Genomic DNA, 127,414 nt, shown 5'->3' on the forward strand with positions numbered 1-127,414 from the left:
GTGATCACTGGCAGGCCGCACACGGAATTCGTGATTATTTCCTACAACCATTAAAAAAAATTGCTGCTTCTGGAAATGAGGACGCAGGAGAAGAAGCCAGGGAAACTTACAAACGCACCAGACAGGGTTTTGTTTTGTTGTGTTTTGTTTTTAGGCCTGGGCAGAGTTTTGTCCCTCCTGCTCAGCTGCTGAACAAGAGGGATGCAAAAAAGGAAAAACAGAAAGTCTTGGGTAGAGTTCTCCTCCGAGAAAGTTGGTAAAAAGTCACACAAACATCCTACCAGCAAACAGACGTTGGTGACAGACAACACTTTCTCCACATACATTGAAGGCATGTCTTCCACTCCCTCACTTTAACAGCCATGCCTTCCCCTGAAAAATCCTGGGAACTGTAGTTCAGGGTGCTGGGAATTGTAGCTCCGCAAGAAGTGAATTAGTCTACCGTTCCCAGGATTCTGGAAGCAGCCGCTGGGACCATATAACACCTGTCCTAAAGGATCTACACTGGCTCCCAATACATTTCCAAGTACAATTCAAAGTGTTGGTGCTGACCTTTAAAGCCTTCAATGGCCTTGGCCCAGTATACCTGAAGGAGCATCTCCACCCCTGTCATTCAGCCCGGACACTGAGGTCCAGCTCCGAGGGCCTTCTGATGGTTCCCTCGCTGCGAGAAGTGAGGTTACAGTCCCATGATATGTCAAGGAGATAAAGAACTACACAACTTTTAGAAGACACCTGAAGGCAGCCCTGTATAGGGAAGTTTTTAATGTTTGATGTGTTATTATGCTTTTATGTATGTTGGAAATTCCCCAGAGTGGCTGGGGCAACCTAGTCAGATGGGAAGGGTAATAATAATAATAATAATGATAATAATGGCTTTTTTCAGGTGGGTTCTGGCACTTCTCCAGTACCATTCTAATAGAACAAAGGAGGTGTTCATGGTGAGTTCTGGCACCTCTTTTTCTAGAAAATAGCACTAATAATAATATTAATAATAATAATACAAAAGTATTGTGCTTTAAGGCTCCATCTGCACTATATGTTTAAAGCAGTATCATACCACTTTAAGAGTCATGGCTTCCAACAAATAATCCTGGGAAATGTAGTTTGTTAAGGGCGCTGAAAGTTGCCAGGAGATCCCTATTCCTCTCCCAGAGCTACAATTCCCAGAAAGGGGGGGAATAACAATCAATCCCTCTTTACAGGGAACTCTGATAACTGTAGCTCTTGGATGGAAAAAAATTCTCCTAACCGCTCTCCGTACCCTTAACAAACTACTGTTCCCATAATTCTCTGGGGGAAATGCTATGTGCAAGGATAAACATGTAGTCAATGAGGGCTCAGAGGTGTTTTTCTAAGTACAGTACTGTATGTTGCAATACTAAGGCAAGAAAGTCTCTCTTCTCAACCCTTTGGTATGAAGTGGCCTTGTGATTATCCTTCATGCTCTCTCGGACTTGCAATCCTGGACCTTTTCCCTATTAAAACATTTTATCAGACAATCAGTCATTTCTTAAAAGCATATGCAGAATATGAAGGATTTCAAGACTAATTAATCAATTAATTACATTTCTGTCCCTCGTTCCCTTCAAGACTCTCAAGGCAGAGCAGACTTGAGAGCAGCAGAGGAAGTGAGAAAGGCAAGGAAATCCAGACAAATGCAATTTCTTTTCCCTAGTATTAATTTGCAAGGCCCTCAACAGCTTGGGGCTTCAGGATAATTTAAGGACAAATAAAATAAAATAAAGGACATGCAAATCGCAACCTCCAAAAATGGACTTTGATACAGAAGAGGACATCCTCCAGATCTCGGATTGTAGATGTCAGCTATGCACCTCCTATTCTTTACTATTCTTTACTTATTTATTGCAAGGTAGGTTAGGCTGAGAGGCAGTGATTGGTTCAAGGTCACTCAGTGGTCGAGTGGGGATTTGAACTCTGATGCCCCAGTCTGATACTCTAACCCAGTGATGGCCAAACTTGGCCCTCCAGCTATTTTTGGACTACAACTCCCATCATTCCTAGCTAACAGGACCAGTGGTCAGGGATGATGGGAATTGTAGTCCCAAAACAACTGGAGCGCCAAGTTTGGCCATCACTGCTGTAACCATTGCACCACACTGCCTCTCTGTAATTAATCTAAGAGTGATGTTTACTTCATGTGGACCCCTTGAAATTAATGGACCTAACTTGGTCGTGTTCATTAAAGCCAGTGGATCTGCTCTGAGTAAAACTGAGCTGAACGCCGCTCAGATCTTGCCTGCACCTCTGACTGGATTTAGCAATGTAATCAGCAAAAGTTACTACTCCTTGTTTGGAGCACAGGCTGGCTTTAATGGTTTCTTTTTCATCTTGCTCTAGTTGCGTAGAAGAAGAAAAATGGCATTAAAAACTAAACAGGTGTACACAGCCATAATTCAGAACCGGCATGCCAAATTTTGGGACTTGGCAATCATAGAGAAACTAGGGTTGGATCTAGACACATCAAAAAAGAAAAGTTTCAGGAAAACATGCTGTAAACTTCATCATGGGATACATTATTGTGTTGATGAAAGATGGAACTCGACAGCGCCATCTGGTGCCACAGTCCTATAACGCATTTAAAACACTTTTTCTTTACTGTACTAATGTAGCTGAATGCTCAGACGCCACCTTAAGGGACTAAGGCAACAGACTCCTTTTCAACACCTTGGTGGCTGAAAAATCACTATCTCTTCTGAGAGAATTCTGGGAAATGGAGCTTTGTGATGGGAATAAGGCTCTCCTAAGAACTCTCAGCACCCTTAACAAACTACAGTACCCAGAATTCTTTAGGGGAGGAGGAGGGATCAGGCAGGACTGCTTAAAGTGGTATGATACTGCTTTAGGTTTATAGTGCTGATGTGGCACAGGATGGTTTTCAATGTGGCTAAGCTATCCCTGTCTGGGAACAGTCATCGCTGTCATATCAGCCCATGCTAATAAAAGGCACACCTAACCACTGAAGGGCATTTTGATGGATGTGCCACTGGGCACATGACAGAAATCTAGTATTTATGAAAGAAAATTATGGCAGGGAAGAAGTCATCAATCTAGCTCAGATTTTTTCCGTTCCTTCCTGTCAGGTCTCCCGGCATTGTCTGCGGCTTCTGGTGTAACATGTTATAAATATTTCGCCATGGGAGGAAAGACATAAGCCAGGCATCCCCAAACTGAAACACTCCAGACTACAATTCCCATCATCCCTGACCACTGGTCCTGTTAGCTAGGGATCATGGGAGTTGTAGGCCAAAACATCTGGAGGGCCACAATTTGGGGATGCCTGACATAAGCATAAATTTGAAATATGTTGAAAAGAGATTTATTGTTGCTTAATTATGCTACTTTAAGTGTGGGGATTGCTTATTACTTATTATTAGCAGTGGTATTATCAATAATAATAATAATAATAATAATAAATTTGTACCCCACCCATCTGGCTGGGTTTCCCCAGCCACTCTGGGCGGCTTCCAACAAAGATTTTAATGCTTTAAAGGTTTGATGGATTACTGTATTTTAATATTTTGTTGGAAGCAGCCCAGAGTGGCTGGGGAAGCCCAGCCAGATGGGCGGGTTATAAATAATAAATTATATTATTATTATTAAAAATACATTGAAATGTCACACATCAAAAACTTGCTCAAACAGGGGTGCCTTCAGATGTCTTCTAAATGTCAGGTAGTTGTTTGACATCTGATGGGAGGGCGTTCCACAGGATGGGTGCCACTACCAAGAAGGCCCTCTGCCTGGTTCCCTGTAGCTTTGCTTCCCACAGTGAGGAAACTGCCAGAAGGCTCTTGGCGCGGGACCTCGGTGTCTGGGCAGAATGATGAGGGCGGAGACGCTCCTTCAGGTATACTGGGCCGAGGCCGTTTAGAGCTTTAAAGATCAGCACCAACACTTTGAATTGTGCTCAGAAACATACTGGGATCCAATGTACGGTAGGTCTTTCAGGACCGGTGTTATATGGTCTTGGTGGCCACTCCCAGTCACCAGTCTAGCTGCTGCATTCTGGATTAGTTGTAGTTTCTGGGTCACCTTCAAAGGTAACTCCACGTAGAGTGCATTGCTGTAGTCCATGCGGGAGAGAACTAGAGCATGCACCACTCTAGCGAGCCTTGTATTATTCGTATTGACTTTTTGCTTTGGTGTGTAAACTGCTTTAAGAGAGTTCTGTGGAAATACAAAACAGCAGACAAGTTAAATAAATAAAATAAGCAAATAAACAACACATCTAGAGATACTGGTTTTCTGTGCAAAGAGATTGAGATAGTAGATATTAGCTTCCATTCACGCTGCCATCCTGGCACAGGGGGGGCTGAAGGGAAATCTTCTGAAAGGGGTCTCCATGCAGAACGTTCAGGTTCTAATGGTGATGACATTGACTTTCCAGACTGGCTCCAGGTTTGAGGAGCAAAGCATCCATTGTGGGAACATGGATATTGTTGTATTTTAAAATCAGTTGGGCCATTGATTAGGGACAACTTGTAAGCCACACAAAAGCTTTCTATCCAGTTAACCAATTTATCACCTGAATGTTGCAACCCAGTGGATGAACAATATTTGGGGTTTTGGAAGACAGGTCTATGACATTCTTTGCATGAAAAGAAGTGGCTGAGCTTGTAGAGGGGGGCAAACATCATTGTTCCTGTGTTGTGTCTTCTTCATAATACGATTGGAAAGGCCATATGCAATCATGCTTTCGGAAGCCTGCTCTGCTCTGCAGTAACTCAGAGCAGGACTTTTAGTGCTGCTGTCCCTGTTCTGTGGAACAGTGTTTCTGTTGAGATAAAAGTAAAGTTAAAAATAAAGGACCTCTGGATGGTTAAGTCCAGTAAAGCCAACTATGGGATGTGGCGCTCATCTCGCTTTCAGGCTGAGGGAACCAGCACTTGTCCACAGACAGCTTTCTGGGTCATGTGGCCAGCAGAACTAAACCACTTCTGGTGCAATGGAACACCATGACAGAAACCAGAGCACACAGAAATGCTGTTTACCTTCCTGTCACCTATTTATCTACTTGCACAAGTGTGCTTTCAAACTGCTAGGTTGGCAGAAGCTGGGACAGAGCAATGGGAGCTCACTCTATCGTGGGGATTCAAACCACTAGCCTTGGGTTCTGTTGAGACACAAAAAGTATTCACTATTCACACTTTCCAGAAACAACTGGACAGATATTTTGTTCCAACAGGCCTTTTAAGCTGGATAAACAGGTCTTTACCATGAGTGTTAACATTAGGGTTTTAGTCTTGTTCGAAATATATTTGTTGCTTTTGTGTTTTTAACTTATACGTAAACCACCTAGGGACAGTGATTTAGAAGGTGATTGACAACTCAGTGACCACCACCACCATTAATCAGCAGGAATCATGCCCAGAAGCAGTTTTTGTTTTTTTTATTTTTTAATATAAAAGTGCCAGTACTCACCATGAAGTTGTTACAGTAAGTGCCACACTTTAAACATTTTTGGCGGTGAGGGGAGGTGCCGGTACTGCGTATCCTTGAGTACCTGCAGAAAAAAAAATACAGAAGTCAATCAATTGGTGAAAAAGCACACAATTACCTAATTTTTCAGATCTGTTTAGTATTTTATATAGTGCAACCTGGCTGTCTGCCCCATTTATGAATCTTAAATTTGGGGCACTATGGCTTGGTATTCACAAAACACATCTTCACCTGTGACTCACTTGTTTATTTCTTTGCTTCTAATTTAATTAAGCAGATAAATAACCAGCCTATCAAAAATGAATAGCACCAACCTTGCATAACACAGTTTACAGGGCTATCACAACAAAAATAACTCATCTTCACCATTCACCACCGGTGGCACCCAAAGTATTTTGTGCAGCTGAGCTGTATATACATATACATATACATATACATATACATATACATATACATATACATATACATATACATATACATACTGTATACATATGTATACATATACATATGCTGACTAGTATTGGAAATCTGAAAACAAAACAGATGCATATTCTAGATGCAGCATCCAAGCTGGGTGGCAATGGGACATATAATCTTAGATTCTAACGGTATCTTTTTGTGTGTGTGTTCTTCTATACTCAAACTTATCTCAGAATGGGGATTTGCAGTCTCATGGGGATTTGCAGACAAAACAGGTAGGTAATTTGAAATTGCCTTTGCTGACTTGAAAATGCATTCATTTTCATGTTCTGGAGCAAGCTCTGTGAAGACTAATTATCTGAGTTTCTAGCCTGTTTAGGAAAAGCTGGCTCTAGTTGGTTGGGGTATATTGGCCAGTGCTGGTGCCAACACCAACACACCTGTGTTCCATTCTCTGAAGAAGGCACCTACTTGTTTCATTTTTGGAATAACAGAAACAATGCCGCAGCATCTTCTCAAAAGAGGAGTGTGATTCACCAGAGGTGAGATGCCAAAAAATCAGGACTGTCCCCATTAAATAGGGATTGTACGTATGGAGTAGTTGATTGCTCAATTAATTTCCACCTTTAAAAAAATGAAAAGGAAACTGAAACAAAGGGAGGAAAATTGCATGAATCGAACAGATGCTCTACCACTAAGATGAGCATTTTCACAAAGGCCTCTTGCTTCTTGCAGAATTAATGCCGCTTCTGGGAAGGAAGAGCGTGGTGGTGATAACACCAAGGTTGCAGGTTCGATCCCCATATGGGACAGCTGTATATTCCTGCATTGCGGGGGGTTGGACTTGTGGGAAAGTTGAGGAAAGCAGGAGAGGATATATTGATTAAATATTATCCCTCCTCACTCACGCTAGTGAGCTAGAGGCAGAGCACATTCCCTTGCACATTGCTGGAAGCTAGTTGATGGATTCGTTAGAATAATTTGAGCTAAGAAATCCAGTCTGGGTTGTTCCTTGTAAGTTTCCCGTTTTATTTCCCTCCTGAAATAACAACAACAGCAACACGAAATTCTTGATTAAAAGTGAGAGTAAAGGTTACTTAGATTCAGTCCACAGTCATATTCTGAAGGCAGGCTTTATCTTGTGGTTTCAGTTTTGTTATAAGAAAAACTGCTCCTTTTCCCTTATGGGGTACCCAAGAGCCCATATGTAGGTTCTCTAGTGGTAGGAGAAAATAACAAAGGCCAACCAGAGAATATTGAGAAGCAAAGCAGCTACCGGTAGTAAGCATGATCTTTATTAAACTGTTGCAACAGGGTGCTCACCTCCCCCTCCTCGCAGGAGGGAGGAGGAACCCAGAACAATGGTGGGCAAGCCCTTATATAGACTTTTGAAATTGCCACCCTGTAGCTCGACACCCCCCCCAATACATCATACATACATCACAGAAGGGGTGGTCTACAGCATAATCCTGCCTGGCAGGAAACCCAGTGGTACTTAATTGGTTCCGGAAGTCCGAACTTAACCTGAAGCGTACTTAACCTGAAGCAAACTTTCCCATTGAAAGTAATGGAAAGTGGATTAATCCATTCCAGACGATGAAAAACACCCCCTAAAACAGCAATTTAACACGAATTTTACTGTCTAATGAGACCATTGATCCATAAAATGAAGGCAATAATCAATGTACAGTGGTACCTCAGGTTAAGTACTTAATTGGTTCCGGAAGTCCGTACTTAACCTGAAGCGTACTTAACCTGAAGCGAACTTTCCCATTGAAAGTAATGGAAAGTGGATTAATCTGTTCCAGGCGGGTCTGCCGAGTACTTAACTTGAAAGTACTCAACCTGAAGCGTACTTAACCCGAGGTATGACTGTAATGTAATGGTTACAGGTAGGTAGCCGTGTTGGTCTGGGTCGAAGTAAAATAAAAAAATTCCTTCAGTAGCACCTTAAAGACCAACTAAGTTTTTATTTTGGTATGAGCTTTCGTGTGCATCCACACTTCTTCAGTTCATGCGGCTCAATGTGGTGCCTTCCATAGTTCTGGTTACAGGTAGGTAGCCGTGTTGGTCTGGGTCGAAGTAAAATAAAAAAATTCCTTCTGGTCTTCAGTAGTAGGTATCTGAAGAAGTGTGCATGCACACGAAAGCTCATACCAAAATAAAAACTTAGTTGGTCTTTAAGGTGCTACTGAAGGAATTTTTTTGTAATGTAATGGGTTTACCTGGACAGCCTGGCCATTCTTTTGTGATGATAAATACTTAATTCCTGAGTCCAGGTCACAGGCTCACCTATTCATATACAAATGTGCCCTTAAGGCAGGATTTGTGAGCACAGAGACAATGGGGAGGCCTTTCCCATTTCCATCCAAACTGCAGAGGAATATTAGAGGTCACTGAAGGAGTCAAAATGGCTTTGGGACTGTTCTCCTGTACTATTTCAGACATGTGGTTTATATACTTATGTATGTGTTTGCCGTGTACATTTGTGAACATTTATCATATATAGAATTCCTATAACAGTTTCATTTGTAGAGAAAAGAAGTCTGGGCTAGGCCTCAAGTCTTTCTACTATGTGGTGTCCATCCTCTGTAAGGATGAGCCATGACAAAGGTGAGCAGAAGGAGAAAAAGGCAATAGAGCAAAAGGGGGGAAAGGGAAGATGGCTGCATGACTAGCCGCTTTATAGGGTCTGGCAGGGTCACACCCATCTACCTGGTCACACGCAGGGGGAGGATGCACCAGACCAGGTGTGACAGGAAGTCCTCATGGCTGGAGCAACATTTTCCTGTGTGTCCACTCTAGGCAACAGGAAATGTTATATTTGACTGCTTCATTGATGTTACATCCCACAGGACTAAATGATCCTCAGGGTCCCTTCCACCTCTACAAATGTCTGTCTGTCTGTCTGTCTGAAATAAGGGTAGCGGATGTAGGCCTGCAACAAAGCTGTGAAAAAGGGGCTTTTGATTTTGCTCTGCACACCACACATCTGGGCATGAAGCTTCTCTTCTCCTCTTAGGGATGCCATAGTTACTGAGTTGCTTTCGGACACAAAAAGTGGGGGGAAGGCCACATGGTTTAGGTCATGGCAACGTGGGAAGAAAATCGGGATCCTTTTCAGACTGTTTGAGAAGGGAAAGTGAAGACTTTCTACCATGCTTCTCAATTAGCTTTCTCTTAAGCCCCCAAGAGGATTTTTTCAAGATCCACTTAAATTATTTAGCAGGTTGCAGAATTTACCCCCCCCCATGTTATACTCAGGCGCTTCCAGCAGAGGACTCTGTCTACCAACAATTACATTATATTTGTTCAGATGGCAGCTTAGGGAGCCAAGTGGTCATTTTTCCAGTTCCTTTTGGCAATGGTTAACTTAAGCCGGGGGGGGGGGGGGAGAATAAAATGTGTAACTTAATAAATGTGTACTCCTTACAGATCCTTTGGGGGGGGGGAACCTGGGAAATAGTGAAGATAATGCTTATATAGATCTAGAGTACCCATCTTGCCCAAGTTTCTAGTGCACATGTATTTATCCTGCTCATTTGTTTTGTTTTCCCACCTTGCAACTTACAGTCATACCTCGGTTTAAGTACGCCTCAGTTTGAGTATTTTCAGTTTAGGTACTCTGCGGACCCGTCTGGAACGGATTAATCCACTTTCCATTACTTTCAATGGGAAAGTTCGCTTCAGGTTAAGTACGCTTCCGGTTCAGTACAGACTTCCGGAACCAATTGTGTTTGTAAACCGAGGTACCACTGTATTGTATAATCATCCCCTATTAGAATCATAGAATTGGAAGAGACCATAAGGGCCATCCAGTCCAACCCCACGCCTCACCCACAGAGCTCTGCACCGTAACGCACCAAAATGATAACCCCGCCACCCTGAGTTGCCAGTTTCCACCTTGTTGCTACAAAAATCCACCAAGTTCTGTCCTGTGACTGGTCAAAATTCGCCCTTGACTTCACCTCCTGATCCATCTCTGGCTCTGCTTGCTAACCAGATTTTCTTAAATTTACAAGGTGGCAGTCCTCATTGTATTCTAATGACAATTAGCCCACTGTTTCAGTTTCCACCCTATGAGGGTTTGGCGGGAGAGCAAAGATGGAAATTCCACCGTGGCCTTTGTCTCCAAACTGCTTCTTCAGATGTAAGAGATCTCAGGTTTAACCTGTGCCTTGTGGAAGCAGGGCTGGAAATCACTTCTTTCTGATACCCCAGAAGGCAGCTGCCAGCCAGTGTAGCATCAACACCAGGCATAGGCAAACTTGGCCCTCCAGATGTTTTGGGACTACAACTCCCATCATCCCTGACCACTGGTCCTCTTAGCTAGGGATGATGGAAGTTGCAGTCCCAAAACATCTGGAGGGCCAACTGATGTGGAAATGTGGCAAATAGAATCTAAGATGGGGGGGGGAATGCAAAGTGCTGAGAAACTGAAACAGATGATATTTATTTATTTATTTATTTATACCCCACCCATCTGGCTGGGTTTCCCCGTCACTCTGGGTGGCTTCCCACAAATACCAAAATACATTAAAATATCACAGATTAAAAACTTCCCTAAACAGGGCTGCCTTTAGGTGTTTTCTAAATGTCAGGTAGTTGTTTATCTCCTTGACCTCCGATGGAAGGGCGTTCCACAGGGCGTGCGCCACTACCGAGAAGGCCCTCTGCCTGGTTCCCTGTAGCTTTGCTTCTCGCAGTGAGGGAACCGCCAGAAGGCCCTCGGCGCTGGATCTTAGTGTCCGGGCAGAACAATGGGGGTGAAGACGCTCCTTCAGGTATATAGGACCGAGGCCGTTTAGGGCTTTAAAGGTCAGCACCAACACTTTGAATTGTGCTCGGAAACGTACTGGGAGCCAATGTAGGTCTCTTAGGACCGGTGTTATGTGGTCTCGGCGGCCGCTCCCAGTCACCAGTCTAGCTGCCGCATTCTGGATTAATTGCAGTTTCTGGGTCACCTTCAAAGGTAGCCCCACGTAGAGCGCATTACAGTAGTCCAAGGCAAGCGGGAGATAACTAGAGCATGCACCACTCTAGTGAGATGGATTTGTCCATAGGGTTAGGATCATAGTTCATTGCTGGAGTAGGGTGGGTGGGTGTCTTATTTTAGGAACTCATTGACTCTGAAGCAATAGCTAGAATATATTCCCAGTAGCCAGCTGATTAAAAACTAAGAGCATCATTTTTTTGTCAAAAAGAGATCTTGAGCATAGGCTAAAATCATGTTTCAACACATCATTTTACGCTACGAAATATAATTTTCCCACAGGAATTTTGCTGAAATGTGCTGAGAAAGGAGCATGTCAGAAGGAGAGGGGGTGGGTGGGGGGTGAGGAGAGAGAAATAGTTCCATTCATGGAGTCACGCACTTGAGAGCCGTTTCCACTCTTTCACTGCTTGTGCGTCCATGTGCGTCCCACCTGTCATAGCCCTCTTCTAACCTTTAACCTTTCCACCACAAAGCTGTTATACAAAACATGAGTATGATTAATTCAGGAGTTTGCAGGTGTGTATTTCATAGTTTTCAGCTCGTTTTGATGGCACAATACACCAGCAGTCACTGTCAATTTCATGTCTAGGTCAAATGGCACAGCTAGATGGTTCTGCTGCATATTATATATATAATTTTACTTTTGCAATCATTTTAATATTATCGTAATCATTCACACTGCATCAGCAATATTTCCTGCATCTCATTATAGAATTTTAGTCTGCTATTTGCCGTTTGTGTTAAAATGCACATTCTACATAGACCGAGAACCTCTACCTTCGGAAATTTACAGTTTAAAAAAATTGTTGACGTGTGAGTTTTCTGGTCTTCCTCGATACATGCACACAATAGCTACTCAAGTGAAAAAGGTTTTGCAACAGCCAACCCGTGTCAATTTATTGCTCATAATTTCTTTCTCGTCTACAAGTGACAGAAATTATGCCTGCAGTGGGAAGAGGAGGGGTCATGGCTTAGAGGCAGATCACCTGCCTTGCATGCAGAAGGTCCCAGGTTCGATCCCTGACATCTCTAGATAGGGCTGGGAGACAATCCTGCCTGACACCCCAGAAAGCCCCTGACAGTCAATGTAGAAAACCCTGTTTTGGGTAGATCAGTGGTTTTGTGGAGAGAGATTTGCCAATTGTGTTATTGAGCTAGATCTGATCCTATAGTTTGCATTGCCTGCATTGTATAATTGTGAGTGTATGGGTTAGCCCCCCCATATCCCTGGGATGACTTGCTGTGTGCCAAAGGACGGATGACTGTCTTGTCTAGCAGTCTGACGCAAAGAGCAGCAAGATAGTCAAGGCTGCCTGAGTCAGCATGCATAAGACCGGACACAGGAAGATCCTTATATGTACTTATGACCCCCTTGCGTGCGTGACCCCCTTGCATGCGCACATTTACAGAGGAGGGGGAAAGGGGCCCAAAGAAGTGTATAAGAAGCTTTGCAATTTGTGTTTCTCTACTCTTGTCGTGAGGCTTAACCACCAAGAGTCTCTTAATTAATTAAGAATTAAACTCTTTCTCTGTAACTCAACCCCGGTGTCTTATTGACTGTCTCTGTCCTTGCCTGGGCACAACTTAATGACCCTTATCAGCAAATAAGGCTACAGTTAGACTTTTGCAATGCAATTCTAACCATGTCTACTCATCAAATAGACTGTGATCATTTTTGTTACAAATTTTGCCACCCCTCTAACCTACAAATTTGTTAGCATTTAAAATGAATTACCAAGGGCATGATCCAGTCAAAATTGAGTCAAAAGAGAAGTTCAGATACCTGCTGGAAATGTAAAGAAAAAGAAGGTACCTTTCATCATATGTGGTGGGTCGCGTAAGGTAACAAAAGCATTCCGGGAAATGATATATAATGAACTGAAAAAAAGGTTTAAAACAACCTTTATTTTAAAAAACCAGAAGCTTTTTTTTCATTAGGAATCGTAGGTACCGACATACCAAAGGAGCAGAAAAGACTTTTTATGTATGGGATAACAGCCACACAGATGCTACTGGCCCATAGATGGAAAGAAAAAAAGAGTCCCTGCCAGAGCGGAATGGCAAACCAAGCTGCTGGACTACGCCAAAATGGCAAAGCTGACCGGAACGTTAAGAAAGAACGGGGGAAATTCATAATTTATTTAGGAGACCACTGTAAGCAGATGAAAACGTTAGCAGGATTTTAGCAACACCTGTAACAAACAACAATATGGAGGGATACAAAATGTGGATGATGAAATAATATGCAGTTGAAAATGTTGACAATAGGACCCATGGAGGGGAGGGTGGAAAGTCTGGAGATTCAGAGAAATCTCTTAATATAGCAATGTATTTGGTACTGTTATAACTTTACACTTGTAAAATCAAATGAAAAATATTATAAAAAAATGAAACAAAATCCAGATTTTGAAGTCCCAAAGGAAAATTAATTAATGCCTATGCTTGATTTCTCAGTCGGTAGAGCATGAGACTCTTAATCCTAGGGTCGTGGGTTCGAGCCCCACTTTGGGCGAAATATTCCTGCACTGAAGGGGGTTGGCCTGGATGACCCTCGTGGTCCCTCCCGACTCTACAATTCTATAATTCTCCTCTCGCATCAAAATCTCTTCAAAAAGATCAGATCAGGCTGGACTGGGCCCCCAAACACAAAGCGGCATTGCCGAGGCCATGGCTCTTTGCATTTCTTTCCCCAGGGGGTTCTAACCCAAGTGTAAAATGTCTCCCAGGGCTGCGGGTATTTTAATTCCAAACATATTCTCTCTCCTTCCACTGTCGGAGGCTCTATGGCTCTGAATGCTGGTTCCTGGGAACCACAAGCAGGGAGAGCGTGATGTGCTCTGGTCCTGCCTTGGGGCTTCCCATGGGCATCTAGTGGTCACTATCTAAACAAGATGCTGAGCTTGATGGTGCTTCTTATGTCCTTAATGCGCTTACAAATCTAGCACCGTGGAACCAGAACACTTTGTTGCAATTGCCTGCCGTGCTTAAACGAACCCTGTTTGGGGATTAAACTAGTTTTAAGACTGCAATCGTATGCACCCTTTCCTGGGAGTAAGCACCACCGAACACAGTGGGACACCTTGTGAGTAAACAGGCAAAGGAGTGTGCTATAAATCTTCCTCATAACCCTCCCTCCCTCCCATTCTGATCTAGCAGCATCCCGTTGAAACTGAAATGGACCAGCAGTTGTGGGGGAGGAACGAGAAATAATGTTCCCACTTAAGCATTGGGTTGCATGCTAATCTGAGGTATGGGCATGACAGCAGGAATAGCTTAATAGACCATAACTTGAGCGAACGGTTCCTGAATGCGCATAAAGAATCCATATCACATATGTCTATCCATGGAGCAAGACACCTGGGTTGCAATTCCACCAGGAATGCGCTATGACTGGCTCTCTGTGTGTGCGTGAAAGTATAGGCAGAGGGCTTAAAGACTTGCTCTTCTATATATTAAAAAAATAAAATAAAAAGGGGGAAGCAGTAGTGTATTTTAAGGGGAAAGAATTGTGTCGCCACTCTGGAAATCGCATTGCCACTTCGTTGCTGGTCTGGCAACACTGGGCGGGAGGCAAGCCAGAACTATGCATAAAAACAAATAAATGCATAAGATAAATTATACGGCCGCAGTCATTGCCCTGTGTTAAGGGTGTTTCAGCTGAGCTGCATCCTTCTGTTTTAATGAGAAATCAGGGGGAAGTCGTAGGTTCTATGGCTTACAATTAGAAAACAGGTGGAGGGGCTGAATTGCAACTTTAATTCATGTGTGAGATGTATGTTTGAGGGCAGCCTGGGTTTGAGGGCAGCCTGGGTCAAAGCTGGGGTAGACAGTAGAAGAAAAACAGCTTGTCCTGAATAACTTGAATATTTGATGAGTGACTTTGTGATGCTAACAGGCAATCTGCATTTTTCTTCCATAGGGTTTACTGACGTGGTTTTTCCGGAAAGATCTCCCCATTTGTACTGCATCTTTTGGGGAAGAGGTTGTGGTGTTAGGCCAAGGGAGACATCTAGTATGCAATTTGTCTAATAGTAGGGGTTGTGTTTTTTTTTAATAAACCAAAACATTTATTAGTGGCCCATGTTAATCCACAGGCATTTATAAAGGTGTCCCCCCCACATTTGCTCAGTGTGGACCTGTAGTAAGAGAAGGTGGAGGAGAGGGAGGAGAGCCTAAATGCAACCACCTGGCTGAGCTGTAGCATTTTGGTTGGACCTACTGCCAGCACCAGCATCTCCCTGCCTTGGCGAGTCAAGGTGACTGAGAGTCAGAGAGGTTGAAAGTCACTGTCTGCTGTGTCTTGTTGCATAGGGATGGTCACAATGCAGGCTGGTCCATTTGAAGCACTGCCTCACCAACCTCAATCTACCCTCAGCCAACCTCCACCTGTCTGCATTTCTGATTACAACCCACCCAGAGTCAGGGTCAGCTTCCTCTTCCTTTGTCTCAGTGTTGCCCTTGTAGAACTCAACATTGAGGAGAGAAGGGGCTGTAGCTCAGTGGTAGAGCATCTGCTTTCCATTCAGGAGGTCCGAGGTTCAGTCCCCAGTGTTGGATGTTCCCTTGCCTTAAACGCCAGAGAGTCAATCCATATAGACAATATTGAACTAGGTGGACCAAGCATCAGCAAAACTAGGACAAAACTAGAATTAGTGGGCACTGCCTGCCATTGGCTCTGCCATTGCCCACTGTTGGCCTTCTGGCTTTCCATTTTACCAGTCCCACCAAGCACCAAGTGGCTCAGTAGTTTCAAGTTCCCCAGGTGGCCAGACCAGACAAACGCCAGCACCTTAGAAGGAGAGCAAGGTGTGGGTTCAGCACCATGGAGAGTGCTTCTGCCCCTGAGTCCAGACATTAAAGTTGTCTCAGTGAGGAGCAAATGGCTGAGTATTGCAACAGGCCTAGGTTGTCAGTGACTTGTGGCTCCATTCTCTGAGTGCTGCCTCCCAGTCAGTTCTTTGGCAGCTCCTGGCTCCTTCGGGTTAATGAGGTTTCTAGGTGTGGCTCTATCTCTCTCCTCATGGCCCTCTTGAGTCTCTGAGGAGTCTCTAGACCAGCCATCTGAGTCTGGCAGCTGAGGTGACTGCTCAGGGTTTGGAGGAGGGGTGGGGTACACAGACCCACATGGGATGAATCAGGGTGCAGTGTGATCTCTTCTGAGCTACAGCTGCCTCTGAGGGTCTTGGACCTATATATATGTCATCAACAAACACACACACAAACTTGCAGATCTACCAATTGAAGTGTGTCCTCTACAGCACTTTTATAATCGGTTGCTGCTGATAAAGCAATTTGAGGTCCAGTTGTTTAATCTATTGCTTAACTCAAAGGTTGCCAAGCTTTTTGGAACAATGGGCACATTTTGAATTTTGGGAGTTACAAAATAGCAGCTATGGTGTGTGTGTGTGTGGCATAACACAAAATTAAAGAGACAGCCACCCTGACCACATTATACTTGCCATGGGAAGTCAGCTATGTGTTTCTGATTCTGACTATGGAGATGGCACAATATTGCTTACACACACACACACACACACACACACACACACACACACACACACACACTGTTGCTATCTAATGGCAACAGAGCATTCCTCAGTACAGTCAAACCTTGGGGTTGTTGAACGTAATCTGTTCCGGAAGCCCGTTCAGCTCCCAAAATGTTCGACAGCCAAGGCGAAGCTTCTGATTGGCTGCACTCAAGCGGAAGCCTTGCCTGATGTTCGCTTCCGAAAAACATTTAAAAACCGGAACACTTACTTCCGGGTTTTTGGCTTTCGGGAGCCGAAACATTCCAAAATGGAGGTGTTTGGGAACCTAGGTTTGACTGTACCGGGGAAAATAAATCACTTAGAAGGCTCCTATACATTTTGGCCCATAACCTTCTTTCTTGGAGGGCTAGAGACTTACATTTAAAAATAAAATAAAATGAAAACTCTGCAGCACCTGCCCAGGGACACCACTGAAAGCCTTCATGGATTGGCAACTCCTGGCTTAACACGACTAAACAACAACAAATTTGCATATCTTTTGCAACAAAGTAATATTTTATTATAATTAGGATCGAAGGAGCAAGTTGATTCAGTTTGCATTCAAAGGCAAACTTACCAAATCTGCACTTTTTGAAACCATATGCAAAATGAAACAAAGCCATCCTTTGAAATTCATTTCTCAGAATTTGCAGTGCAGTTCTCCAGAAAAGCAATTTGTCCAAAAATACACGTACTGGTGTAAAACGCGAGTAAAAATGCATGCATTGGTGAAAGTAGCATTAAAAATGCAATTCATTAAGGGGAAATTGTGTTGCAAAAAATGTGTATATGAGGCAAAATTGCATACAAACATCTGTAAATTTGGAGGAATTAGCTCTGAAATACGGATTTCCCCCCCTTAAAAATCCTCCAACTGAGGCAGAAATGGGGAGAACTGAATTTAAGATTGGAAAAATCAGAAACAAAGAAAACCTTAAATTGACAGATTCACCTAATCCTATCTGTGAGTAGGCTGAATTCAATGAGCTTGCCTCATAATCAGATGCCATAAAATTGGACAAAGAAAGGAAAACAACATGGATGATCCTCCAGATTCTATTGGGTCCCTCCAGGCTCCATATTCTAGCATCTGAGAGAATGGCAGCCTTAAAATAAAAATGGGGAAGTTTCTCTCTTTTTGGCATAGCTTCACTTGCAGAGACTTTTCATATCTTGAGCTAACTCTTTTATCTGTCTGCCTTGGGATTCTCCCTTTGATGTGGAGGCAGAAACCAGGGCGCCCCGTCTCTTTGTGCATCAGTTAAGCCTCTCACTTCCATGTGCGAAATACCTGTGGGTTAGCTCTTATGATTACTAGGGAGTGTGGGGTTATGTAAAAGAAATAAGCAAACAGATGACTGCTTGGGAGATTGGAAGAAGAAGCAGGAGAAGGAAAGAAGCAGCTATTAAATTACAGAGGAAGAGGTGCATTAGTCTGCTGCAGCAGAAGCAAGGAAAGCTTGAATAATTTTATTAAGCTCTTTCCACAAGAGTGCTGAGAGTGGCTTAGAGGCCCCTATTCCCCTCACAGAGCTACAGTTCCCAGACTTCCCTGGTTGACTGCCAAAACCACTCTAGGGTAAGGTAAAGGTAAGGTGACTACAGGATGCGGCGCTCATCTCGCTTTCAGGCCGAGGGAGCCGGTGTTTGTCCACAGACAGCTTTCTGGGTCATGTGGCCAGCTTCTGGCAAAACGCAACACCATGAGCACACAGAAACGCCGTTTACCTTCCCGCCACAGCGCTACCTATTTATCTACTCACACAGGCGTGCTTTCGAACTGCTAGGTTGGCAGGAGCTGGGACAGAGCAATGGGAGCTCACTCTGTCGTGGGGATTCGAACCGCCAACCTTCCAATCGGCAAGCCCAAGAGGCTCAGTGGTTTAGACCACAGCGCCACCCGCGTTCCCTCACCACTAGGAACTGCAGCTGCAGGAGGGAAATCCAAGATCTCCTAACAACTCTCAGCAGCTTTAATGAACTACAGCTCCCAGAATTCTTTGGGGGAAGCCATGACTGTTGAAGTGGTACAACAGGACTTTAAATGTATGGTGCAGGTGGAGCCTGAGAGATGACATGCATCTAAGATTCCCATATCCAAACCAAACACTGTAGTCCAGCCTTGGTATCTTGGGCTCAGGGAATCTCTGGATCACGGCTTCCCAAACTTGGGTCTCCCAACTGTTTTTGAACTACAACTCCTATCATCCCTTGCTAGCAGGACCAGTGGTCAGGGATGATGGAGCTGTAGTCCAAAAAAGCTGGAGACCCAAGTTTGGGAAACCCTGCTGGGGATCAATTGTGATGCTCAGGCCCAGGAGCATCTCTGTTGTCACCACTGGCCTCCAAGTCTCCGACTGAGTCACTGCTCTATTCTGGGATCATGGATCATGATTCTACCACACTGTCATCTAGGCAACTTCTAGAATTCTACCCATCAATGGCCTATTGGCCAGTGTAGTTCAATAGACCTTCCATGTCAAGAGGCAGTATGTCTTTTTTGTAGCAAACACTGCCCCGGTTCTGAGCTTTGGAGAGCATCTGGCTGGCTGATGTTGGCAGCCAAATATTGTGATTAGGGCGAACTTTGGCCTTCTCCAGCTGGGGCCATGCAACCTCTTAGGCTTGAAAGCTAACAGCATCACGTATCCAGAGTGCTATTTTTACAAACAGATTCCTCAGGAGAGTTTTGCCTGGATCCACTCAGAAGAAAATTATTGTATATTTTTTATTAACACATAGAAAATTCTGAAGAAAATACAAAATGGTATTACTTTAAGGGGAACAGTGAAAAAACAAACCTAAAGTATTGGGCATTACAACTTTCATTTACGACAAAAGCTTCTTTCATTTTTTTTATAAAAACAAAATCCCAAATCTTATTAAGATTAAGCAAGCACATTTATACAACAATGACAACAAAATAGAGCTTGAAATAAATGGAAATATTGTTAATGGGCATCAACGCTGCGCCCGGTTATACTGACTTCAGCAGGGTGACACAACTTAACTGCATCAAGGCTGAACCCGGTTGGTTTTGACCACCTCGTAGCGCTCAAGGGTGGTGTTCAACTATGTCCTATTCAGAACAGATCCATTAAAATTACCGAATCTATTTTAGTCATGCCCATTAACCCCAATGGGTCTACACTGAGTAGGACTAGCACTGCATACCACCCCAGGCTCCCCTCAGTCCGCTTTCTATCCAAACAAGTATTCCAACATGAAAAGTAAATGACACAGTTCAGTTGCAAAAATGAAAAAAGTAATTTCTGCTGCAAAATAGCATCGGACACAAATGTTTTCTGGGCAATAGTTTCATTATTGTATCCAACTAGCAGAAAACATGGCACAGCACTAAAAAATAATAATAATGCACTCATTTCCATTTGCTCTCTCTACCTTTCCATCAAACTGCTCATGAGACCTCTATAGCTGTGGATGTGGCAGTGCTGTGTATATGCTAAAGCAGGCATCCCCAAACTGTGGTCCTCCAGATGTTTTGGCCTACAACTCCCATGATCCCTAGCTAACAGGACCAGTTGTTGGGGAAGATGGGAATTGTAGTCCAAAACATCTGGAGGGCTGAAGTTTGGGGATGCCTGTGCTAAAGCATCTCTCTCTCTCTCTCTCTCTCTCTCTCTCTCTCTCTCTCTCTCTCTCTCTCTCTCTCTCTCTCTCTCTCACACACACACACACACACACACACACACACACACACACACATACATCAGTGCTAATATTGAACCTCCTAGGCTATAAGAGCTAGCAAAAACTGGGCACATTCAGCTTCCTGGGTCACCCACTATGCTGAATGCAACCCACCAGCTTTGCCAGGTGTTTATAGGTCAGAACAGGCATTAACACCTGAGATCATCAGGCAGCTGCCAGTGACCAAATGTCAGCAGGGCCCATGCTGCAGGTGCTTGACCCACCTGCTCACCTGGCAGCAGTCGTGTCACTCTCAGGCTTTGTGGGAAATTGAAACTGTGCCTTCCCAGACTCAGCCCAGCAAGTTCACATCTGGGGACCCAAAAAATGCGGGCTGGGAAGGTCCACCAAAGAACACTTCACTGGGGAAGGGGAACTCTTAAGCTGGTTCAGTGCTTGAAGTACCTGTTTCTAAAACAGCAAGATAGGTTTACAGAGCCTCTGGTAGGCTGCCAAACATGTGTCACCAGTTGTGCAGGCCTGCTTTGAAACTAACACATGGGAATACTGTTTGCAGCAGGACCCCCAAAGTGGCTACTCCATCCGGGGCTCATTCATAGAAATGTATCTTGATCTACTGGTACCTGCTGTCCTTCAAGATGCTTCCTTTGTACCCAAATGCTGCACCGTGAAGCCAAACCAGAAACACAATAAAATGCTCCGTGGGTGAGCTTTTAGCCTGTTGTGGCTGATCAATCATCTGGGTATGTCCTAGAGCATCTGGAAACAGCTCCAAAGTCCCGGCTGATCAATTGACTACTCTAGCTGCACCACCACATCAGATCAGACCATGCCGAAAAGCTAAAAAATGGTTGTTTCCTCACCTTTCTAACCTCACACAGTGGGTTTAGAATTCTTGTAGGGGGTCTAAACACACAGCAGTAGCTCCTCTTTCTGTTTTGTTTAATAGAGTTGCGTTTATTTGGGAGGTCTCAACCTTAGCAAATCTAATGGTAAGCCACTTTCAGAACTTTCTGTTTCCATCTGCTTTGCCACCATGATGTGGTTTATTCCCTGCTCTTTCAAGCCCTTACGTAAGTATTCACACTGCTGCAAATGCTGCACTGCTAACCCATACCCACATCCAAGGGTATTCTGCCAGCAGCACAAACAACCCTCCTCTCCCTTTCTCCTCTCTCTGTTTTGCTCTTGAGAAATCAGTGCACAAACCCATATTGCAAAGTTGGAATCCGGATAAGAATCAACCCAAGTTCTCTTGAAGAAGCGGCAGCTGGTTATCTGAAGGGTCAAACATATATCTGAAACCACCAGCCAGCACTTTGACATGGGAAATTCAGAATTCTGATGGCTATGCATAGCTAGAACCCTCCGTTTTAAATCAGTTGAAGATCTGCATCAGCTGTAAATCCGAAAACTAGTTTATTGTGTATAAAAACTGAACCTGGAGTGATCTCAGCCTGAATTCCAGCACATCAAACTGTGTCCATCAAATGTGGCACATCAGAGCATCACATCACCAAACTACTTTGTGATATGAAATTGTGCTACAAAACATTTTTGTGTAGAATAAATTAAACATTGAGACCCATGGACAGTTTTTCCTATGCACCCTACATACTAAGTCCAAGATTTCAATCTAAAGTTTTCAGTCACCAGCTAGCTAATAAAGCGTCAAGACTAAAATTTAGCTAAACTGCAGACTCCGGGGGAAAAGAACATCGTAGAAACCACAAAACACTCTTAAAACACTTTGGCATCGTATGTACAAAATGCGCAGTCAGTGTCATGCCTGGGTACCACAACAGATCAAAATTGGATTGAATGGGAAAAAAATAATTTGAAAGGCTTAGTCAATAAAAAGCAGTATTACCCCCCCCCCCAGCTACTCAAAATGATTTCATCAAAGACATTAGCACACCATGTACACAAACACAGCAATGCTATGACATGATTACAAATTAAATATTTTAAAAGTGGTTGTTTTTTTAAATGCAACATAAGACCAATCAAATTAAGTGCACAGAACATAATGCAGAATACTGGTATGTACAGTGACAAGGATATTGAACAAGATTATTATATTTATACTAAGCAATGCTTTAATATAAAAGAGAGTGTCAACAAAGCTAAATGGATTACTCTTCTTTATGTTGCAACAAAGACCAGCATTCTCCCCTTGGTGGCAAACGACGACATCAACAAAACGTAATGACTTAGTTTTCCCAATCTCATGCTGTTTCCTGTAAAATGTTGGGAAATGCTGAGTAAGCTCCCCCCCCCCCCCCGGAATACCCAATGTAGCCATCAAAAAGTGCAATAAAAATACACACTGCATTTATAAAATGTCCTGTATGTGGTTCAAAAAATCTTTGGAAGCATGTTATGACACATTAGCCTGTACAAACTGATGCATTTCAGAGGCTCCCAAAGTTAACCAAGAGTCTTTTTAAAAAATAATAATGAAAGAGGGAATATTCTGTTCTCTTCTCAAGGCTGGTCTTCTTGTTTTCCAAGACGGACCCATGAACTGCTGAGTGGCTTCTGGCGTCTGGAAGTTTACAGATCCACCTTGGAGCCAGCCTCATTATTCATTTAGACAAGAATTTTACATGTCTTTTCTAGAACTGGGACCTTTCATTCTTTCCCTCTCTTCAAATGTTGTAAAAATAATGGACAGCCCACAGTGGAAGGAAACCCTATAATATGTCTTCAAGTAAAATATCTCCTGAAATCAAGAACTCCAGAATCATATGCTACATTTTCCTAGAACCTCTATTTTAGTTTCTGGCATTCAATAATAAATTACGCGGGGAACACCACATTTATTTAATACTGTAAAGTCAGCCTTAGAGCAGAGGTGCATGTTAAACAAGCATGGCGCTGTTGCTGAAAATGGCGTCCGTGCATTTAGTTTCCCCTCCATATCCCCTTGGTTGCCACCGGGAAGAGGTGTGGAAAATGCAACAGAGTGGCATTATGACATGGATGAAGAGAGGAACGCATGGCCCTCTAAGATGTTGTGGACTCCAACTCCCATAGCCAGGTAGGGTGCAAGTTGCAGTCTAACAACATCTTGAGCGTCAAAGGTTCCTCGCCCCTGGGATAAATGCTTTTATTACTCATTGGGGAGAGAAAGGGAAAACTGGGCATGGTGCTCCCATTTTCAATGACAGCTTTGTATTTACTTTTGTAATGTGTAGCCCAGCCTTCGCACTATGATGTCAGACAGAGGTGAGGAAAAAGCCACATCACGACATTATGGAATGGGCTAAGTGGGGAACCTCTATGCCCTCCAGATGTTGTTGCACTCCAAACTCCCATGAGCCTCCGGGAATTATGGGAATTGGAGTTCAACAGCATCTGGAGGGCCACAGGTTCCCTCCCGATCCTTGATCTCAGGATAGAAACGGCAGCGTTCAAAACCCTCCCGTTCAACCAATGGGCTCACCCAGCAGTTCCCACCCATCGCTCCACATTGATCATGTAATCGAAACATTGGAATAGTGTCTTCACTGTGTCTCATATTGCAAACCATCCAGAGTACCTTTATTATGTCTCCTGATCCTCTTTTTTTCGTAAGTGTGTATCTACATCTAAGTGAAAAACTCAGGCTAGTGTTGTTGGTGTGCCCTATTTTGCTTGGTGAAAACACATACTGTGTAAACGGAAGCAGAACATGGCCCTGTGTTTTCAGCGTGCATTGTGGAAGAAAGCACCCCGGAAGAAAACAAAACAAAGGGAAACCTCACTCTTACACTTTTCTGTTTAAAGTTGAAATGACGACTCTTAACCGAACAGAAGGCTGCTGCCCAACAGTGAGACGTTACTGGGGGCTACCTGTTGACCTGATCAAGCTCTTGTGTAAATTGGGGTTTTGACTGTGCCGGTTTCTGCTGCGCACAGAAGAAAACATTGTATTGCAACCCGGGACTTTGCATTGGTGGAGCTGGCGGAGATGGACTGTTTTGTAATGGGCCCTGAAAGTTCCTTTATTACTGTAGCTTTTTTGGCATATGTGGCAGGTTATTGGCAAACTGGAAGGTATGTTTGAGAAACTCTGGTTAGGCTTTTCCATCAGAGAACAGTCTTGGTAGAGGTCTTCATTTGGGATCAAAGGTGGACTTTCACAGCTTTCGTCACTGTCCTCCAAAACCCCATGGCCTTCTTCATTGTCTCCGTCAGAATCCCAAGAGGAATGAGCGCTGCCCTCCGACTTGATGCTGGACGTTGTGCTTAAATCCAGAACAGCCCCATCGTTTACCAGGTCATACTGGTAGCTCTCGGGGCAGGCCTCTCCAATCTTGCTCATTGGGAAAACCAGGCTGCCAGTCCTGTTCATCCCTTTGAAGATGACCGAAGTTTGCTGCCCAACGTGTCCTATCAAAGAGTCGTCCGGACAAATCTCTTTTGCCATATCCTTCAAGAGGTACGTTGCGTTGAAATGGTGGTTCTTGATTTCCAAGGGATCTTTGGTCAAAAGCTTGTGGTGAAGGTTTAGGTTGGAGCTATGTCTGGAGAAAGAAGATCAGGGGTGCTGTTAGAATCAAGGAGGAGAAGCAGCTGAGCAGTCAACACTTGAGCACAAACTATCAATGTGAGCATTGTCCCAGCGTGGATACCACCCCTCGCCCAGGTGATGAATGCTGTAACAGCAATGTAACAATGGTGTGGAGATAAGAGGCATATTCCTTAGGTGCAACTGGGATAAGGGTACTAAATGGGCAACCAAGAGCATGTAATATATTAACGGCTATGCCTCTAGGATGACCCGCCCTCTGAAGAGTGTCTCATCACAACACGGCAGTCATTTCTCTTTGTTCAGGCTTGGATTTTTTCAGGTGAGGATTGGATTTTTTTCTGTTGCTGCTGTTTCATTTGCATGGAATTTATGCTGGCCTCTCTTAATATGATTAATTTTTGTATTTCTGACCTGAGACCTTCAGATGAAGAGCAGAATACAGTAAATAAATAATAATAATAATAAAAATTTAATCGTAAATTCAGTCCAGTTTGTTTGATCTCCGTATCATAAACAGCTAACAGAGCGTAGGGTGATCAAGACAGCCACAGCAGGATTTTTTTTTAAAAAAGGACAATATACATCAGGGGAACTTTGGGTCTTCTAGATGTCACTGACTACAACTCCCATCAGTCCTAGCAAGCATAGTCAATGGGCAGGGATAATGGGAGTTGCAGTTGCAGTGACATTTGGAGAAACAAGGGTTCCCCACACCTAATATCCATGAACAAATGGTGCCATAGCCTTAAGGAAGACAAAGCCATTTCCCGTTCCTGGGGAGATGACGTTGTGGGCTGGGAGCCACTGCGCTATTGGATGGTCCTCGGCCACGTCATCCTTAGGCCGTCCAATCCGGATGGTCTGGGGGTGTGGTACAGACTATTTAAACTGCCTGCAGCCGAGGACTCACCCCTGTTTTCTCCTTGCTCGGTCAGTTCTCCTGCCCTCCCACCCTTTATTCTTGGCCTTGCTATGGACCTCAGTTGGTCGCCTTGGTTGTCCAAGGGGCCTAGTAGGAATTTTTTTCCCCATTTGGCAAATTGGCACCGACCATTTGGTTTTTCCACCTACTTCGTAGCAAATCATCACAACTTTGTAAGGTTAGGCGGTTAGGCATTGGAGTACAGTATTAGGTTGAAGGCGAGGGGAGGTAGTCGCCATCACCTCCCCCTCCTAATTCAAGGGTATTCCGTTAAAGGAATCCGGGGGTGGGGTCTCCGTCCGAAGTCCCTGACCGGGGGCGCGCGCGCTAGGGCCATGGCACGCCCTCTAGTGGCGACCCTGGGGGAGTTCCTAGTTGATGTGCATCAGCAGGGCTTCCCCTACTGGTGGTTAACCCTTCCAAGACTCCTGCAGACGGGCAGGAGTCACATATAGTTGTGTGGTTTCCAATGCCTAAGCCAATGCCGCTCACATTCTGTAACCAATAAAGTTGTGGCCTTTTTTTGCCCATTAACCTAAAATACTGTTTTATGTGTCTTTATTCCCAGGGCCGGCGCATCCATTTAGGCGAACTAGGCAGCTGCCTAGGGCGCCAAAATGGAGGGGGCACTGGATGGCCTGCCCACCCCCCGCCCCCTGAAGCCGCTCAACAGGCAGCTGACAGCCGCAGTGGAGGCGGCCCCGGCCCCAGGCTTGCGCTCCCCGCACGAAGCTCCAGATGTGCGTGCAGAGCGCGAGCCTGGGACTGCCTCCTCCACGCCTCTCAGCTGTTTTTTATTTTATTTTTATTTCTTATTTTTATTTTTCCTACTTTTTATTGTTTCTATTTTTAGTTTTTCTATTTTCTATTTTCTATTTTTCTCTTTTCATTTATTTATTTAATTTTATTTCCTGTTTTTCTATTAATGGTGGGGGGGGGAGGAGAGCGCCAGAAGGTGATCTCGCCTAGGGCGCAAAAAACCCTAGCACCAGCCCTGTTTATTCCACTTCCCGGGATGGGTTAGGACCTTGCCACGCAACACATTTTCTCCCAGTACAGAATAGCTAGTTGCGTTTTTCAAGATGAACAGCCAAATGCAGCAGCTAGTTCTGAGGTCTGGCGAGGGCAGTGAGCTAGGCAGAGCAGCCCAGTTGCATCTTCTTCTTAGTTCTGTCTCCACAGCCCAACACAGGAAGGCAAATCTGGCCACCACATACTGCTAGAAAAATGTAAAGGATCCCTGGATGGTTAAATCCAGTCAAGGGCGATTATGGGGTTGTGGCGCTCATCTCGCTTCAGGCTGAGGGAGCCGGCGTTTGTCCATAGACAGCTTTCCTGGTAATATGGCTAGCATGACTAAACCGCTTCTGGTGCAACAGAACACCGTGACAGAAGCCAGAGCACACGAAAACGCCATTTACCTTCCTGCCACAGCGGTACCAATTATCTACTTGCACTGGTATGCTTTTGAACTGCTAGATTGGTAGGAGCTGGGACAACAGAGTAACAGGAGCTCACCCCGTTGCGTGGATTTGAACTGCCAACCTTCCGATCAGCAAGCCCAAGAGGCTTAGTGGTTTAGACCACAGCGCCACTCGCGTCCCATACTGCTAGTTGAGAAGGGGAAAAGTGGAAGCAGGAGGCAGCAAGAAGCAGCAAGATTTGGGGCCAGCAGTTTCTGAACAGGAACAGTCTTATCTGACTGCAATCTCAGACCTTAAATAGTCCACAGCAATTCTTCCTGTTTGTTCCCAGCTGGCAATGGGATCGAATTGGAACCTGCTCCCGGAAAGGCCTGGTTTTGGCACTGGGAAGAGCAGACGGGGAATGTGTGGCTCTCCCGATGCTGTTTGACCCTCAGCGCCCATCATTCCCAGCCAGAGGCACAAAATGAATGTCTGGAATTCAGTTGGAGGTGGTGTGCTTCTGAACACCAATTGCTGGAAAGCGCAGCAGGGGAGGGTGCCGATGGACAAAGATCCTGTTTGTGGGCTATCCATAGGCACCTGCCTGGCTGCTTTGAGAACAGCATGCTGGACTAGCCAAGCCATTGGCCTTCTTATGTTCTTATCTGCCCAGAGGGCAAAAATGAAAGTGGGAGGGGAAAGCAGAGGGGGGGAGGCAGGGAGTAGGCTAAACAGATGGAGTGATTGATGGAGGAGAGGAAACTAAGTCCTCTGCCATCAGTTCAGAAGATGATAGATAGATGATAGATAGATGATAGGTAGATGATAGCTAGACAGACAGACAGACAGATGATAGATGATAGAGATAGACAGATGATAGATAGATAGATAGATGATATATATATATATATATATATATATATATATATATAGAGAGAGAGAGAGAGAGAGAGAGAGAGAGAGAGAGAGAGAGAGAGAGAGAGAGAGATGATAAATAATAATAATAATAATAATAATAATAATAATAATAATAATTTATTATTTATACCCCGCCCATCTGGCTGGGTTTCCCCAGCCACTCTGGGCGGCTTCCAACAGAAATATTTAAATACACTAATTTCTTAAAGATTAAAAGCTTCCCTAAACAGGGCTGCCTTCAGATGTCCTCTAAAAGTCTGGTAGTTGTTTTTCTTTTTGACATCTGGTGGGAGGGCGTTCCACAGGGTGGGTGCCACTACCGAGAAGGCCCTCTGCCTTCTCAGTATAGATGATAGCAGATGATAGCTAGCTAGCTAGATAGATAGACAGACAGACAGACAGATAGATGATAGAGATAGATAGATGATAGAGATAGATAGATGATACCGGTAGATAGATAGATTGGTAGATAGATAGATACCACTGCAGATTTTGCTTTAAAAATTTAATTTGCATGAGTCTCTCTCATGGCAGGAGGGGGCTCGTGGGTGGTGGGTGGAAGAAGGGAGGGAATATGTTATCTATGTCTTGTTTTATTCTGTAAAATCAATAAAAATTATTTTAAATTTTTTTAAAGGCGACAGCTGAAAAGGCAAGTGAAATGCAAGACCTTGTTACCCTGCGTGTGCAAGAAAATGCATCTCTAAAAACGACAACCCACAAATAAAATTATTTTCAAACACTGTTATCTACCAGCAATGAGATTTTCAAGGTGTCATTTAATGCTGTAGTTCCCAATGTGGGGCACACGCTCCACAGGAGGGCAATTTGATTTTTAGGGTGGGGGCCATTCGAGAATGTTATTAACAGTGAATGGCCTTTTAGGTTTCCTCCATGTGAATAGGAGCTCAGTTTTTGATGCTTAGGTGGGGCATGGCCCCCCCAAAAAGAAGAAGTTGGGAACCACTGAATTAATGCCTTCTTTGTCTAGGGCAGGCACCCCCAAACTTTGGCCCTCCAGATGTTTTGGACTACAATTCCCATCTTCCCCGACCACTGGTTCTGTTAGCTAGGGATCATGGGAGTTGTAGGCCAAAACATCTGGAGGGCTGCAGTTTGGGGGTGCCTGGTCTAGGGGGGAAAGCAAGGTTTTGTCCAATGGATTTTCAGTGCTCCAATAAGGCATGGAACATGCATGAGGAAGATACATGGGGTTAGGGGGCACACCACAAAAACATGCTTCAAAACTTATTTGCATTTCAGACAAGGCTCCATTGTATGATTACTTTTTATTATTATTATTATTATTATTAAATAGAATGATTATGTGCATTGTTTTCTTACCTGTCTCGACTTCTACGAGAAGGAAAGGCAGCATTACAGCCCTCCACGGTGCAAATATGCATTTCTTTTAGGTGTACATTTTTAAAATGCATTTTCACACTGTAGGGATTTTTAAAGGTCTTCTTACAGATGTCACAATGGAAACGGCTGTCTTCCCTCTGAAGCCCTAGCGGTGCATGTTGACTGACACGATCTATATCTTTAAAAGCTTCGAAATCAGGAACGGCTACACTCCTACCAGACAGTGTGCCGAATGCCCCCCTACTCAGCAAGTGGTGTTGCAATTCAGTGCAGTCGTTCATTGGGATCCTGTAATTCAGTTGCTCTTTAAGATAGTCATGGGGTTCTGTCACATCACGGTGCTGGTTTGGATCTTTGCAGGCGTTTTCACAAGAAACTATCTTTAACAATTTGCCTTGTTCGGGCTTAGCTGTTTTCTCAGGGCGATGCAAATCGTCCACTTTGGCGCACGTGTTATTTGGCTCAATAGATTTAAAATAGGTTGGCCCTCCATCTTCAGAAATGGATTTCTGTGATGTACCTGAATGGGAGTTCTTTTCCATTGGGTGGTTTGGGTTTTTTTCTATCCTACAACTGCCCATCTCAACATGCCCGTCACTTACCGGCCGTGGAGGCATGTCGTCTTCTGAGCTGGCAACTTCGTGAGTTGCGCTAGGGGCACCAATGGCTTCTGTCTCTATCTTGATGGGCATGCTAGACTTGCGGGATTTTTTCTTGGGCAGCGCGTCGAAGGGCGATTCGTTAGAAACTAGAGGCTCAGGGATCGACGAGGAAACCAGAGGCAGGGAAGGAAGGGTGCCGGGAGTATTTGCGAGTTCAGCCGGTGTGACCGGACTGCGATAGAATGGGAGAACTGGTTGCACGGTCCTCAAGTTTGGAAAGAGAATGCCATTTTGGCCAGCACTGTGAAAACCTGGCTGTGTCTTTGAATCGCTGCAAGCGCTTCCGTAGCTGGAAAGGGATCTACTGTCGGGAGGCAAAATGTTAAAGTCCGTCCGTTTGTTCTCTTCCAGTCCGGTGATGGCCAACCCATTTCTCAGATCTTTATCCCGGTTGTTTCTGTTCATTGGCATGTGAAGCCTAGGGTTGGGGTTGGCACTGTGTCGATTTCGGCTCCGGAGGGAGCTAAAGACCATGTTGCAGCCTTCAATGGTACATTTGTGCTTGATCTTCAGGTGGACAGCGTTGTAGTGGATCTTCAGAGTCCCTTTGTCGTAAAATGTCTTTTCGCATGCCGTACAAAAAACACGCCCTCTCCTCGTGGAGAAGCCATTTTTGTCGACAGATTTTGTTTTACTTTCTGGGGAGAGCTGGCTCATCTCGGGCTTTGTGATGCTGTTGGGCGAACTTAAATCGCTTGGACAAGTGTCGTCCTTCAAAGCGATATCTGGGCTGGTCGAGGCCACCTCCTTTTCACCTTGAAATGAAGACTCGGAAGTCAGGAAGCTGTTTTCCGCAAACTGCATCGGAACATCTTGCTTGAGTTCATTGTTGCAGTCCTGACTTTGCTCCATCAAAAGCCTCTCAGGGGGTGAACCTATGAGGGGCGGAGGGACAGGACTGAAAAACTGAAACGGCAACATGAAGGCCATGTTGTTGACAACGTTCTCAAAGTGATGGATGTTAACAGGATTCATTTTGTCCAAGGAAGCAGAGATGCTTGCACTCCTCTGACTACAGCTTTCGATGAATGCCCTAATATCCATATTGGCTGCGGCTGTGGGGATGACAATGGACTGCCCTTCTTTCTCCTGAATCGCCATTAACTCCACAATGGACTTTGTCTCGCCAAAGCGCAGAAATTGCTGCAAAGTCGCCAGTTCTTCTTCACTGGTCATGATACTCCAGTGGTCCAGGACCTTTCCTGAAGCATCCTTAAAAAGACAACAGACAACACCGTACTTAAAAGAGGAACACACCAACACCAAATTCATGTGGACGCTTCAGTGCAGGGGTAGCTAACATAGGGCCATCTAGATATTGTTGGACTGTAACTCTCATAATCCTTGACCATTGGTCATACTGGTTGGAGCTGATGAGGGCTGTAACCCAACAGTATTTGAAAGCATGACATTGGCTTCCGCTCCTTGAGATGCTTATGCTTAACTTGCAAAGCGGAAGGGCCATAGCTCAGTGGCAGATAATCTGCTTTGCATTCACATTCAAGTCCCAGGTTCAATCCCCGGTGTCTCCAAGTGTGGCCAGAAAAGACCCATGCCTGAAACCCTGAAGAGCTGCTGCCAGTCAGTGTAGACAATATTGAGCTATATAGACCAGCGTTCTGAATCAGCTCCCTATGTTCCTGTGTGAAGTTGCTACTCTGCATGGCCTTCTCCATCTCCCAGTAAAAAAGGAGACAAGACAGACATGCTTTACTCACCCACTCCTTCTGATGTCCTGTAACTCATCCCACTCACTCACTCACTCACTTGCAGTGCAACACACCTGGGATCCTGCTTGCCAGAAAAAGCGAAAGAAGTTCTGGGCACCATGATAACCCAGAGGGAGCAGGCTAGGGGAATTGTGTTTGCCTTGTCCCTTGCGTCAATGGGAGTTTGAAAGGGCTATATTTGAGGTTGGGATGGCAATAATAATAATAATAATAATAATAATAATAATAATAATTATTATTATTATTATTATACCCCACCCATCTGGCTGGGTATTAATAAAACATTAAACATTAAAAACTTCCCTAAACAGGGCTGCCTTCAGATGTCTTCTAAAAGTCAGATAGTTGTTTATTTCCTTGACATCTGATGGGAGGGCGTTCCACAGGGTGGGTGCCACTACCGAGAAGGCCCTCTAAGTGGTTCCCTGCAACTTCACTTCTCACAGGGAGGGAACCACCAGAAGGCCCTCGGTGCCACCAGAAGCATCCAGGCTGAACGATGGGGGGTGGAGACTCTCCTTCAGATATACTGGGCCGAGGCCGTTTAGGGCTTTAAAGGTCAGCACTTTGAATTGTGCTCGGCAACGTACTGGGAGCCAATGTAGGTCTTTCAGGACCGGTGTTATGCAGTCCTGGTGGCCGCTCCCAGTCACCAGTCTAGCTGCCGCATTCTGGATGAGTTGTAGTTTCTGAGTCACCTTCAAAGGTAGCCCCGGTGGCATTGCTGATTTGTACTGTCATTTTTTTGGGGTAGCGGGCAGCTCAGACTAAATAGACACAAGGTGAGGGTTGTGTCTTAGGGTTAGCATTAGGCTCCTCTAGCTGGGTATTGTCCACAGTGACTGACAACAGCCCTCCAGGGTTTCAGGCCGGGGTCTATCCCACCCCTAAGTGGAGATACCTGGAAGTGAATCCGTACCTGAGACCTTCTGCGTGCAAAGCAGATGCTCTACCACTGAGTTACAGCCCTTCTGATAAAGTGACCAAGTTATGGCCAGAGTTGAAAGTGCAGAGTGGGGGGGGGGTGAGCAGGTCAGGATCCGGCTCAGGAATCCACAGCTCCCCATCACTATTCCAGGCAGTTTTCCGAGAGGTTAGGCTTCTTTGTCTAGCCAAATCCACACAATTTGCTATGGCTGAGGGCAGCTTGTTTTGACAATTCTGTGATACATATTATTCTTGGATTTCAATCACCCCAACACTTGTTCTTTCTAACACAGCACCGATGATTAGAAAGTATTTTGCAATTGCCCCAGAATAAAACTAAGATGTGAAACAACATGTACGAATGGGAGAGAGAGAGAGAGAGAGAGAGAGAGAGAGAGAGAGAGAGAGAGAGAGACGGAGCAATCAGAAGAAGATTTAGCTCCACATTTAAGTCAAGTATTCTTCCACTGCAAGTTTAATAATCTTCCAAGCTACTAAGATCAGAGAACAAATGAACCTACATCGATCCTTCGCCAGTGTTTACAGAGCACCGCTGTAATTACACTAGAGTGTTGCAAGTTCTTTCAAACTCCAGCCATACCTAACTTTTCCCAATATCTGTAATAAATATTTCATCACAGAACATGTATTTGATGGCCTACTGAGGGTTTTCACTGGGCACACAAGACTTCTCTAAGACGATGAAGAATGTATCATCATCAATTTTTCATGCAAAAAAAGTTCAAGGTAATTGAGCCCATATTTTTTTAATCCTAACACTAAAAAGCAAAATTATCAAGTGCCATGAAATATTTATTCACGCCGTAACATAAATCATAATGCTACTTTACATTGAAACGAGGAGGCCAACAGAGAAGCAGCATTTGTGTAAACATAAGGAGCTGACTTCTGCCCCCAGTGCAACGGTACTGACGATGCTGGAAAAGTTCAAAATGGCATAACTGAAATGGATAAATTTATGGTGAATGTCTGCATTATAAGGGTGGCTAGTGCAGCTTCAAGTTCTGATGCAACTGGGTTTGCTGCTGGGATGCCAGCAGAACGTTCAAAAACATTCAAACTTCTCAGGAACCAAAGCTTGCAGAAAGCTTTTCTTAAAAATTCTTTGTATTTCTCCAGATGTTTGGGGTGCCCACAAACCCACAGACCACTGGTTTCTCGGTGGTCTCATTCCAGCCCCGATTCTCTTGTCACCCTCCTGGAGGGCGCGAGGACCTAGAGATGTACCTGCAAGACATATCCACGTATGTAGTCTTGAAGTGTCCAGTCCAGAGCACGGAGGATATGAATGACTTCTTCTTGCTTCAGGACACTGAAAAGCCGATCTAAGAGAATTTTGAGACGGACGGGAACTGCTTGAGTTCCATACAGCATGAGGCTGCTTATATCAAATACCACATTAGACTGGACTATTTCCACTTGGCTTGTTGGGTATAGGTTAGGGATCCTTAGCTTACTTAAGGCTGAAAACAGAAGGAAAACAAAAGGCGAGTGACTACTTGCGCATAAATGCGTATGAAACTATTAGACAAAAAGAACACCATTGGGGTACTAGGGGGTTTGAACTTGGGACCTATGCAATGCAAAGCGAGAACGCTACCACCCCCCTCCCCTCCCAGCTACATTCAATGGGTGAGAGAGATTGGAATACAGCTCTAGTTCTATTTCACAGCATCATCTGCCAGGAAAAGCATTTTCCAATTATTTAAGCTTGGGGAGGGGCTGGGTGCAAATTTCTGGTTTGGCGCATGGTCCCTTTGCTAGGTAGGCTAGGCTAGGGATGAGTGGGTCTGTGAATTTTGGTTCTCCCCGTTTCTCATTTTTCCATCTGGAAGGAACAATGTTGGCTGTAATAATCATGATCATATTTTTACCCTGCCCATCTGACTGGGTTGCCCCAGCCACTCTGGGGCAGCACATAAAAAAAAACATACTAAGACATTAAACATCAAAAACGTCCCTATACAGAGCTGCCTTCAGGTGTCTTCTAAAGGTTGTATAGTTACTTATCTCCTTGATAAATAGGAGGGCGTTCCACAGGGTGGGTGCCAATACCAAGAAGGCCCTCTGCCTGGTTCCCTGTAAACTGTCCCCAGTTTAGCCTAAATCGTGTTCTGAACATTCAGAATTATGTAAACATACTGCAAAGCAAATTGCTACTAGTTATGTAGCAATTCATACTAGTTATGGATTGCACCAAAGAAGTGCTTTACTTTCCCAAAGGTGAGCTGTGTGACTCTATAGACAATTACGATAAGCAATTTCTGAGTTTTGTTATTAGTGACTTTGCAATGTCTCTGTTAATAAACTGAAAACTGTACTTAGCTGGTGCCCACTGGTCTTGTGGCTACTTGGTAAGGCAAGGATTTTTTTAAAAAAATTTTTTTAAAATACTTTGAGGTTTATTACCATGTGCAACCCATCCATGCCGACACTGGTCACATTGTCGCTGGTTTATTTTCCCAGGTTTAAAGCACTGGCAGCTGCAGCTTACCAGAGTGCAACGGATGGCCTGAAAGAGCAGAAACAGATTAAAAAGTTAAGGGGTGAGTAACATGTGCAACATGCTGGAGAGAAGAAAGGGGAAGGGAAATGGAACATGCATCTGCAAATATGTACAAAACGAAGAATTAGGAATATGCATAGATAGGTAGATAGGGCTGCCAAACGTCCAGAATTTCCTGGGCATAGCCGGGATTTGTTCGTGAAAAATAGCGTCCGGGTAGAATTTTCAAAAGCTGGTTTAAATGTCCGTGAAAACCCTGGCGTATGGCAGCCATATTGGAAGTGGTTTCCCCCCCCCCCCCAATTTTTTTTACCAAAACAGCTCCAAAGCATACTTTTTTGGGGGGAAAGCTGAACAACCCCCCAAAAGCTTAACAACTTTTGTGTCTGGATTTTCACTTGTTGAAATATAGAAAGCCTAATAGAGCGCAATAGTCACAACGTGGATCAACCTCTTTATGGACTGTACTACTTCAGACTAGGGATGGTTTCTGAAAGTTTGCCATTTTTCCAGTATTAGGTTCAGTGCTCCACATTTCCCCTTTAGTCTGAGGGTGTTTCTTTTTCTTTGTTTAAAGTTCTCATGAAAACATACCAGCATTTTAGTCATACCTCATGTTATGTCTGCTGCGGGTTACGTCTTTTCAAGTTACGGACACACCAAACCCGGAAGTCCCGGAATGGGTTACTTCCGGGTTCGGCGTGCACGGATGCGCAGAAGCACCAAATCGCGCTTTGCGCATGTGCAGAAACTCTGAATTGCGTCACGCGAGTGTGCAGATTCGGCACTTCAGGTTGCAGCCTTTTCATGTAGTGAACGGGCCTCTGGAACAGATCACGTTCACAACCAGAGGTACCACTGTAGTTCAATTTTTCCTAATATACACATGTGTGTATGCAATTTTGCCTAGCACACACCTTTTTGCATTCCTCTCTGTTATTTTTTTAAAATATATATGAATTTTCATGCACACACATTTCTGTACACAACACTTGCTGGGAGAACTGCATTGCAAAATTCAGGAAAGTGCAAATTTCAACAGATTGCTGTGTTTCGGTTGGTATATTGTTCCGGAAAGCATGAATTTGGTGGGTTTGCATTTAAATGCAAACTGAACTAAATTTCTCCCCTGCAGGTTATTCCATAGTCTTTTCCCACAGAAAGCCAGGACATCAGAGAGAACCATTCTCCTAGCTCAGCCTTCTCTGTCTAATATTTAGGGCCAAATGACAAATTATCCTAAATGTGTTTCTTTCCACCTCTCTCTCTCTCTAACTAAAAGCAGCCAGAGGGATGGGGAGGGTGACCTAGATCAGCACATCAGCACAAGGGGCGGGGGGGGGGGGGCGGGTTTAACCCTTTCCCTATGCATCCACTTCCTACTGAAAGTAGGAAGCTGTCATTTAACCCCAGCTTTGGGGGACAAGCTGTCATTTAACCCCAGCTTTGGGGGAGCATTTTCAAAAGAGAAACACCCTGTGCAAGGGTCTTTGATCTGAATCCGTTCCTCCTTGCAGCTGCTGTTAGGTTGCTTTTTTTTATTTTAAAAAAAGTTTTTTAAAAATAAAAAACCCCTTCCCCTTCTCTAACCCAGTCATGAAATTCAAAGATATGTTTAGCATCACATGAAGTTTGACCCACATTTGCTACATGCAAATAAATAAATGGGACTTAAAAAATGCTTCAACTTAGAGAGACTGTACCCAACAATGAGAAAACAAAGGGCAAGATTTCCCCCAAACCATGTATTTAAATGCTTCTGACTATGAAACTATAGATACCAATTGCAACTCAGATCATTTTAAAAGATGTGTTGTTTAGGGCTATCTTTTAAAATCTAGTTGTTCTTCCTTTAGTTCCAGAGATGGGAACCAGGTGTTGCTAGATTCCAGCTCCCATCATCCCTGACCTGGGATGCTGGCTGGGGCTGATGCGACTCCAGAAATATCTTAAAGGTTGCAAGTCCCCCAACCCTGCACTGGTAGGGCATGCCATTTTAGGGAGCAAAACTTAATTTTTGCTCCCCCCCCCCCAGTTATGGGTGTGAGGAATTAAAATCTGCTATTATTGTTGTCATCAGACAACATATAAAATAATAATAATTATTAGCTTGGTAAGTCTATATTCAAGGGACCCAGGTGGCGCTGTGGTTAAACCACTGAGCCTAGGGCTTGCTGATCAGAAGGTCGGCGGTTCGAATCCCTGTGGCGGGGTGAGCTCCCGTTGCTTGGTCCCAGCTCCTGCCAACCCAGCAGTTCGAAAGCACGTCAAAATGCAAGTAGATAAATAGGGACGGCTACAACGGGAAGGAAAACGGCGTTTCCATGTGCTGCTCTGGTTTGCCAGAAGCGGCTTTGTCATGCTGGCCACATGACCTGGAAGCTATACGCCGGCTCCCTTGGCCAATAATGCGAGATGAGCGCCGCAACCCCAGAGTCGGTCACGACTGGACCTAATGGTCAGGGGTCCCTTTACCTTTACCTAAGTCTATATTTGATGAAGAAGCACATACACGTCTTTCAGAAAACTAAAGAATTTTAATGTTACCTTCTGAAAATGTTGGGTAATGAATAATAATAATAATAATAATAATAATAATAATCTGCAAGTACTTGGCAATCTTTTTTAATTATTTCTATGCAACTGTACACACATTTTACTGACCAAGCAAAACTAAACTATATTACTTTAGCTAGAATATCTTTTGAATTCCCAAGTCATGCTGCAACTTTTTAGCAACCCTCATTTTGGGAATTTGAAAGCTGAAAAATCTCATTCAAGGGCTGAAACTTGAGCAAATAAATGTAAGTCAACCAGTTATATGAGTTTTAACTGTATAAGTTTGCATGGGTAAAAAAGAGTATCTCCAAAGGGGGGGGGATCTTTAGATGATGTCACTACAGGCATCATTCTGCAAATAGTGCACTGTGTCATATTTCATAGTAAGTCGCAGGTGAGCTTGGGATCTACAGCGAGCAATCGCTGATAGGAATGTTATGATTCCGAATAAGTTACATTCCCATTCTCAGACACTCACTCATTCTCACACAGACTAATACAGCCCATGCTGCTTAGGGGGAAAAAGTGTTTCCTGAGGGCCAGAGAGAGAGGTTGAAGGGCCATATTTGACGCCATCCTTGAAAGAGGCCTTCATGCACATTGTTTCTTCCCAGTGCTATTTTTCAAAAGAAAAAAAGGAAAAAAAAGGGCCAGAGTTCACAATTAACACTTCCCTTTTTGCCTTAGAATGGCAATGGTGCCCACCTGAGAGGCGCCGGAACTGGGTTCTGGCGAGTTCTGGCAAAAGAAAAAAGCCCTTCTCATCCCCCATACCGCGTAGTAAAAAGGCACACAGTGTGGTAATTAATAGTAAAACAGAGGGAATATTGGGACAGGGGAGGAATGATCATTTCAGAAAGCAACAAAATTCCTTGTGACTGATATCTCCAAAGCTTTTTTATGGCAGCCCCCCCTGTACCTTGCGTGCACAGAAAAGGGAATTCAAGCAAGCGTAATAATAATAATAATAATAATAATAATAATAATAATAATAATAATAATATATTTATTTATAATCCGCCCATCTAGCTGGGCCCCCTCAGCCATTCTTGGTGGCTCCCAACAGAATACCAAAACACGATAAAAGCTCAAACATTAAAAACTTCCCTAAATAGGGCTGCCTTAAGATGTCTTCTAAAAGTCAGATAGTTGTTTATTTCCTTGACATCTGATGGGAGGGCGTTCCACAGGGCGGGCGCCACTACCGAGAAGGCCCTCTGCCTGATTTCCCTCACTTTCCCTCACTTCCACATGATGGGGGTATACTATCAAAGGGAAAGTAGACCTCTTAGTAATTAATTGATAGCCTTCCTAAGTACCAGTCATTTATGGAAGCAGGAGCTTCCATCTTCAACATCATCAACAACAACCTTTGGTTACTCTAGAGAGAGGATAGGATTGGACAGTATATGTAAAAGTATATTATTATTATTATTATTATTATTATTATTATTATTATTATTATTTTGCCCTTTATCCGAAGATCCCAAGGCGGCTTGCAACAGAAAAATAAGGAATGAGAATACAAAAAAAAACCCCAAAACAAACCAATAACCCTCTTCAAAACACATTTGAAAAGCCATAGGCCTGGTTATAGAGAGAGTATTTCGCAAACAGGGAGCCACTGCAGAAAAGGCCCATTCTTACGTTGCCAGCCTCCAGATCTCTCATGGAAGAGGCACCTGAAGAAGAGTCTCAAGTAGGATTTGGGCTGGTTCATGTAAAAAACAAAAGTAGATTCCAGGTTATAGCAGGGTATTAAAGGTGAATCTCAAAAAAGTTTAAAGGCTATGGATGGAGGAACAATTCGTAGGAGCGATTCATTTGAAAGACGTTAAGTAAATCAATAAGCGAACATTGCAAAAGCTAAGCCCCGTTCCTGAGAAAAAGCCATGCACTTGCTGTGAATTTACAAAACATGCATCACAACACACACTGAGAACTTTGCTTTAGATAGCCGGTTAGCCTAGCAGCTGGCATACTTTTGACAGAGCCGCAGAAAGTCATAAATTATCTTTATAAGGTTCATCTAAGTGGGATGGGGGGGGGAGAGGGAGGAAGCATGTTGTGTTGAGCCAAGGCCTCGTTGACTTCACGAGATGTCAACTATAACTGGAGTTCAATTATATTACCTCACTGCACTCCTTAAAGATGCTGTACTTTCCATAGACTGTGGTGTGTTCATCAGCCCCAGAAGATCAGAGTTAGATCAGCATTCCATAAATAAAGAAAGAGTCCGCAAAGATGCGCCCCAGCAAAAATTGCAGGCGGGTTTCGAAGGCAGTTGTCCAAACAGATACATCAAGATGCAATGTAATATTCTTTCAGATAACCTTCACTTATTTTATGGGTTTTTACTTTCTTTCTCTATTCATCACATTTCAGCACCTCCTCGCACATTTTGTTTGGTTTGTTAGGCTTGGGTTAGGCTGTATCTCTCTCCCCCCCGCCGCCTTGCTTATAGGATTGCAAGAATGCTAAATACAACAATGTACAGTATCCATTTGCTAGATACCGGGCCAGATTACTGAATATTCAGATGATGTTGTAGTATAGTTGGGTGGCTAAAGACTTCAATGCCTAAGTAGGAAACCCCTGTTTACTAACCATTCCCTCCTTGCTTTTTATAGCAAGTTCTTGTGTATTTGTTGATACATCTCTTATTTGCTGTCATTTTATATTTACTTTTGACCAGGGTGGATTTGATTTAAATCACTAGGCAGTAAGACTTGATTTAAATTATCATCATTTTTTTACAGAAAGAGTCATTCTTGCTGGTATAATCTTAATATTGACAACCAGATGAAGGTTTCATTTTTGGAATAATAACTTTTCAGAGTAGTTTTTACAGTTATTTCAAAAATTACTGATTTGGTTATACTATTAGAAATACGTAAGGCAGATAATTATGAAATTATTGTGAGGTTTAATAAGTTAATTGTTTATATTTGGACAACGTTTCTGCTGTATTTTATTGGAAGGAGAAAAATAATAATTTCCTTAATAACAATTTAAACAATTTATTTAACTAAAACAATAGCATTATAGCATATGTATCCATGTTTGTTAACTGATGTGGCTAAACAATTAAAAACACACACAACTTAGACTGAGTTTTAGCACACATGAAAAAAAACTATCTTTAGAAAGATTTTTTTGCCCAAAAGCATTTTATTTTAAAAATCCAATTTAAATCGGAAAACCTGATTTAAATTAAAAAAACCCGATTTTTTAAAAATCATTGATTTTTATCCACTCTACTTTTGACTGGAAGCCTGTTTGACGACCACTGAGTGGCATACGCAGGCTACGACAGCAACAACAATAGATTCTTTTGGGAGTCAGCCTCTGGAAACCCTCGAAAAACCCTTTTAAAAAGCAGCAGCACTTACCAGATTGGTATGCATGGTGGCAATGGCAGCTGTCAGTCTTCCTCACTGCTGGAGGATGATGTGAAAATAACGACAAGGGGGGGGCAGACTGGTACCCCAAAGTGCTTGGCTGTGATTCTGAGGTACCCTGAAGTGCTAGCCATTTCCCCCACTCATTCCCAGCCATTTTTTCAGTTTCTCCACTCTCTCTTTTTGGCTGTTTTCCCCCTCTTTGTGCCTGAGAGCCAGTGTGGTGTAGTGGTTAAGAGCGGTAGACTCGTAATCTGGTGAATCGGGTTCGTGTTTCCGCTCCTCCACATGCAACTGCTGAGTGACCTTGGGCTAGTCACACTTCTCTGAAGTCTCTCAGCCCCACCCACCTCACAGAGTGTTTGTTGTGGGGGAGGAAGGGAAAGGAGAATGTTAGCCGCTTTGAGACTCCTTTGGGTACTGATAAAATGGGATATCAAATCCAAACACTTCTCTTCTTCTTCTTTTTGCAGATTAAACGGACGTGTTTAATTTCCCCCCTCACCTCACATTTACACAGTCGTGTGCGAGTTGAACACACAGTAAGTGGGGAGACGTCTGTATTCCACTCCTTTCCCCCTCTTTTCTTGACCCTCCCACCCCAAACCCTCACTATCTTGCCACTGAGCATGCTCAGTTCTCAATGGGCTCTCTCTCTCCCCTGCCTTTAGGGGGAGGGGCTCCCATTTCCTCCCCCTACTTCTGCATATATTGGGAATCCCTCCAGCAGGCCGATATTTCCATTCTGTTTCCTTAATGGGGGCATTTTGCTGAATAGCCATTATAACTTTACTGCAGAGTCAACCATCAGTATATATGATGCAATTTAAAGACACAATGGCTGGGCGTCCCACCTCATAGAAAGCATTCCTTCATTTGAAGGACTGTCCCGTCTGTCCAATTTAAACATAAATAAGCATAAGGAGGAAGAGTGAGGGCACTGAAACTGCCCACCAACAGGAGTAGAGCCAGGCTCCATCTGCACCACACATTTAAAGCAGTATCATTCCACTTTAAACAGCCATGGCTTCCCCTCATAATCCTTGGTTCTGTGGTTTGTCAAGGGTGCTGAGGGTAGTTAGAAGACCCCCTATTCCCTTCAAAGAGTGACATTGCCAAGAGTGGTTTAACAGTCAATCCTTCTTCCCAGGGAATTCTGGGAACTGACATAACTTGCCACAACGATCGATTATTTTCTTTGTTGCTAATATTAACTTATGGCCTTTTATGGATGCTTCTTCCAAATGCTCAAATACCACTGGATATGCTATCTTTTACAACAGGCCTGTGAGGTAGTCAAGAACGAGTACTATCCCCACATTGGGGGCTGGTTTTTTTTTGGACAGAACTCACCAGAACTCAGCCCTGGCACCTCTCAGGTGAGCACCATTGTCATTCTAAGAGAACAAGGGAGGTGTTCCTGGTGAGTCCGGGCACCCCTTTTTCTAGAAAAATAGCACATTAGAGATGGGAGGCTTGAGGGACAAAGCATGTGCAATTGAAGCAACTGCATATTATTTCATTCTTCAGTCCTGCTTCCCTTTCCCTGTTTCTTTCCCCTGCGTATGTCTTTAGATTGTAAGCAATTTGGGGCAGGGACCTGTCCTTTTGTAATCTTTAAAGTGCCACCATGCTCACTGGTGGCACTATATAAATTAGGAAATTAGTAAGTTATAATGCCATTGAACAAGTTTCTACCAAAGCTAAGGTTTGAATCAAAAGCTTCTTGATTCACACACCTCTACCTTTGGGATTACAGTACGAATGAAAGCACTTGGAGCAGATACTTCTATAAAGGCAAACGCCGCTGTAAGTTTTGTTCTGGCCCGCTTAATTTAAACAGAGACAGCTTTGTAGTCAGCATTCAGGGTGGTGATAAAGAGGCAGATCAGTCCCAGAGCAAAACTCAACCAACAGGACAGCTGGCAGATTTGTGGGTCTCACAATGGAAAGCAGACCGTTATCAGAACTCATCTGTCTCTGGATTAAGTTAGAAATTCTTCCCCAAGTGCAGTTTAGGTCATTAGAACATCTAAATGCCAAATTCTCTACTCTGTGTACATGATGGGAACGAGAGAGTGATTTATAGCTTCTGCTAATAGACTGGCGAGCTTGGTACCAGCCGGGCTGTAAACAAGAGAGGGTGTTTTTCCTTCCCTTCCAGGAATCTAATTTCTTGGGTGCCATTATCCATTCAAAATATTTCCTCCGGCTGCTCTAAAATCTTCTTCCCTCCCTGAAATCCTTTTTCTTCTCACACCCTCTGTTTTTTTTTAAAAAAACGCACCACCTCACATGACACCCTTTTACAATGACAAAATCTCCCATTTTTCTCCATCTCCCCACAGTGAGATCCATACTGAACTGGGTCTGGATCAGATCTGAGCTCAGTCGTGCCCCCGGCCCCCTGAGATTAACCTTGGGAACTGCCTGCAAAACGTCAAGAACGGCGGTGTAAAATTAAATGGGTCTGTTTATTAGGAAGTTGGCCTCTCTTAGCTCATCTTGTGCATTTCCCTGTTGTTTACAACACAGCCAGAAGGAGTCCTGAAGCAATTTACAAGAACTTGCAAGATTCAAAAGGTAGATGACGTGCAGCAGAATTTCAGTGCCATGGAAAGATTTAGGACACAGTGGTGATTGCCAGGGAAGGAGAGTGCAGGATTTGAAGTGAAGCATAACTGCCCATTAAAAGGCAACATGGGAGCTTGCTTTTATATCTCAGATCCTCCAAGTGTCCCTATTTTCCATGGACAGCCCTGGATTAACAGAAGCCGTCCTGGTTTCTGATTTGATCTCAGAATGTCCCACTTCTCCGTAGGACATCCCTATTTTCATTGGAGAAATGTTGGAGGGTATAGAGTTTTCCGACTCCCGAGCCAAGGAGATAAGTAACTATACAACCTATAGAAGAGATCTGAAGGCAGCGCTGTGTAGGGAAGTTTTTTTAAAATGTTTAATGTTTTATTTATTATGTTTTATTATGTTTTCATATATGTTGGAAGTCACCCAGAATGGTTGGAGCAACCCAGTCGGATGTGTGGGCTATAAATAATAATAATAATAATAATAATCATCATCATCATCATCAGTGGGTTTTTTTCTGGGGGGACACAAGGATACGCATACCCCTAAACATTTTGTGAATCTGATGACAGCTTCATTTCCTTTCCAGGTGATTTTATTGAGTCAAAATGAGAACACCCCTAAACATTATTATTTTTTAAAGAAAAAAGCAATGATAATAATATTAAATAGGGCATCTGTATTTTCATCAGAGAAATGTTGAAGGGCATGATAACTGGATTATGGTATTGTTGTAACCTGCCTTGGGAACTTATGGTGAAGGGTGGGTAAGATATCTGATTGATTAATTAAGACAGGCATGTCAAACCTGCGGCCCTCCAGATGTTTTGGACTACAATTCCCATCTTCCCCAACCACTGGTCCTGCTAGCTAGGGATCATGGGAGTTGTAGGCCAAAACATCTGGAGGGCCGCAGGTTTGACATGCCTGAATTAAGATGTGGCATAATGTAGCAAACTCAAGGGCTAGATTAGAAGATGAAGCCAATATGCATTCACAAAATGTAGGATATAATGCCCTGATCCAAATCTGTGTGTACGCTTTTCTGTATGCCATGACTTCACATTAAAGTGAAATGCAGGCAGATATTCACCACCATTGAAATGAATGGAGGAGTCCTGTTGAGCATGGAAGCTCCATGTGTTGCTAACTTACGGGTTAGTGAGAGTTATACCTTCAAAGGGTGGGGTAGAAGAAAAGAAACATACAAATTTCTTTGGGGCTACTGTGTTTCTAAAGATGAACATTTAAAATAAAATATTTAAGTTGACGTTTGGCTTGCCAATACTTTGCACATACTTTGTACAAGTCAGCTCCCAAGTTAGCCCCACTGAGTTCAATTATACTGAATTAAGCTTAAGTTTATTTATTGTTACTCTTTAGGGCTATAGGAAGCTGCCTCATGCAGAGCCATGCCATTGGTCCATCTCGCTCAGAATAGTCTAGCTCAGCCTTTGCTAACCTGGCCAGGTGCCTCAGAAGTTTGGGGCTCAACTCCAGCCATCAGCAGGTTAATGAAGGCTGGCCTAGTCTGATGGACAGCAGGTCTTATGGGTTTCAGAAGTCTTTCCCAGCCCATTCCCAGCTCCGCAGTGCCTCCTTAGAGATCTCAGGGGCAGTAGAGACGATCCAGCAGAAATGACGTACGTGTTCTACCAATGAACTTCAGTCCTTCCCCAAAATTAAAATATGGAAAAACAAAACCCACATCTGAACTGGATCGTGCAACTGTATCTTATGCAACGCCATACATTTTAAACTCAACCGCACAGAGCATATGCACAAGATATCATCAACAATGTTAGAGACTTACGCAATATATTTTTTGCAGTTTACATTACACAATGTAAAACAGAACGAAACCACACATTTTCTCCTGAGGATGAGCAAAACAGATTTTAATAATTGCCTCTAATGATGCAATACCACCATGTTAATTTTCAAGCACGCAGCATTCCTTACCAATGACTAGAAACTTTGGGAAGGGGAGCAGCTTTTAACCTTGGCCTTATGGAGCTGACCATTCAAATAAAATCTCCATCTTGGGAGAGGATTTTTTTTAAAAAAACAAAAACTTGGGAAGTGGAAAATACTTTCAAACTAAGCTATTCTGAGCTAGATGTGGTAGGGAATAATTCTCCATTTGCTTTTAAATATGCTGGGCATGTTAAATATGTCCATGGCATGTTGAAGTAAATGATGGCAACTAAGATGTTTTTCTTCTGGAAAAGGTTTGAGGTTGAATACATTCAAGAGTCAGGCAAGCTGATTTTGAACTAGTTACAGGAAAAACTGAAGATATGGAACCAGTAAAAGTGTGTAATAGAGTTATATCAGGCAAGAATGAGCTACAGGATGACCACAAGAAAGAGGACTAAAGAGGCATTTGCATACAACTTGCACATGCTAATTTATAAGTATAGGTGCACTTTTAGTAACAGTTACTATGATTCACCTTGCCGGCAAAGGTCCGTATAGTTAAAGCTATGGTTTTCCCAGTAGTGATGTATGGAAGTGAGAGCTGGACCATAAAGAAGGCTGTTCGCCGAAGAATTGATGCTTTTGAATTATGGTGCTGGAGGAGACTCTTGAGAGTCCCACAGACTGCAAGAAGATCAAACCTATCCATTCTTAAGGAAATCAGCCCTGAGTGCTCACTGGAAGGACAGATCCTGAAGCTGAGGCTCCAATACTTTGGCCACCTCATGAGAGGAGAAGACTCCCTAGAAAAGACCCTGATGTTGGGAAAGATTGAGGGCACAAGGAGAAGGGAACGACAGAGGAGGCGATGGTTGGACAGTGTTCTTGAAGCTACGAACATGAGTTTGACCAAACTGCGGGAGGCAGAGGAAGACAGGAGTGCCTGGCGTGCTCTGGTCCATGGGGTCACGAAGAGTCGGACACAAGTAAATGATTAAACAACAACTATGATTTACACAGAAATATGAAACATCTCACCATAATGGAGAACACAATGACCAAGGAAGGAAGTGCACTGCTGCTGACTTTTGATGAGTAACTTTACATTCTCCTTCAACTTTACTCTCTTTTCTTAAGGTTCTTTACTTTTGAAATCAACGTGCACCATACAGCCCTTCAGAAAGAGGAGCGAAGGTGAGTCTGTGATCCTTCAGAAGTTGTTGGGCTCCAACTTCCATCAGCCCCAGCCAGCATGGTCAATAGACAGGGAGGGTGGGAGTTGTAGTTCAGCAACATCTGGAGGCACAAAGGTTCCAGGGAAGCCCAGAGAAGTGTCATCGCTCAGAGACAGAGCATCTGCATTGCATGCAGAAAGTCCCAGGTTCAATTCTAGCATCTGCAGGCATGGCTAGGAAAGACATTCCATCCGAAACCAGCCACAGCCAATCAGGGTAGACCAGATAGCCAGTGTGGTGCCCTCCAGATGTTCCTGAACTACAACTCCCATCATCCCTGATCATTTGCCAAATTGGCTGTGGCTAAAGGGAATTGGGAGTTCAACAGCATCTGGAGGGTATCACAGTGCCTCCCTTCTGGAGGAGACAATACAGGATGGAGCAATGATCTGCATCATGGCAGCTTCCTATGCTCCTGTGTTTACTTGAGATAATGTGCAAATAATAATAATAATAATAATAATAATAATAATAATAATAATAATAATTTATACCCCGCCCATCTGGCTGGGTTTCCCCAGCCACTCTGGGCGGCTTCCAACAGAATATTAAAATACATCTACTAAACATTAAAAGCTTCCCTAAACATGAGAGTGAGAGGCTAGAGAAACAAGGATGATGGGAACTAGAGTCCAACAACCCCTGGAGAGCTACGTCTTCCCTATCTGTAACATTGAGAATGTGCTCAAATATACAGTATGACTATCTGTAGAAGCAGGCTGCATGCTGACCCCACTTGCGAGCCCTCAAGCTAGACCCGAAACATCAATACCGTTCCCAGCAACAAGATGCCAAGTCTTGCTTCACTCTGGATCCAGCCCAGATTCTGACAGCAAGGGGGCAAGACACACAAAGGTTTAAAATGTGGTACTAAGCTGTAGTCCTAAATATGTTGCCCGAAAGCTACCGGTAAGGTCACATCTGCACTTTGGCCAGAATGCTCAATTGCATTACAATTTCCCCCCTCTCTTTTCACTTAAATAGAGCAAATAGAGTCCAGAGGGAAAATTAATATTCATAACACTTTATTAAGCAAACTGAACAAAAAATGTGTAAAGTCTAAGGAGAAAAAAACAGAGAGGTTTTGTCTTTGTTTTACTTGCACACAGCAGGAAGACATTGACCTAAACATACAGAGTTAAACTCCCTCAGAACTATGCAGCCAATTGGAGCATGTGCTTCCTTATTGACGACCACACCACTGTGCTTACTAAAGGCCATTTCCACCACCATCGTGGCTCTTTATTGACTGACTAGTGTATTTCAGCCCGTTCAATAAACGGGCGCTAGAGAGAGAGAGAGAGAGAGAGAGAGAGAGAGAGAAGCGAGTGGGGCTTCTCCGGGACGCGCTGCCTGCGCGAGCGAAGGGGAAAAGAATCAGCCGTGAGAGGGGCGAAGGGAAAAAGCAGCCGTGAGAGGGGAAAGTTGCGGCCGCGTTTCCCTCCAGTGACCGCCTGAGGTGGTTTGCTGTGGCGGCGGGCGGGCGGTTTGTGTGCGTGTGTGTGTGTGTGTGTGAGAGAGAGAGAAGCGCACGGGTCTATCTCGCAGCCTCCTCCTCGCGCTGCTGCTTAGAAGCGAGTGGTTGCCGGCTGCAGGTAGGTAACGGTAGGCAGAGGAGTGGGGGGGGGGAGAGCGCTCGCGTGTGCGTTCCAAGTCTCTGGTCCAATCCCTGTGTCCGTGGGGCACATGCACAGTAGCGCGGAAACGGGACACACGGAATCTGGACGCAGAGACACAGGGACTTTATTATATAGGATTCACTAAGAACAGAATTAACCCTTAAGCCACACATGGAATGATCTCTGTTGTTGCACTTCCAACATCTCTTCCTGTCCCACCTCCTCCTGCTTTCTCTTCTGTATCATCAACAATTAGAGGTTAACATATATAGCATGAATGAGGCTCAAAAGTAATTTAAGCTTCATGTATGAAAGCACCATAAGCCTTAGGGATGATGCGCCACTAACAATCAAATCCTGAATAACTAAGGGCTATAGCATGCATGGTTTTCTTTGCATTATATATCAGTATATACATTACATAGGAAGTCCAAATTTTAGTCAGTGTTAACGGTTATCTTTTGGAAATACGAGATCAAATTCATGAGCGCTCAAAAACAGATAATTAATCCCACACTTTTTGGACATAGGCTGCATTCAAATGGCAGTTTATACCGTTTTCCTGACGCTTCCCCACTCTTAATTTCTGCATTCTGTTTGAGCTTTCACATGACATTAAACGCTAGTCCCAGAACTACAGCACAAGTGTAACACTAATTTTCATGTTATTTGCTTCTAGAAAAAATCTGTTTGCTAATAACATAGCAATGAGTGCTAAACTTGAGCTGCATTCTGCTGTCTTTCTGGAGCTGGCTTTTTTTGCCATGTGAAAGCTCAAATAGAATGCAGAAATTGCCGTATTTTTCAGTGTATAAGACTTTTGTTGTTGTTGTTGTTGTTTAGTCGTTTAGTCGTGTCCAACTCTTCGTGACCCCATGGACCATAGCACGCCAGGCACTCCTGTCTTGCACTGCCTCCCGCAGTTTGGTCAAACTCATGTTCGTAGCTTCGAGAACACTGTCCAACCATCTTGTCCTCTGTCGTCCCCTTCTCCTAGTGCCCTCAATCTTTCCCAACATCAGGGTCTTTTCCAAGGATTCTTCTCTTCTCATGAGGTGGCCAAAGTATTGGAGCCTCAGCTTCACGATCTGTCCTTCCAGGGAGCACTCAGGGCTGATTTCCTTAAGAATGGATAGGTTTGATCTTCTTGCAGTCCATGGGACTCTCAAGAGTCTCCTCCAGCACCATAATTCAAAAGCATCAATTCTTCGGCGATCAGCCTTCTTTATGGTCCAGCTCTCACTTCCATACATCACTACTGGGAAAACCATAGCTTTAACTATACGGACCTTTGTCGGCAAGGTGATGTCTCTGCTTTTTAAGATGCTGTCTAGGTTTGTCATTGCTTTTCTCCCAAGAAGCAGGCGTCTTTTAATTTCGTGACTGCTGTCACCATCTGCAGTGATCAAGGAGCCCAAGAAAGTAAAATCTCTCACTGCCTCCATTTCTTCCCCTTCTATTTGCCAGGAGGTGATGGGACCAGTGGCCATGATCTTGGTTTTTTTGATGTTGAGCTTCAGACCATATTTTGCGCTCTCCTCTTTCACCCTCATTAAAAGGTTCTTTAAATAAAGTATAAGACTTTATTTTTCCCTAAATTTTTGAAGTTTAAAATAAGGGGTCATCTTATACACGGATAGTGCATTGTCTTAATTTTGAGTCCCCCAAAATAGGGGCCGTCTTATATACGGGGGTGTTATACTTGGAAAAATATGGTAACAATCGAGGGAATGCCAGGAAATGGAAAAAAATGCCGGATGAATGCAACCATATACCCATGAATATTGGACCACGATTTTGGGCAAGTGTGAGGAGCTTTTGTCCCTCCAGGTGCTGTTGGACTATAACTCCCATTAGGTCCAATGGCCAGGGATAATGGAACTTATAGTTCAGCAACACCTGGAGGACCAAGGTTCCCCACACCTGCTTTAGGGGAGAGAGAGTAGCTCAGCGGTAGAACAACTGCTTTGCATGCAGAAGGTCCTAGGATTAAACTCTCACATCTCCGGGTGGGTTGGCAATGTCCCCTGTCTAAAACCCTGGGCAGTCGCTGTCAGTCAATGCGGACCAAAGGTAGCTGATATTGCTGGACTACAGCTCCCATCGTCCCTGACGCAGGCTGGGGATGATGGGAGTTGGAGTTCCACATCTGGATGGTACCACAGGAAACGAGCCATTGCTAATCTGATGACTAATTGAAATGCTGTTTATAGCATAGTATTGGAGGCATGCAAACTGACTATCCAAAAGTCAAAAACGTTTGGGTCTCCCCAGGAGAAAAAAAGCAAGAAGGGAATGCTTTTGCTGACTAATGGCCACTAAGATGTACAGATGACAACCACATTGGGCAGCTTGAAGTTTCTGGAGAGTTTTCTTTGGCTGTGGAAAGCTGGAATGACTCGCCAGAGTGTACAACTGGAGGCTGGCACCTGGGCATCTTAGACACAGTTTCTTGGTCCCTGCCAAGGCAACCTTACACTACTAATTTTATTTTCATGAGGGTTGCTGTCTTTTGGGGCTTTTTGTGTTGTTTAACAGGGGTCACCTATTATCTGAAGGGTGCACTGTATGATTCCCCCCCTGTGTTTTATTTTTTTTGGGGGGGTTATATATGTTTTGGTCTATTTTTAGGGCGTTCTGAGTACCACCAGCTTTTCTTCTGTGCACTGGGTATTTTGCAGTGCCTGTGACAGTTTCCACCATCTCCAAACATGCCCCCAGGTATCAAAAGGTTGAGGTGCCCTGGAATGGAACATTTCTTATAATGAATTAAAAGGAGGAACACACATTTGCTCGTTCGTTGCTCAGCTGTCCCAAGGCAGTCACACAATTTGCCTTTGCTGGGCAGTGGTAATTTTGGATGTGCAACGTAACGGTTCTCACGAGGGCTGGTGCTCTTTGGGTGGTAATGTGCATTACTTCACTTGCCTCAAATTGTGGTGGGAAACCCTGTGGCGCTTTGTGACCCCCCCTCCTTATTCTGCTGAGTGGGGCCCTGGGCTGCCTGCCCTAAAGGCCTACACCAGGCATAGGCAAATTCCGGCCCTCCAGATGTTTGGGACTACAATTCCCATCATCACTGACCACTGTTCCTGTTAGCTAGGGATGATGGGAATTGTAGTCCCAAACATCTGGAGAGCCGGAGTTTGCCTATGCCTGGCCTACAGTAATGGTGCCACTGCTATTGTTCAGAGTTGGAAGGGACCAGGGGTGACATATGGTCTAACGCCCTGCAATGCAGGCATCATTTGCCCAATGTGGGGCTCGAACCAACAACCCTGAGACTCATTCCTTTAGCCAGGCATTCTGCTTCTAATGGTGGCAAATGAAATTACTCTGCAAGTTAAAAGGGAAGGCATCAAGGGGGTGATCCAGTCCCTGTTGGTTGTCCACAGTATCTGGTAGCCCAGGTTACATACTACCTCTAAATACAGAAGCTACATTCACTGTGGCTCCATCCATTGTAGCTACCCAGCATTGATAGACCTATCCTCCCACTATGACTAGATGTGCCCACTATGGAACATCACATGGCACCTTGGGGAAGGATGTAGTAGTAGCAGTAGTAGTAGTAGTAGGAGTAAAGGTAAAGGGACCCCTGACCATTAGGTCCAGTCATGACCGACTCTGGGGTTGCGGCGCTCATCTCACATTATTGGCTGAGGGAGCCGGCGTACAGCTTCCAGGTCATGTGGCCAGCATGACAAAGCCGCTTCTGGCGAACCTGTGCAGCGCACGGAAATGCCGTTTACCTTCCCACTGTAGTGGTACCTATTTACCGTGTTTCTCATATTATAAGACATGTCTTATATTTATTTTTTCCTCAAAAAAACACATTATGGCTTATTTTCAAGGGATGTCTTATTTTTTTCCTCCTCCTCCTGCTGCGGCCAGCATTGCTGCTGCGCCTATCACTATGTCTTATTTTCAGGGTATGGCTTATATTCCTTGAATGCTTAAAAATCCTGCTATGTCTTATTTTATGGGTATGTCTTAAAATATGAGAAACAGGGTATCTACTTGCACGTTGACGTGCTTTCGAACTGCTAGGTTGGCAGGAGCTGGGACTGAGCAACGGGAGCTCATCCTATTGCAGGGATTCGAACTGCCGACCTTCTCTTCAGCAAGCCCTAGGCTCTGTGGTTTAACCCACAGCACCACCTACATCCCTAGTAGTAGTAGTAGTAATAATAATAATAATAATCGCAATATTTTGAGAATGGGCCATAGATTAATGGTACAATATCTGTTTGGAATGCAGGAGGCCCTGGTTAAATTCCCAGCAACTTCAGGTAGGGCTGGGAGGGGCTCCCTGCCTGAAATCCTGGAGAGTAGCTGCCAGTCAGTGCAGACAATACAGAGTTAGATGGACAAAGGCAAGAGACATTCATTTTCCCCACCCTAACCACAACTTCCTTCTTTACAATTAAAGATGGTAAGGATCGCACGTTCTTTTCTTTTTTAAATCTGCCAGCTCACTTCATCCTAAAATATACAGCATCACTCAAGAAATAAATTGCACCAGTGAACTTTAAATGAGAAAGGAAGCTGAATTTGGGAGAAGTGACACTACCTGTTTCCTAGCACATAATGGATTTGAGGTTAAATATGCACAGTCTCGGAAGGGTCTACCGAGGCAACGCCGCAATGGCAAGGCATGCCCCTTCCCCAAACTAATTAAACGGATTGCCTCTGCTCCTCAAGAGCCAGAGAGGGAGAGCAGCCCACATGGCCTGTCCCTATCCCTAAAAATCAACATCCAGCTACTGAAGACTGGACTCATCTCTGGCAATTTGTGCTGTGATCCCAACGTTACAGGAAGACAATGGGTTGCCACAGCCGCCTTCTTTGCCAAAAGAGAGATCCCAGGACTTTCGCTCTGTTTGAGTGTCTGTGTGTCAACAGCAGCAACCTGCACTATAATTTTTTTCTTTTTTTAAAAAAGCAAGTTAATGGATAGCAAGATACACTCATTTTCTGCACCCCACCCACAATTTTCGTCTTTACAATTAAATACGATTAGCTGGCATTCCCTTTAACCGTCAGAGGCGCACAGTGGCAGATCTGTAGCCACAAAAGAGGCGCAATAAATGAGAAGAACATGTTACTGCACTGCATTTGAGAAAGTTTGGCTCCGAGCTATGCGCTGATTAATATCAGATCTCCTCCTTTACTCGCCTCTTGACAATCTTGTCACATCTGGCTGACAAATCCTTACAAGCTTATCCAAACCAAGGCAGCCCCAGTCATGCTTGGGGTCTAGCTGGAAGGAAGCGGCAACACCAGCCGCGCACTGATGTGCCATCAGTGAAACTAATGAAGCTGACTTCAGTTGCAGGCTCCCGGAACAGTAAAAAGGAGCACAACATGCCTCAAGGTTTTGCAACACAGCGCAGAGTTAGCTCACCAGAAGATAAGACAAACAATCACCTCCCAAGGTTCAAGGAGCCAAAGAACTGCATGATCAAAAAGAGAGAGAGAGAGAGAGAGACGATTGCTAACATACTTTAGCAGCAAGCTCAACCTAAAAAAAAAAGTGGTACAATTTATAAATCCTGCTCCCCACTTCCACTTTTCAAAAATAACAATTAATGTTCATATTTTACCAGTCTTCCATACCTAACTTGGATGCTGTTAAGCAGAAACACTTTTTCTCTGTCTCCATAACTAGAAAACAATTGTTTCCCCAAGAATCCAAAGTTATTGAGCGTGGAACACATCTGTATAAAATCACTCCCCCCTTTCTTTCTCACAAACATTTTCAATTGATGGGTAATCGTTTTTATTTTAAAGCAAATGTTTGTTTGTTTTTTAAATGAAGGAATGGGATGATGGCAAGAGGCTTGATGTGTTCACCGAGCAGGAAAGTAAAATTAACTATTTCTTTCGCTATGCCAGCAAGACAGCACAAGAGTCTGTTTTGACAGTTTTGCGATGGTGTTTTTTACAGAATGAAATTAGGAAGGACAGAAAATCCCAAAAGATACATTGGTGTTTGCCAGTCTGGGATGTAATGATTTAATTTTCTAGTTCTTCTTGTGTTTTAAAAGCACAAACAACAAACAACAACTTTGTGACAAAGGACTCCCCCCACCCACCCCTAAATGCCTATTTTGCAAGACACATTATGGTCAGCAATGAACTATCTATACAAAGGGCACACACCATTGCTGGTCTGAGCTCCAAAGAAACTTCCTTTGCAAAATTGCAGTGTCTGGTCTCCTGTGCATTTTTTTTTTACATCACAATAATGATAATGTATTTGCTTAGAGCACTTGACTCAGAACACATTGAAGTCACAAATCATGACTTTCATAGCTATTAATGTACAACCAGGACCTGTACGATTAAACATTGTCAGGTCGTCATGATTTACAGATCCTGATGCTTCAACGGGGGAAAGATTAATTGGCAGTCCAATTCTGCTTTATCACAATGATTTTCCATAACTTATAGGCAAAGGAAGGCAATTCCATCGTTTAGGATGCATTTCGTCCAGAAGGCCAGCGTTTTGTAAGTAAGGTTTGCTGTGCAAAGCACACTTACTTTTGAATCAGTTTTTTAAAAAGGAAATAAAAGAGATGAAATAAATCAATGGGGTTATTTCTGTGCAAACCTGCTTAGGCTCAGCCTGTTAAGCAAACAGATAATTCCAAAACACAAGGTAGCAGTCAAATAAGCACCAGGATCGCACTTGAAATCTTATTGTTTGCTAACCCAGGATAAAGAAGCAATTACAGCAAATAGCATTATTTCTATAGCAGAAGAGCTTGCAAGCAGGGAAGGGGGGGGGAAGACAACCCAAATCCATGCACAAACTACAAAAGAACTTTCCTTACCTCCGACATTCTTACGGAGCATGTGTTTTGAGAGCTATAAAACAGTTTCCCATCCCCTCTGCTGTGAGTTGTACAAAGAAGAACCAGGAAACATTCCTGTCTGTACAAGTAAGGGAGACAGAATCATCACACGCCTTGGTCTTTTTTACCCTTGTCTGAAGCAAGAGAGCACCTCCACGCCTGATGTGCGCTTACAGTGAGCACAGGGGAGTGAAATCAGATCCCTCCTCCAGAAACCTACAGTCCTAAGTTGTGACTGCCTCTCTCTCTCTCTCACCTCTCCAGGATGCTCCCACCTCAGCGCTCCGGAGGGGAGTGTTTCGGCTTGGCCCTCCAGTCACAGGGCAGACCCCGCGCAGCTGGCTCGGAGAGGGCATGACACTCATCTTTCACAGAGACCTGATCAAAAGGAGCCAGGGCGACCCGAGGCTCTCCTAATGCAGCCCAGGGAGAGCCTCTACCTCTGCTCTTACCGCCTAACTAAGGCATTAAATCAATGCAGCTAACCTAAGGCCTATATTATTATTATTTTGCTCCTTTCCAAGAATGTGAACAACTTTCAGCAAGGAAAGCTTGGTGTGGTGTTCTTTGTTTTTGTTTTCTAAGGCTGGGGTGAGGGCGGCGGTGGGGGGGACAGACACCTCCCACCTTTTTAATTTTTTTGGTACATTTCTGGAGTTGCACCACAATGGTTTAAAAATGGCTAAATAAAGTGAGAAAGTATTTTTTTAAAAAAAAATTGAAAAGTTTTTGGGGAAAAAATGAGGAGGGGGAAACAAGTAAGATTTGCACATCTGTATATTGGAGGATTTGTAAAAGATTTGCACATCTAAACAAGACTTTGATCAGATATACTAATCGATGTGTGGTGTGGATACAAATTTATCATATGTAGAGGGCAATTATCACTTCCTAGTGTGCAGAGCCAGCATTCAGTTGCAAAGCGGGATCCCTACCCATTAAACTTGGGAGCCCACATGTAAGAGCTGATAAATATAGTGGAACACTATACCTTATGCTTGCTGAGTTAAACCATCGGTCCAGCTAGCTCAGGATTGCCTACACAGGCTGGCAGCAGCTCTCTAGGATTTTAGACAGAGGACATTCCCAGTCCTACTGGGAGATGCCAGCAATTGAACAAGGGACCTTCTGCATATAGGGCAGAATGAGTTCCTGTGTCCCCAGTGGAAAGCTGCAGTTCCTTTTTCTTGTCCCTCTCCTAACACGTTTTATTGTGTGTTATATTGCACTCTAACATGACCTAGAACCTGGAACCTGGGGGTAAGGTCATGCAAATGAAGAGGTGGGGCTATGCAGATTGGGGCAGGTTTGTTTATTGGCATTTCCCATTTAATTATCCAAGGCAAAAAAAACAACAGGTTGCAATCAGCAAGTTGGCAGGGACGAAACTTGCTGCTAGCTGCCATTTAGTCATATGCGCTTGAGCACAACTTTGCTACCTTTCACAATGGCTGTGCTCACATGTAATGCTAAACCGTGGTTTGGAGAAACAGGCCTAAGCAGGGATGAGTTTCAGCAAGCCTGAGGATCACCCCCTTCTCCTCCAAGTATGCCCAGAATAAATATTTCATCAGGGTTTGGTTTTTGGACGATGGCTTGTTGTGTCATCCAAACTATGAGTAGTGGTTTAAAACAAACTCGCACACCAAGTTCAACAATCAGGTACAGTGGTACCTTGGTTGTCAAACGCCTTGGTAGTCAAACAACTTGGAACCCAAACACTGCAAACCTGGAAGTAAGTGTTCTGGTTTGTGAATTTTTTTTGGAGGCCGAATGTGCTCCGTTTTAAGTGTTATGCTTCCGATTTGAGTGCCACACTTTCATTTTGAGTGTTACGCTGAGGCCTGTCTGTTTTTGATATTTATTTTGCGTTTTTGTTTTTGAGGCTCTTTTCTTGTGACTGTGGGGAACCCAATTCAGCTACTGATTGATTGGTTGTGTGACTGCAGTACATTGTTTATTGCTTTCATTTTATGGATCAATGGTCTTGTTAGATAGTAAAATTCATGTTACATTGCTGTTTTAGGGTTGCTTTTAAAAGTCTGGAATGGATCAATCCATTTTGCATTACTTTCTATGGGAAAACACGCCTTGGTTTTGGAACGCTTTGGTTTTGGAACGAACTTCCGGAACAGATTAAGTTTGAGAACTAAGGTACCACTGTATAGCATCCAACTAAGCTGCACTCAGAGTAGACCCATTGAAATTAATGAACCTGAGTTCCTCATGTCTAGTAAATTTCAACAGAGCCCAGCACCGGGTGTTGATAACTACCAAGGTGATAACCACCAAGGTGTTTTTTGTTCTCTTAAGTCCTTATGTCTCTCCCACACTCTCATTAATGATCTCCTAATTATATGGTTGTAGAAACCTTTTTGAACTTTCCCTTTCCCAGACCGTAAGTATGCATGCCATCCATATCTGTTACCATGCCCTTCCATATCCAATGCTTCTTCCTTTTCCAGTCTTATCCAGTCCCTGATCCAAACCAAACATGCAGCTTCATAATACAGTTTGAGGTCTGGGAGGGCAAAGCCTCCTCTTTCTTTAGTATCTGTAAAACCACTTCCGCATTTCTCGGAGGTGGTGTTGTGGGCGTGGCCCGCCTCGACCCTCGCGAGGGGGCTGCAGTTCAGCCCTCTCGCGATCGTAGGTTCCCGCCTCTGTCATACCCGGCCGACCAGTAGCGTCGGGAGGCGGGGCCTTCACTACCTTTAAATCAGGACGGAGGCGGGAACACAGCCTCTCTTCCCTTGAGAACCCAGACCTTCGGATCAGCTTACCTTCTTCGTACCCTCTTCGGATCGTCGGATCGGAGCATACCTCTGTGCCTTGAGGATCGCTGCAGAAACCGCTGCAGTCTTGCCTTTTTTGGAGCTGAAATCACTAAAAAAAACCGGCGTTTTTAAACGCCACGTTTCTTCCTTAGCGTCAGGCTCAGCAGCCCTCAGCAGGATCGTGACCGCGCGGCACTGTCCCGACCAGCCTCACCTCGCTCAGCGCTTCGGCATTACCCTCGGCAGTGTCTTCGTAGCGACGTAGCTTCGTAGCGGCGTTTTTTTTTTTTACCCAGTTTCTACCGCATAAACTTCCCCGGCGCCGCTCCTTCTGGAACAACATTCGCTGCGAGCAGGAGGGCCGCGGTCGGGGCTGCCATAGCGACGCCGCCAGGAGCCGCTTGCCGGCGGGGCTTACCCACCCGGGATCGTCGTTAACCCTCGGCACTGTTGCGCAGGCATCCCTTCCTTTGCTTCTCTCTACAACACGCCGGTAGGGCTCGCCGGGACTCCGTGGCATAAAAGTGCAACTCCAACGCGGCTTTCGTTCTGTGTGCGGTAACGTACTGCTTTCCATTTCGTTCTTGTTGTTAGCGGGGCGGCGCGGTCTCCTCCGTGGGGCTTGGACCTGTTGCAGAGCCCGCAGTATTTTGTGTCGGGTTGGGGTTGCCATAGCGACCTGATTTCTATCGCCATTTCTAGTGTGTCCGTTTGTGCTTCCGGTGGCCATTTTGAGTGTGTCTTCCGGCACCCGGGCGGCCATTTTAGTGGGGACACGTGCTTTAGCGGCGGCCATTTTGAGAGTGGCCGCAGGCGCCCCCCACCCTCGACCATTTTGAGTGTTTCTTCCTGCTCCCCCGGGCGGCCATTTTAGTTGGGAAACGTGCTCTATCGGCGGCCATCTTGAGTGTGGCCACAGGCGCCTGCTGCACGCGGCCATTTTGTGTGTGGCCACGTGCGTTTTTTCATAGAGGCCATTACGAGAAGGTCGACGCGGGTACCTCCCTCTTGTTCATTTGAGGAGATCATTCTCCTGCGTCTTGGCAGTGGCACTTGGAAAGACACACAATTCCCCCCTCCCCTCAGGCCTGATTAAAGCCTTGGTTTCTGCTGCGCGGCGCTGCTAGCCTAAGGCGCCCTCTCAACAGCTGGTCTCTCGCCGTGCTTTTTATTAGTTTTATGGTTTATTAGGCCTTTTTCTTTTATAGCCTTTTCATTGCCTTATTGTCGCTGCCCCAGTGGGTCTGTTCTTTTAACATCCCCTTCAAAGGGGGAACCAATTGGCTTCCTATAATTTGTCTCCCGGTGGGCGCTTATTGTGCGATTGGTGGGCGCTTTAGGTGACGCCCCAGCGCGTTTATTCTGTGATTCTGATCTGATTTGGCTACTAAGTACGAGCAATTCTCTTATCTCTTGTCCTAATTCATTTATTGGAAAAAAATTTTCTTCACCTGGGCTGCATCAATAGCATCTAGATCTAGGGAAGTAATAGTACCACTGTATTCTGCTCTGGTCGGACCTCACCTGGAGTACGGTGTCCAGTTCTGGGCACCACAGTTCAAGAAGGATACTGCTTAGTCGCATTGTAATTAGCCAGATTAGTTAATCCGGAATTTCTCTAGCATATAGTCGCCTTACGCAGATTCTTTAGTGCTTTTAATTACTTGATTTACGGTATAAGTTCATTGGGTCGGTTCCAAAGGGAGGTTAGAACTGACGAGGCGTATCTTCATCACTGAACACTTTGTTACCTTCATATCTGACCAGGAGTCATACTTAACATTACCCTTGGCTCCAGGACCCCAGGTTGTGTAATTTCTCGCAGGACCCATTAAGGATTCCCGTTTTGCGTTATTCCTTTATTTGCTGGCAAATAATCTTGCAGGAAGATGCCTTCGGGACGTAGCACGCGTAGCAAATCCTCCAAGGGTGCTGCCCCAGTAGGGGGTGTCAACGCCGCTTCCTCAGCCCCGGCTACCACATTTAATCCCGAAGCCTTGGCCCAGGTAGCTTCCAATTTGCAGAATATTTGCAATCAGTTGGGCCCCCTGTGTTCCACGCTGGCCCCTTTGTGTGTATCCCTTGCCTCCGCGAACAGGGGGGCTCAGATTAATATTGGGAATACCCAAGCCTGCGTCCCTGAGTCACCCACTGGAAATAGCCAGCTATCCAGCTCTCTCTCTCTCTTTAGCTCACAGTCCAGCGGTGGTGAGGGTCTTAGCGCAGCTGTTGCCCTGTCTCCTAACTCGCAGCAGGACATGGGCGCCCAACCGGGCACGTCAGCTGCGTCCCTCCAGATCCTCCGGCAGACTCAAGCCATGACGCAAGCTTCTCAAGTCGCGTCTCAGAACCCCAGTAATTCCCTCCAGTCTGCCCCGCTCTCTACTATCTCCCTCCAGTTAGGCTCTCCAAACGACCCGGTGGGACATAGCTTGCAGGGTACCTCGGCCGTTTTCCCGCAGCACTCTCAACAGGCCCAGACCATGGCTCAGGGCTCCCTGTCCACCTCGTCAGCCACCTCTCAGGTCACAGTTGACCCCACCCATACCCAGGTTGGCACACCAGCTTCGCCTCTCATGTCTGCTCAGTCCGTTTCAGACCTTTTTAGGGCTCAGTCCGTGCAAGCCCAAGCCGGACCCTCTCTGCTGGCTGCGGTTCCAGCATCAACGCGGGGGAATGCTGACACGCGGACAATAACCGAGCCAGCGGGTGCCGAGCCTAGTCAGGCGGGAGGTAAAGCAAAGAAGAAGACGGAGAAGCGGAAGCGCACCAAGAAGGACGACTCAGATGAGGACTCAGGTACGTCGTCCGATTCCGATGCAGATATTCCCATGGAGGACTATTGGGGGGTGGCGGAAGAACAGATGGGTCTTCCTTATTGGGTGCACAGGAGGCGTTCTAGTTCCCATCGCAAGGGTTTTGACGGTACCCTGGAATGCCGGGGTGGGGCATTGGTGCCAGAGGCTAAATCCTCCACCAATTCGGACACCGACATAATTTTGGGATCCCATCTGTCTAACCGGAGGCGTGAAAAAATCTTGAATGGCGATTACATCGATATTTTCACGCTGCTGCCACCAACTCATATGCTTGGAAAGGGGGAGAAGAGGAAGCAATTTGGTAAGCGTAGGTATCGAACCCCGCGTGCAGACCGCACGTTCGAGAACTGGCAGACCGGTATACACATTTGGGTGGCAGTAATTGCTGCGGCATACCCCAAGCGGGCAATGCATTTGTTAGCTTATGTAGCTGATGTTAGGCTGGCCTACTCGATGGCGGGGGAGGCGGCGGCTCTTAACTACGATGAGGATTTCCGTAGAAACGCCTCTCAGAACTCAAGAACACGCTGGGACCAGAGGAATCAGCACTACTGGAGTAACCACGTGGTGCCATTTGTCGAAAAGAAGCAGGCGGAGCCGCAAAAGTCAGCCAGGTTTGAGCCCAGGAAGGACCCGCGTCGCAGGGTCTGCTGGGAATACAACAAGGGCCTCTGTCAGAGGCCCAATTGTAAGTACGTGCATGAGTGCGACAAATGTCTCGGTCAGCACCCCGGAGTGTCCTGCTACAAAGGGAGGCAGCCCTTTCGTGGAGGAAAGGGGGGGGCTCCAGCCATGGTCCCAGGAACCCCCAAAGTGCCGCCCAGGGATCAGCCTCCGGCCAGAATAGGTACTAATAAGTCCCTATCCCTGGCATTCACCCCCATAAAGCTTTCACCACTGCGCCGACTCTTGAATATCTATCCCAATCGCACCGCCTCCTCTTACATCTGGGACGGCTTCTCGCAGGGTTTTAGAATCCCGGTGCTCACCCCTCCGTTAGCAGGCGACCCACCAAACCAAAAATCCGTGCGCGATAGGCCGGATATAGCAATCAGGAAAATAAATAAAGAAATCACCGCAGGTCGGGTGGCGGGCCCGTTTGGGACACCTCCCATACCGGACTTGCACATTTCCCCCCTAGGCATGGTACCAAAGAAGACCCCTGGCGAATTCAGACTTATACACAATCTATCTTTTCCAGATGGCAAATCAGTTAATGACGGCATCCCACAGGACCTTTGCTCAGTGAAATACGCATCATTTGACCAGGCTGTTAAATTGGTTAGACAATTTGGAAAGGGGGCATTCATGGCCAAATGCGATATAGAATCGGCATTTCGGCTTCTGCCGGTTCATCCACACGACTTCAAGTGGTTGGGTTTTAAGTTTGAGGGTGCGTACTTCATTGACAAAGCCATGCCTATGGGTTGCTCTGTCGCGTGTTCAGCCTTCGAGGCCTTCAGCACATTCTTGGACTGGGCTCTCCGCTTTAAAACAGGCTTAGCAGGTGTTACACATTATCTCGATGATTTCCTTTTTGTGGGCGGGGCAAATACTGGTGAGTGCGCAAGGCTGCTGGAGGCCTTTGCTTCCCTCACTCGAGACCTCGGGGTCCCGCTTGCAGCCGAAAAAACAGAAGGGCCTGTAGTCAGCTTAACTTACCTGGGCATTGAATTAGACACCGTGGCCCAAACGTCACGCTTACCTCAGGACAAACTGATTGCGCTTAGGGAACTAATCCTGCAGCTGACCCCCCTTAAGAAAGTCACTCTTAAACAGATTCAATCCCTGCTTGGGCATCTCAATTTCGCTTGCAGGGTGGTTTCGCCGGGGCGCCCCTTCTGTCGACGCCTAGCTAGACTGACAACAGGTCTCAAGCGCCCATACCATAGGGTCCGTTTGCCCAAGGGAGTAAAAGCCGACCTCGAGGCTTGGCTAACATTTTTAGATCACTACAATGGTGTGTCACTTTGGCAGGACAATCTGACCTTACATTCAGACTTCCAAGTACAATCTGATGCTGCCGGGTCCTTGGGTTTCGGAGTCTACTTCAAGGGCAGATGGTGCGCTCAGCCTTGGCCCGCCAGCTGGCATGCCTCAGAAGTCACACGGGACTTAACCTTTTTGGAGTTCTTCCCAATTGTGGTCGCGGTCCACCTGTGGGCCGACGAATTCAGGAACCGCCGGGTCTGCTTCCGGACTGACAACCAGGCGGTGGTCAGCGTGATGTCCAGACAATCTTCCCGTTCTGTGAGGGTCTCTGCCCTTCTGCGGGCTTTCGTGCTGCGCTGCCTAGAACTGAATTTACACTTCACGGCCAAATTCGTTCCGGGGGTCAATAATGATATTGCCGATGCGTTGTCTCGTTTCCAGATGGACCGCTTCCGCTTGCTGGCACCGGGGGCGCAGCAGTGTCCAGAGCCGTTCCCGGAATCCCTATGGAGCCTTGGGAGCGAGAAATCTTGAAGGGAGTATTCGCTTCGGTTGCCCCCTCAACTCTGAACTCTTACAAACGCGTTTGGGCAGAATTTTCTAAATTCAGAAGTAAAGGTCCCTCCCCTTCACCTTTGGGCCCTCCCACGGAGAGGGAGGTCATGCAGTATGTGGTTCACCTAAGGGGATTGGGTCGTGCCGCCAAAACTCTTAATATTCACACGGCAGCGATCTCCTTCTTTTGCAAATCCCTGTACTCCAAGGATCCTTGTAACAACTTCCACTTGCGCAGGGCCATGGAGGGATGGCGGAGGCTACAGCCGCCAGCCGGTGACACCAGAAGACCCGTTACTTACGACCTGCTGTGTGAGATTCACTGTCAGTTGTCGACCCTTTGCTGGTCCCCTTATGAGGCGAGCTTGTTCTCTGCGGCCTTCTCACTAGCATACTTTGGGGCCCTCAGAGTTGGGGAGCTAGTATGCGAGGTCAACCCTGACGGGTCCTCCCGTGGGATCAGGATGCAGGATGTATCTTTGTCAAACTCGTTAGCAGTAATCCACATCCGCCGCTCTAAGACAGATCAGCGGGGATTGGGGGCCACCATTCGCCTCCCAGCGATGGGGGGCCAAGGTCCGTGTCCCGTTAGGGACCTCAGGCACTTCCTATATGCGAGACCGGCCGGCACAGACCCTCTGCTGATCCACCAAGACAGTTCTAAGCTCACGCGCACCCAGTTTACACGGGTTTTACGTAAGGCCCTCTCGCTGTGTGGCGTTGACCCGAGCCAGTTCTCCGCCCACTCCTTTCGTATCGGGGCAGCAACCTCCGCGATGCACTTGGGCCTTTCAGCAGAAAGGATTCAAGACCTGGGGCGATGGAAGTCCAACGCTTATAGAGGTTACCTGCGCCCCACTTCATAACTCCAGGCTCTAAACGAATCCTCTGCTTGCCTGTACCTGATCCCCCGTCTGTCGTTACTTCCTTTTCAGGTGGGAGCCGCATCAATGTCTGGATTGCGGGTCACAGCATTGTGCATTGGGCCAAAGAAAGGGCAATGGAAACCGGTCGTGGGAGTGATCTTGGCCTCCCGGGAAATGTCAAAGTATCGTGGATTGCCAGGCGTGGAATGCGCTGGAAAGAACTTTTGCCTGCTGTCTTGGCAAGGGCTGCTTCAGTTGGGCCCCCCCATGCGCTGGTCATACAGCTGGGGGAGAATGATTTGGCGTGTCGAAACGCGGTGGAATTGAAATGGAATATTGTTGAGGACTTTAACAAGTTACTGGCTTCTTTCCCGGGGATGACGTTGATATGGTCCGCCTTACTGCAGAGGCGTGTTTGGCGTGAGGGGCTCTGCCCGAAGGCTTTGAACAGGACCAGGAGGCTATTGAATTCATTTGTATTGCGCAGGGTCCTCGATTTGAATGGGCAGATTATTCCCCACCCAGAGATAGTACGTACTGAAGCAGCCCTTTATCGTGAGGACGGAGTACACCTTTCACCAAAGGGGAATGACATTTGGTTAGGTGATATAACTAGGGGGTTAGAGCATTGGTTGAGGGTGTGAGCGTATTGGCGGCGAGCCTTTGGGGCTCGAGTGGCGGTTAGGCATTGGAAAATTTGCATAGATAAAGAATGGGGGGGCAGATTGCGTCATCCTCTGCCCGGAATTGGAGATTTAACCCCGTTAAAGGGGTTCCGGGGGCGGTCGCTTTGTCCTGGGCCTACGGAGGTCAGGGCCTTAGAGCACCCCCCAACGGTGGCCACAGGAGGTGTCTCAGTAGATACATATCACTGGGCTCCTACCTGGTGGTTAATTTCTCCCGGACTGTAACACACGGGTTACAGTCGGATATAGTCGGTTAGGTTCCAATGCCTAAGCCAATACCGCTCAACATCCTTAACCAATAAAGTTGTGGCCTTTTCACCCACTTAAACGTATTTCACTGTGTCGTGTCCTTTATTTCTGGGGAGGGAGGGTCATTGCCACACAAAACCACTTCCGCATTTCTCGGAGGTGGTGTTGTGGGCGTGGCCCGCCTCGACCCTCGCGAGGGGGCTGCAGTTCAGCCCTCTCGCGATCGTAGGTTCCCGCCTCTGTCATACCCGGCCGACCAGTAGCGTCGGGAGGCGGGGCCTTCACTACCTTTAAATCAGGACGGAGGCGGGAACACAGCCTCTCTTCCCTTGAGAACCCAGACCTTCGGATCACCCACCCACCCGCCCTCTTGATAGGCAGTTAGGCAGGTAGGCCGACGCTGCTATGGAATTAGTCGGTCGCCTCGGTTGGCCGTGGGGCCGGGTAGGATTTTTTCCACTTGGGTTAGCCAATCTGGTTTTTTCGCCTACCTCATAGCATTCCGTCACAACTTGGTTTGGCGGTTAGGCATTGGAAAATTTGCATAGATAAAGAATGGGGGGGCAGATTGCGTCATCCTCTGCCCGGAATTGGAGATTTAACCCCGTTAAAGGGGTTCCGGGGGCGGTCGCTTTGTCCTGGGCCTACGGAGGTCAGGGCCTTAGAGCACCCCCCAACGGTGGCCACAGGAGGTGTCTCAGTAGATACATATCACTGGGCTCCTACCTGGTGGTTAATTTCTCCCGGACTGTAACACACGGGTTACAGTCGGATATAGTCGGTTAGGTTCCAATGCCTAAGCCAATACCGCTCAACATCCTTAACCAATAAAGTTGTGGCCTTTTCACCCACTTAAACGTATTTCACTGTGTCGTGTCCTTTATTTCTGGGGAGGGAGGGTCATTGCCACACAAGTATCTTGTGCTTAATTCCTTGGCTCCCCCCCCCCCCCCCGGACAAACCTAGAGATGTCCTTTTGCCATTTTTTGAGGGAATCATCATTAACCATTACTGGGACTGTCTGAAAAAGAAAGAGCATCTTCGGTAAAACATTCATTTTTACTGCAGCAATTCTTCCTAGTAGGGAAAGGTTCATTCTACTCCATATTTCTAGATTCCTTTTAATCTCATTCCATACTTTTTCATAGTTGTCTTTATACACATTTTTATTTCTTGTTAACCATATCCCTAAATATTTTACTTTTTTATGGATTTCTGTCTCAATACTTTGTACTTCCAGGACCAATATAAACAATAGCGGTGATAATGGACATCCTTGCCTAGTTCCTTTTTGTATTTTACATTCATTCGTTATCACCTGATTTACAATTAATTTCGCATTTTGTTCTGAATAAATTGCTTGTATTCCTTTCAAAAATTTACCTCCACAGTTGATTTCTTCCAGCCGTTTTTTTATGAAATCCCAGGAAACGTTATCAAAAGCTTTTTCCGCATCTATAAAGATCATTGCTGATTTTTTCTCCTTTTTTACCTCCAGGTACTCCGTCAAATTCAATATATTTCTTATATTTTCTTTCATCTGTTTACCTGGAAGGAATCCTGCCTGGTCTTGATGTATATATTCAGCTAAGATTTTTATTCAATCTACTAGCTAAAATATTTGTGAATAATTTATAATCATTATTTTTAATAATGAAATTGGCCTATAATTTTTAATTTGCATTAAATCCGAATCTTGAATTGGTATCACTGTTATATAAGCTTTATTCCATGTTCCTGGAATTTCACCTGTCATTAAAATCTCATTCATTATGTCCTTCAATGGATTTATTAATTGCTCGCTTAATTTTTTATAAGATTTTGCTGTTAATCCATCTGGTCCTGGAGACTTGCCACTTTTTGTCCAATTTATTGCCTCTAAGATTTCATGAGCTGTTATTTAATTATTTAGGGTCCCTAATTGGTCTTCTTTTATTTTTGGCAGATTGCTATTTTTTATATATATTCCTCTATTTTAAATTTCTCCTCCTTTCTTTCTTGTACAATTCTGAGAAGCATTTCACAAATGTTCTCTTATTTCCCTCATTTTATCTGTGATTTTCCCATTTATGTAAATCTTACTTATAAAATTCATTTTTTTCAATTGCCACGCTAGCGGGTTTCCTGATTTGTTTGCATGTTCAAAATATTTCTGCTTCATTCTTTTTATTTTCCAACTAATTTCTTCATTAACTATCATAGAATATTGAGTTTTTAATATCCTAATTGCTTCCTTAACTGACTCTTTGTTAACTTTTTTGACAAGTCCTTCTCCTTTTCCATAATTTCATCTAAAATTTCTTTTTTCCTTTCAATTTCCTTTTAATTGAATTTTGTTGTATAAATAGTCCCCTCATCACTGCCTTACTTGCATCCCAGACCGTTTGTAATTTGATCTGACCCTGCAGGTTCATTTCAAAATAATCCCCCAGGGCCTTCTTTGCTTTTACCATGAAATTTTGCTCTTCTAATAGGTTTTCTAATATAGAAGCAAAAATTGCAGTATTAAAAAATGATAAAAAAAACAAGTAGATGGTGTCAATCTTTTTTGAATCTCAATAACCTGAAATGAATTATTTTATCCAACACAAACCCCCTTCTCCACAGATGACAGGACAGTTCTAAGTAAAATAGGCACGGCAAGTAAATAAAACCAGCACAGTCAGTCAATATCAAATTATACTTCTCTTGTACAGTTCCTTCTTTCTTCAAAATGTGGTGGTGAATGGAGAGTGGTCCAACATTTTTATTGTAATCCAATATGTTGAAGTTTAGTTTAGTTGTAATCCAATATATTAAAGTCCAGGTTTTTAAAAAAAATTGTAATCCAATATGTTATATTCCAGTATATGCTTCCAAAAATGCCAGCAGATGTTAAGGAATTGTTTCCTGGCAGGTAGTGTTGCAGTTATTACACTTAATTCTCTGGTCTTCAGTGCACATTTATAATTTAATCTAGTCCAACTCCAGCTATTCCAGGTTCTCTTTTCTTTCTGGGAGATTTCTCCCCCAGATAGAGAGTTCTCCTGCTTAGCTTCTGTTTGCTGCCACTAAGTTCCAGAAGTTAAAAGTTTTAAGCAAATAATTCCATTTATCTTCTACTCTGCCAATATATCAGCTCCCATTGTTTTTGTCTGACAGTCAGTTTATGCCTTAAAGTAACTTGTTGAAGACAACCAGACAAATTGTTGCAGTATGAAAAGAAAGGGAGCCTCTAGATCCAAGTTGTTACAAAGTCTCCATTAACTGCTGCTACTATTCTTTTCCCAGTCACAAAAAAGCCCTTGCAGAGCCTGTCCGCAGAAATCGGAAGCTGACTTCCTTTTTAGCTTCCGTTTTACCAAATCAATAAATTTTGACCCAAATTCTTCTTCAAATCCTTCATTTGGTTTTTACCTCTAATTGGAATGCCTGCTCCTTATGGTGATGGCGAGTGGCTTCAGCTATAGGGTGCGATGGAGCTGTGAGCAGTCTCAAGCCTTCCCTTCTCCCCTTGCAACAGCAGCGACGAGAGTATCACGGGTTCGGTGAGTTCCCTCGCTGTGCTGGACCCCTGGGGTTCCCACTCTTCCATGGTTTTTTTGGGAGGGAGTGTCCAGCTCTGGCACTCACCCCTGAGCCCTGACAGCCAGAACCGTGTCGTCTTTTACGGAGATGACACGGAGCGCGCCACCATTCCCTCTGCAGCAGACCGGAAGTCTGGGAAGAATTTTCTGGTGGTAAAAGTTGTTTGACACCTTCTTTGGAAGGTGGTGAGACTCCGCTCCACGGGAATTTTTTAAAAGCAGAGGTTGGGTGGCCATCTATCAGGGATTCTTGAGCTGTGATTCTTGCATTGCAGCGGGTTGGACTAGATGGCCCTTGGGGATACCTTCCAACTCTACGATTCTATGAACTGAATCTATCTATCTATCTATCTATGATTCTATGAATTGCCATAATCCATGAGCATTGGCCATGCTGACGAGGGCAGATGGGAATACCTGGAGGGCCACAGGATTCTCCCTCCCATGGTTTATATGGAAAGTAGTCACACCCATTAATAGGTTGTCTGCAGTACTCACTGTGTGAAGAACCCTTGCAACAGGTCTGCCCTAATACCAGAAAGCAGGAGGAGCCAGGAGAAATTCAGTAGTTTTATTTATTAATGAATAACATGATCATCAACAACTCAGAATAGGCAAGGTTAAGGTTCCAACTGGTTCCCACCTAACTGTGGAGGGAACACACTCAAGGAGGGGAGGGGGCATTTAAATGACAGATCAGGCCGTCTTTTAAAGAGGCCATACTCATTATATTATTGGACTGTTATCCTCACCAGACTAGGGGCTGACGGGAGCTGGCATCCCACAACATCTGGGAGGCCACTGGTTTGTAAATCCTGGTTTAACCTTTCCCCCCATTTTCCTACTTATTTAGCTCCTCCCATTCAATGAGGCAGCTCTGGAAGAGAAGGAGCCAAAAGGCAGTTGGTTCTAGCCACGTCAGTGCCAGATTTGCATATAAGCCAATGTGTTTGCTTTATTAAGTTTGTTATGAATAAAAAAATTATTGTAAGTTAGAGCTTAATAATTATTTCACTATTAGTATACTTCTTCTTAATTGTATTTCACTATTAATATAATTCTTCTTAATTGTATTTCAGTTCAACAATTACTTTGATAAAATACATATTTGTTTACGTGCAAATGGCTTTAGATATCTATTACCGTATATTCAGGCATATAAGACGACCCCCAACTTTTCCAGTTAAAATATAGAGTTTGGGATATACTTGCCGTATAAGAAATATGACCTGGCGTATAAGATGACCCCCGACTTTTGAGAAGATTTTCCTGGGTTAAAAAGTAGTCTTATACTCAGGAATATACTAATACCATAAATTACCATATAGCATATATTCAACACAAAAAACCAGCGGCCATTTGTTGTCGACAAAAGACAGCTGGACATATAAAGGGCCCCATTACCTTCAGTAGCTTAGGGCCTCATCCAACCTAAATCCGGCCCTGGTTGCAGCCAAGGAAAATGACTGCGACTGGAGGTAATTCTGGGAGGGGAGAAGCTAAATGGCTTGCCCACATAGGCAACAAATATTTGAAAGTGCAAATATGAGTTAGGCCTAACCTGTGGACAATGCATCTAAGAAAGGTCATTGTGGGGTGGGGGCTTATGCCAGATCCCGCTAAACTCAATGACATTTTTCTCCCCCAGGGAAGTTGACCTGTACACTATACAAAGCTTTATTAATTTTCAGCCAAGCCAATAGTTAAGATAGCAAATAAACAAATAGTAAAAGGTAAACCTAAACATACCAGGGTGGGGGTATTGGTGAACTGCTGCTCAGCCACTCTCAACTTTCCCTCCACCCCACCCTGTGCCCCAACTTTTTCATTTTCTATAAATCACGTAGCATTTTATCTTGGGGCCAAAATTTGCCCTAAGATACAGATGGAGAGCTTCTACCGCACTCAACGAGAATTTTATATGAGCACCTAAGGGCAAGACTGGTCAATAAAGATCGCTGTAATTCAAAATGAAGAGAATGGGAAAGAGGTCTTTGAAGATGATGAGACCTGGAAATCTCACAGATGGAAATGCCAGGTTTTATATATATAATGATCCAGTACTGTTAATCGTTATTTGTCATATGCACAAAGAAGAATTTCACTACAAAATGATAACTGCAACTGGAAAAAGAAGAAGAAGAAGAAGAAGATGATGATGATGAAGAAGAAGACGAAGAGGAGTAGTAGTAGTAGTTTGGATTTGATATCCCGCTTTATCACTACCCGAAGGAGTCTCAAAGCGGCTAACAATCTCCTTCCCCCTCCTCCCCCACAACAGACACCCTGTGAGGTGGAGAAGTGTGACTAGCCCAAGGTCACCCAGCAGCTGCATGTGGAGGAGTGGAGACACGAACCCGGTTCCCCAGATTACGAGTCTACTGCTCTTAACCACTACACCACACTGGCTCTCCATGATGATGGATGAGCTCAATGGGCTCAATGATGATGATGCTATCAGTGCGCATTTATTTATTTATTTATTTCCATATGCTTATGTCCTGGTGGGCTAATAGCACAGTACTCCCTTTCCAACGTCACAATATAAACCCCATAAAAACATTACGAAAACAGGCAACCAATAATACAAAAACAAGCGGCAGAGTTGGTGAAAGTATCATTTATGTCCCAAAGGCAATTTTTTAAAAACAACAACAACAACAACAACAACAACAACAACAACAACAACATTGTGCCTCAATATAATCAATCTGGGACTCAAAACCTAACATAACTGGAGATGGAGTTCCATAATTTGCCATGTGCCTGGCTGGCCCCTGCAATTAATGGAACAACAAGGGCAACTCTCGATGACTTGAAGGAGTGAGGCAGAAGAGGAGAAGGCACTCCATCAGGTTCTTGGGACTCAGATTACTAAGGGCTTTTTATACACCAATATTAGGGTTGAATGGTCCACCAGCTCTTGTCACGTGGTCAATGATCAGGGCTGTGGTGAGCTGTAGTCCAACAACGTCTAGCGTCTAACACAAAGTGAGATCAAGTATAACAACCATCATTTATTAAATGTGTATGCTGTACCACGCTTTGTCTGAAGATCATGGGGTAGATCACAACATAAAAATCTAAAAGGAGAACACAAAATACACAATAAAACAAAAACAGACTAATAACTCCAAGGCACACATCATTCTGAAGGCACAATAGAAAGCACATCTGGAGGGGGCCATTCCTATAACAGTGAAGGGGGCAAGACGGCCTGGAGGAATGTTGAACCACCCTTTTGGCCCATTGCATCAGGGATCGCCACCATGATCAGAAATGGATCGCCGCGAGTTCAGCAACAGTACATCGCAGAAGGGATCGCAGGGCACTGGGGAGTAGGGGTGAGGGGAAGGGAGGAGGGTGGAGAGGGTGGTGAGGGGGCAGCTCTAGCACAGTGTTTCCCAACCAGTGTGCCTCCAGATGTTTTGGGACTACAACTCTCATCATCCCTAGCTAGCAAGACCAGTGGTCAGGAATGATGGGAGTTGTAGTCCCAAAACATCTGGAGGCACACTGGTTGGGAAACACTGCTCTAGCACCCCTCTTCCTAGAAAAAAGCACTGCTTCCGAGTACCAGTTGTGGTGAGCAAGAATAGTAGATCCTCACTTGAGCTCCTTCTGAAGACTTCTAACCAGATGCTTTGAGAAGCAGGATGTTGGGTACTTCTGCCTGATCCAGCAGGGTTCTTCTTACGCCCCAAACTGATAAGCCGCCAAGCAAGATTTTTGCCAGGATGTCCTTCCCCTGCGCCCAGGAGTTTACAAGGCCCCCTGCTGGCTGGATATTGACCTGTGCATTCATTACAGTTAATCTGAATTTGCTCAGCTTCACGGCCCAGCCACTACCTCATGTCATGTTGGATTACAAGGTTCTTTCAAGTTCAACTCCTTGAGATGCCGGCTTTCAGATGCATTCATGTTTTTAAAACAAAACAAAACAAAACAAAAACTCCCACCAAGGTGCCCTGATGAAAGTCTTCATTGGAAGAATCTCCGAAACCCAAGACTACTATGGAGCAATCCCCTCTCTATCTCATTTGCTACCACAAACTTATTTAAAGTATGCAGGCAGGACGCTAGAGTAAAAAGCAACTTTCCTTTACTCTGGATTCAGAGGGCATTCGGCTCTGCCCCTGGCTCCTTGCGGCATCACACCTGCGATGTCAAGGTGTTGCGCAGCATTGCACAAATGACATCATGATGTTGCGCGGCATCATGATTGGGCCCAGACCCTCCAAGTGTCCCTATTTTCCAGGGACACCCCTGATTTACTTACACCGTCTCAGTTTCTGCTTTGATCCCAGAATGTACTGCTTTTCATTAAAGGTAAAGGGACCCCTGACCGTTAGTTCCAATCGCAGACAACTCTGGGTTTGCGGCGCTCATCTCACTTTACTGGCCGAGGGAGCCAGTGTTTGCCCGCAGACAGTTTTCCTGGGTCATGTGGCCAGCATAACTAAGCCGCTTCTGGCGAACCAGAGCAGTGCACAGAAATGCCGTTTACCTTCCTGCCGGAGCGGTACCTATTGATCTACTTGCACTTTGATGTGCTTTCGAACTGCTAGGTGGGCAGGAGCAGGGACCGAGCAACGGGAGCCCTTTATAGGGAAGGGTGTTTTTTTTTAAAAAAAAAGTTTAACATTTTATTATGCTTTTATATATGTTGAAAACCACCCAGAGTGGCTGGGCAGAGTATAAATAATAAAATTATTATTATTATTATTATTATTATTATTATTATTATTATTATTCAATAGGACATTCCTATTTTTATAGGAGAAATGTTGGAGGGTATGTGGGCCCCCTCAATCCTGTTAAGATGGGTATGTGGGCCTTCTTCTCCTGGTCACTTCAGAGCCATTTTGAGGTCCCCTCCCCTTCTTGTAAACCTTGTGATCCCAGTCGACTAGGAATCATGTTCCTGGAGTGATAACATCATGGCGTTGCATTGCCAACAAGATTTATCTATGTGATGACATCACAAAGTCAATACAAAGCGATGGCAATGCTTCCTGACCTTCATTCTTTATTGTCTTCCTGAGGATGCCGCATGGGCAGGCGTACTTCATTATGTGATATTACGAAGACCATTTAGAGCAGGCATAGGCAACCTTGGCTCTCCAGATGTTTTGGAACTACAACTCCCATGATCCCTAGCTAACAGGCCCAGTGGTCAGGGATCATGGCAGTTGTAGTTCCAAAACATCTGGAGAGCCAAGGTTGCCTATGCCTGATTTCGAGAAGGAGTAAGAAATATTGTCATCGTTTCGGAATGGGTGCAGAGGAAGGACCCATAGTGTGGTCACCGTTTCTGAGCTTTCTAAGTCATAAAAGGGGGTACCTTCTGCAAATGGTGAAAATATTCACATAAAGTGCACCCAATTTCAACTTGGCCCCAAAGAAAACGTGTCGTTTGGTACCCTAAAGACCAATTGATAAGAAGGCTGGGCCTGTATTAGCTGCTTGAAATTCTTGCAAAAGACAGCTACCTCTCTGGGCTAGCCAGATGTGTGCAACCTGTTTTTGCATACATCGTTAAGGTTCTTAATTATTTTTGTGGTAGCAAGCATAAAGCTTAATCCTAAACATAGCAGCTGCATCTGACAGCCTGTACACAGGCAAAGAGATGCCACGTATAGGCATTTCAGACAAATACATTTGGATTACTATTTTTTTATTTAGAAAAATAATAATACCAGGCCTCAGAGCTGAAAGAATCTGGACTACACTAGCTTTCAGTCTCCTAGAATAGTTTTACCAGATGCAACTGCAAAACTAGCCTCTAGTTGCAAAATTGGCTGCCGTTGGTTCGATGGTTGTGTGAATCAGTTGCAGGATTCCAGTGATTAGTTTAATAGTTCAATTCGTAAGTTTGTTGTTCTAGCTCAGAGGTAGGCAACCTAAGGCCCGGGGGCCGGATCCGGCCCAATCGCCTTCTAGATCTGGCATGTGGACGGTCCGGGAATCAGCGTGTACATGAGTAGAATGTGTCCTTTTATTTAAAAATTCATCTCTGGGTTATTTGTGGGGCCTGCGTGGTGTTCCTACATGAGTAGAATGTGTGCTTTTATTTAAAATGCACCTCTGGGTTATTAGTGGGGCTTAGGAATTCATTCATTCCCCCCCCCCCAAATATAGTCCGCCCCACCACATGGTCTGAGGGACGGTGGACCACCCCACGGTTGAAAAAGGTTGCTGACCCTGTTCTAGCCATGATGAATGATTATGAATATGAAAAAGGAAGGAAGGAAGGAAGGAAGGAAGGAAGGAAGGAAGGAAGGAAGGTAGGTGGTCACAATATTGGATTAGCAGATGCTTCCCAGGTGGCGCTGTGGTTAAACCACTGAGCCTAGGGCTTGCTGATCAGAAGGTCGGCGGTTTGAATCCCTGTGACGGGGTGAGCTCCCGTTGCTTGGTCCCAGCTCCTGCCAACCTAGCAGTTCGAAAGCACGTCAAAATGCAAGTAGATAAATAGGAACCGCTACAGCGGAAAGGTAAACGGCGTTTCCATGTGCTGCTCTGGTTTGCCAGAAGCGGCTTTGTCATGCTGGCCACATGACCTGGAAGCTATACGCCGGCTCCCTCGGCCAATAATGCGAGATGAGCGCGCAACCCCAGAGTCGGTCACGACTGGACCTAATGGTCAGGGGTCCCTTTACCTTTACCTTTACCTTTACCCCTGCAGAAGCAAACTTTTATATTCACCTTCAGATCTCCTGATGTTTCCCTGGGATTTTCAAGCTTAAACTCCACTGCTCAGAAGTGATTTCTCGCTCGTGGCATCTGAATGAGTAACACCTCGTCAATGTGAGGCGACAATTTCTCTATTGTTCCTATGGGAGTGTTCAAGACCGTTGCACCAGTGACTAAACATGTGTCTGTGGCAGACGGATACACACGAAATAGGAGATTATTCATTTGCTTTAAAAACTCTTCCATATCATAAAATCTTGCTTAGTCTTTTACTTCTAGTTGCCAAAACCAACCACAATACACCAAGACAATGGCGGCTTTCCCCGATGACACAGAATTCATGAGGTAGAGTAATTAAACAATGAATCTTATTTCTTCTGCCCTAAGCAGATTTCCTTCAAAGTCAACCCCCTTCATTCCAATGTCACTAAGTAAATAGGCCTAAGATGTTTAGGGTGGGGTGATGTGATGTCATGGGGTGGGACTTTGAAAAGGAACACACCCCTCACCACACACCCTGATCCTTAGGCAAGGCCCAGGAATGTGGGGAAAGCCTTGGATAAAGGGAGAGAGGCAGAAATGTGAAATCTCAGGGGGGAAGGAAACAATAAGAGGCATGGGGGAAAGGTTGGAGAATGCCGCCCCGCCCCGCCATTTTTGCCCAGTGAAGAAATTGGGAATTTGGGGAAACAATATTTATGTATTATTTTCTCTTTGTAAGATGAGTGATTTTAAGAACTACATATGCTTATATCCTGTATTAGGGGTGTGTGTGTGTGTGTGTGTGTGTGTGTGTGTACATACACACACACACCCTAAATATATATGTATTTTCCTGTGTGTGTGTGTGTGTGTGTGTGTGTGTGTGTACGATAAAAAGTAGTGTTTTAAAATAATATTGCATCGTCAATACTAGTAGACAATACTCAGTATTACTCCGTAGATAATACCAAGCTAAATGGACTCACTGGTCTGACTCTGTTGTTATTGTCGCCATTATTATTATCATCATCATCATCATCATCATCATCAGGCTGCTTATTGTGTCCCAGTTGAAGTTTAGACTTATGGTAGCTTTGCCCCTTTTCTGGCATGGGAGACTTATTAGAATCAGTGCTATTTTTCTAGAAAAAAATGGTGCCGGAGCTCACCATGAACACCTCCTTCCTTCTCTTAGAATGGCAATGGCGCCCACCTGAGAGGTGCTGGAACTAAGTTCTGGCCAGTTCCAGCTGAAAAAAGCCCTGATTAGAATGGTCCGCATAGTGGAATCTGAGGAATTCCTGTGAGACCTAGGGGTTTCCAGGAAGGTGCTCTGGCGATCTCTGCCAGGGATATGCCAGGGCAAAGTGTATTTGCCCTGGCATGTCCTCTGCCAGGGACACGGTGGGGTGAAGCGTCTTCACCCCAGTGTGTCTCTTTTCATAGCTGTCAACTTCCGGATTGGAAAATAAGGGATCAGCAGTGGCACGGCACCGGAAGTCGCTTCTGCGCATGTCCAGACATGTGCAGAAGTGACTTCCGGTGCCGACTCTGCCTGATTTCCGGTGCCCAGACATGGGCAGAGCGGCACCGGAAATCGGTCCAGACATGCGCAGAAGTGACTTCCGGTGCCGGGCTGCCCGTGTCCGCATGTCTGGGCACCAGGAATCACTTCTGCGCATGCCTGGGCATGCGCAGAGGCGATTTCCAGCAGCACTCGGCAAGCCAAGTGAGTGAGCAGCCAGCCGGGAGCCGGGACATTTACGCAGCTGAGGAGCCTCCCTGGCCGGCAGGAGCTGCTTTCTTATAAATCCGGGGGATTTACGGGATATTTTGCAATTCGGGATAACAGGAGAAAATGGATTTAAATACGGGGGTTTCCCGTGAAAAACGGGAGAGTTGACAGCTATGGTATCTTTCATGAAGGTAAGGCAGCTGGCATGGGGTGGGAGGCAAGTCAACCTGGCCAGATTGGGGGGGGGGCAAGCATGTGTATGACATCATGTGCGTGTGACGGCCCTCCCAAGGTTGGGTCAACTTGGCATGTCTGTGCATGGGGTTCATCTGATGTGACTATTGTCCCTTCTGGTTCACTGTTTCTGACCCACTGCACCCTGGGCTACTTCTGATTGATTCCAAATACTGTGAAAATGAAGAGATAAACATTTGTGTGTTGTTTTTTAAGAAAAGATTTGGCCTGGCAACCCTGGCATTCCAGACATTCCAAAGCTCCAGCTAGGGAGAAGAGCATTCTTTTAAAAAGTGGTATCAGCACCAGAGGCTCCTGCTGAGCCAGTGGTAAGGACACAAAGACCCTGATGCGATTGATATATGATTCTTACGACTTGTATCTTGATAAATGGAAACACTCCTCGGCTCACACCTTCCTTCACTATGCCGAGTCATGCTGCGCTAAATTGAAATTCCGTGACACAACAGCACAATGCTGGCTTCCACTTAAGGCTTCTTCACACATTATGTCAGGTGTACACCTATGGTATTTGAAGTATACACCTATCAATGTAAAGGGTATAATCAGTCAGGGATCCAAGCTTGGCTGACTTGGCAATAGACCCTGATTGGCCTTGCCTAATGTTTGATTTAACATTATTTATGTTTGAAATCGGATTTTGATGTTTTCATATTAAGGGCTAGATGATGATGGGAATAATAATAATAATAATAATAATAATAATAATAATAATAATATTTATACCCTGCCCATCTGGCTGGGTTTCCCCAGCCAGTCTGGGTGACTCCCAACAGAATATAATAATAAAAAAGTGATAAAACATCAAACTTTAAAAACTTCCCTAAACAGGGCTGCCTTCAGATGTCTTCTAAAAGTCAGATAGTTGTTTATTTCCCTGACATCTGATGGGAGGGCGTTCCACAGGGCGGGCGCCACTACCAAGAAGGTCCTCTGCCTGGTTCCCTGTAGCTTCACTTCTCGCAGTGAGGGAACCTCCAGAAGGCCCTCGGAGCTGGGGCTCAGTGTGGCTGCAAATCACTTTATTTTTTAGTGGCCGATGTGGCCGACCTGAAGGTGGCTCAGTAGATAAGTATCTAGACAGGAAGATATGCCCCAATGCCTTCCATATGTGCTGTGCCAGGAAGATTTTGGGCACCACATGGCAGGAGCGATGTGCTCTTCCAAGCCCACCTTCCCAGTATGTTCACACTTCTGTCTCAGCAAGGTCTACGCTGGCTGGGTCAAGTCTGTAAAATGGAAGATGACATCTCCAAGGATGTCCTCTATGGGGAACTGGCTTCCAGGCAAGTTGGCAGACCAAGTCTAAGTGACAAAGATGTCTGCAATTGTGACGGGAAGGCTGGCAACATTAACCCTGCCATTGGGAATCCCTTGCAGATGACTGCAGTGTCTGCAGTCAGTCAGTCAGGTTGTGTATCCACAGCAGTCACCAGAGCAGGAATGACCAACTGCTGGGAGGTACGCAGAGAGAAGAAACACCAGGGTGCATCTGTAGCAGCTAAACCAGACGCCTTCATCTGCCCCACCTGCAACAAAACATGTCTCTCCTGTATCAGTCTCTACAGCCACAGCAGGTGCTGTAATTCAACAACGGTTTGACTTTACCCCCAAAGGCACACTCTTCCATTGTCTCCCGAGACACATGGATGCCAACATATCTAAGTGGTGGATTTATACTGCACTGCCCACACATCATTAAGTTTTATTACTTGTTTTGCAATGTTTCCCCAACATTTTTGCATTATTTCCAACTGGAGGGGTACCTACCCCCTGCAATATAGGAACAAAAATACAGTGGTACCTTGGTTTATGAACACAATTGGTTCAGGAAGTCTGTTCATAAACTGAAGAGTTCATAAACTGAAGTGAACTTTCCCATTGAAAGTAATGGAAAGTAGATTAATCCATTCCAGATGGGTCCGCGGAGTACTCAACCTGAAGCGTACTTAACCCGAAGCATGGGTGTAATTGGTTCCGGAAGTCTGTTCATAAACTGAAGCGTTCATAAACTGAAGCGAACTTTCCCATTGAAAGTAATGGAAAGTGAATTAATCTGTTCCAGATGGGTCCGCGGTGTTCGTAAACCGAAAATTTGTAAACCGAGGTGTTCGTAAACCGAGGTTCCACTGTAAAATAAAATAAACTAGAACATTTGGGCTATAAAAAGTTATATAATTTCAACAGAAAGTTACACGACCTGCAGTATGTCTGCCCTGAAACTTTTGCAGTTGCAATGAGTACTGGTGGCGAGATTATGCATATCTACCGTGATTCCATCATGAATACAAATCATCATGAATGCACAATAGAAAGGAGGGAAAGGAGGGAAACCTTAATGGAAGGAGGACACTGAAGAGGCACGGGGCTTTTAGCATTGCAAAGCCTGGGTGCTTCTGCAGAGAATGCCATGTCTTACATTTTCTCCAGCCTAATGTCAGATAGGGACGCAGGTGGCGCTGTGGGTTAAACCACTGAGCCTAGGGCTTGCTGATCAGAAGGTTGGTGGTTCGAATCCCTGCAATGGGGTGAGCTCCCATTGCTTGGTCCTTGCTCCTGCCAACCTAGCAGTTCGAAAGCACATTAAAGTGGCGGGAAGGTAAACGGCATTTCCGTGTGCTGCTCTGATTCGCCAGAAGTGGCTTGGTCATGCTGGCCACATGACCCGGAAGCTGTACGCCGGCTCCCTCGGCCAGTAAAGCGAGATGAGCACTGCAACCCCAGAGTCGTCTGTGACTGGACCTAATGGCCAGGGGTCCCTTTACTTTTAATGTCAGATAAATGTAAGATTTGCATCAAAGCCCCCTTCAAAGATCTCAACAGGGAGCAAGCAGTCCTTCAGAGAGCCATGATGGCTATGAGAACCATAAAAGCAAGAGTTTAAAATAGCCCATCAACAGTGTCTCCTTAACAGAAAACTAAGCGGGCACAGAGGTTTCCTGGCCACAGCCTTCTGCACTATAGCAAGATGCATTGTTTTTCTATTTAAATTATAGTGATTATTGCCAAATTTACATCTGCACACAGGGTTGTATTCAACATAGCAGTCAGCACAAGAATTTCTCCTTGCATAACAGAAAGTCCCCCCCCTCCCCGCCCCGTACACCTCCTAAATCTGCTCTGCAAGTTCCCCCAGCACTCTGGAGCAAATTTGATGAGGGGAGGGGGAAGTCCCATTGCGCCAATAGTAATAGTTGCATTGGTGGGACTGTTTAGCTGAATACCTACCATATAAATTAGCACATGCAAATCAGCACCCTCTTTTGCGGCACTGTGCAAGTAGTCACTCTACCATGAAAGCTTATTCTTGTCTTCATTGCTGGACAGAATTGAGTTTCAACAGCATTTTCAAAGGCAAAAACTCTTGGTTTTGTCTACAATTCCATTGTTACAAGGCAAGCCGTTCCCTTGAAATACACCTGCCTATCTGCCTTACACAAATGAATCCCATTCTTTTAAAAAAATGTGCAGAGTACGCATAATAGCATTAAAAAACAATAATATTACAGATATAAGCAATCTTCTTTGCAAACTAGCTGGCCGACGCTTGTTTACATAAACCCCATCACCACTGAACGCCCGCTCCTGTGTCTATCGGGACAAACCGAAAATGTTTTCACAATCTCATTTTTTTGGTGTGTTTGATGTAAATAAGCAACTGCACAGCCAGCCAGAGAGGGGGAAAAGTTATCATTTGGCCCTTCTTTATAACCTAATTAGCAAGTAGCACACCACAGTGGTCCTGCTTGCAGTGGAATATGCAGGTGGCTTTACGTATCAATTAAGAAGTTACATCATGACTAGCCAGGCACAATTAGGAAAATGGATTCAGCAGAGACTTGAGGTGCTGGATGACATCAGTAGCAAATAAACACAGGCTAGTGGTTGTTTATTCTGGAATTCTACACTCCTCCCTGGGTTACTGACAACTGCATACAGAACTTTCAGGTGAGCAAGTGCCACTCCTGCCATCTATTACAGCCTGCAGAATGCTAAGCTGGCTTTGAAACAGGCTCAAAAAATTCAGCGAGGTGATAAAATAACAGTAATCTCAGGCAAAGGCAAACCCAGGTAATAAACGATTCCGCCCCCCTCCCCATTCTCATCAAAACACCCCATACCTCTTGAAACCACAGCACTTAACAAAAGTATGCAGAGATTGTTAAACTGCAGGCACAGAGTGTTCATTAGTGGCCTTCAGAAGGCTGGTCAACGATATATATTTAATTCCAAAAAGGCTTTTTTTCTTAGTTGAGGTTTCAAGTTAGGTTACATTACTGCTGGTTTGCTGGTTTGATTGTTGAATGTCCACCTGTTTGAAGTGCTTGTCTTATCTTGATTTTACCCCAATTGCTTTAATAGCTGAAAGGTTCTTAATCTTTAACATTTGCATCTCATTTGAAAGTAGCCATTATTTAATTGGGTAAGTTTCCTCATGGGCCCCGGTGTGGGCTAGAGGGTAGGACATAAATTAAAATGTCCCAGGTTTCAATTTTATTTTATTTGCATAGTCAGCAATGAAATTGTTTTAGCTGCTGGATGTGCAATCTGGCTTCCATGAGAGGGAAACTTTATAGAATCATAGAATCGTAGAGTTGGAAGAGACCACAAGGGCCATCGAGTCCAACCCCCTGCTGAGCAGGAAACACCATCAAAGCATTCTTGACATATGCCTGTCAAGCCTCTGCTTAAAGACCTCCAAAGACCTCCACCACACTCCTTGGTAGCAAATTCCACTGCCAAACAGCTCTTACTGTCAGGAAGTTCTTCCTAATGACCAGTTTAGAATTACAGATTCATAGAATTGTGGAGTTGGAAAAGATCTTTCTAGTCCAACCTATTGCAATGCAGGAATCACAGCTAAAGAAGCCCCGACAGATGGCCATCCAACCTCTGCTAAAAAAGCTTCCAAGGCAGGAGAGTCCACCACCTTCCATAGCTTATTCATAGTCGTGCTTGGGGCAATAAAAAGGATTTCTGGAGGGGCTCCCTTTGATAATTTCACTGTTGCCTTAGAAATGTTTTTATGCTGATTAGCAGACATAGATGCATTGCATCGTCACCATCATTGATTACTTATACCCCGCCCATCTGGCCGGGCCTCCCCAGCCACTCTGGGCGACTTCCAACAGGGTATTAAAAACACAATGAAACAGCAAACATTAAAAACTTCCCTAAGCAGGGCTGCCTTCAGGTGTCTTCTAAAAGTCAAATAAAAAAAATTCCTTTTTATTTTTTTTATTTTATTTTTTTTATTTTATTTTACTTCGATTCAGACCAACACGGCTACCTACCTGTTCTAAAAGTCAGATAGCTGTTTATTTCCTTGACATCTGGTGGGAGGGCGTTCCACAGGGCAGGCGCCACTACTGAGAAGGCCCTCTGCCTGGTTCCAAGGCTGGAAAACCCCCTTTTTCAGAGTGGAGGGCTGCATTTAATCACGACTAACCTTCCGGGGAATGCAGGCCAGTGGCAGGCAGGGCCAATGCAAAAAGTGGGGAGGCTGGGATGACGATGGGAGGCTGCAGGGACCAGATGAGGGTGCCCTCTAGACCTTCTACGGCCCCCAGGTGAGGGTTCTTTACTCCTGCATTCTACAGTATACATGATAGATAAACAAACAAGGCCAAGACTAGGTGGTCAATAGAATACACCCAAATGATGCTACAGTGGACATCCTTCCTCGGCAATCTTCCAGGTGTGTGTGTTTGGGGGACATGCTGGGGATGGGTAGGGACAGAGGCAGAAGTGTGGGTAAAAGGTAAAGGTAAAGGTAAAGGTAAAGGGACCCCTGACCATTAGGTCCAGTTGTGACCGACTCTGAGGTTGCGCGCTCATCTCGCATTATTGGCCTCCAGGTCATGTGGCCAGCATGACAAAGCCTCTTCTGGCAAACCAGAGCAGCACATGGAAACGCCGTTTACCTTCCCGCTGTAGCGGTTCCTATTTATCTACTTGCATTTTGACGTGCTTTCGAACTGCTAGGGTGGCAGGAGCTGGGACCAAGCAACGGGAGCTCACCCTGTCACAGGGATTCGAACCGCCGACCTTCTGATCAGCAAGCCCTAGGCTCAGTGGTTTAACCACAGCACCACCTGGGTCCCTAGAAGTGTGGGTGGGGAGTAAAAAATGTAGATTTTGCCTCTGTACAGTTGGCTGGTTCTGGAACCCCCCCTCGCTTTCCACCCTAATAAACAAAGAGTTCAAGGAGGATGGGGAGCAAGGCCAGAGAAAGGGGTGCCCTGTGGAAAGTGTGTGGCTGGGGATAGTACGTTGTCTGGGAAAAGTCTCAATTATTATTATTATTATCATTTATTGAATTTATATACCACCCTATACCCGGAGGTCTCAGGGCGGTTCATAAAAAGATCACAGTATATCAAATAAAAATAAAAGCAATAACCCAATAATACCTTGCCCCAAAGAGCCATATAGGGTATGGGATGTTGATCAGGTCAACCAAAGGCCTGGTTAAAAAGGAACGTTTTTGCCTGATGCCTAAAGGTGTATAATGAAGGCGTCCGGCAAATTTCCCCGAAGAGAGCATTCTGCAGATGGGGAGCCACTGCAGAGAAGGCCTGTTCTCATGTTGCCACCCTCTGGACCTCTTGTTGAGGAGGCACATGAAGAGGGGCCTCAGAAGATGATCTCAAGGTCTGGGTAGGTTCATATGGAAAGAGGCGGTCCTTGAGGTATTGCGGTCCTGAGCCGTTAAAGGCTATATAGGTCAAAACCAGCACTTTAAAGTGGGCCCGGAAACTAATCAGTAACCAGTGTAGTCGGACCAGGATTGGTGTAATATGCTCAGACCGTCTTGCTCCAGTGAGCAACCTAGAGGTTACCAGAGCATAGACAACAGTACAGTGGTACCTCGACTTACGAACGACTCGACAACCGAATTTTTTGACTTACGAATAGGGCAAATGGCAGCACGCTTACAAATGTCTCGACATCCAAAAGGAAACCGCAGCGATTTTAGATAGGGATTTTTTGACTTACAAATTTTTAGATAGGGTTGGTTCAACTTACGAATGTTTCCGTTTCCAATGCATTCCTATGGGAAATCGCGTTTCCAATGGCGCTTTTCGACTTACGAATTTTTCAACCTACGAAGGTGCCTTCGGAAGCAAACTTTCCCATTGAAAGTAATGGAAAGTGGATTAATCCGTTCCAGACGGGTCCACGGAGTACTCAACCTGAAGCGTACTTAACCCGAAGCATGGGTGTAATTGGTTCCGAAAGTCTGTTCATAACTGAAGCGTTCATAAACTGAAGCAAACTTTCCCACTGAAAGTAATGGGAAGTGAACTAATCCGTTCCAGATGGGTCCGCGGCGGTCGTAAACTGAAAATTCGTAAATCGAGGTGTTCATAAACCAAGGTTCCACTGTACTGTTATTTGCAAAGAGACACAAGTATTATAAAGTGGCAATTAGCCTCTAGTGATCCAAGGGGAACAAAAAAATCAGGCTAGTGTTGCACTCCTGTAACTTCTCACTGCTCAAGAGAGCCTACCAGTACTTCCCCCTCAGGAGAATGAAACATTAGCCCCATGCAACCAGGGTTCCTGATCTTAGGGAGCATTTTAACACTGTTCAGCAAAATGCACTTACAATCTCCCTTTAGACCTTCCCATGCAGCACAGAAGGTCCACGGGTAGGATTTAATAACACCTGGGCAGGTCTATTGAGGTGGTTGCAAGTGGCTAATTGTGGTGGTTAATTAAATAATTATTCTGCTACTGTGACTGTTCTGCTAGATGATGACTATTATTATTTCAGAAGCAACCCACAGGAAGAGAAGAGAGAGAGAGAGAGAGAGAGAGAGAGAGAGAGAGAGAGAGAGAGAGAGAGAGAGAGAGAGAGAGGCAGACTGAAAACAAAGTAAGAAAGGCACAGAGCTGCTGCCCTAGGGTTGCAAGGAGCTTAGGTACGCCAAGGGAAGGGCAAAGGGAGAGGTGGAAAAGGCCAAGAATGCCGGAGTCAAGAGTTTTGTTTCATTTTAAAACAGGCATTTAAGCACACCAATGGAAGGAGTTAGATCAGGGGTAGCCATCGTGGTGCCCTGCAGATGTTGCTGGACTACAACTCCCATCATCTGGCCATGCTGGCTGTGGCTGATGGGAGTTGGAGTCCAGCAACATCTGGAGGGCACCACGCTGGCTATCTCTGAATGAGATGGATGTTAGGAGCCGAAGATAGCCGAAGAGCTATCTTGCGCAAGGGTCTTGCTTTTCTACAATTGCTATTCCCAATTTGCTCATTACAGGTACATTGGACAGAGTGAGGAGGCTGCTCCCCCTTAGCTCCAGTGCAGTGCTAGGAAATGTGGAGAGCAAAGTTTTGTCACCATACAGGATTAAAGGTCTGCAGTTAAGGGCCCATCACTCAGGGCTGGGGCAGAGCATCTGTTTTGCACACAGGAGGTACCAGGTTCAACACACACACACACCCAGCATACCCTCTCTGTATCCCCGGAGAGCCTCTGCCAGCCAGTGTAGGTAATACTGAGCTAGAATGGGTCAATAGTCTATCTCAGCATAAGGCAGCTTCCTATGTTCGTAAAACGGGTTGGCTATTTTCTTTCCCCAAAAAGTCAAGAGATATGCAATTCTCTCAGGGTTGCACAAGGTACTATGCAGCATTTATTCTTACAGCCTTTATTTCCAAGTCTCACATCCTGCCATTTCATGGGGGCACCAGAAACAAACGGAGTGGAAGCGCAAAAGGGGCGAGGTGAATCTCTGAGGTAAGGGTCACCACTGTCCCACAGCGCATTTCACAAGAACACTCCCACCCTAAACATACTATTTAGCCTGCTTTGAAATTAAACCCTACTGATTATTAAATGAAGCATAGGATTGCATGTGTAAGATTATTCGCCTTATACAGTGGCATCTCGGTTTCGAGTGTCTCGGAAGCCGAAGGTTTCGGTTTTCGGACGCCGAAAACCCGGACATAAATGCTTCTGTTTTTGAATGCGCCTTGGAAGTCGAACAGCTTCCGCTGTGTTTTTGTGCCTCGGTTGTCGAACATTTCAGAAGTTGAATGGTCTTCCAGAATGGATTACATTCGACAACTGAGGTACCACTGTATTTTTTTTATTTCCAGTTAATAATGCTGTTACGATTTGTACATGAAAAGTGCCTTACCTTATGGCGGATAAGACATTCAATGTCTGCTGGCCCAAATGGTGGTTTTCTGCCTCCACTGTTTGAGGCAGTTCTGCCTCTGAATGCTTGTTGTTGGGAAGAGTAAAGTGGTACCTCGGGTTACAAATGCTTCGGGTTACAGACGCTTCAGGTTCAGACTCCACTAACCCGGAAGTAGTACCTCGGGTTAAGAACTTTACCTCAGGATGAGAACAGAAATCGCGCGGCGGCAGTGGGAGGCCCCATTAGCTGAAGTGGTACCTCAGGTTAAGAACAGTTTCAGGTTAAAAACGGACCTCCGGAACAAATTAAGTTCTTAACCAGAGGTACTGCTGAGCTCAGGTGCTGCTTGAGGGCTTCACATTGGGGTATCTGGTTGGCCACTGTGAGAACAGGATGCTGGACTGATCCACCTTGTATTTCTCCTTGTATTTGGGGCAGGGGCTTGTGAGTGGGCCCTTGTATTTCTATGTTGATGGGTGTCTAGCAATAGCTACTCATAAGCCACTTGTACAAGGTGGTACGTCTTCTTCTTCTTCTTCTTCTTCTTCTTCTTCTTCTTCTTCTTCTTCTTCTTCTTCTTCTTCTTCTTCTTCTTCTTCTTCTTCTTCTTTTCTTCTTCTTCTTCTTCTTCTTCTTCTTCTTCTTCTTCTTCTTCTTCTTCTTCTTCTTCTTCTCCTCACTCGTAGCCGATGTACGATGGTCTTCCATAAACATGGCTTTAACAATGAGTCCGTAAATGACTGTGGAGGCCAATTCTGCATCCACATGTCCTTCCACAGTGAGGACATAGGTTTCCGGGCGGGAGTTGGTCAAGGTGAGGGTTTGCTAAGTGTGCCTCCCTCTTAGCACGTTTCTCCCTTTCATCCTGAAGTTTGAGCGTCTTCAAAGCCCATGACCCCTTTGGTAAAGGCTGTTCTCCAATTAGAGCACTCGCAGGCCAGTGTTTCCAAGTTGTCAGTGTTTATACTACATTTCTTAAGATTTGCCTTGAGAGAGTATCTGAACCTCTTTTGTTGACCACCAGCATTATGCTTTCCATTTTAAAGTTTGGAATAGAGTAGTTGCTTTGGAAGACGATAATCAGGCATCCACACAACATGACCAGTCCAATGAACTGGGACCACCTATCCCTGACCTGCTGCTACCTTCTCAGGCTTAGCCAATGGTACAGACAACAGAAGAATGCACCAAGAGTCGAATGGCCCAGGAACAACTTTGCAGAAAAAGTGGATATTCAAATAGTGGGGAAGGAATTGCCTTGAATGATAGACAGACAGAGGCTGTTCCAGGCACCAAGAGTATAGCAGCCCAGAGGCCAAGAGTGGGAGCAAACGTCAGGATAACAGCTTAATCTTCATGTGGTAGCTTTCCAACCCAGTCCTTGAGAAAGACTTATCCTGAATCCACACTCCTTTGCACAACAAAACATCCATCCTGGTCAGGCTGGAAGCAGGAGACCAGGTGCAGAAAACATCTGCTTTCCTTAGGGCAGTCAGAGTGAGAGCAGGTAAACACCTGGCCTCATACCTGTGTGATAGATTTTTGTTCAGCTTCCTAAAGCAAGTCAAGGGAGCTGGCAAAGACATTAAAAACCTCTGGTGGTCACTTGCGAAACCCACTCACTTTAAGCCAGGCCAGCAAACACTTTAAGACCAGCCAAAAAGTCCCCGTTTTCTGAAATTAACCCTCACCTCAGCCAGGGAGGAGAGAAAATATAGAACTTTTGATGTGGGCTTGAGCTGTTCATAACAAGGTATGTGATTCCACTGGAAGAAGTGAGAAACTTCACACAGAGCTGTCTTCTGTTGTTGTTGTTGTTGTTGTTGCTGCTGCTGCTGCTGCTGCTGCTCCTGTTTGTGCCTCCTTGGCTCAGCATCCTGTGCAAAGCAACCACCCACACCATCCTAAATCTACTGCTAGGCCCACTCACAAGCCCCTGCCCCAAACTCTGAGAGCAGCAGTACTAGGTAAGTAGCACCCTTTGCCTTTTTATTGTCAATATTAGACAGCTGACATATGACAGCAATCAAAATAGAACAGGACTCGTACAATAACTTAGCAAATATTTATATTGTTGTGAGTTTGGGGTGGGAGGTTAGTCTGTATACCATAATGCCTGAGTCCCTTCTAATTCCCGGAGTCCTGGATCCAGCAAGGGTTAAAATCTAACGGGGAGGACTCAATTGTTGAAGTAGCCATGTCAGCTTTTGGGCAAGTTAATGGGCCTAAGTGTGGTCCTTAATATAACCCCTCCATCGCTGGTAGTAAGAAAGACAAAAGCCAGTGTCTGAGAGAGAGCTGGAGTAGAATAATGCAGAAACTAGAGAGTGAGATGTGTTTGAGCCCAAGGCTGTGCTATGAAAGAAGCAAGATGTTCTGGGGTGGTGAGCCCCTCCATCATAGGCTCAGGTTGTACATATGTGTAAATAAACTATATATCATAAAGACACACAGTCTCTGCTGTTCCTCATTCCAAGGAATCTAACCCTGGGTTAGAGCCTGGAAGCTCTTGAATCTCACACCCCTCAGAGATTGGGGTGCCATGCAGCACTATTAACTTCATTCCACTAAAACAGAAAAGGCCTAACTTTAGTTTTTTAGACTTGGATAGCTCTGTTGGTTAGAGCATTGTGCTGATTATGCCAAGGTTGCAGGTTTGATCCCCATATGGAACAACTGAATATTCCTACATTGCAGGGGTTTGGATTAGATGATCCTCAGGGTCCCTTCCAACCCTCCAATTCTATGATTCTATTATTCTATCCTGAAATATGAATGACTACCGGTAGTTTTGTGGTCCAGGCTGAGAAACACTTGCCTTTTCCAAATGTGAAAAACCACCTCTTTTTTTGCAACAGTTCAATCCAGCCCTGCAGTTAATCCTGGTATGCCTGTGTGTCTTTTACACCATGATTTATACCCAATACATTCTACAGATTGCATGGCCTGGCTGAGCATCCAGGCATTTCTGATGTGTGAACTGCTTGGGACCTAGTTGACACTTTGATGTAAGAAGGGATCTGTTTGGAAATGAAGACAAAGATCAGAGCCAAATCTACAGAATACTTCCCCCTCCCCCAAAATCACGATGGCACATTGCTGCTGCTTTCTTACTGCCGTTAACGGTCATCAAAAAAGAGCAGGTGAAATTGCATAAAACTGCCATTAAAAAAGCAAAGGAGGAGATATGTAGCTTAACTGCAATGTTGCAAAACACAACTTTTAAGTCATTGAGAGAGGCTTCCCTGCTAGTGCAACATATTTTTACCGAATGACAGAACTCTTTCAAGGCATGGCACTCAATAATTTAGGACCAGACTGTGGCTAGTCCTGTCTGGACAGGTATGTGCTGAGAGAGAGGGCATAAGGAACACAAGCAAGGTCCACTTTCCATAGCCATCAGCAAGTATAGAGAGGACAGAAGATGCTTATCAAAGCAAAATCGTTAAAGCCTGGCAACTACAAAATGTAGTTTTGAAAAGTTTTATGCTTCCTAAGTAGGCAACAGGAACCAGAGTATTGGAGGCTATGTGGGCAAATTACTTGGAGGTGCAGTCATTTGGAGCTTGTAGAATTCTCAGTTTCTCTAGCTATGAGAATTGTATGCCATCCAGTAAGAAAAAGCCCAATATCAAACAAAAAATTACAACAAAAAACAAATCGGCAGCAAAGAGAAGACAAATCTAACAAGCTCAAAGCAGTATTAAAAGTTTACTAAACTTCAATAATGTCAACAGATGTACAGTGGTACCTCGGAAGTTGAATGGAATCCATTCCGGAAGTCCGTTTGACTTCCAAAATGTTCAGAAACCAAGGTGCGGCTTCCGATTGGCTGCAGGAAGCTCCTGCAGCCAATTGGAAGCCACGGAAGCCGCATTGGACATTCGGGTTCCAAAGAATGTTTGCAAACCAGAACACTCACTTCTGGATTTGCGGTGTTCAGGAGCCAAAATGTTTGACTTGCAAGGCGTTCAGGATCCAAGGTACGACTGTATACTGTATATAGATCATTCAAATAGGTTTAAAAGTATCGGGAAAATAAATACATATTCATCTGGTGCCTGACTGACAAAAGCAGGAGCCACCAACCTTTTGGTGGGGTCACGGAAACATATGCAAACTGGAGAAACTGTTATGGGCACCAAGGATGCATCACAGCCACACAGCGGTGTGGTATGAGTTGCTGGCACACAGGGCAAGTGGGCATTTGTGCTGGATGGGGTGGGGCAGCGCCAACCCTTGACACCCAAACTGGAGTGACACCACCCACACCAGAGCAAAGCAGGGCTGTGTTGAGCCACCTGCTCGCCCTCACGGGGGGGGGGGGAGCCCAGCTAGTCAATGTGGCTGTTGGCGGGCGGAGAAGAGCAGCGGGCTGCACTGGACTGTGGTTGCCTGCATGGAGCCGCCTGGTTCATACCACCTCAAAAATGGTGCGTCTGGGGCCACGGCCCCCTGGCACCCCCCACCATGCTCCTGCAGCCACATAAACACCTCACTCCTACCCCCGCCAGCAATTATGTTTGACAAAGGTGGTTTTTGGCAAACCTTCCCTCCCCAGTTCAAATCTCCAGGAAGGCCACCCCCTCCTGGCACCCCCCACCATGCTCCTGCAGCCACATAAACACCTCACTCCTACCCCCGCCAGCAATTATGTTTGACAAAGGTGTTTTTTGGCAAACCTTCCCTCCCCAGTTCAAATCTCCAGGAAGGCCACCCCCTCCGCACAGCACCCAAGCTTGTATCTAATGCAGTGCTAACTAAGCAACTCATTCTGAACACCGGTTGTTGGAGATTATGAGCCAGGGAGGTGATCGTGCTCATGTTCCACTTGCAGGCTTCTTACAGGCAACTGGCTGGCTTTGTGGAGAACAAAATGGTGGACTAAATGGACCTTTGGTCTCATCCAACACAACCCCTTTTTTGTGGTGCTAAATGGCATGCAATCTGCTCATGTCCCGGCTGTGAGCCTCGAAGGCCGCTCCCTGCAAGGCCCTTTCCACCTGGCCTAGGGGGCAGGGCCCACACTCCCCAGCTCTACCAAATAGGCTCCTGGTGAGACCAGAGGGACATTGCTATGCCTGACAACAAACCCTAACTATTAGATTCTTTTGCCTCATCTTTTTGTGCCTGCCAAACAGCCATGCCATGCCATGCTTATGATAATATTTTAATCTTTCATGCTGTTTCAAATGTGTATTTTATATCTGACTTCATTTAGCTATGTTTTTATTCCCTTTTTGAAATGTTTAATAATTTTTTTGGTTAACTTTGTTTTAAATATGTATTCTGTAGTTGACCTCCTTTGTAATGTTTTATTTTGAAATCTTTAAGATAATATTTTAGTTTTCTGTTAATTATGTTGCTTTCACTGCATACTCTATATTTTACTTTCTTCAGAAAGGTTTGATTCTGGATTGTTTCAGTGATGTTTTAATATGCTGTAAACCGCTTTGAGATTTTTCTTAAAAATATAAAGCGGTACAGAAATGAAATCAGTAATAATAATAATAATAATAATGTGCTACCTTACTGTTTATGTTCATGCACAGGTACACAGACACACACATTTCCGTGCAGAGATTTAACTTCTTGAGGCCTGGAGTAAAGAGTTGAAACCCGAAGAATGGCAATGTACAAAGCCATCTACTTGGCTGCAGGAGGTTTCTGGGCAGGGTTTATGAATTCCACCGCTTTGCAGAAAAAGAAGGCACGAAAAGGTCTGGAAATTCCACCTGGATGCTATCAGTCTTGTCCAAGTAAACAAGACTGACATTAGTGCTAGCCTTCTGGTTGGTACAGGTTAGGAAGGGTCACAGAGAGAAAATGATGACTCAACTTGCCTCTGGGTACACATGCTCTGGAATCTGTCACACAAGAGCAGACACCAATGTAGATTTCAGCAAGAAGGCCTTTTTTTTTGTTCCTGAGATTTAAAACGTATATAATTAAGTGCTGCATGCAAAACTAGGGAATATCACATTAGAACAGGCATCCCCAAACTGCGGCCCTCCAGATGTTTTGGCCTACAACTCCCATGATCCCTAGCTAACAGGACCAGTGATTGGGGAAGATGGGAATTGTAGTCCAAAACATCTGGAGGGCCGAAGTTTGGGGATGCCTGCATTAGAAACAAATAAGGTTGGGTGAATATATATGCACAGGCCCGTGCGCGCGCGCACACACACTACGTCACGCATTTAAAAACCCCAAAAACGATCCCTTAAAAATGGTAACAATTAAAACAGCCCAGTCACAAATGCAATACAAAGGCAATCAATTTGGGCAGTATTTGTACACACCAGAGAACACCTATCCAGAAGTAGACACTGAATGTGTGCAGAGCAATAGTAGCACTGCAAATGTGACACCAGTCCTGCCTGACCCCAACTCCATGCATTAATTGCAAACAGGACATTCAAAAGCCTACCCACCTGCTGATTATGCAGGACATGGGTGGCGCTGTGGTCTAAACCACTGAGCCTCTGGGGCTTGCCAATCGGAAGGTCGGCGGTTCGAATCCCCGCGACGGGGTGAGCTCCCGTTGCTCTGTTCCAGCTCCTGCCAACCTAGCAGTTCAAATGCACACCAGTGCAAGTAGATATATAGGCACCGCTGTGGCAGGAAGGTAAACGGCGTTTCCATGCGCTCTGGCACTCGTCACGGTCCTCCATGCACCAGAAGCGGTTTAGTCGTGCTGGCTGCATGACCCGGAAAACTGTCGGTGGACAAACGCCAGCTCCCTCGACCTGAAAAGCAAAATGAGCGCTGCAACCCCATAGTTGCCTTCGACTGGACTTAACCATCCAGGGGTACTTTACCTTTACCTTACCTACAGGAACCCCAGTTGTGTACACATGTGGAGGTGCTTCCACACAGCCTTCTGCTTTCAGTTGTCTGGTGGGGCCATCACAACATGGGGCTGTATTCAACAAACCTTTACTCAGAGTAGAACCCACCAGGCCCAGTAATTTTTATGGGTCTTCTCTGGATAAAAATTTAGCTGAGCACAACCCATGGGGTGGGGGTGGGGGCTACACGTAGGAGGCCCCTTCTTAACAGGACCTGACTATAAGGTGATTTAATAGTCACCCCCTCTGCTCAGACTGTCTGGGAACTGTAGTTATTTGAGGGTGAGTGAAGATATGTTATAGGGAAAGTTTCACCCTTGTCAAATTAAAATTCCCAGTATTTTTTGTTGTTGTTGTTGGGGGGATTAAAATGGGCATAAGATTAAGCTAAATTTGCAGTTCAAAGGAAGGAGGGATAATCTGTCTACAGATTACTGCCTTAAAACACAGCTAGGCTGTTCTTTTTCTCAGCTCTGATCAAAACTGGTTTTATGGGGAACGGCATCAAGATGCATTAAGAAATGACAAGATAGAATCCGGATAGAAATGAATTGTGGCTAGTGTTGTGTTTTCATTCTTTCCCCAACCAACAGTGACAACACACTAGGTGCATTGATCTGAAAATTTCTTAATCACCAGCCATGAGAATTAGCCTTCTTTTTGTATGCTTTTACAAAATGCACATTTTGTACTGATTTTTGTATGTAATTCCACCTACAATATGCATTTTTATAATGCTTTTGCATGTCTTTGAACCGAGAACTGTTATTTGAAAAATATAAAAACTGGAGGATAGGCGTGGTCCAATCTGCATATTAGTCTGGGAAGTCTGAATCAAGTCAATTCATTTTAAAATGTGGACTGATGGAAGTACTCAAGCATCTATAGTGTAAAGGCAACTTTGCAATAACAAAGCTGGTTTAACAATAATTTAATAATTTCTTTCCTTTTCAGAATGAGCAAGCTTTTTCCAAATGAACCATGAAACAAATGTGGCAACAAAATGGAAATTATTGCATATTGCTTAGAGAACTCGGCTTTGCTGTCTACAAAAGAGAAAACACTTTCCATTTTCTCCAAGTTTAATGACAATCTGCACCATTGCACCTTCTTCCCTCACCTAAATTTGCTTTGGGCTCAATCTCTAAATGCACAATTTTCAGGTTTCCCAAGAAGAATGTGAGAATGTGAATTTGGTCTAAAATGATGAACCTTCACACAAAGCAGCTTTTAAAAAGAGGAAATCAATAACAATCTCCTGGTAATATATTTCTTTTCTTTTTTCTTAGAAAGTGCCAGCCTTCAGAGCTGTAAGATATGTTTTGATTTTGGCTGCCCCTCCTGCTTTTTTTAGTAGTTCAAGATATTTAAGAAAGATACAAAGAATCACGAGATGCCTGAAGTTGCAAGAAAATCTTGCTAAAGTCTCCAATTCTCCCCTTCCCAACACACACACACACACCCTGTGCCAGCTCTTTTCAGTGAGGCTGCTGATGTCAAAATCATACCATTCCCCCTTATGTCAGAAAGACTGATGATCATAAAAGCACTTAAAGAAAACCACACAAAATATCCTAGTGCCTGAGGTATGAATCCTCCTTTGATTTAGAACCATTCTGCTCAACAGTTTTGCTCTAGAACAGGAGAAACTGGTTCATCATGGACGGTCACACTGAAAATACGTAAATCAAGACCCAGAGGGCCGGAGTGAGCACACAATCTTTTCAATCTGCCAAATTGCCGATATTATGCCGATGGCATAATATTTCCGCTAGTGTAACTGATATCAAGATATCAGCAGGAACAATGTTGTGTTTGTTCTAGTGATGATGAGATAAGATTAAGGAGATAGCAAAAACTAAATGGGTTTTTTTAAAATCCAACACCGAGCTCCTCCATATACTGGTGCGTAGTTGAGGTGGTTTCTTTTTCGTGTACTTGGCAAGATGTCATTGATGCAATAATATTGCCTTAGTGGGTTTATACGGGACCATCCACGCATTATTCTGCTTTCTTAGTTGCTCTGTATAGCTATCCCAGTGTTATCACATACTTGCTGTTTGGGAGGGGGGCACTGTCTCAGCACAATGCAACATAAATGGGACAAACTCCTCCCTGCCCTGCCTTGCCCTGCCAGAACATTTGTTGCATAAATGTTACCGGATTTGAGCAGGAGGTTATGGGGCATGCATGATTGGAAAGGAATCAGTAGGTCCAGCCTGAAAGATTTGCAGATATGCACTGTGGGATTGCACATAACCTACCGGAATACCATAATGCAATCACTGTGAATGCACAATAGAAAGGATACTACGGTACTACTACTGCTGCTGCTGCTGCTACTACTACTAATACCGTATTTTTCTGTGTATAACACGCCCCCATGTATAAGATGCCCCATATTTTTGAGGAATCAAATTTAAGAAAATGGAGAGAGATGGCACAGAATTGTTGAGCTTTATTTGGGGAGGATTGCCCAGGGTTCTTGAGCTTTTCTTAGGGGGGTGGGGTGGCCAAAAATCGATCACCCACATGTGTCGCAAAATCCACCTCTCGCCTGTCCCCTCACCGGCAGAAGCTGCAAATTGTCTGCCCAATTGCAGCAGTGTCAGCCAATCAACACCAGCCCTTGACGCAGCAACTAATAAAATGCCCAACAGCCAACGACAGCCGTGGCAGCAACCAATCAAATGTCCACCCTATGCACTATCCATGTATAAGACAACCCCCCCCCCCTTTAAGCACAAATTTAAAGGAAAAAACCTAGTCTTATACACATAAAAGTACAGTAATTTATTATTTATACCCTGCCATTTGGCTGGGTTTCCCCAGCCACTCTGGATGGCTCCCAGCAGAATTGATAATAATAATAATAATAATAATAATAATAATAATAATAATGCAATAAAACATGAGACATTACAAATGTCACTAAAAAGGGCTGCCTTCAGATGTTTTGAGGGGCCCTTAGGAGTACAGGAGAATGTTATACCATGGTCTGAACTATTTGTTTTTCTAACCCGGTATTATCGACTTTGACTAGCCACTGAAAGGGGGCAGAGAGAGGCTAAGTTTGGACCAGGTGGTTAAGCCCTCCCTTTCCAAAGGTGACGAGGCAAAATAAACCCCTGCTGTTGTAGTCAGAGGCGGGTGAGAAATTTGATTCACCCCGCATTTAACGGCACTTTTTGAAATAGCAGGTGAACCGAGCCGCAGCCATCCTTTGGAATTTATTCTTCTCTGAATTTTACAATGCTAACCATCTACTGAACCACAAAGGCAATTTTGCGACAAGGGGCTGGGAACAAGGAAGGTTCTCATGAATCCAGGGATTGTGAAGAAACTAATGCATGCACAAACCTTCCACTGGCCTGGTTCATTTAACCCTTGACATGCTAGGGTTGCCATATTTCAAAAAGTGAAAATCCGGGCAGAAAAGTTGTTGAGCTCTTTTTTTTTTTTGCAACATCTCAAAAATATATATGATATTTCCCAGCTATTTTTAGGGGAAATCACCAAAAACGACACTGCCGACATGGGCCAGCATGCGTCCAGACGTTTCGGTGATTTCTGCCCTGACGCAGCTTCCGACGGCCAATTGCTGGCTATGTCTGGGAAACTCTGGACGTATGGCAACCCTATGATATGCCTTTATACTTGACCTCTCTCGCACACCTCAGCTCACTTGGAATGGGGAACTGTGTTTATGGGGAGGTTGGACTGGACAAAAAACCCACACAGGAAAAATGGAATCTAGAATCCCGGGACTTTGGAGCATGGGAAGTCTGAAAAAATTTTCTTAGGATGTGGCATAATATTTGGCTTAATTGATATGTATATGTATAATTGGATATAATTGAAATAATTGAATTGTTTTTTTTAAAATTGGAAAATTTAATTAAAAGTATTTTTTAAAAAATTAAAAAAAAGGAAAAGAATGGGGAACTGTGAAGATTCTCTGCCTGGCTGCATGGGATCCACTCCAAATATAAATAAAAATTTTTGCACACAGGCAATCTGAATTCTGTGCTAAGAAAAGTTGAATTCAGTAGCCTGTACAAATTATACAAATGGTGCACAACTGCATAAAATCTCTTATTTTCTGTCATCCATTCTGGTTTTGCTTACAGTGGGGAAGGGCAATGAGTCAAGTAGGGCAGCGAATCTCCCTTCCCCGAAGCCTTATTTCACTGGAAACCTTAGACACTCTTAGACACCCACACACCATTCTGGCTTTTGAAGTTAAAATAAGCACTGCCAACTAGGGATAGAGAGAAATCCGGTTCAACTCATGTTTGGAGGCAAACCTACTTAAATTTCACTTTCAGAAACAATACACCAACTGAAACACAACAATGATTCAAAATATGTATGTTTCTCGAGTTTTCAATGTAGTTCTGTAGCCAAGTGTACAAAAAAAAGCACATGTGTGCATGGAAATGCATGTATTGGGTTAAATCACATGCAAGAATACATTACATCTGGAGAATATATGTATATTGGGCAAAATTGTGTGTGAAAATGTATATTAGGAGAAATCTGCAATGAAATGGTGATGAATTTTCAGTATAATTATTTATAAATAATGATGATGATGATGATGATGATGATAATGATGATAATGCAAGCCTATGTGGGAAATGTGGAGAACTGAATTTAAGATTGGAAATATGAGAAATTGACACATTCACCCACCCCTAGTTGCGAGGCTAGATGATAAAAGAAGAGGGAGAAGTGTTCCCTATTTTTCTAGGAGTGGGCAGAGTTTTGCTTTGCAGGGAGGAGCTGAACTGAGCTGAGAGCTAATGTATGCAAGACAAAGGAGGGGGGTGGATGCAGAATTGCAATTGAGAGTTAAGAGGCCAAGCCCTGAATAATGAATTTCTAATGCTACATTTTTGACCATTGCATAATATTTATGAATTGACCATTTTCAGTACAGCAGAGATCCCCTACACATTTATTTTTTTCATGTAATATTCGATCAACTTACAAACCCCATGCTATATAAACTTGCAGGGTCCCTGCCGGCAGTGCCTCGCCAGGCACAAACATATCCATACCCGCTGTTTAATATTTTTGTCTGGAGACGCCTGGGATTGAACTCAGGACCTTCTGAATGCACAGCATGTGCTCTCCTATGAAGCTATGGGCTCGTCCCTTGCGAGACTTCCTCCAGCCTCCTTTGTAAACCTCCTGGCAGACTCAGGGCTCTGGAATCTGCTTTACTTGGTTGCTCTGGAGCCAGCTGTGGATTCTGACCTAACACAGTTTTGGAGATAGCACGGCCTGCCTCCTTGCCTCCTCAATCTGTAATTTTGTAGGTAGGTGTATTTCAAAACGTGCTGTCTTATCTCCAAAAGAATCTCACCCTAGAAATCAGCCCTAGAACTCCCTAGTGCTTTGCCAACCGCAGGATAACAAAACACATGTTTCAGGAGCCCTTCCAAAGACAGGGACCCATGTGTGTGGCATCTGGACTTGGGGAACCTTTGGCCTGAGGGACAAATGTGGCCCCCGAACTCTCTCAATCTGGGTTTCCCCAGCCACTCTGGGTGGCTTCCAACAAAATATTAAAATACAATAATTAATAAACATTAAAAGCTTCCCTAAACAGAGCTGCCTTCAGATGTCTTCTAAAAGTCTGATACGGTCATACCTAGGTTTAAGTACGCTTCAGTTTGAGTACTCTGCGGACCCGTCTGGAATGGATTAATCCACTTTCCATTACTTTCAATGGGAAAGTTCGCTTCAGGTTAAGTACCGGTATGCTTCAGGTTAAGTACAGACTTCCGGAACCAATTGCGTACTTAAACCGAGGTACCACTATAGTTGCTTACAGTATTATTTTGACATCTGATGGGAGCATGTTCTACAAGGTGGGCGCCACTACCAAGAAGGCCATCTGGTTCCCTGTAACCTCACTTCTTGCCGTGAGGGAACTGCCAGAAGGCCCTTGGAGCTGGACCTCAGTTTTCTGGGCTGAACGAAGGGGGTGGAGACGCTCCTTCAGGTATACTGGGGTGAGGCCGTTTAGGGCTTTAAAAGTCGGCACCAACACTTTGAATTGTGCCCGGAAACGTACTGGGAGCCAATGTAGGTCTTTCAGGACCGGTGTTATGTGGTCTCGGCGGCCGCTCCCAGTTACCAGTCTAGCTGCCGCATTTTGGATTAACAGCCAGAATCACTCACCACCACCATAAAAGAGTTTGCCTCAGCCCAGCACTGAATTACAGAAAGCATCTAAATCGTTTCAGAAATTTATTCCGTTCCTTGTCATCATTCCTTCCTTTCCTTTTTTCTTTTCTTTTATAAAAGGCTTGCCAATGGTTACGAAAAGCCTGGCTGGAGTCATATGTTACTAATCACCTGCTATAATCCTTCGGCTGTGGGAAAAAACAAACACAAGTCACCGCAGCGTTTAGGCTCCTTGCGATTGTACCTTCCACCCCTGCCCCCATGCTGGACAGTTGCCTTTCTTTGCTCCACTCCGCTGCCTTCCCGCCTTCCCATTTCACTGCTGCTCTGGCAGTTGTCTGCCTTGTGGCTTTCGTCTCTCTCTCTCCCCCCCCAGTACCGCTCTTGTGCTGATTTCTGCAGTGGCCCCTCCTCCCAGCAACATCTATAATGTGTTCAGACACCTGGGATGCTAGGAGTGGCTGTGCAGTCAGCATGAGGCCTGGCAGAAATGCCAGCTACAATCGCAAACATGCCCCGACTCAGTCTGCCTCCGCTATAAATTATGTCAGCTGCAAAGAAAGCAAGAATGGAGAGAGTCTTTCCGTTGCAGATGGCGAGGGGTGGTTTGGAGAGACTGGGTGGATGCCAGCCAGCCTGCCACATGCAGCAAGAAATAACCCAGGGGTGCTAAATAGCAGGAGACTTACCGTCATGTGACCATTTTCTATCCCATAGGGGTAATTTTGAAGCCTAGTTCTTTTAATGACAGTTTATAAAGAGCAGCAGAAAGATGGGGGTAAGTCCTGTATATCAGGGGTGAGGAATCTCAGGCCCAGGAGGCCAGGTCTTCCACATCTCTTGGTCCTCCATTGCACCCAGTGGTTTGGAGTCTTTTTTGTGACCCTGAACTTTGATAATGCCTTCTCCTTCTCTGGAGAGGGGAGAGTGGAGAGGGGTGAGTGTCTGTAAAAAGTAGCCTTCTGCAAAAGGGAGAATTTAGATTCATTGCTCTACCCACTTTTGCAGACCCAGCTTTAGTCAGGGATGTGTGTGTATTGTGTGTGCCGTTGTGGTTTCAAAATAGAAACAAATTAAAACACCGTGCAACAGCAACCCCAAATCTGCATCAAGTTATTGGCTATACAGCTCCTTATTGCATAAGGACTAGAAACTTGCTCTAAAAATATAGGAAGTGGGGAGTCTCAGCAGTGGCGAGAATGCTCCTCTTTCACTGTGATTCTTCTTCAGGGGCCTCCATTAGCTGGTTGTTGAAATATAAACAGGCAATAACCAACTGACGTGTGATCGCACATGCGTACATGGTGTAGAACCCAAAAGTAACCCTAAAACAGGAGTAAAAGGGTGGAACGGGGGCAAAACGGGGACAGGACTGAAAGCTTTACATGGGCCCCATCAACACACATGGGGGTCCAGAATGTAACCCCCCCCCACAAAACAAAGATTGCCTGTCCACACATGCATACATGTATACACACACATACCACAAAAACCTTTAAAAACCTTATCAGTTCTACTGTTATCAACATTTCCAAATTTCTTTTACCAGATTGAAAAAAAAGTGTTTCTCTCATTCTATGCTAGGACCCAGTGGCAGCCAGTGGGATGCAGTGTAGAATCTTGGATTGGGATCAGGGTTCGAATCTCCATCAACCATGAAGCCCACTGAGGGATCTTGGGCAAGTCACCATCTTTCAGCCTACCAACTTACTCTCACCATCATGGCCCTGGAATCAAATTATTCTTTTGCAGAGGATGACGGTTCAGAGTGGGAGAGGGAATTGACAGTCCCAGGTATACATAGTTGAACATGAGGAGGCTATTATGCCAGTACTTCTCTGGCCTGATAAGGTTACATTGACTTCTTCTGAGGACTCCAGCTCAGAAGCCCTAGTCGAAACAGTCCCCCCCCCCCCGCACGCTCCATCTGATTCAACAACTGTTAAAGCAGACCCTTTAAATGAATAGGTCCCTCTCACAAAAGGTAGAGCCACCAACTGAGAGACTGGACCTTCTATTTGAGGCTCAGTCTGAGGATGACTGCTGCTGAAACAACATTTGAGCTCTGCTCTTAGGGAGTCACCAGCTTCGGTCCTTGCACTGAGCTGTCCAAGGTGCTGCTGAAAAGTCTTGCTTTGCCTTTGTATTGCTGAGGCTGTCACTCCAAGCAACGCACCCACCAAAGTTGCATTGTGGATAGAATGGGAAAAGAGAAGAACCACATAGGCCCCCCTAAGCCCCCTTGAGGTAAGGCAGGATATAAACATAAATATATACAAATATATTTATATAGGTAAAGGGTAAAGGGACCCCTGACCATTAGGTCCAGTCGTGACCGACTCAGGGGTTGCGCACTCATCTCGCATTATTGGCTGAGGGAGCCGGCGTATAGCTTCCAGGTCATGTGGCCAGCATGACAAAGCCACTTCTGGTGAACCAGAGCAGCACACGGAAACACCGTTTACCTTCCCGCTGTAGCGGTTCCTATTTATCTACTTGCATTTTGATGTGCTTTGGAACAGCTAGGTTGGCAGGAGCTGGGACCGAGCAACAGGAGCTCACCCCGTCACAGGGATTCAAACCGCTGACCTTCTGATCAGCAAGCCCTAGGCATGGTGGTTTAACCCACAGCGCGGTACGTAGTTAAACCATGACACTTGCTCCCACAAGACTCAGTGATGGCCACCTAACTTGGAGAGCTGTTGGGAGACCCCTATCCCCCTTCCTAGAGATACAATTTCCCAAGTGGTTCAACAACCAATCCCTCTTCACAAGGAACAGAGAGAATTGTATATTTCTGCCCATGGAACCAACACAGTTGAGGCATCAACACACCATCTTAATGTTTAAACCGGTGCTGGCAGGTGGCGGCGAAGAAAGCGCACGAGGAAATGGCGCAGAGAAGGAAGGAAGGGCAGACTGAGGGAGAGGTAGGAGGAGCAGGAGGAAAACGTAGCAGCAGCTGGTGGCACGTGCCCCCTTCACGGCACCGCCCTGCTGAGACGGGAAGGCAGGAGAGATGACTCCCGCCATCGATGGCGCCCGGCGTGGGACATGATTTCTCTGTTCCTGAGGAGAAAAGCGCCGCCGTGTGAGGGAGAGGGAGAGAGAAGGAAGGAACGAACGCATGTGCTGGCAATCCACGCGGCAATTCCCGGACCGTCCGCAGGCCAGATCTAGAAGGCAATTGGGCCTGATCCGGCCCGCGGACCTTAGTTTGCCAACCCATGCTCTGGAGCCTTTGCTCAGTGCCTGACCAAGTCAACTGTTGGCACACTGGGCCTGCACATATTGGGTTTTTTTGTGTTACTAAAGCTGATCTCCTACCCTCCAACATTTTCCAAAGAAAATAGGGACATCCTAATCAATAATAATAATAATAATAATAATAATAATAATAATAATAATAATACAGTCATACCTCAGTTTAAGTACGCTTTGGTTTGAGTACTTTCAGTTTAAGTACTCCACGGACCCGTCTGGAACGGATCAATCCACTTTCCATTACTTTCAATGGGAAAGTTCGCTTCAGGTTAAGTACGCTTCAGGTTAAGTACGGACTTCCAGAACCAATTACACTCATACTTTGGGTTAAGTACGCTTCAGGTTGAGTACTCCATGGACCGATCTGGAACGGATTAATCCATTTTCCATTACTTTCAATGGGAAAGTTCGCTTCAGGTTAAGTACAGACTTCCAGAACCAATTGTGTACTGAAACCGAGGTACCACTGTAATAATAATTTATTATTCATGCCCCACCCATCTGACTGGGTTGTCCAAGTCACTCTGGGAGGCTTCCAACACACACACATGCGCACACACAACATTGAAAAAACTTCCTTATACAGGGCCGCCTTCAAATGTCTTCTACAGGTTGTACAGTCGTACCTCAGAAGTCCATTCAACTTCCAAAACGTTCGAAAACCAAATCATGGCTTCCTGCAGCCAATCAGAAGCCGTGGGAGCCCCATCGGCCATTCAGGTTCCAAAAGAATGTTCGCAAACCAGAACAATCAATTCTGGGTTTGTGGCGTTCGGGAGCCAAAACGTCCAATTTCCAGGACGTTTGGGTTGCTGGCTCAGGGATGATCACATAACTCCATACCCTCTGATGAAAATATGGACGTCTTACCATACCCTCCAACGTTTCTCCAATGTAAATAGGGACATCCTAAGGAAAAGTGGGACATTCTGGGATCAAATCCAAAACCAGGATGGCTTTTGTAAATCCAGGACTGTCCCTGGAAAACAGGGACAAGTGGAGGATCTGTAATCTGACAATAAACACAACCTGAACTGACATGCCCATGTTGTTGTGTGAATGGGCGTATGGGCCCCAAGAAATACTGAGCAAGATGGTGGACCTCTGGCATTCAGTGGCTTCTTCGTAGAATTAGGAGACACACAGAGAGAGAAAGGTGGTTTTATAGAGCACCAGAGCCTTCCTTTCGGAGTTGCACCTTTCGTCTGCACCTTGGAGGCAAGCGTCTCCACCGACTTATTTCCCCCCTCCCCTGCAGACATGTCTGGAAATAGTTAATAATAATAGTAATAATACCCTGAGCGACACCACAACCCATCCCATGTGGGGGGGGGGGTTTGTTGGCGTGATTAATCTCTAATTGTTTTGAGATCAGAGGCTGAGTAGGTGCCTTGGAAGTACGAAGCTATTAATTTACTATCCCTTTCTCATTAGAATACCGAAACAAGTCAGAGAAGTTGCCAGCAAGGCCTTCTGTTCATCATGTGAGTAGCGCAGTGGAATATTTGACTCAGGGTCGGCGCCAGGGGTAGGCCGCACCGGGCATATCCCAGCAGGAGGCCCCGTGCCAACCCCTAAAGCAGGGGCGGCCAATGTGGTTCCCTGCAGGTGTGGTTGGACTTCAGCTCCCAGCGTTTGGGTAGCGCTGACAGATTCCATGCATATGTGTGGTTGTTGTAGGACACGCCAAGCCCACGGAGGTCACAGGATATGTTTGCCACACAAAACCACGGCACATTTTTACCACAAGACCACCACCTCCCTGCCTTTTTCCACACAACATGATACAGTGGTACCTCGGGTTACAAACACTTCAGGTAACAAATGCTTCAGGTTACAAACTCCGCTAACCCAGAAATAGTACCTCAGGTTAAGAACTTTGCTTCAGGATGAGAACAGAAATCGTGCTCCGGTGGCGCAGTGGCAGCAGGAGGCCCCCATTAGCTAAAGTGGTGCTTCGGGTTAAGAACAGTTTCAGGTTAAGAACAGACCTCCGGAACGAATTAAGTTCTTAACCAGAGGTACCACTGTACTCTTCAGCAGCTAATGAACAATCCGATTAATCATAGCATCTATTATTCAGTTGAGGGAAAAAGCTGAGGCAGGTGTTTCAAGGCGGATTAGCGCTGCTGAGCATACGGCACACGGCCTTCACTGAGACGGCGTTGCACAGTAGCCAAATCAGACTCTTGTCTCCACTGCACTGACTCCATTATCACACCAACTCTTTGATGGGATTTGAGAGAAGGATTGGGAAGGAGTCGCGCTAGCAGTAATTAGGCTCTACTCTGCTCTTAGGCAGCTGAGGGTGGGACAAGAGCCTTTGTTTGACTCGAACTGGTCCTCCAAGCCAAATGGAAAAAGAAGGGAAGGAATGCAAACAAAAATACGGTCCCAAAGACTATATTCAAATACGGTTGAGAGAATGTGTCAATTTCAGAGTCTCCTTTTCCCAATCTCATCTTAAGATACTGCATGTTTCCACATCACTTTGTGGCTCCTCCCCACCCCCGTTTGTAATATCATTTAAATATATTACTGTAAAGTTCATACCCTCCAACATTTCTCCGATGAAAATAAGGATGTCCTATTCAATAATAATTATTATAATAATTTTACTATTTTACACCCTGCCCATCTGACTGGATTGCTCCAGCCATTCTGGGCAGATTTCAACATATGTGAAAACATAGTAATACATTAAACATTTAAAAAAACAGCCCCACATACAGGGCTGCCTCCATGTAGCTCGGGGTCGGATAACTCCATAGCTATCCACATTTCTCCAATGAAAATAGGGATGCCCTATCATACCCTCCAATATCTCTCTGACGGAAATAGGGAAAATGGGACATTCCAGGATCAAATCAGAAACTGGGGTGGGTTCTGTAAATCTGGGACTGTTCCCTGGAAAATAGGGACACTTGGAAGGTCTGACAGTTTGTAACATTCCAGTAAGAAATAGGAAGTAAATAATAGTAAAAACCCAGTACAAAATATGGCAACAGCAACAACAAAACCAGAGTTCACAGTCATTACCTCATCAAATAAAGGGCATTCTCAAGAGACTACACATTGCACCAGATGTTACAACGAAAACCAACCAATACAGAAAGAGTACAAAACAAATGTTATGAATACCAATTGAGGCCATTTTGCATTTGGACTTGCCAGCCTTGTGATTGTCCTTTCATAAGTAATAAATGGGTGGCAAGAGGAGGAAGAATCCTTAGGCTTAGCTGCACCCTGTAAAGGTAAAGGTAAAGGGACCTTTGACCATTAGATCCAGTTGTGACCGACTCTGGGGTTGCGGCGCTCATCTTGCGTTATTGGCCGAGGGAGCCGGCGTACAGCTTCCAGGTCATGTGGCCAGCATGACAAAGCCGCTTCTGGCGAACCAGAGCAGCACACGGAAACGCCGTTTACCTTCCTGCTGGAGCGGTACCTATTTATCTACTTGCACTTTGATGTGCTTTCGAATTGCTAGGTGGGCAGGAGCTGGGACTGAGCAACGGGAGCTCACCCCGTTGCGGGGATTCGAACCGCCGACCTTCTGATCGGCAAGCCCTAGGCTCAGTGGTTTAAACCACAGCGCCACCCGTGTCACCCCTTAATTTATAAGCTGTGAGGATATGAGGGGGCTAGAGAGAACTGTGAGGGGATGGGGGTTTGGGTGAGGTGTAAAAGAAGGAGGGAGGGGTGGGTGATATTTTTTGCATTTTAAAAGCCATATCTCTCTCTCTCTCTCTCTCTCTCTCTCTCTCTCTCTCTCTCTCTCTCTCTCTCTCTCTCTCTGTGTGTGTGTGTGTGTGTGTATTCCAATATTGTTCCAATAACAGCCTCATTATAAAAATACCAATTTTATCCAATCGATACAATTATTAATGCCAATTATTCAAAAGTCAAATTATACAATTTAATTAAACTGGCCCCACTCGCATGCTAGAGTTGATGAATTCATTCTTCTACATTTTTTCTGCTTTCCAAAATTTGAATAATTTCCATTCCATTCCATTCAGATATAATAATCCCTTATATAACAGCTACATAAGAGCCAGTTCTAAAAATCTAGAAGCACAGCGCTCATTTCCGTGTTAACTGTTTCGGGGGGGGGGTCCATTTGCAACCAGAAATTTAGCACAACATGCTGGTATATTGATCAAAAAGTCACAGTTCCATAACACAACAGTGTAAAAGGAAAGCATTATAACCAGGAAAATGCAATAATTCCCATGTCTGAATGCACCCATTAACTCAATGTATCAAAGGCCTGAGGGGAAAGGTAAGCATTTTCCTAATGCAGAAAAGATGTCTTTGAGGGTGGGGAGATTAGACATCATAATGTCAAGCAACTGTTACCCACACTTTTCCTGGTGCATTTTTCCCTTCACTTTCCTGTGGAACGCCCTCCCATCAGATGCCAAGGAAATAAACAACTATCTGATTTTAGAAGACATCTGAAGGCAGCCCTGTTTAGGGAAGTTTTTAATGGTTGATGTTTTATCGTGCTTTTAATGTTCTGTTGGGAGCCGCCCAGAGTGGCTGGGGTATAAATAAAATTATTATTATTATTATTATTATTATTATTATTATTATTATTATTATTATTATTATTTGCTATTCCCACACTTACCAGTGCATTTCCCTATCACTTTCCAAACCACAAAATATTCTTGTTTTTAAAGTGAATTTGTTGCATCAGGGCAACAGAGCCCTTTAATCCTCTTTAGGTGCTTAAACCTAAATTTCCCGGGATCCCCTCGAATCCCTCCCACAAAACACTGACAGTCTGGAGGCACCCTAAGGAAGGCAGTCGGCCAGCTCTAGGTTGCAGTAAGGATGCAGGTGCAGGAGGGTGGGATCAGCTCGGGATGAATGGCCAGCGTGGGCGATTGCTGCCTGTGGCAGCTGCCTCATTCTTCCTAATGGCAGAGCCGGCTCAGTGACCACTGCTTGCTCACCTGGCCCCATTAAATGAGCAAGCAATGACACAAGCAAGGCAGTGAAGCAACCCCCCTCTTTTTAAGTTCTCTAGAGTGTTCTCATGTGGTGAAGCTGTACTCAAGGAAGGCTCAGCATTCCCTGCAATCAGGGGAAGAAAAGGCCCAAGGAAACAATGCCCCATTGGTGTTTTATTGGGGGGGTCTGCGGAGGACTTTGGCTGATCTCATTATGTCTCCTGCAAGGCCTTGCGCAGGATGATTTTCGCTAAGACTGCCTGTTTTGTGCCAAGATGGTCGGTGCCTCCAGACTGCCACTGTTTTGTGGGAGAAATTCAACCACATACCGGAAATTTAGGTTTGCACAACTGAAGTGGATTAAAGTGCTCTGTCGCCCTGGTACAATAAATCCACTTTATGTTTTAAAACTGGAATTTTTGTGGTTAGGAATGCAAGAGGAAATTACACTGAAAAGTGTGGCATGAACTGCTGATTAATGGAAGGCTATATAGCCACTGCACAAGCAAATCGGAATGAAGGTTCATTGTTGGATAACTACCCCATACACAAATTAATCCACTAGATATTTTGGAAAGTAGTTTGTCTGTTCTCTTTAGGTTCAGACGCCTCTCAATATATCATTGCCAAACTTGGCATGAGGGTTCCCAAGGTGGGGGTGGCAATCTATGCTAATATTTGGGCACTGACCACCATTTTGAATTAAGATGGCAGACCAAAACATCACATTGGCACTCATTTTATGGCAAAGCTTTGGCCATCTCTGAAGATATTGCTGCCAAACTTGGCATGAGGGTTTTTGAGGTAAGAGGCAGAGATCTCTGTAGGCACTTGGACGTTGGCCACCATTTTGATTTAAGACAGTGAACCAAAACATTACTGTGGCGTGACTTCACCCTTTTTTTCTGGGTGATGGGTACAAACACACAAATTACACTATCCATTAAAAATCACAGTATTTTTGGGTTTCTAAACCACTAGTGGTTAATAAAGATCAGACACGGGGTGCCTTCACACTGTCACTATTTGGCAGAAGGATTCGAGCACATGCCAGAACTTTAGGTTTGTGTAGTTAAAGTGGATTAAAGGGCTCTGCCACTCCAGTACAACAAATCCACTTTTTAAAAAGTAGCAGACTGGAAAGAATGCATGTATTTTTTCTTCCTCTTGACATGATCTTAAGAACGTTTTGCTTGTTTTATATCAGTTTGTTTGTTTTAATGTTTTGTCTGGAATAAAAAAAGAAAGAATCAGGCTGCTTGCTGTTTGCAAAATGGCGGGGAAATGCATTGAAAAATGTGAAATGAAGGAATTATTAATGAGAAGGCATGTATACACCCTGCAAGCATATCAGAACCGATTCTGGACAAACGCTTATTGTCATAGAACCACCCTGTATACAATTCAGAACAAATGCTCAATAAAGACCAGACATAGTCTAACCACTGCATAAGCTTCTTGCAAGCTAATCGGGATAAATACTGAATAAACAAGTCTTTTTGTGGGGAGCCCCATGTGTTGTATCAACCTGTTTATGTCAAGAAATGTTCTGGAAAGGAGCCCATCACCAGGTGTGCCCATAGCACTTCATCTATGTACACTAAGGCTGCAAGCTTTATCAGCTGGTTTAAATCAATAGATTAATCAACCAAAGCTCCAGTTGATTAATTGTTGAAGAGTCACTTAATGGGGGTCAAAGTTTATTTTGCGGGCCATAGAATTCAAGTCATTTTGGCTTTATTTATTTGTTTTTTTAAAAAGCCCAGCATTTTCTGAGCACTATCTCAGATATCTCTACAATAGCCCTTTAAGGTAGATAAGTATAATTAGCCAAATACTGTAAGATGAGGGATGGGACTAAGGCTGAGTAGTGACTTGACTGAAGGCACCTCGTGAGTTAATAGCAGAAAGTCAAGATTTGAACCAGGGACTTCAAGCAGCTAAGAACTGTTACAATACCCCAGATCAGAACAGGAGCCAAAAACAGCAGCTCATGTAGCAAGGCTGCAGGCTATTTTGATTTTGAAACACAATCTTTCCTTCCAACAAGGAGTGGAGCCTTTGTAAATTAGTTTGCAAGTTATCACACACTTCCTTTGATACTATGTATATCGAAGTTTCGACCACATGCAGATTTACTGAGACATAACTGATCAATCAAAAGAGATTCACTGGTTAAAAAGACGATCAACCAACTAAATATTCTGGAGTCAGTGGCTGGGTTTAATCATCCCCCCCCCCCAAAAAAAATTCACAGAATTGTAGAGTTGAAAAGGACCCAAAGGATTATTTAACCCAACCCTCTACAATGAAGAAATATGTAGCTGTCCCATGTTGGGGATCAAACCTGCAAACTTGGTGTTATCAGCACCATTAATACTAAACCCTAATATTATGCAATGCCCCTTTTCAAATATCTAATGGGCAGGACACCGATTAATTAAATTTCGATCCCATCCTCCCAAAGGAGCCCAGGACAGGAAACATCAAAATGTCAAAATAGCTCAATTTAAACAGTGCACTCCAGTGAGGAGTGTGGCCTTGGGAAGCGGGTGTGGCCTGGAGGAGTCCTGGGGGCCAGATCAAGAGATGTGGAAGGCCACATTCAGACCCCAGGCATGAGGTCCCCTGCTCCTCATTTACACAAAGTAAGGCAAGCACACCCTCTTGAATTGGAGGGGGAGACTCCATCAGGAGGGGGAGACTCCATCAGGAGGGGGAGACTCCATCAGGCAAGGCCTCTTTCCACCTGCCTTGCCTCGCCCCCTTCGGCCCTGGGACTCCTCATAAGGAAGCTGTGCCTGGAGGAAGAACTGTGAGGGGGAGACTCCATCAGGCAAGGCCTCTTTCCACCTGCCTTGCCTCGCCCCCTTCGGCCCTGGGACTCCTCATAAGGAAGCTGTGCCTGGAGGAAGAACTGTGAGGGGGAGACTCCATCAGGCAAGGCCTCTTTCCACCTGCCTTGCCCCATCCCCTCCAGCCCTGGGACTCCTCATAAGGAAGCTGTGCCTGGAGGAAGAACTGTGAGGGGGAGACTCCATCAGGCAAGGCCTCTTTCCACCTGCCTTGCCTCGCCCCCTTCGGCCCTGGGACTCCTCATAAGGAAGCTGTGCCTGGAGGAAGAACTGTGAGGGGGAGACTCCATCAGGCAAGGCCTCTTTCCACCTGCCTTGCCTCACCCTCCAGTCTATATTTTTCAATTTGTATTGTATTGTTTTATGCATTGTGGCTTGCTGTTGTTTTATTGATTATTGTTTTGAAATTATTTATTGTAAATGTTAAGAGTGGGTTTCTGTTTAATTTTCATATGCTGATATTATTCTATACTATTGTAATGATTGCTGAACGTTACATTATTTGATTGCTTATTTTAAAGCTATGTTTTATTATCATATTTTTGTATTGCATTAGATTGTTATAAGGTTGTTTTGTATTTCATTAGATTCTGTTTCTTCAGCTTGTAAACCGCTTTGAGTATTGTATGATAGAAAGGCGGTATACAAATTAAAAGTGATGATGATGATGATGATGAATTCTTTTTATGTCTTAGACCAAGGGTGAGCAGACTGTTAATCAGGATGTCCTGGTAGATCATTGTCAGTGGATCAGCAAGGGTTTCTGCTCACAGAACTTCAACAGCAACGACACGCCATTTCCCACCTATATCAGGCTGTTGAAATGAAGAAGTTAACCAGGAGTGGATGCTTATTGACAAAGACTGAGATCCACAGGAATATGAGGAGGCGTATTTCCGTTGCTGCATTTCTTGCGTGCAGGGCCGTTTCCATTCTGCTGCAGTTCATCTTCAGCCAAAACCAGCATTATTTTTCTTACATTCTGCAGTGGCAAAGCTATGTAATTTACCTAACATATGTATATAGAGGTTTGGAGTATGTTATCAGCAGTATGCTCTACTTGTCCTTCACACCTGCAGGTGTGGCAGTGGAGGTGCTGGACGGGTGTCTTGCCTCGGTAATGGACTGGAGGAGAGCCAACAAACTGAAGCTCAATCCAGATAAAACTGAGGCATTGTTAAGTGGGTAGTTCCCTATACCAGATTGCTGGGAGGTTGTCTGCTCTTGATGGAGTTACCCACCCTCTGAAGGAGTGGGTACGTGGTCTGGATCCGTTGTCGCTGCTTGAGGCTCGGGTAGCTTCCGTGGCGTGGAGTGCCTTCTATCTGTTTCAGCTACTGGGCCAGCTGTGCCCCTATCTGACCAGGAATACCCAAAACAACTGTTGTCTATGCTCTGGTAGCCTCCTGGTTAAATTACTGCAACTCATTATATGTAGGGCTGCCTCTGAAGATGGCTTAGCTGGTGCAGAATTCGGCGGCCAGGTTGCTCACCGGGACAAGTTTGAGCATATTACACTGATTCTGGTCCAACTGCACTGGCTTCCAATTAGTTTTCTGGCCCAATTCAAAGTGCTGGTTTTGACCTAGGTAAAGGTAAAGGTAAAGGGACCCCTGACCATTAGGTCCAGTCGTGGACTTGCCATCTTTGTGATTGTCCTTTCATAAGTAATAAATGGGTAGCAAGAGGAGGAAAAATCCTTAGGCTTAGCTGCACCCTGTAAAGGTAAAGGTAAAGGGACCCCTGACCATTAGGTCCAGTCATGACCGACTCTGGGGTTGCAGCGCACATTTCACATTATTGGCCGAGGGAGCCGGCGTACAGCTTCCAGGTCATGTGGCCAACATGACAAAGCCGCTTCTGGCGAACCAGAGCAGCACACGGAAACGCCGTTTACCTTCCCGTCGGAGCAGTACCTATTTATCTACTTGCACTTTGACGTGCTTTCTGCTAGGTTGGCAGGAGCTGGGACCGAGCAATGGGAACTCACCCCGTTGCGGGGATTTGAACCACTGACCTTCTGATCGGCAAGCCCTAGGCTCTGTGGTTTAACCCACAGCGCCACCCGCTGTGACCCAGGAAGCCTTAAAAGGCTCAGGACCACAATACCTCTCTCCATATGAACCTATCCAGACCCCACAATAATCATCTAAGGCCCTACTTTGTGTGCCTCCCCCATGAAAGGTCTGGAGGTGGCAACACAAGAACTAATCTCTCTATTAGTGGAATGCTCTCCCCAGGGTCAGGGCCGGATTTAGGTTTGATGAGGCTCTAAGAAGCTACTGAAGGTAATGGGGCCCTTTATATGTCCAGCTGCCCTTTGTCAACAACAAATTGTCACTGTTTTCGTGTTGAATATATGCTATATGGTAATTTATGGACCAAATAAGTATCTAAAGCCTTTTGCACATAACAAAATATGTATTTTATCAGAGTAATTGTTGAACTGAAATACAAATAAGAAGTATATTTTAGGGAGCAGGCTAGCAGGCAGGGCCCATTACTTACATCATAGCAGCCTACACAACACAAAACACTGTTGCTGTATGTAGGTTTTATTTTACAGTATTTGTTTTTTATCTTATATTTTGGAAATGTACGCCCAGGTGTCTTTTCCTTTACATTTTTTGGGGGGGCCCCAAGAGAGTGGGGACCTAAGCTATAGCTTGTTTAGCTTATACATAAATTTGGCACTGCCCAGGCTGGCTCACCTGGCACAGTCCTTATGCACCTTTAGGAGCCAGGTGAAAGCATTTCTCTTCAACCAGGCCTTTGGCTGATTGACATTCTCCTTTAAAAATGTTTGTGGGAACAGGGTTATTTTTGTTTTGTTTTGTTCTTATTTTTATTATGTGTTTTTTAATCTTATTATCTGAAGGAGCGCCTCCACCCCCATCGTTCTGCCCGGACACTGAGGTCCAGTACCGAGGGCCTTCTGGTGGTTCCCTCATTGAGAAAAGCCAAGTTGCAGGGAACCAGGCAGAAGGCCTTTTTGGTGGTGGCACCCGCCCTGTGGAACGCCCTCCCATCAGATGTCAAAGAGAAAAACAGCTACCAGATTTTTAGAAGACATCTGAAGGCAGCCCTGTTTAGGGAGGCTTTTAATGTTTAATAGATTATTTTATTTCATTTTTCTGTTGGAAGCCGCCCAGAGTGGCTGGGGAAACCCAGCCAGATGGGCGGGGTATAAATAATAAATTATTATTGTTGTTGTTGTTGTTGTTATTATTATTATCTTGTATTTTTTTGCTGTGAACCGCCCTGATATCTATGGCTGAAGAGTGGTATGCAAATTTAATTAATTAATATTAATGGTGATGCTGCTGCAATGAATTACTTAAGTTCATAAATTACATTGTCATTACAATATCTGGCTCCATTTGTTTCAATGCAAAGGAAAGTGTGTGTGTGTGTAATCAATTACGTACTCATCCTCTGTGGACTCCAAATAATAACAACAGTGAATACTGATTGTATTAGCTGGATCGATTTCTGTTCTGGACATGGGATGAATAAGCAGACATTGGTAATTTGTGCTCCCATTTCCGCTTTTGTCAAAATTCTCTGACATCCCTGTTTGGCCCTGGTACTACAAAGTCTGAACATGTGCTGGGAGGCCCCCAGTTCTTTAATTTTTACCATGTGTCTTTAATGCATTTGACGCTGGTTGTTAGATCTTGTGGTTTTAGTAATAATAATAAAAAAACCTCAAGTAGATCCAACAATGCTGAAGTCTATTCACCAGGATTCCACAGATTACCTGCACGTACACACCATGGGTTGTAGTCAACGAATGTTTACTCAGAGAATGGCCATAATCAATGTGGGTACATCAATTTCAATGTGCAAACTCTGAGGAAACACTAGTTGAATGCAGTAGTACCTCGGTTCCCGAACAGCTTAGTTTCCGAACAAATCCGAACACTGCAAACCCCAGTAGTAAGTGTTCCGGTTTGCGAAAGTTTTTCGGAAGCCGAACATCTGACGCGGCTTCCGCTTGAGTGCAGGAAACTCCTTCAGCCAATCGGAAGCTGTGCCTTGGTTTTCGAACGGATTCTGGAGTCAAATGGGCACCCGGAACGGATTAAGTTCGAGAACCAAGGTACCACTGTACAACCCCTTACATTTAAAGCACACGCTGTTTCCCAAAGAAACCTGGGAGCTGTCATATAGCTGCCACATAGCTACAATTTGCCACATAGCTACAATCTGCCACATAGCTACAATTCCCAGCACCCTTAACAAACTGCAGTTTGCGGGGTTCTTGTCATATGCTTTAAATGCATGCTGTATACACACCCAGAGATCACTGTTTGTGCTTAAGGCTTTAAATGTGCTTTAGCTCATGCAGCGTTCAAAGTGTGTGTGCTTTTTAAATTTTTTTAAAAAAACAACACCTTGGTTATATCAATCTGGGTGGGACAGTGGGGCACGTTTGGGCAAGGAGAGTATGTCACACAGTCTTCTTTTCCAGCTCATCACAATGTACAATCAGTCTGCCTGACTGCGCTGTTTAGTCTTGACAAAATGCTAATTGTTGTACGGGACAGCTGCCTGCAACTCTCCCTTCGCCTCCTATATACAAGTCGCTGGACCCAATCTTTCCAGGTGGCAGAGCTCTGAGCTGTGGGCTTTACAGCTGTTGAAATGACAACTCCTATCAGCAACTCTGTAATGAAGGAGGGTTACCATGAACCAAACGGCTTCGATTTGCATTCCCCACCCTCCTTTCTTTCTCTCTCTCTCTCTCTCACCCACAAACACATGCACACCCTACATGTTCTTCCAAGAAAGGCTCCAGATATCATCAGGAGAAAGGTTTTTTTAAAAAAAGGACTCCTGGACAGTTAAGTCTAGTCAAAGGCAACTACGGAGTTGCGGAGCTCATCTCGCTTTCAGACCGAGGGTGCCGGCGTTTGTCCACAGACAGCTTTCCGGGTCATGTGGCCAGCATAACGAAAACACTCCTGGCACAATGGGACACCGTGGCGGGAGCCAAAGCGCACGGAAACACTTACTTTCCTGCCACAGCGGTACCTATTTATCTACTTGCACTGGCGTGCTTTTGGACTGCTAGGTTGGCAGGAGTGGGACAGAGCAATGGGAGCTCACCCCGTTGCATGGATTTGAACCACCGACCTTTCGATCAGCAAGCCCAAGAGGCTCAGTGGTTTAGACAAAAGCGCCACCCGCATCCCACCAAACCAGGATATAGGAACATAAGCATTGCCTTCATTGCTCAGACCAAGGGCCCATCAGCATTCTGTCTCTGACAGTGGTCAATCAAATGCTTTTGGTTACTCAATAGCGAGGCGTAAGCCCCTTGGAAGGGGTGGTCGTAGCTCAGTGGTAGAGTATCTGCTTTGCATGCAGAAGGTCCAATCCCTGCCATCTCCAAGTACAGCTAGGAAAGTTCCCTGGACAGTTGCTGCCAGTCAGTGTAGACAATACTGAGCTAGGTGGACCAGTTGTCTGATTCAGTATAAGCAACCTTCTCATCTTCTCCACTATGCAAACAGAGGCACAATTGAGTATTGATAACACCAATGTTCTTAAAAATTATAAATCACACTGAGGAGCCACTGTTAACACATTGATTGCTGAAACATTTCCTGCAATTCCTGTGCATTGTGCTCCTTTACCCTACATCACACAACCCTGTATTGGCTCCTGGAGCAGCTGCAATTGAGAAATGTAAAATTATTATTATTATTATTATTATTAATTTATTATTTACACCCTGCCCATCTGGCTAGGTTTGCCCAGCCACTCTGGGCAGCTCCTGCCACTCAACTACTCAACCAGTAACAGCAATAATTTCCTTTAATAAAATATAGTGTTATTTAAATTTAACAGAATGGTTCATCTCATAATGGATCTCATTGTACTTATTACAGAGCAGCTCCAAGTAGGAATGGGAAGATGTGTCAATTTCAGATTCTCACAAGTTTCTGATTTTTCCAATTTCAAGTTCAGGCCTCCACATTATTATGCTTTTTTTTTCTTTTCTTTTTTAAAAGTCTTCCAGAAAATTCACCAGTATGTTAGAGTGAACTCCTCTAGATACACATATTTTCATATGTAATTTTGTCTGATATGTAAAGCTCTCCCCCCTCCTGAATAAAATATAATGTACGTATTCCTCCCAGGTGTGCCAGAGAAGAGGGGGGAACGCAGCCCTTTAAAAACACAAATTGCACTATCCATTTAAAAATCACAATACTTTGGGGTTTCTTTGAATTTCTAGTCAGCACTGGGCAATCCCCACTTGTCTACACAAACATAATTGCTACACATTTGGAAAAGTTGCTTGCTTTTCTGTTCTCTGTTCATTTGGACCCCTCTCAAGATATCACAGTGAATTTTGGCATGATGGTACCTGAGATCAAGGAACAGGTTTTTGACTGTGTTTGGATACAACTGGAGGCCATTTTGAATGAAAATGTCAGACTGAGCCTTTCAAAACAGCATCAATTTCAACCACAGGTTGAGAGGAAGCAGAGTATTGGAAACTCAGGGAATCACAGCTCCTGAGTGTGTGTGTGTGTGTGTGTGTGTGTGTGTGTGTGTGTGTGTGTGTGTAAAAGCAGGAGCAATGAAGCCATCTGTCCAGGGCACTAGGGTGATAGACAGACCTTCCCTACTCTAGCAAGCAGATGAGGTGATAACGAGGCTTTCAAGTGTGGAACGCCCTCCCATCAGATGTCAAAGAGAAAAAGAACTACCAGACTTTTAGAAGACATCTGAAGGCAGCCCTGTTTAGGGAGGCTTTTAATGTTTAATAGTTCACTGTGTTTTATTTTTCTGTTGGAAGCCGCCCAGAGTGGCTGGGGAAACCCAGCCAGATGGGCGGGGTATAAATAATAAATTATTATTATTATTATATCATTATTTGTAACAGATAAGCATAGAGGAAGTTGGATAAAGAGGAACATAATGAAGCAGAGATGAGAAGCATATTTCCTTTCCTTTTGATTCCTACTGCATGCTGGCAATTGAGACTGTAATTCTTTTTAATGGAATCATTTACATTTCTAATTGAAAGCTGAATGTTGCATCTCGGATGGCTGAAGACTTTTGATTAGGGCTCAGCGCATTTTACAACGTGAATGTAGGCAATCAGAAGTCAGCACCGTTGAATTCAGTGGAGCTTACTGCAAGGAAAGCTATGGATCGCACTCATGCTTATCCTAAGATATTGGGAATTATGCTATATACTGCTGCTGTCTGCTTTGTGTGCAAATTAATGCATCAAATACAGTTGCCTGTGTTTTTGCACTTTCCTGGGGTATTGGCTCTGGGGGCAGTTATGATGAGCTCCTGCACTTCAGAATTTGCCACTGCAACACTGATCAAGAGGAGATGAGCATATATTCTATTAGGGGCTCCCAATTTGTGGTCTGTAGGACCAACAGTGGACCTGCAAGCTGCTTTGGGGTGGTCCACAGTGCGTCTGTGAAAAACAGCAGGAGCAGATGACTGTGAACAGTCATTGCATTGCATTTAAAAATCAGATTGATTTTTAATTATAACTTTTTAATGCTTATTTTTTTGCTTCTGTTATGTTTTATTGTTGCATTTTATATTGTATTCTATGGGACTCAAATTGCAATACAATAAAAGACAATAGAAGAAAAAAATAGCAATAAAAAATCTTTTCTGTATTTAGGGCTCATTTTCTCATGCCTAGAAAGCACAGATCTGAGCGGTTTTCTGTTTGCTCCGATTCAGCAGTAAAGAGCAGGTTTTCCCTGGGAAGGGGGCGGGATAAGTGGAAGTGTGGATGAGCCTTTAGTTTTGTTGATTTTAAGGTAATAAGTGAACATATTACAGGTAACACAGGAGCAGCATGTAATAAACAGACACAACACCCCTGTGATATATGCACCAACACTTTGAATTGTGCTCGGAAACGTACTGGGAGCCAATGTAGGTCTTTCAGGACCAGTGTTATGTTGTCTCGGTGGCCGCTCCCTGTTACAGTCTAGCTGCCATATTTTGGATTAACAACCAGAATCACTCACCACCACCATAAAAGAGTTTGCCTCAGCCCAGCACTGAATTACAGAAAACATCTAAATCGTTTCAGAAGGCCCTCACCGCTGGACCTCAGTGTCCGGGCAGAACGATGGGGGTGGAGACGCTCCTTCAGGTATACAGGGCCAAGGCCGTTTAGGGCTTTAAAGGTCAACACCAACACTTTGAATTGTGCTCAGAGAACTCTCCATGTCAGGCATAGGCAAACTCGGCCCTCCAGATGTTTTGGGATTACAACTCTCATCATCCCTGACCACTGGTCCTGTTAGCTAGGGATGATGGGAGTTGTAGTCCCAAAACAGCTGGAAGGCCGAGTTTGCCTATGCCTGATCTATGTCACCTTGAGCTCCTTGGAGAAAAAAGGTGGGATATGAATGCAACAAATAAATACATAAATAATAACAATAATGCCAAATGTTCCGAAAGCACAATATCCCACGCTTGAGACTACCATGTGCAACAAAAACAGAATGACAGCATCTAGCATTGTACAGTTGCTACAACAGGGGTATCATTAAGTGGTCTGTCGAGACTCTCAACAGTTTTCAAGAGGTCTAATGGGGAGGATGGGAGTTTGGGGACCGTTGTATATAGTATGATATTTTCTTATAGCATATTAATCATTGCAGAATCTCCCCTTTCCCCTCTGGCAGGTTCCATCCTGTCACTCGGAATGCAGCACGAGGAAATTGGGAAAGCACGCGGAGATAAAAATCACTCTCTGATGAATCCAGACACTTCCTGCCACTCGGCAGATGCCACAAGGCTGCAAGCCACCCTCCAAGAAGGAGAAGGGGGGGGAGAGAGAGATGATTCACCTGGAAGGAGGGCGGGCAGCCTGTGCCAGATGTGTAGGAGGCTGCCCGAGACCCACATGCTAACACTGTCTCGATTGTGCCGAGCATATGCTGGCAGTCACGGGTGAAAAATTCAGGCACCAGCAGATGCCAGAAGTCTTTCAAGCATGGCCCACCAGTCAGCCTGGAGCTTAATGCGTCGATCCATCCAGTCAGCAGATGTGTGTCACCACAGTGCAAGTTGGGGCTGGTTGCAAAACCATTAAAAGAGAGGGAGAGGGAGAGAGAGGAGTGACCTAAGCCAGACATCCAGGATCTGCACAGAATGCCACATTGTTACCTGTCACTCTGGGGGCTTATGGTGTGGCTGGAGCTGGAGGCTGGCAGGAGCACATCTGGTGGGATTAGGGAAGGAGTCGGCTTAAAGGGAGCCTTACTGGAAGAGGAGAAGGACTGGAAACCATCACAAAGGGAATGTGGGTGTGCTTGAGGAACGTAGGGAGCTGCCTCATGCTGAGTCAAGCCCTCTAGTTGTCATGGACAGGTTGGAGGTAGAGGAATAGTGGGGGGCACCAGCTGGGGAACCCCCAAGGGAAGAAGACTCAGAGCCTGGGGGCTGGTGGTTGTGTGGTGATGTGTGAAAAGAGGGAGATAGACTGGGAGGAGGGGGTGTTGGAAGCTGAAGAGGCAACAGGGCTTAGTGAGCTGGGAGAGTCTGTGGCAGACAGCAGTCCAGACTCAGAGGCAGAAGAGATGCTGGAGAGTAGGGGGGAGGCCAGGAGACAGAGATATGGCAGGTTGCTGAAGAAGCCAAGGGGTCTCTCCCACCTGTAGCAACCAGATCCCCTCCCCTCTGGTCTCTCAGAACGCGCAGAGAAATGAAGAGGGCAGTGCATACAAGAGGCAAGACACCAGAGCCTTAGGTCCAGAATCAGCAGCAGAAATAGAGGCTAGAAATGAGGAGGATGACCAAGAGGCAGAGAGGAGTTGCCAGGCTGTCTCCCCCTCCTGCAATGACCAGCTCCTCTCCTCTCTGGTCTCCCAGAGCTCAAAGAGATATGAAGAGGCCAGAGCAAAGACAGGCTGATGCCAAACGTATTGCTCTGCTTTCCCTTGGACAACATCAGTGACGCTGGGTGTGTGTGTATGTGTTGTCATCTGGACAGCCCAGGACTTCCATGCTCACTGCCCAGGCTTGCGCCCCGGAGAGGTCACTTTGATGCCACTAATGCCGTGGTTTGACTTCACCCCCGGAGGCACACTCCATTGTCTCTACAGACAAACAGATGCAACATTTGTCTTTTGACAAGGTAGGTAGAACATAGCCTTGTCCTTCATGGATTCATCTAATCCTCCTTTAGCCATCCAAGTTGGCGGCCCTCACTGCCTCTTGTGGAAGCAAATCCCGTAGTTCCCCCTCTTTCATCCCCTCAGCCACCTTGTGAGGTAGGGATTGGAGTTGGCCCAAGGATCAACTCAATTTCTACAGACCAGGTCCAGCAATCTGGCCACTAATTAGTTCCCCCAAGGTGAGGTTTGTGTGACCTGTCTGATCAAAGCAAATCCAAGCTTTTTGGGTGGGTGGAGAGAGAGAGAGAGAGAGAGAGAGAGAGAGAGAGAGAGAGAGAGAGAGAGAGAGAAAGCACAGAGAGAGCGCAGGGAATATTTACAGTTTCATAGTGCCAACTCCACAAATGTTCCTTATCCACTTGATTACCAGTAGGGGCAAAACTCCCCCCCACAAAAATACTTGCAATGAACATTTATTTTCACTGTACCACTTGGTACTTGGTGGAAGCATGTGCAACAGAAGATATCCTTTCCTCCCATAAGGGAGCTGTCAGTGTCAGCTAAAAGACCAGAGGTATGAGCCAGCTATGAATTGCTTGAGAGTTTTCAGCTTTGTTTAATAATCATTTCATAGACAAAGTGTCTCCCAGCTGCATGGACCTATGCTTATGCACACATACGTAGCCCCCCCTTCTGAACCCCTTTTTGCGGCTTAAATATATTCAGTAGTTCCAGCAGCACAAGGAAACTGATATATTTTAAAATCAAAGCTCCTTAGCCCTCATAAATCAACCCTGTACGATCACGTTGTATCTCCTGTTCTTCATTTTAATGACCAGTTGTATTTTTTTTTAAAAAAATTCTATCCCACCTTTCTCTCACTCTGCACATGCATTTTGAAAATCCAATAAAAGCGGACGTCTTTTTTATGGGGGGGGGACCAGCCCTGCACTATGTTCCTACAGTATTCAGATGAAATTTATTCACCGTTCACCAGTTACTCCCATTTGAAATGGGTTGTTTAGACACAAGTCATAGGACACAGAGAAATGCTCTCCGTGGGCAAGTACATATAGGCAGATGTAAAGCGCCACACACACACACACACACACACACACACACACACACGTTTGATGTCTGTCTGTGTGTCTTAAAGAAACTCCTCCCCTTCTGCCGCCTGGAATCCACTTCAGTGAGAGAGCAGAGCTTTTGTTAAGCATCCTCATCTGTTAAAAAACATCCAGGTCTTGGGAGGAATATTGAAGGCAGACAATGTTATCCATTGTGTGTAGAGAGATGGCTTCATCTGTGGCAAAGGCACACCTGTTCCATTTAGGCCCTAGAGGCTACAAAGGCTGGTTTGCCTCACTCAGTGTCTGTGATAAAAGTCCTAACCCTTGTCCTAATTAAGGGATTCTTCTGCCTTGAGAAAGGTTTGTCTCAATCTCAGATCTTAAGTGAGACCTGCCAGTTGTTGGTTTTTTTAAAAAAAAATAATTCTCTTTCCCCCATAAAACCAATTAACAATTTGTTAGTATGAGAGAGAAGATGCTTTTTGTTACTGTTTCTTCTTTTTTTTCTCTTTTTTTTTTTAAAAAAGCATAGTGTATTATTGTTTGGTACCACTTTGCTGGAAAGTCTAAAAGGACTATCATATGCAGTACCATATTCACAGATAAAGTATGCACTGTGCATTTTTGGATGGGACGTGGGTGGCGCAGTGGTCTAAACCACAGAGCCTAGGGCTTGCTGATCAGAAGGTCAAGGGTTCAAATCCCCGCGAGCTTCCAGCTCCTGCCAATCTAGCAGTTCGAAAGTACGTCAAAGTGCAAGTAGATAAATAGGTACCGCTCCAGTGGGAAGGTAAACGGCGTTTCCGTGCGCTGCTCTGGTTTCAGCAGAAGCGACTTAGTCATGCTGGCCACATGACCCGGACGCTGTCTGCGGACAAACGCCAGCTCCCTCGGCCTATAGAGTGAGATGAGCGCCGCAACCCCAGAGTCGTCCACGACTGGACCTGATGGTCAGGGGTCCCTTTACCCTTTATGCATTTTTGGAGGTCAAAATATCAGCAGAATACTGATATGACCAGATGCCAACTTTGCTGCCACATACACCCGGACAACATCATTACTGGCCCCAACAACATCCAACATACCATCTCAGGACTATTTAATTGCTCATCTTCTAACATTGTGTATGCCATCAAATGCCAACGGTGCCCTTCAGCTCTCTATATTGGACAAACAGGCCAAACCCTACGCCAAAGGATAAATGGACATAAATCTGACATCAGGAACCATAAGACTGAAAAACCAGTAGGAGAACACTTCAATCTCCCAGGACATTCTATACAAGATCTCAAAGCAGCTGTTTTATTACAGAGAAATTTCAGGAACAGACTGGAAAGGGAAGTTGCTGAATTGGAAATCATTACCAAGCTTAAAACCATGGAAGCACCTGGGATGAATAGAGATATCGGATTCTTATCTCATTATGCATGATCAAGCTTTCTTTAGCACCTCAGCCCAGGACTAATTGCAGCCATCAGCAGGCATTAACACCCATCTACAGGTTTACCACTCCCATCAGCCCATCTCCCATTCCCACCCACCACCCTCTGTATATATATAGGGTCTGACACTTCTGTTTCTAGTGTATCTGAAGAAGTGTGCATGCACACGAAAGCTCATACCAAAATATAAACTTAGTTGGTCTTTAAGGTGCTACTGAAGGAATTTTCTTATTTAGCAGAATACTGGATACCAAACATCTGAGTAAACATACATAGGGTTGCACTGCAAAGAGGCAGCTATCAAATACGGCTGAATATAAAAATTATAAGGAGGCATGTGGCATCTTAAAGACGAACAGAGCTATTTTGACACAAGCTCTCGCAGATTAGAGTCCACTTGTTTTAGATGCATGAATTGCCATCATGGTTATCTCTCTGGAAATTGTTAAACGCAAAATACTATTGCATGCCTATACAGTGTCATATTAATTATTTTATTTTATTTACTTATTGAATTTATATCCCGCCCTATACCTGGAGGTCTCTGGGCAGTTCAGAAAAAATATTAAATACAATGACAGTCTTATACAGGCAATGACTGATTGATGCACGACCACACACACATGCATCACAGTGACCAGGAGGTGGCCGGGAAAGGGGGCAAAACGGGACATAATAGGGTAGAGCGGGCTTATGCATGCTCCACCAACCTGCATGGGGCTCAGGAACGTAACCCCCATGCAAATGGGCCGTTGCCTGTACCAAATGCCATTGCATGTCAACTATCAAATGCAATCAGTTAAAAACTCCTGCATACCAGCTATTAAATATCACAATAAAAGGATGTTTTGGGGGTGGGACATTCATAAGATGTTGGGGTGTGTGTGTCTCAAACTGAGGTGGAAATGTGGAGAACTGAACTTAACATTGGAAAAAAAACGAGAAACCAGAATGGACATATTTGGCCATCCCCAGTTCTGAAATTTAGTAATCCCTGCATCTTTTGTCTCAGACAGCCACTGTTAAGGGGTTAACATACTTTGTGCATGCGCAAGACATTTTCCCTAATTGCTGTCTGCATCTGAACTGAAGCGAAATGCTGACCTTCCAAAATGAAGGGTATACATAGGATAAAAAACAAAAACACAGAACTCACTTGCAATTTTTTTAAATTTGTGCGTGTGCGTGTGTGTGCGCGTACACACGATAGATCTTCTATGTGCAAATCTCTAGAGTCCAGAAAGAAAATTAAAGACCTCTCCTTTAGATAAGTACAGTCATTTGCGTTTATGAAAAGTGCATGGTTACCTGCAAAATGTCAACTCTAAACATGATACAAGCTCTGTGTATGTCATGTGGTACATGCATATTAGTGCTCAGCAATAGCTATTTCTCAGGGCTTCTCTGCTCCTCCTCCTCCAAAAGGAAATCAGAAGTGTATCGTTCTGAATCAGGGTTCGTACTCTTACATAGGGATTAGCAAATGTGGTCCTGGCTGCATTTAAAGCAGTATGATACTACTTTGAACAGTCAATCCCCAAAGAATCCTGGGAATTGTCATTTGTTAAGGGTGCCGAGAGTTGTTGGAGACCCCTATTCACATCAGAGAGCTATAATTGCCAGAGTGGGTTTAACAATCAATCTCTCTGTGAAGGGAATGGGGCTGTGTGTCTCTCTCAACAACCCTCAGCACCCTTACCAAACTACTCTTCTGAATATTTCTGCATCAGTTTCCATTTTTTTAAATTAAAAAAGTCCTCATGACTATCCATCAGCATTTTAGCGCAAAGATCTCCTATTAGACCCATTCATTTTGTATGCAATTTGTTCTGATACACACATACATTTTTGCAAGCAATTATCCCTTACATAATGCATTTTAGATGTTATTTTCACGAACACTGCATTTAAATGCATACTTTCCACAAACGTGGGGTAACCAGCGTCATATAACCAAAATCCTTAAGTCTAATGAATGCATGATGGGGTTAGCTATCTTGCCAGCTTTAGCCTAGGTCATGTCCCTTTACCTTGGGAGAGAATAGGTAATCAAGCCAATTTGTTCCTCCTCAGTCTACCTGAGAAGCTCAGCATGTGAAGAGGTTTGAGCTAGTTGCTCCAACTCAGCTGCATGGTTCTCATCAGCCATTCTTGAGTTCCTATAACAATAATTTAGGAACTTTTGTCACTTTGTAACTAAGCTAAGTTTTATTGCCTGTGCAACTTTCTGAACCACATGAATCTGACCTTTGGAGAGTTTGTAAGTAAAACATTTTTTAACTTACAAAATATGCGGTGTTTTTCCTATGCTGATGGAAGGGGGGAACTTTGGGGGGGGGACTTTTAAAGGGGACATTTGAAACTCACTTTAATGGGCATATAAATCTCTGCTAGGGTTCTCACCAAAGAGTACTTGCCCCAAGCTTGGGTAATGGCATTGAGGTATTCTCTCTCTCTCTCTCTCTCTCTCTCTCTCTCTCTCTCTCTCTCTCTCTCTCTCTCTCTCTCTCTCTCACACACACACACACACACACACACACACACACTGCATTGCAAAGTTCTGAGAAGTGTGAATTAGAAAGAATGGCTGTGGTCTTAGTTTGCCAAGTCTTTTAGAAAGTGTGATTAGGTAGATTTGCCTTTAAATGCAACCTGTTTATAATTTCTCCCCATCCCTATTCTTATGTAGTTTAAACGTACGCAACTTCCAAAGCAAGCGCAAAACACGTCTCCGATTTCCACACAGAAGTCTAACTCTTACAAGGTCTACCTCGAGTACCAAAACTTAGGAAACACGACTGTAGACCAGCACATATCTCAAGCCTTCAGGAACACAAACTTCTTCTGCAACAGAAACTTCATTTCCTTGGCAATCACTAAATTAATGTTCTGGGAGAACATTACTCCCATTTCCAACCTGTTAGTTACATTTAACATGCCTTATTATATTAATTATGCACCATGCAAGTCAGCCTGCACCCAGTTATTTCTATTTTCATTTCATTTCTTTTTTTTTTTTTGAAGAAACAGGGAGTTACTCTGTAAGCAGGATATGTGAGCTGCAGCTTAAGGCCTGGGATGAAAAGAAGGACAGGACAGTCTGTTAATGTATTACTATATTATTATTGTTATTATAATATATATATACTGCCCTTTCCAGAGCTCAAGGTGCCATGTTTTGTTCTCCATGTCATCATTTTGTCCTGACAACAACCCTGTGAGGTAGGTTAGTCTGAGAGATAGTGACTGTGACCCATGGTCATCCGGTGAATTTATGGCTGAATGGGGATTTGAACCCTGACCTCCCAGGTTCTCGTCCGACACCCTACTGTTTATTGGGTATGACGATGGCCATGTAGAGAGGCAACTATGAAGACAGAAGGTTTGTCTCTCTCAAGCAGGAGCTACCAAAGTCAGGCTGGGGGTATCAGAAGAGCATTTAAGATTTCATGTCATCCTTTTGAACTGCTGGGCCAAAGTGAGCTGCGTCTGGTGCTTCAGATCAAACGCTGCATGCAGTCCAGATGGGCATGCTGTCACTTGGGGAGTAAACATTGGGTGATGGACAATGTGTTAAGCACAGCTCTGTACTGCTGGAGGTTACCATGAGCGAGAGGCAAGATAATGCCAAGGAGCTATAACAACTAGAAACAAGCAGAGCAAAATCAGAGGGAACTTGTTGACTTCTGCAGGGGTCTGTATTTCAAGAGGTCTTGGTAGAGCCTGTGGTGTAGGCTGCATTTCTCACCATTGCCCATGCTGGCTAAAGCAGATGGGAGTCCAAAAACATCAGGCAGGCCATTGGTTCCCTTACACAGCTTCACTTGCTATTCGGCTCCCTCACTGCACTTGGTTCAGCAGCAAAGGAATAACATTAATTTGGATATTCTACTGGTACCTATATAGAGGTGTCTAGTTGCGGTCCGGGAGGTTTCTGCACACCAGCACAATTCCACAGGGTCAATGGAAAACGAGCACCAAATGCAGAATGTGGAAGTGGATTCAGGTTCCTGAGAACTGCAGATTTCATTTAAAAACATGTTTCTAGTCCTTATGGATGCAAAGTCACATTGGAAAGCATGTCGCCAGCGCCTGCTGAAATATCAAGAAACTACGGAATTTGCTGGATGAGATTTTCAG

The 127,414-nt window shown here is 44.7% G+C and overlaps 1 protein-coding gene across 3 annotated transcripts; it reads right to left on the minus strand.

The window, feature by feature from the left end:
* Nucleotides 1–23,120: 23,120 nt before the first annotated feature.
* On the minus strand, nt 23,121–55,673 carry BNC1 (basonuclin zinc finger protein 1). Of its 3 annotated transcripts, none has more exons than XM_035131776.2 (5): nt 55,495–55,673; nt 34,962–35,064; nt 33,780–34,015; nt 29,192–31,086; nt 23,121–24,593 (listed from the first exon to the last, which is right to left on the minus strand). In XM_035131776.2, the coding sequence occupies exons 3-5, from the start codon at nt 33,924–33,926 to the stop codon at nt 23,906–23,908; spliced, it is 2,730 nt and encodes a 909-aa protein (XP_034987667.2). In that variant the 5' UTR covers nt 33,927–34,015; nt 34,962–35,064; nt 55,495–55,673; the 3' UTR covers nt 23,121–23,905. The 3 variants fall into 3 exon arrangements, with proteins under 3 accessions (XP_034987667.2, XP_034987665.2, XP_060138349.1); XM_035131774.2 differs by lacking the exon at nt 55,495–55,673 and adding an exon at nt 55,218–55,486; XM_060282366.1 differs by lacking the exon at nt 55,495–55,673 and adding an exon at nt 39,265–40,550.
* Between the last annotated feature and the right edge of the window lie 71,741 nt (nt 55,674–127,414).

The sequence above is a fragment of the Zootoca vivipara genome, chromosome 14 (assembly GCF_963506605.1).
Source record: "Zootoca vivipara chromosome 14, rZooViv1.1, whole genome shotgun sequence".
Lineage (NCBI taxonomy): Eukaryota > Metazoa > Chordata > Lepidosauria > Squamata > Lacertidae > Zootoca > Zootoca vivipara.

Bases quoted from the DNA above. Each gene is read 5' to 3' on its own strand.
- BNC1 (XM_060282366.1), bottom strand. From the start codon at position 39,288: ATGAGAGATCTGGAGGCTGGCAAC. The intron at 34,016-34,961 runs GTAATAAACCTC...TTCTGTTTTCAG, and splicing joins GCATGGATGGGTTGCACATG to CCTTAAGTAAGCTAAGGATC. The intron at 24,594-29,191 runs GTAAGAAAACAA...TTCTTTCTCCAG, and splicing joins TCTCGTAGAAGTCGAGACAG to ACATAGCTCCAACCTAAACC.